Here is a 144,179-nt window from a genome sequence, read left to right as displayed (position 1 = left end):
GCGGCTCCAGCCTGGGCCGGCCCCGGCCCACCACCCCCGGCCCGCCCAGCACTGCCGGCCCCCGGCCCAGCGGCCCCCGCGGACCCCCCCGGCCCAGCGGCCCCCGCGGACCCCCCCCGGCTCGCGGGCTCGCGGCCCCGCGGACCCCCCGGACCCCCCGGCCCAGCGGACCCCGCGGCCCCGCGGCCCCCCCCGGCTCGCGGCCCAGCGGACCCCGCGGACCCCGAGGCTCCCCCGGACCCCCCGGCTCGCGGCCCCGCGGACCTCCCGGCCCAGCGGACCCCCCCGGCTCCCGGACCCCGGACCAGCACCGCGCCCCCGGCTCCCCGCCCGGCCCCGCGCCCACCCCGGACCGGCACTGCGACCCCGGCCCAGCACCGCGCGCCCGGCCGGGCTCGGCACCATGCCCCCGGCCCTGTGGCCCCGGCCAAAGAGCCCTCCCGATTTTCCCGGACATGCCCGGCTTTTGGGGATTTCCCCCCGGACGGGGATTTGAGCCCCCAAAAGCCGGACATGTCCGGGAAAATCCGGACGTATGGTAACCCTAATGTTGGTCTGTATCCACAAAAACAGTGAGGAGTCTGGTGGCACCTTAAAGACTAACAGATTTATTTGGGCATAAGCTTTCATGGGTAAAAAACCCACTTCTTCAGATGCCTGGAGTGAAAATGACAGATACAGGCATAAATATACTGCCACATGAAGAGAAGGGAGTTGCCTTACAAGAGAATCAGTGTTGACAAGGCCAATTCAGTCAGGGTGGATGTGGGCCACTCCCAATAATTGAGGAGGAGATGTCAATACCAAGAGAGGGGAAATTTTCTCCTACTTGCTCTTGTATGTTAACATTCCTGATGTCTGATTTGTGTCCATTTAGTCTTTTACGTAGAGACTGTCCGGTTTGGCCAATGTACATGGCAGAGGGGCATTGCTGGCACATATCATATTAATAGACGTGCAGGTGAATGAGCCCCTGATGGTGTGGCTAATGTGGTTGGGTCCTCTGGTATTGCTAGAGTAGACGGGGACAGAGTAGGCAACGAGGTTTGTTATAGGGATTGGTTCCTGGGTTGGTGTTTCTGTGGTGTGGTGTGTAGTTGCTGGTGAGTATTTGCTTCAGGTTAGGGGCTGTCTGTAAGCAAGGACTGGCCTGCCTCCCAAGGCCAGTGAGCTCATTTTCCAGGATAGGTTGTAGATCATTGATAATGTGCTGGCGAAGTTTTAGCTGGGGGCTGTACGTGATGGCCAGTGGTGTTCTGTTATTTTCCTTGTTGGGCCTGTCCTGTAGTAGGTAACTTCTGGGTACCCATCTTGCTCTGTCAATTTGTTTCCTCACTTCCCCAGGTGGGGAAAGTAGATTTAAAAGTAGCCACCCTTCAACAAAAAAACTTCAAAAACAGACTTCAAAGAGAAACTGCAGAGCTACAATTCATTTGCAAACTTAATACCATTAATTTGGGCTTGAATAGGGACTGGGAGTGGCTGGCTCACTACAAAAGCAATTTCCCCTCTCTTGGTATTGGGAGTGGCCCACATCCACCCTGACTGAATTGGCCTTGTCAACACTGGTTTTCCACTTGTAAGGTAACTCCCTTCTCTTCATGTGGCAGTATATTTATGCCTGTATCTGTAATTTTCACTCCATGCATCTGAAGAAGTGGGTTTTTTACCCATGAAAGCTTATGCCCAAATAAATCTGTTAGTCTTTAAGGTGCCACCGGACTCCGCATTTTTATTGTGATCACCATAATGCTTTCCAATCCCCACTCACTTTAGTTCTTCTCAAAATAGCAGCCACTAAAATCAGAGAACTGGTAGACTTGAAGCAATGCTGTATACCACTTGAAAGTTTGCAACCCCATCTTTCATAGGCAATAAAGAATTAATCTTTACTGTAAGCGTTCATCGGACTAGTGGCTGCTAAAATCATGCTGGGGAGGAGAAGGGGAAACCACCTGGTAATCAGAATGAGCCTATTTTTAAAGCAGTGGGTATTATCCATTGTATTAAATTCTTTATTCAGTATTTTTGTTATTGAATTTTAATTGCATCAAACCTCTCAGAAGTTTGACACAACTTAAAAAAATTAATATTAATCTATGCTCACTGACATAAGAAATAGGAACTGCTCTGTTCAAGATGACTAAAATTGCCCAATGAAGATAAGTGAAGAAAATATTAGATTTGACTGGGTCAGATTCCTACAGTGGTAGGAATGTCTAGATAGAGTAAGATACATTCCTTGGGTGTCAAAGGGCTTCTCAGATTGCAGGGAGAAAGGAATTGTCATCAAATAACTATCGGTTATCTCATAGTATAACACTTTATTTTAACTTCTGTGTACTTCAGTTTAACTCTGTGCAATGGAGAAAACAAATATCATGATATTCACACCAACTGAGAATTATTAGCCTGGGAGGTAAAGAGAAATCATTACCTTTTGCCTTGAGACAGTACATCAGGATGTTCAGTGAAACAGTTATGCCTGAAGTTCATGTAGAGGTACTTTTGATGAAGACATTCAGCATCCATGTATCTGGAAATGCCTCTAATTCAAAAAAGTAACCAGCATCACAACTGGGAGGTACACTTTGCCATGTGTGAATGCTGTAGCATTCCCGCCATTAAAACCTCTATCATAACCTCACTTATTCAGTACACACACACACACACACACACACACACACACACACACTATCTCTACAAATAAATGCAGGAATATTAGATGATATATGTTATGCTATCCCTTAAGCATAAATTAAAGCTTTCGCTGCTGTGCACGTTGTAAAGCTGCAAAGCCCCTTTCATAAATAACTCGTGGTTTTGTTCCCTCTATTTCATAAGGCAATACTTTGATCTACAGCAGCAAATTATACTTTTTGAATGTTTAAGTAATACATACTTCCACATGGCTTTCAATTTATGAGGCAATTGAAGACTTCCATGGCCCTTCACCAGAAGTTCAGTAAGCACTGGTGAGCCATTTTATACAGCCCAGAAGCTGAACAAAGTTTATTGCTATTTTACATCTAATGTGGGAGTAACATTTCCTTTTAGAATCCTGTCTCATCTACCTCTATCAGACCATGCTGACAAACAAATCCAAGAACAATGGATTGAGTGCAACTAGGTTTCATTAGAAGAAGGCCGTATTGTACATACTTGGCCCAAAGTAGTCCAAATGGCAGATCGCTGGAGCTGGAAATACACTAAAATGTGTCATCTGCAAAGGGGTTTGGTTAAGAAGAGTTCTCTAAATGTTCATTCTTTTGTTTGTGTTAGTGTTAATTGCATAGGAACATTTAAGTGACTCGGTCTTCAGCGCATGCAGGGATTAACCCCTCAAGCCAGCAATTCTCAATGTGGGCGGTCGTGACTTTGGCTCCCAGTCAGTGGCTTGGGATGGGAGGGTCACCAAGTTGCTCTTCATTCTCCTTCCAGTCTGCTGCTGAACTTGGTTTGGTTAAACCGCTTGCCCTGGGTTCTCCTCATAACCTGTGCAATGGCTTTTGTCAGCACCTCCTTAAAGCAGAAAAAGACCAGGCATCTCCTTTGAATCACAGAGATCTGGGGCAAAGGATTATGGGTGCAGCTGAACAGGAACCTTTTCAAATAAGGACATAGTATGTGGGAACCTCTGCCTTAAATCCTCCAAGTGCTGCGCGGGGAAGCAGCATTGCAATGCATATTCATGGCTGGGGAATCATGTAGTTCAATCCATTTGGAAGCCTACCCATAATTTACTGCAAACTATTTAGAGGTAAATCAATCAATCTATCTATATTTTAAATCCTTCCTTGTTTCAAATGAGTCTTTCTTTAGCTAAAGTTTAACCCTGGTCTAGAAAAGCAGACAAAATGGAACAAACACACTTGCATTCTGCTGTTAGCTCACTTCCACAAATGGTCTCGGGGTGGCAGCAGGACTGCAAGAATAGTGAGATTTTTAAACATCAGAGCCTCTTTGGTGAAGCTTCTTACTGCTGAACATAAAGCCAGGTTTACAATCCATTCCTCATTTAATGCACAGGCCAGTCCCTTGCCTTGCTGTATGTTTCTGATGTATGGGGACAGATATTGGATTGGTAACTGAAGTGCACTAAGGATTTTACAGAATATTAAAATGTCTCAGTCCCTGCTCCACAGAGCTTATGATCTAAATCTAGCTTAACATTGCAAGCCCTAGCCATGGGCAAAGGGATGGGGAGAGGAAAGGATGGGACAGGGTGAAGATCAGGGGGTTGCTTTTTTACGTATTGTTGAGGAAAGTACTCAAATGTTTATATGGTAGAGGCCACATACACACCTGGGTAGAGCTTCGTTACCCATCATTGGCGCTGCCCTGCTGCTCATTCGTGGGGAGGCCTTGAGGTGCTTCTTCAAAATGGGCAAGAAGAATCCATCCAAAACCTCCTTTATTCCTGGAGACCTTGGTTTGCACTGGAGGGAGTGTCTCAGCTGAGGTCTCCCTGATCATCACTGTGGCTGTGACCAGGCTCAGGAAGGTCTGTATGTGGGACAATGAAAACAAACCAACATTTTTCTCTTTGGACTCCAGAACATGTAGAGGGCCCCACCATCTTGTAGCTGTAGCTCCCTGAATGATATATGATACCCTCCACGTGCTTCAGACGGGCCTGTGGGCTGATGAAGGAGCTCAGAACTAGGCAGGGATTCCTTCTCCCTCCTCATACCTACCCACAGTGTCCAGCAGCTGCAGGCTCTTCTCCCCCCCGCCTCCCCCAAGCACAAACCCTCTTTGCTCTTTACCCTGTTCCTCAACTCCCACCCGCAGGCAAGCCCTTCTGCTGGGGGCAGGAGGCTGGAACATCACAAGGGTTCTCCATCTCAAATGACATGCAGGATGCACCATCTTGCTCCAGCCCCAGGGCGGGATAGCTCAGTGGTTTAAGCATTGGCCTGCTAAACGTAGGGTTATGAGTTCAATCCTTGAGAGAGCCATTTAGGGATCTGGGGCAAAAATCTGTCTGGGGATTGGTCCTGCTTTAGGCAGGGGGTTGGACTAGATGACCTCATAAGGTCCCCTCCAACCCTGATATTCTATCTACTTCAGTGGTGATCTACCTTGACTAGGGTTAGCATACATCCGGATTTTCCCGGATATGTCCGGCTTTTTGGGCCTCAAATCCCCGTCCGGGGGGAAATCCCAAAAAGCCGGACATGTCCGGGAAAATCGGGACATGTGGGGCCAGGGGCTGGGCCGGGGGTTGGCCCAGGGCCCGAGCCGACCCAGGCTGGAGACGCCGGGGGGGGCCAGACTGGGCCACACCTCCTCCCCCCACCCTTACCTGCTTCAGGCTTCCGGCTTCTCGCGAATCAAATGTTCGCGGGAAGCAGGGGAGGGGGCGGAGTTGGGGCGGGGACTTTGGGGGAAGGGGTGGAGTTGGGGCATGGGCAGGGCTGGGGGCGGGGCCCCGTGGAGTGTCCTCTTTTTGGTCACTCAAAATATGGTAACCCTAACCTTGACCCCTCAGTGTGACATGAACTCTCCTTCCATTCAGTCTGTTACGAGCTGCCTTACTCCCTCTGATAGTCCAGCCATTTATCTGGCTCTTAGAGTGAGTAAATAATATGCTCCATTATATGTCTGGCAATAGAGTATCTGCGCACATCCTCAGGCAATCAATATACAAAGCCATTTGATGTTAGAAATGGTTTGTTCCAAGTGGCCCTATATATCTTTATACTGTAAATCCACACACTGTCACTGGAAGCCACACACATCTTATTACGCCGTTTTGCTTGCAAAGCAGTCTGTTATTTCCCCTGGATTCAGGAACAAGCAGATAAACCACCCCTCTTATACACAAGGCAAGATTCTTCCCTCTCCCCCTCCAAGCTGATACATAAGGTTTCTTTTTGAAATCAGCCTCCCCATTAGAAGCAGCAGGTTTTCTGTGCCTGTGGGGGTGGGGAGAAGATAGGTCCCCAACTTTTAAAGAGTGTTCTAGGCCTTTAAAGTTATAGCAGTGTTTGGGGCCCCACTGTGCTAGGTGCTGTACACACACAGAAGGAGACAGCCCCAGCCCCCAAGGGCATACAGTCTAATTAGGCAAGACACACAAAGGGTGGGAGAAAGGAAGTATCCTTGTCCACATTTTAGAGATGGGGCTGGAGGCACGGAGTGCTTAAAGCTGGGATTTATCAAAGGAGCTGAAGGGAGTTAGGTGACCAAATCTTTTGAAACTCCTGGCCTGAGTGACTTGCCCCAAGTTACAGAGGGAGTCCATAGCGGAAGCCAAAATCAAACCCAGATTGCCCAAGTCCCCATCCAGTGCATTAGCCGCATTCCCTCCAGCTTCCCCATATAGTAGTTATACAGTACAAAGGAGAAGTGCTTCATTATATGCAGATAGCCCCATGGTTTATCAAGATTTTGCACCTCCTACTACAGCACCTTCCATGGAAGAGTCTCCAAGTCCAAGAGCTTTGCTAATTTTTCTGAATTTAGTTTCACAATTCCCATTTGAGGTAGGGACTAGGAAACTGAAGGTCATGGAGGTTAAGCAATTTGACCAAGGTTTCTCAGCAAGTCAGTGGCGGAACTCGTTATCTGTGTATCACTGGCATTTCTAAGATGCCTCTCGTGTTGATTTCTAAGCAGAGGTGTCTCAGAAGCAGGAACGGAACCCACTGCTGCCGCTTCTAGTCCTGTGCTTTAGCCAATAGATCACATTTCCCCCTTGTAATGTCTTCTCTTGGGCAACTTCCATAGTAAAGGCACTTTGGACCACATAGGCAAAGGTATGTAAGCACCTAATTCTCATGAATTTCAGTGGGGGTTAGGGGCCTAAATACCATTGAGGCTCTGGCCCTCTGTGAGCATGTTACACAAAGGTCAGGGGGGGAGAGGCAAGACTCTGCCTGGTTGCACAGGCAGCACAGTTCAGTGAACGGTGAAAACTTTTGACTGGCTGGTGTCAATGGAGTTACTACTACCCATTATATAGGGGGGATTTAAAGAGACGTGGAGACAAAAACCTCCCAACCCCCAAACCAGGAAGGAGTTGGAATGTGGTAACTGCCTGTTAATATGGATAAGATAATAACTTTGGCCTAGATCCTTCAAAGACAGAAGCACATGTGTAACTTTACGCCTCGGACTCCTCCCATTGCCCTCATTGAAACGGCTCGTGTGAATGAAAATCACTCGGGCTTCGGGTTTGCACGGTTAGGCAGTAGAACAAAAGGCAACTTCTGAAACGTGATTTAGCTCTGCAAAGTGACTGTAAAACATGGAGAGCTGCCGAATCAGCAGATCTCCTCTGTCAGCCTCCGATGTGTGCTGTTTCTCACACCTGCTGACCTTAGTGACAACAAAGGCTTTCTAAAGTTTTGACTGCTGTTGGCTCTACAGAGCCAGCCCAGCTAAGGGGTGAGCTGGACTCTGTTCCTTCTGGTGCATCAACACCAGTGTTCGTTAAATGCCCATCAGCTACACCTGAGCAAGTCCACAGAGGCTCATAGGGCTACACACGAGGCACTGAGGGCCAGCAGAGCAGTCAACTCAGAAATGCAACCCCCACAGCTGGGGTAAGAGGGCTCCAGCACAGGTATCCCCTTGGGCGAAGGACCTCCCTTTCTCTCAGGGGTCTGGCTTGTAGCATAGTCCAAACACACAGATCGTCAACTAGTTGAGTTTTAACAGTTTCTCCCTAATGGAGCAATTAGCCCAGGCTCGGCCCCGCCATGGCTCCCTTGTACTGTGAGCCCAACGACTGCCTGTGCTGTCTGGGTCTGCACTGATTGCATTGTTGAAGATTGTCTGCTAGCCTGGTTCCCACCTCAAAGGCAGCTTCTCTGTATCATTTAGGGAGAAATGGTCCAACTGTGAGAGTGTTAATTAGCGAGTGGGACAACCTGCCATGGGAGGCCACTGGGACACCATCACTCGATGCGTTTGAGAAGGTACTTGATAAAACACATAGAGGAGGGCTAGATTCTGTCCTCGGATGCAGAGGCTTAAATCTTAATGAAGCTGCATTTCAGTGCGGAGGGCAAAACTGGGCCCTTAGGGAACTGGAGTAAAGGACAATGCTACCCTGGGGCAGGCAGGTGGGCTCTATTGATAAGGCCAATACAATCCTGGACAACGATGGCCTGGCTAGAAATAATGGGCCACAGCCTCCGCTGATGTAAATCAGCATAGCTGTATTGACTTCAGTAGAGCCAAGCATTGAGCATCTGGCAAAAAAGTTCCTTTTAACGGACTCTCTGAAGCTTTGTTTCTCCTTTTCACCCCCATGTTCAGCATTTACTTGCTGGTGATAAAATGTCTATCATGCATTATATGCACAGTCCCTGCTCAAAAGAAAGAGGGTAAGAGACTGCTGTTCTTCTTATTGACTGTTTATTCACTTCTTTAAAAGTAATTAGGCGTTTAATCAGTGCTTCTATGGATTTTTGGGGGAATCTGTAATTAAAATCTGCCCAGTTCTTTTGCATTATATACTTAATTTTCTCTCCGTGTTGCTTGAATATCTTTTAATATTCTCACTCCCTGTAATGGAAACTGTCAGATGCTCTGACATAAAAACGAACGGCTCATGAAGCCACTGAAACGTGCTGCCAAACCACAACCCTGTGAGGTTTTTGCTATTAGAAAGAGTCAGATCAGTGATAACAGCCCAAGATGTGGGTTAACAGGCTTGATCCAGGCCAAGCTGCTTCCCCCCCCCTAATTAATAGAGATATTTCTTTTCATCAGCATTACAGTGTGGAGAGGAGGAGGGGAAAGAATAAAAGGGCCGTCTCACTGTGGGAATGCAGCTGGTCTCTCGATAAACCTAATTTTAATCTGCCGTTAATTGAAAGCTTATCTTCTCCCGAAAGCAGGAATGACATTAATATACTAACACAATGTAATAATTTAATAGCCCTGTTGGAAGTGACTCATCCATGATGGAAAGATAGGGATTTAGCCCACTGAGTGCATCAGTCCCCTAATCCTGCTGGTTTAGAAGCAGCCCCAGGTAGAGCCAAAGCTGCTTTGGGATCTTACACCTGGTTTGCTCGTTCTGCACGATCATCTCAATGGCTGGACTGAATTCCTTGGAGAACACTGGAAGATGATGGTCAGGCTGGGTGTGTATGATACGATGAATCTCATGATTGTTAGTGTAGTCCCAGAAATGAAACTCTTCATGTACAAGCAGGGGTCAAAGTTGCGAAGTGGTTAGGTCTAGCACAGCTCTCCCTCTGGAACTATATATTGCAATTGCATCTACTAGATCAGGAGTGGGCAAACTTTTTGGCCCAAGGGCCACATCAGGGTTGCGCAACTGTATGGAGGGCCGGGTAGGGAAGGCTGTGCCTCCCCAAACAGCCTGGCCACCGCCCCCTATTCACCTCCTCCCACTTCCTGCCCTCTGACCAACGTGGCAGGGGAGGGCGCCGAACCCGGCCGCGGGCCACTCTCCCTGACCGGCCAGAGCGCAGGGGGGAGGGCGGCGAGCCCGGCTGGGGCTCCGCTCTCCGCTCCCGCACCACGCCGCCCCCCTCCAGGTGCCGCCCCAAGCGCAAGCTTGGTGGGCTGGTGCCTGGAGCCGGCCCTGCCCCTGACTGCCCCCCTCAGAACTCCCAACCCATCCAACCCCCACTCCTCCTTGTCCCCTGAACGCCCCCTCCCGGGACCCCCACCCCCCATCCCCTGACTGCCCCGACCCCTATCCACACCCCTGCCCCCTGACAGCCCCCCCGGGACTCCTACCCCCTATCCAACTGCCCTCTGCTCCTCATCCCCTGACCACCCCCTCCCGGGACCTCCGGCCCCTAACTGCCCCCCAGGATCCCACCCTCTTAGCCAACCCCCCCTCCTCCCTGTCCCCTGACTGCCCTCCTGACCCCTATCCACATCCCCGCCCCCTGACAGGCCCTCCGGGACTCCCACTCCCAACCCTCCCTGTTCCCCATCCTCTGACCACCCCGTCAGAACCTGCGCCCCATCCAACCTCCCCCTCCTCCCTGACTGCCCCCCAGGACTCCCCGCTCCCTTACCCAACCCCCCCCCGCTCCCCGCCCCCTTACCAGCAGCAGGAGCTCACAGCCGCGACACCCGCCCAGAGCCAGCTGCGCTCCCCACGCTGCCCAGCGGGAGTGGCGGGCCAGAGTGCGACCCGCGTGGTGGCGTGTCTGCAGGGGAGGGGGGGTAGTGGGGGAGAGGCGGGGGACTATGCTCCCCGGCTGGGAGCTCGGGCTGGGCAGGATGGTCCCGTGGGCCGGATGTGACCCGTGGGCCGTAGTTTGCCCACGTCTGAATGCCAGTCCAGGAGGGAATCAGGCAGCCCTTGCTGATGGGCGCAGCCTGCGAGTATTTGGCCTTCCTCTTTCAACTGGCCACAGTGGCAAAGAGGGGAGTCACAAAGGCCCCACTTACAGTCCTGAGCAGCACATTTGATCTCTCCACATCTGAAGAGCTTGAGCTTTTCCCAAAGACGGGGTGGAAGGTCAAAACGAAGAAGCTGGACTGATGGCTTTGTCATGAGATAGACATTGACTATGGTTGAAGCTTGTTCTTGCCAACTAGCATGCCTCCTGGAGGTGACATCGAAGTTCCTGAGGGGAATTGTCCGAACGGGGCGATCTGAGCTAAGACAGTACTTGAGTGGATTAAACATCTTTAAACAAGGGGTAGATGTGGCATGTCTTGCACCTTAAAGAGCAAATTCTGAAGGTGACGTGTTGCCTGATGTCAGGAGCGGTAATGCTGGAGAGAACCTGGTAGTCAGGACAGGTTGGTCAGTCTCATAGTACCTGTTGTTGCAGGCATGCTTTCATTCAGCTAAGTGTCTACTAGTGCTGTGTGAAAAGAGTTGAGCTGCATCAAGGAGCAATAGTCTGCTACAGAGTAGCACAAGGCAAGTCCAGAATTTCTCAGTGTTGGCACATTGGCTCCCCCGGTAGAACCAGCTAGTTTGGTGAACAGGTTGTTTCTTGTCTTTGTTTTCAGTGAGGTCTTAGTAAGATGTTCCTGGAAGTCAAGGTACAACCCAGTGTAATGCCTTTTTGGTACTAGGTTTAAATCTCCATCTTTTACAATAGTTGGACATCTCTTTAATGTCAGCATTCAACACTTCTTCTAGATTACTGAGATCCGGAGCCTGCACTGCCAGACAGATGTCGTTTGCATATACAAAAGGCCTGGCAGTGGTGCTGGGAAGGCCATTTGTGAAGTGGTTGAAAAGTGTTGGTGCTAGAACCAGGCCCTGAAGTAGACCATTGCTTTGAGACCACCAGGAACTTTTTGTGTGTGTCCAAGTGACACTCAGCAACAGTTCCACTGCATGATAGTACACTTAATTAGGACCAAATGACAGATTGAATGCTAGCCTTTGTATGCCAGATCGTGTCACATGCAGCAGTGAGATCCAGGAATGCCGCACCTGTCTTCTGCCCGGTCTGCAGACTGACCAGGTCTTCCGGTGTGTCAGGAAGACTCCTGTTTGCAACCAGAAAACTCCCAATGTATTAATGTGATCTCCTGCATAAAAACCACATTACCCAATATCTTGTGTGTCCGCCACAAGTGCGCAGTGGCCTCTCTCTCTCTGAGTCAGTGAGCAGGTGTGGCTGATGAACAAGATACTGGGTAATGAAGTTGGCCCCTGCTCTACTTCCACTTCCATCATTGGGAGTGCGGGAGGGGCAGGGTTGGCTGGGCTCGGGGGCCAATGGCCGGGCAGGAGGAGTACATTTGAAGTGTGGGGCCACAGTGATGGTGCAGAGGTCAGGCAGTGCAAGGTGGAGGCAGAGAATGGGGAACGGGGTTGGTCAGTATGTCGGGGGGGGTTGTGCCCCATTCTCCCCCAGGTCTTGACTGCACAGGATAGGGGTGGGGTTCAGGAAGGGGGGAAACAGTCCAACTCTCCCAAGAACTCAGCGCAGCAGGGGGAGTTCAGGAGCCAGGCACGGGGGGGGGGAGCTTATTCCTCATTTACCCTAGGCATTTGGGTGCAGTGGGTGGGGACTTGGGGAGGGGGGAACATCATCTCTCCTGGGGCTCAGCGCAGCAAGGATGGGGCGCAGCTGCATGGGTCTATTCCACTGCAAACAGCCTGCCGAGAGCGAGCTTCTTGTCTCCGCTTCCCCAGGTGTAACTATGGCCCCAGACACTGCCCACAGCTGGGCTTATTACAGCCCTGCCGAGGCTGGGGCCTGCACTGATGGGGAGGGGGCACAAGTTGCTCACCTCATCATGTGTTCTTTGGAGTGCAAGGCACGGCGGGGGAGGGAGACTGAATGGGGGCATTAGTGTGAGATATTCCCTTGAAATTAATTAATTTTACACTATTGGTCAGGATGCTGGCCTGGAAGCCATTCGTGATGTAGGTGGTGAGTGCCAGTGCTTGAGCACATGTGTACTGGTTTGGTCTGAAACCTGCTTCATCTATGCTCAGGAGATCATCAGTGGTGGGGGGAATTCTTTGAAGGATAAACCTTCAACTAATTTGTCTGCAAAGCTTAGCAAAGCGGTGGGATGGTAACTCGTAGCAAATCAGCGGTCTCTCCCGTTTGGGCCGGGCTATTTCTTTTGCTCTCCCCCAGATCTTAGGTGTGTTATGCTCCTGGATGACTCTGTAGGAAGATGGCTAGCCACTGTCTGCTAATTTTTCCCAGGTTCTTTAGGAATTTAGGAGGGGTGTTATCAAGCCCACCGGCTTTTCCTGTTTTCAGTGTTTTGGCTGCTTTTTCGATTTCTGATGGGGTGAAAAGCTGGAAGCCTTTTCAGTTACGCTCGGTTTGTGTTGTTGCTGTTTCTTCAGCTCTCTTCCAAACTTTCTGTCCTTATCTGCCCTGGCTGTTAGGAGAGACTGGGTCATCATGGTGCTGTGTCGAAGGCTTCTGAGCAGCACCAATTCTTTTGATTAGTGCCCAGGCTTTGCAGCTATCTCTTGCCATGTTTAGCTCTGCAGTAGCCAGCTCCACCTTGTTCCTCTAGAAGCGTACAAGCTGTCTAAAAGATGTGTGGTCCTGTCTAGATTGCATTTTCTTCATATTGCTTGAGGAGTTCTGCACACTCCTCATCTAGGCAGGGAATGTAGGACTTATAACAACCTCTTGAAATTGACTTGCTGGCAGCTTTGTAAATAAATGGCTTTTGTGAACCACAGGTAAGCTTCTTCGGGGGGGTGTTATGTTGGATACAAGAGATGTAGGTGAATTGTGTAAAGCTGGGCCAGTCTGCTTTGCAATAGTGCCACTGAGGGTTTGTATTAGTGCTCACAATAAATCTGATTATTCCAACTTTGGTCAGGATCAGATGATGTTGACTCTGTGGGAAGTTTCCCAATACACTGAAGTGGATGGCTGCTTGTGCTGATAGTCCTGGTGAGGTCAGGGAAATAGTCTTGCTTCCATTTGGCACAATGAAAAGTATCCCTTTGTTTTGGGTCATGGATGACATGAAGGTCAGGGAGCAAGGCCCAGTCCCTAAGGTCAACTCCATTTGGATCTGACTTTCTATCCCCAAGTGATATGGTGGGTAATAAAATCTGCAGCTTAAATGGCTGGGTCTGGGAGCTTAGGGAGAATATATGGGGTAGGCCAGGGTTGGGGACTTGTACGTATTTGCCACTTTGACATGACCGACTCTCACAAGATCACCGGGGTGTGAATTAGGGGAATAGTTGTGTGTCAGCAAGATTTACTCTAATATAGATAATATGGCCACGTGCATGACATAGAGAGTAACTCACAAGATCATAATCAGGCTGGCAGAAAGAGTCAACATTTGTACCCTGAAAGCAGATTACACCCGTGTTGTATTTCCAGGCTAGGGACTGGAGAACAGAACACTTAGCAACTGAGAAACCTTCAATATTTACCAGAAGGATTTTCAGGGAGAGGCCAATGTCCAAGGTTCCTTGATCATAGTTAAGATTGCTGAGACTGCTTGAGAGCCCATGCTGGCCAGGACCTGAGAGATCTGGCTTGCTAGCTGCAGCTTTGGTTTTCCTGTCTCAGAAGAGTACTTACAGAGCATGCAACAGGAATGTAACTGCATTATACCTCGCTCTGGAACTAAGAGTGGAGAGAGTGCTTCCCCCTCCCTGGCTCCTCTGCAGACTTCCCCTCCTCAGTGCAGTGAGATCTCCCCCCTCTATTTCATTGTTATTTGAACCACTGCTTACATACATTAGGTCAGGTCAGGCCAGGCATGTATAGCCTGCTACCGGTCCCACCTAACCCAGTGCAACCTGCCACGGTTTGGGTGTCAGCAACTAAACTCGGAACTCCACCACTCAATGGGGGTATGCCAGATACCCCTGGAATAAAAAACAATATCCACAAAGGAGTAACTCCATCTGGCACTGCTGCCTTGCTGCTAGTTCTTGGTTGAACAAAGGCCAGGGGAGAAAATCCTGAATCAAATCTCCTGTGGATCCTTCCAGCATCTCCTGCAGCTGTGCTGGCTTCCAAACATCGTGCTCTTTAAGTCTTTGGCCTAGTCTGAGGGGGGCTTTTGTCCTAAGGCAAGACTCTGCCTCCTTCCTTTCTTCCTAGGTATACGCACCAAAGATTCAATTACAATGGTTGCCCTCTTCAGACTTGCTTGTTGGAACGAAAGGACAATGTGCACAGGTATGTCAAACTAGAATAGGTCCAAGGCCCTAGAAAGTCAGCTTTCTCTGACAGATCTAGAGAAATTTGACATTGATGGAGCCACTTTCTCTGCAACCAGATTAGCTGACACAGGTTCTTTGTGCGAGATGCATTACCCATTTTTTCTGGCATGGAAAAAGCAAACAAGATAGCCATGAACATGGTGTGGGTTTTGCATTCAAAAACTAGTACCTGTGGTCAAATGTTATGTTGCAGCATCAGAACACATATCACTAAGAATATCTACTAGAGGTGGCTTGCCAACATCATTAGGAGATATGCCCCAACTCTTTCCTCCATATTTGAAGAGCGGGACTTGTTCTATCAGCAACTCAACAGCATCATCACTAAGCTACCTCCAGGCGAGCAACTCTATCTGCTGGGAGACTTCAATGCTAGAGTTGGCTCAGATGACAAGATGTGGCTGCTGTGGATGGCTACCATGGAGTTGGAAAAATGGCAATGGGCAAAAGACTTCTGGAAATCTCTGTTTCTGAAGCAGTGCTAAATGCAATCCCCAGGTTCTAGACGATCAAAGAGCTTGACGTAGAACCATCTATAAATGAGTTTGAAAAGGTAATCACCTCCCTAGCATCAGGAAAGACCACAGGAAAAGATGGAATTCCAGCAGAAGTACTGAAACAAGGAGGACAGGTTGTGCTTAAACATCTGCACAGAATCTTGCTTGCCTGCCTGCTGCAGGCAAGGAGTGGTACCACAAGACATGTAGGATGCTAACATCATAACGTATAAAACCAAAGGAGATTGGAGTGACAGTAACAATTATAGAGAAATGATGAGTGTGTTGCCGGCAAGGTGTTTGCATGGGTCATTCTTAAAAGACTGCAAGCTTTTGCTGGACGTGCATATCCAGAGAGTTAGTACGGCTTCTATGCCAGTAGATCAGCTATTGTCATTGTCTTCATACTAAGGCAACTGCAAGACAAGTGTCAAGAACAAGGAAAACCTCTGTATGTGGCCTTCATAGATCTTACAAAGGCTTTTGACCTGGTCAGCAGAAAGGGCCTTTTCCAATTGCTAGAGAGAATTGTTTGCCTCCCCAATCCTCCTTAGTCTGATTTGATCCTTCCATGATGGTATAAAGTCCAGTATGATGCTGATCCTTCTGACAGCTTTGAAATCCACAGTGGTGTCAAACTGGGATATGTTTTGGCACCAGGACTCTTCAGTACAGTCTTTTCTGCTGCTTTGCTGTACTTTCTCATCTAGCTCCAAAGGTGCATATCTCCATACAAGACCAGACGGAAAACTCTTCCACATTTCATGTTCAAGAGCAAAACGCAAAATGAAACATCTGCTGATAGGAGAACTTCTTTATACCGACGATGCAGTGCTCATCACCCATAGCGAAGAGGCGCTCCGGCAGCTTTGCAGTAGCATTGCACTAGTTTGTATTGAATTTGGCCTAATCATCAGCTTAAGAAGACCATGATTATGGCCCAAAGTCTGTGGATTGCAGCAAACGTTTTAACAGCTAGCACCAATCTAGAAGTTGTACACAAGTTTTGCTATCTAGGATCAATTATAACAGGAAACTAACCCGGAACACCAAGATAGTGCTGCTACTGAGGGCCAGCCTTCTGCTGTGCTCTGCGGAGGGCTGTCAGAGTGCCTAGCACAGTGCCTAGCACAGCTGAGGGAGGGACCATGCTACTTAATACAGTTCCTCCCCTGCCCTTGATTTCCCCCTGCCTCTTTCTCTGCTCAGCCCCTGGTCCCACCTCCTCCTTGCCCGACTGCCTCTCTCCCCTCCGCACAGCTCTGCTGGGGAACTCACATGGGCTTTAGCAACTGATTTCCATCTCAGGATATTTGAGGGCTTTGTTCAAGAGTAAATGACAGCATGGTGGGCACTACAAATTGGATGGCATTCAGAGTTGTAATCTCCTTGCTGCTCACACATTCCTCCTGGTGTCTTAGTCCTGGCTCCGACAATGACTCCCTAGGTGGCCTTGGGCAAATCATGTCCCCGCTCTGTGCCTCAATTTCCCCATCAGGAAAAAGGAGACAATGATACTTGCTAGCTTCACAGGGGTGATATAAATGCATGTTTGTAAAGTATGCTCAGATCCTCAGCTGAGAGGCACTGAGAGGTAGGTGTTGCTATCAACTTGTGGATATATTTGTGGCTATCTCTAGATGGCAAAGGCTCTGTGGTTAAAGCACCAGAATGGGAGGTGGGATAGTTGGGCTCTGTCACTGAGCTACTGGGTGACTCTGGCCAAGTCACCTCACCTCTCTGAGGCTCAGTTTTACCATCTGTAAAATGGGGACACAAAATACTTACCACACTGGTGATGTTGTGAGTCTTAGGCTATGGTTACACTCCAGAGCTTACAGCGGCGTAGCTGCACTGATGCAGCTGCACCACTGTAGCACTGCTAGTGCAGATGTTCTAAGCCAACGGGAAAGAGGTCTCCCATCAACTTCGTTACTCCAGGCCCCACGAGCAGCAGTAGCAGCTCTCCCACCAACATAGCGCTGTCTGCACCGGCACTTAGGTCAGTGTAATTTACATCACTTGAGGGGGTGGCTTATTCACATCCCTGAGCGACGTAAATTATACTGACATAAGTGGTAGTGTGTACATAGCCTCTGTTTGCTAATCTTTTCTAAGCACTCTCTGGTCCCCAGGGGGAAGGTGTTACATCTCGGGGCACTGAGAGATCCTGAAATCAAGTTGCTGAGATTCTGGAGAACAAGGTACATAAAATATAATCAATGACGTTTGTATCTACCACATGGACCTGATTCTACTCCTATTAAAATCAATGGGAATTTTGCCACTGAATTCATTGGGAACAGGATCAGACACAGTATGAATATTCATTCACTGACTAAACTCCCAGAGGTCTTTCCCTGCACGACCTCTGCTCAGCATAAAATGTGGGACCGGTTCTCAGGGGGCAATGTTACCATTGCTTGTTCCAAAATCCTAGTCATATAAGTGGTGCTCCCAGGGGTCTTCCAGAAAATGCTGTAGAAATACTAAATGTGCTGCACTGTTTAGCGTGTGAGTAGGCACTGTCTGTACATGATCTTGTCGTAATTAGAACTGTGATCTTAGCAAACAGTCCCTCTTGAAACCCTGGTGTTGCTTTGCAGGGAATTAAAGAATAAAGCAGAGACCTATATGCTGTTTCATTGGTGAAAGCAAATTAAAGCGCACATTTTAGCCGAGTAAAACAGCTGGGCTCTTCTCAAGACAACTCCTCCGGGGCAACTGTCTGCTTTTGGCGGATACAAAAACATCTGGCATGACACCAGGCATTTAGCCACAAGTGTCAGCACCAGCTTGCATTTGCCAGAGAGGAATTGTGCTGGTCACTGAGCCTGACAAACAGCAAAAAGTTGGGCACAAGATGCAATGACAGAGAGAGCAGGGGTTGGTTTCCGTGTGTGCTGAGTTATCTTGTATCCTAATGGGGAGCAGAGAGGGGAAGTTAGTTGCAACATGCAGTTCTCAAGGTTTATTTGCTAAGTAACACTAGTAAAGGAGGAGAGGACATGCTGGCATATGGCACTGGGAGCAGGCAGGCTGGGCTAATGCTAGGTATATCTGTGCACTCAGATAGAACATGGAAGAGCATTACCACCTGGGCTACGTAAAGGGCTGTTCTTACAAATCAGTGGTGCACTCTGGAATACTGTGTTTGGCTCTGGGGGTCGCCCTGTCTCTAAAAGAATCCAGCTGAAATTGAGGGAGTTAAGAGATGGGTGACAAAAATGATCAGAGTCCTGGAAAGTCTTCCATGTGAGGAGAAAATGAAAGGATTGGGACTTTGCCATGTCCCCTTTTATGTGTCCCCTCTCTACATATATATTAAATAGTGAAGGATGTAGAAAAGGAAGATTGGGTAATGTGTGAACACCCATTCTCAACAAGAGGACATTAAATGCAGTTGAAATGCAGCAAATTTAAACAGACAAAAGGTATTTATGTACAGCGCTTAGTAAGCCTGTCTGCTCTTGTGGGACTCATTGCCACAAGATATGTACATAACATTAGAATTATCCTAATTTTATAGATGAAGACATGGAGTCACAGGGAGATGAAGTGACTTGCCCAAGGTCACAAAGGGAGCCTTTTGCAGAGTCAAAACTGGACCCAAACCTTCTGACTTCCAGTTCTCTGCCTAAACCTCCACACTTCCCTCCTTCCCCGGTTGTAAGCTAAGCAGAGGACATGGGCAGTAAAAGGTGACAAGAGATCCAGAGGAATGTCTTCATTGTTATTAATCAGGTCATGTTTTAGCATTTGGAAAGAGCACATTATCTAAAAAGGAGATTGACAAAATATGGCATCTGAAGGCCTTGCCATGTTTAATGTACTGTGTGGTAGTGATTTGCTTTCCCCTGCTAAGCTCAGCTGGTTTATAATTGTTTCGCTTGCTGCTGAAGATGAAAGGCCAGTTGTTTTTCAAAGCCCTTTTTGCACGTCTTTGCTCCTAATGGGACTGTCAGTGCAGCTGCTTTCTATTTCCACTGTCAGTGGAGCTCTGAAGTTCCACTCTGAAGATTTCCGCAGTTAAAAGGACGATTTTCCCCCTGGGCCCCAAAAGACCCCACCAGGGACCACTTGGAGATGTTACTACTTTGTGTGGGTGGAAGTTCCTATAGGCAATGGCCGATTTCCCAGAAAGAGTCATGATATTCCGTGTAGCTTATGAAAACCCTTAACCTCCAAACCAGAGACCCGCCCTCTGAAGAGCTTTAATGAAGGGGAAAGGAATTTCTATGTTGGGGAAAGGGAACAACCCCCTTCCCAAATGAAAACACACTGAAAAGTTGACAAATATTATTAATTATTTGTATTATGGTAGCATGCCCAGCTGAGATTGGGGGCCCCAGTGTAAAATGTGCTGTACAAGCACATAGACAGACAGTGTCTGCCCAGAAGAGCTTACAATCGAAATAAACAAGTCTGGTAAGGAGAGTACTATCATTACAGGTGAGGAACTAGGGCCCAGAGAGTCGAGGTGACTTCCTCCAGGTCCCACACACAGTCTGCGGCAAAGCTGGGAAATAAACTCAGATCTCCTGAGTCCCAATCCCATGCCTTAATGTTCTAATCCTCCTTTTGTATTTTAACCCACCTCCTACATACTAAAATAGGGTAACTTACAAAACATGCCTGCCGTTCCCCTCTAGTAGCTGTCTCATTTTGATGTGTCATCTGGATGGTTGGGTGTTTTCTATTGTTTTGGCTCAGAGACCACCCTATAAATCCCTCTGATTGGTCATTATATGTACATGGTTCCTGTGCTCTGCTTGATAAGATGATTCGTAGCTCTGTGAGGGCCCTTGTTCCAGCTGATGAGGTATTTTTCATAGCAGATCAAATCTTTCTTTAATGGTAAGTTTGAAGGCCAGTTTCTGCAATTCACATTCCAGGCATGTGTTCTTCCTATCTTGGCTGCTCCTCCAGGGCTATCTGTCAGTCAGACCAATGTTCCTAAGCTGCTACGGTTCCTAATTAGAAATCATCTTATGCAAATCCAATCACAAAATTGTACCAAATATAATGGGATGCTGAGAGTTCTCCAAAGCTCTTCCCTTCCGCCCATTTGAGTGAGATTTTTTTTTTTAATGGAAATCGAATAAAAATAAATGAATTCTAGAGGGGTCATAAAGTTTAACCCAATTGATTTTTACTCTATAGCCTGCTTGAACGATTATCACTTCTAAAGAATTTATGCCATAATGATTCTATTATCCTGTGGAACCCAAAGCCACAGCGTTTACAAAGGCATTATTTTCAAAATTGCAAACATTTTCCAGTGCAAATTTCCTGGGAAAAACCGTAACAGCAATAAAGGGCCAAATCCGGCTAGGCTTACTCAGCAGTCTGGGGGGAGGGATAGCTCAGTGGTTTGAGCATTGGCCTGTTAAACCCAGGGTTGTGAGTTCAATCCTTGAGGGGACCACTTGGGGATCTGGGGCAAAATCAGTACTTGGTCCTGCTAGTGAAGGCAGGGGACTGGACTTGATGACCTTTCAAGGTCCCATCCCTTCCAGTTCTAGGAGATGGGATATCTCCATTAATTTTTTTTTTATTTATTTAGTCTAGAGTCCTGAGTAAGGAGTGAATAAATGGTGAGTAAGCTAAATGTGAATGAACAAGATTATTTTGATAAATTGCGGGTTCTAATCCTTCCCATGTTGGATTTGATAGCATCCTAAAGGCATCACCATCACATCAGTTGGCTGCTTGGTGGTCTGCATGAAATGAGTTTGCTGGATCTCAGTCCAGTTCTTCACAGACAAGTGTCTGTATCACAAAACCACCACCACAGTTGGCACAAACTGCCCACCCTGTCGGCAGTCTCAAGGGCTGCATTGGTATCAAGACTGAATTACTCTCTTGCCATGCGAGGTGATCTGCTCCGCATAGAGTTTAAGTGTGTAGGCTGGGTAACATGGGGAAGCTTGCCCTGCAACTGCTTGGCTTGTGCTAGGGCACTGCAGTACTGTATGAATGTATATGGTTACCCATAGGCTGCATTTCAGTGCGGAATTAAATTATCTCTGTCCATAGTATATTTGGCCATATTGCCTTGATCTGCATCAAGAATACCTCTTTACATCAATGGAGGTTCTGTCCTATCTAGCGTGGCCCCCTTCACTATAGTCTCTCAGCACTTCGCAATCCTCACTGTTTTTATCCTCCTAGCACTTCTCCCTACCTCATAGGGGCGGTATCCCCATTTTACAGATGGGAAACAGGCACACTGAGGCTTGTGCAAGGTGTTGCACAGAGAGACTATGAAAGAGTAAATGAACTGGGGTCTCCCAAATCCTGGTCTAGTTCCCTAACCACTGAAGCGATCTTCCTTGCTGTTTCATGCCTGCCTTGAGAACAGTCCTATGTGCAGCATGGATTCTGTTCCCAACTCTGCCATTCGGTTTTCTGGATTTTTTTTTAAATTGTTTTTTAGGAACTAAATTTGCTGCTTCTCTCAGCAGATCAATTTGGCTTAATAATTAATAGATTGCTCACCACTGGCAACAGGCATAAAAGTCCAAAACGTACATAACTGTTCCCTGTACTAATGTAATAAAATGCTGTTACTTTTATGGCGGTAATTTTAATAGGAATTTAAATCACCGCCCTGTTGACAATCAGACAAGTCTTCTTTAAATAGACATGCGATGCAATTGAGCTAGTTAACATTACAGCACATTATTGTCTTTACCTGCTGCAATCAGCTTTTATTCTCAATTTTATAATAGGTGTAAATTTTTATATCTCCTTAGGCAAGCAGAGGACTGAACTGAACTTCTGGAAAATTACTTAGAATCGGCTATGGTGATATAATGGAATAATTATAGTTTCAAGGACTGGCCATCTACTGAAAAAAATAGAAGATTCCTTATAAAGTACTAAAGGTCAGATGAGAAATGGAGAAATTGACAAATAGGAGAAGCTACGGCACTAGAGCTGTAAGTCAAGCAGTAAAAGCAAAGATTCGGTGTAAGTTCACATTGCAGCAGAACAACCAGGTGGATGTTTTTGTCTGAATCTCCATTGTAAGTGGTGGAAGTGGGGAAAGGCTAGAGGGTTGGAATGAAAATTCCACAGTTGGCCATAGAGAGGGAGTGGCAACTAGGAGAAAAGTAGAGGGAGTATAATCTTGCATTGGAGCTGGAGATATTTATGATTTGTATCGTGGTAGTGCCTGGAGGCCCCATTCAGGGATTGGGGCTCTACTGTGCTTGGCACTTTATGCAAGCGTAACACAAAGAGCCTCCAGGAGCTTGCAGTGTAAATAGGAAACATGTTGAAATTGCAGTAATGGCATTTTCTTCAAGACATTCCTGAGCTAGAGGGGTGTTTGCTCCCCTTCCCCCTCCTTGGAGAAACCAACAGGGGATTTGGCCAGAAGGACTTGTGCAGCCTCCAGGGGTCAGTTAAAAGCCCAGACCATCTGTGCAAAGGCCTCTTGTCTTCTTCTGGCTCACTCCTTCCTTCCTGATTCTATGGCACCAATGGAGCCATGTCCCCATGAGTTCCCCTGCTGGCCACCTCCCCGCTCTCCAGCGATCTCAGGAACTTGCCCAAGTGAACTCTTGACACTGTGGGATATCCCTGCAGAGCTGACAATGCTGTCGATAAAGCCGTTCTCCAGGCCCTGCTCTCTCAAGCCCGTCTTCCCCTTCCTACCCCTGGAGCATATGTGGAGGGCTGCTTGTAGGCAAATGAGACCAATGACATGCAGGTAGTGCTCCCCACCTGGCTCTAGGTGGTTCCCATCCCTTCCTTTTCCACAGGGGACAATTGGGCCTAATTTGAACAATTCCATGGTGATTGTCAAGGAAGTTTAGGCTCAGAGTGGAGGGACTGTAAAACAAAAAGAAAGAAAAGGGGAAGGAGGGTTTGCATGCGAAAGCTGCTCTTCAACAGTCTAATGAGAAACAACTGGCACATCCTTTGGCTGGGTTAGAAACCCAGCCCCCACCCTGATGCAGATCTGATGCAGGTGAACCCGTGAGTGAAACTGATGAAAAACGCAGAGTGAAATTGGCCAGAGCAGTTTCCCTGTGAAATGCAAAGAGTGAATAAACAGCAAGTGAGATTTTTAAAATACTCTGTTTGGATGAAGTTGGGTAGTATTGATAACACAGGGTAGGAATTTTTGTTTTTCCCTTATCTTGACAGTGTCCCTTTAAGAAATAAGGGAAATAATGGAGATCTTGAAGAAATCCCACTTCTAGAGCACTCCTGGTGCAATGAGCACATTCATATCAAACTACTCCGCTCCTGTGGATAGTCAGCTGTTTTGACTCAGATAAGCTAAGTCATGGCACATTGAACTTGCACGGCCTCGTGGGATAAAATGTAATTTTATATCCTGAGCTGATGGAGCCCAGTTTTTATTGCAAAATGTTTTTGTGCCATCTCTTGTGATTATGCAGAACTGTGGGCATAAATGGGGAGGTCTGAGGCTGATTTGCACCTGCAATTCATTTGATGATTGCAAAGTTTGTTACACACAGAAATATTGTGGGTGCAAATTGTATTGGCCTAAAGGAAGATCTACTTGGCTGAAAATTTAGCCTAATTGTTAATTATTGTTACTGTTATTTATCAAGTACCCAAAAGTGTGACAGGTGCTTCAGAGACGTAGAACAAAGAATACCCATCTAGAAGAGCTTGCAATTTAAGTACATGGAAGCTGGAGGACAGGGAAGTAAAATACACCCAATATAATTAATGTGAGGTGTGGCATGTCTGAAATTCCAATTTCAAAGTCTGAGCTTTCCCCCCAAGCCTGGAAGGGGGGTGGTGGTTCTGCTTCTGGTCCATCTCTAATAGGAGATACTGCTGCAGATTTTCTCTCTTCTATAACTTTTCAAACCCTTCTAAATTCTACCTTCCACTCTCACAATGGTCTTGTAAACTCAGGAAGTTAGCTGGAAGGTGGTGTCAGTGCAGTTCAGGAGCAAAAGGACAGGACGGAGACAGGTCTAGTGTAATCTAAATGAAGGCAGTGTGATCTAATTTGCCATTACATTACACTCAGGCTGTTCCTGTCTCTTGCCCTGTCTCTCCTCCCCTTCCTGCCCCAACAGTGATGAGATAAGAATAAATCAGCTTGGGTTGATTGCACCTTACTGAATTTGTAGTCAGGGTACTCCTAGGAGGAGAAGGATAGCTCAGTGGTTTGAGCATTGGCCTGCTAAACCCAGGGTTGTGAGTTCAATCCTTGAGGGGGCCACTTAGGGATCTGGGGCAAAATCAGTACTTGGTCCTGCTAGTGAAGGCAGGGGGCTGGACTCAATGACCTTTCAGGGTCCCTTCCAGTTCTAGGAGATAGGATATTTCCATTAATTTTTTTTTTAAGGCTATTAGAGACAAAGGGGGTGAGGTAACATCTTGTATTGGACCAACTTCTATTGCACCTGAAGAAGAGCTCTGTGTGGCTTGAAGCTTGTCTCTCTCCCCAACAGAAGTTGGTCCAATAAAAGATATTACCTCACTCAGCTTGCCTGAAAGGCCTTTTCAGTGTATCCTGGGAAGTCCACATAATTTCCATTTTACCACTTTAGTCCAAGGCACGAGCCATCTCAGTTTTAAATAATTCTTTCTTGTATGCTAGCCAGTCTTGAGAATTCCCCATTAAAGCTATTCTAAGAAATACAGACTAAGATCCTCTGTAGAAATAGCTGGATGAAGCCAGCAATTAATCTGATGATCTGAGCCCCTGGATAGGTCTCCACATCTCTGTGTTGCTTGACAGAGCAGGCAGATGCACTGGGGATGGGGGATGGGAAACAGGCTGCACCATCCTAAATGGCTGCACACCGTTCTATAGATGTTAAGGAGCTGGGGTGGGATTAGTCTCCCTAAATTCCCTCTGGGGTAGTACAGTTCTATCCCACTGCCAATGCAGGGCTGTGCCTTAAAGACACACACTGTCCTACAGGACACTGTGAGGACACACTTGAGTTTTGCTTGGTGTGCTGCAACCTCTGTTACATGGGAGGTCATCGAGGCCGTTACTGTGTGAAATGAAGTAGACAAAACTTCATTTCTGGAGCCCTGTGAGGTGAACTCTGAGGGAGTTGAGAAGGCCTTTCTTTAACTGCCGTCTTGATGCTCTCAGCTCAGTGGTGCCTGCTACTGAACCACCTGACAGCCCTAAGGATTATAAGAGGAGATATGGCAGGAAATGGGACTGGCCACAACTGCCATAGCTTTTTGGCGCATTGTAATCCATGTAAACGTGCAGCACGATCACATCCAAAAGGGGATCTGGCAGATAAGCAAAGCAACCTGAAGTCAAGTTTGGGCAGCGAGGGACTCAGGCTGGAATTCACCATCCAGCGCCACCCAGGGCTGTGAGGAAGTCTGGATCCAGACATGAATTTTGTGGCTTAGTCATTCTGGGCCTGTTCTCCTTTCATTTACCACAGTTTCACAGTGGGGTAGCTCTATTGATCTCAGTGGACTTATTCCTGATTTAGACAGGTCTGCCTGAGAGGAGAATCGGGCCCTCTCTCCAATGAGCAGAATAGAATCCCTGATTGGAACACACCCAAACTCCCATTGAATTCAATGGCATTTTTTGCAGGATTTGTCCTTGCGAGTGAGAGCTGAGAAGAGACAATGAGTTAAGTCCTGCACGTAACTCGCCCCCAACTCCCCGCCATTCACAATGTGTGTGAGAGAGAAAGAACCCTACTCACACACTGGCTGGGAGGCCATTCAATAAAAAAGCTTTGTCCTCTCTATGCCCAGTGCTCCCATTAGTACTTTTCAGCAAGCTGACAAGTGCCATGAGTATTGGCAATGAACTCTCACTGAATGCATCTCTGAGCTTTGCAGGAGCGGCCGTACGGTTATCGCTTCCTTTTGGCCCGGAGGCTCATCCCCAGAGCTGTAAAATCACAGGAGCTGAGTTCTACAGTACGAACTGCAGGCTAGGGAGGTTGCTGTGCTGCATTAAATTAACCCCCAGAACCAGCTTTTCTTGGCCATTGGCTTCTTTTTAAAGACTAGCGGGAACAATCTTTGGCCTGAGTCAAGAAATCAGAACAAGAAGCCCCATAAAGCACTGGATAGAAGGGCATCTCCCTCTCATACTCTCACATACATTTTGGATTCCTAATTCTTCTCAAGAGCTTTAAGAAAATGTATGTACTTTGGATTTGCCATCAGCTGAATCTCCCTCTCCAACCAGGTCTTGCAGCTACAAGAATAAAGCCTTCAGACAGGAGGGGAACAGCCATGTGACGACTGCGCCTGAGAGTAAATATATTTTCCCTTTTTAGAAGCATTGTTTGTATAGGCTGTTCAAATTCTATTGTGTGCCTTTTAGAGTGTGGGCCCAGCTCCTCAGCTGGTGTGAATTGGTCGTGTCCCACTGAAGTGGATGGAATTAAATGGATTTATATCTGCTGAGGATCTGGCCCCAAATCTTCCTCTTTGTTTGGTACAGCACAGAGCATACTGTCAGCACCTGGGGCTAGTCTGTAACTCCACAGTCTTGTGCTGAGTAGGGAGCAATGCCTAACTGTGCTACCCTAGAGGCAGACCAGAGAATGAATTGTGGCTCAGACAGATACAATCCCTCCCCTGCCCCTCCCTTTCCTGGGGAAGGAATAAACCATTTCACACCTTTTTGTGGAGCTGCTCACTCCTCCCTATGCACCTGGCCATCAATTTTTATTTATTGTATTGCGGTAGCACCTTGGAGCCCCTGTCATGGACCTGGGCCCCATTGTACTAGGCACTGTACAGACACAGAACAATGAGATGGTCCTTGCCTCATAGAGCTGAGCTACTTTGTTTGGTGACTGGGGTAGGTGGTGTGACGGGTTGGATCACAGAAACCCCTTGGGAGCTGCCACCTGATGTGCCAAGACTACCCCTGCTCCTGTTTTCCCTGCCAGCTTGGGACTCCAGCACCCTGTCTTGCTGAGCCAGACACTCCCGTCTGCTCCAACACAGACCCAGGGTCTGAATCACTTGTCCCAGAGCTGCAAGTTTACCCGAAAACAGCTCACAGAAGTGTGCTTGTCTTTAGCACTCAGATGCCCAACTCCCAATGGGGTCTAAACCCAGATAAATCCGTTTTACCCTGCATAAAGCTTATGCAGGGCAAACTCATAAATTGTTCGCCCTCTATAACACTGATAGAGAGATATGCACAGTTGTTTGCTCCCCCAGGTATTAATACATACTCTGAGTTAATTAATAAGGAAAAAAGTGATTTTATTAAATACAGAAAATAGGATTTAAGTGGTTCCAAGTAGTAACAGACAGAACAAAGTAAGTCACCAAGCAAAATAAAATAAAATGCGTAAATCTATGTCTAATCAAGCTAAATACAGATAAGTTCCTCACCAGTTCCAGAATGCTCCCTTTTACAGGCTAATCTCCTTTTAGCCTGGGTCCAGCACTCACTCACACTCCCTGTAGTTACTGTCGTTTGTTCCAGTTCCCTTCAAGTATCCTGGGGGGGTGGAGAGGCTCCTTCCTTAGCCAGCTGAAGACAAAATGGAGGGGTCTCCCACGGGTTTAAATAGACTCTCTCTTGTGGGTGGAGACCCCCCTCCTCCCTCTTATGCCAAGTCCAGCTCCAAGATGCAGTTCTGGAGTCACCTGGGCAAGTCACATGCCCCTGCATGACTCAGTCTTTACAGGCGGAAGCCATTGTCCACATGGTATCTTGCATGTCTCCTGGAAGACTTCTCAAGTGGATTGGAGCATTCCAAGATGCATTGTTCCCCAAGTGTTTCCTGATCAGGTACTTAACCTGGCGAATTCCTTCCTAAAGAAGCTGACCAAATGCCTCCCAAAGCTTACTTAGAAACCAAGCCAGCATACAGCCCATATTCTTAACCTCAAGTAGAAAATGGTATATATGTACAAATAGGATGAATAGATATAGTAGACCATAACCTTTACCGAGATATGTTACATGGCACAGGCAGCACAAAACATATTCCAGTTATATCATACATACATTTATAAGCAACCCCCCCCCCATAAAGCCTTATGGGGTACGCTGTCACAGGTGGAGTCAGGGATGTGACCCACAGTGCCTGGGCAGCCCTCACTGGAAATGCTAAGGTCAGGGCAGGCTGCAGGCAGATACTCCCAAGACTGGTGGGTAACACTGAAGTTAAACTCCCTAACCAGTCACAAACTGTGCTACTGATCCCCCACAGTGGTTATCAAGAAGCAAAAAAAGAAATCACACAGCCCCCTTTATTGCATTCCAGTTCTCTGGCTCCCAGTCTGCACCTAGGTCCAGTACAGTGAGAAGTCATTTAAAAAACTCTGCTCACATATACAAAATGTTCTTCTGACCCCAAAGGGTCAGCCACGTTACCAGGTCAATATAGGTTTGGATCTTACACAAAATACCACGCTGCCAGCCAATCGTTTAGCGTCTAAAACTAAAGGTTTATTATAAAGAAAAAAAGAAAGAACAAGAAGAGAGATGTGAAATGGTAAAACAGTCACATACGTACAAAGACTTCAAAGTCCATTAGGTTCCTAGCAGTATTGGTGAATTTGCTAGTTTGAAAGTCCCTCTGGAACACATCCACAGCTTGGATGGGTCATTCAGTCCTTTGTTCAGAGCTTCATTTGTAGAAAAGTTACTCCAGAGGTAAGAAGCAGGCATGAAGACAAAATGGAGATGATGCAGCTGCCTTTTATAGTCTTTTTCCATGCAGCTTGATTTCTTTTGTTCCAGACCCAAGCTGCCTGGCACATGGCCTGGAAGCCTTAGAGGTCTGTCCATAAGCAGGCCCCTGCATGCATGCCTTGCTGAGTCATAAGTTGTATCCCTTGTCTTCTCTCAGTGGGTCAATTGTATAGTTGATGGTCCTTAATGGGCCATCAAGCAGCTAGGCAGTGCTGATGCCAAACTGTCTGGGGGGTGTCACCCAGAAGCATAGCACAAGTTTTGAAATACAGACATACATACATAGCTATAACCCCTAATACCAAGGTGATACAAACATATAAACAAGATTATCACATTTGGCAAATTATAACATGTGTGTAGATATTTTACATGACATATCTGGCCTAACTCATTGTGATTTTACACTATTGGTATTCATAATATTCTAAAGTGTCCCCCAGATTCCATACTGTGTCAGAAGGGGTCCTCAACCCCTTCCCACTCACAGCAGCCAATATTGGAGGAGTAGCTCTTGCACTCCTCACTGATGCCTGTCTATAATCTGAGCAGGGCCAAGTAGAGGAGTAAGTGAGGATTCCCACTGTGGCTTAGTCAGGGTAGTGACAATCTAGCCCTCAGCAAATAATGACAATGAAACCCCATCAATTATTTGACTACAACCAAAGTCCTTAGTCAAGACCCTCCACTTATAGGCCACAGGGCGTTTTAAGCAGGACCAATGCCCACTGACTGCACTGGGAATTGCACCTGCTTATTCCAGCGCTGAATCTCGCCCAAAGTCACACAAATTGAACTTGAAAAGAAAATCTATAATTAATTTTTCTAAAGAACCTGCTCCTTGGGGCAAGAGGAAAAAGGGCCAAAGCTTTTTGCCCAAACAGTTCTGAGTTAATTAGCACACTTATCAGGGAAAGTGGGCACAAAAGTGCAGCCAGGTGATTTTTCCTTATTTAACCTCCTAACCAGTAGTTCAGAAAAAAGCAATTTCTTTTAAATCTGAGTTCTAGGTGAATGCATTTTATTCTAGCTCCATTAAATTACTCCCCTGCTAAGTTCTCATGAAATAGGTTGTTTGTGCCAGCAGCCGCTCACTCCCTGAAATCATTCAAATCAAAATGCTCTGTGTTTATTAGTACTGATGCATAATTCTCTCTTGGTGTGGAATTTTGAGACTAAGTTATCTGTGCCCAAATTGCACCTACATTCCTTCCCTGTAATAGCCAGACGTGCAGACACATACACGGCCGTGCAGGCTCCAGCAAGGAAGTCAGTAAATGTGGTGCGCTCTTTCTTGCTCTGTTCAATAATGACCCAAATTCTGCTCTCAGTGACACACATACAGCTGAGTTATCTTGAGAATGTGGCCCTATACAGTATTTGATGAATGCTTCAGGGTGGTAAGGATAGGGATTGTATTATAACGATGGGCATGGCTATGCAAATAAGTGCATGTGACTATGCTAATGTGTTAAGCCTTTGAGCATGCCCAGTGTCAACCAGATGTTTCCAGATGTTTCAGATTGAGTTGAGTATTCATGCGGTTGCTGCTGTGTGACACACTGAACGGGGCTGGTTGGAAATTTTTGACTAAAGTTTTTTTTTTTTTTTTGGTCAGATAATACTGATTGGCTACGACCAGAACTGTTTGTGGAAACGTATCCCTTTTGATGAAATTTTCATTGAGAAAGAGAGACCCACCCCACCGTAGCCAGTTGATGTTAGTGCACTCACCTCCAGGCTGAAGAATGGCTCCAGTAGGAGAGACTGCCTCTAGCCCAGAAATTAGCGCACTCCCCTGGGATTTTGGAGACCCAGGTTTGAGTCCTTGCTCTGAATCAGGTGGAGTAGGGACTTGAGCCGAGGTGTCCCACATCCCAGAGGAATGCCTTGGCTATTTAAGCATGGGTCTGGGTTCTTGTCTTGTAATTCTTCATGGAACAGAATTCTCGTTTTCCGGCCAGTGCTATTCCTGAGCAGTTACCCAGAGACAGTGCTGCAGTAACATCCTGTGTCGCTACCTTTGAGCCTTCCTCTCTATAACAACCTTGCAACTTCTGCATCCTTGTGAATGGGAGACCAGGCATGTCACGGAATTGAGATGTGTGGGACTGAGATGCCGGAAGGAAGAGGGCTACTGCTCTGGTATTTATCTAGTGCTTGGTACTTATCACTTTCTTGCAAGCCGTGCCATTGTCAGCTATGCTGGTCTCTGTACGTCCCTACCCCCAGCCTGAGGTGTAACTGAGCATTACTAATCATTTACCTGAGGCTTTCACTCTGTCTACATTGCCTTACTTTCTGCTGTAGCAGCAACAGGGGGGCGGAGATTAGACAAATCTGCCGTAGCGTTGCTTGTCCTTATGCTGCTGCAGAATTCTGTCACACAGTAGCACGCTGAAAACCTACCACAGTTGCTCCTGATTGGTGCCCTTCCTGAAAGTCTTGTCTGATGGGTCTATGACTGTATGGACGTAGCAACTAAACTATCTTCTCATCTCTACAGTTGGTCCCTCCAGCTCAGAGCTGATGCACATGGATGTGGGGCATGGCATATGTGCTGCTGGATGGTGTGGGGGGAAGCTTGCACTGCTACTGCCTGTGCTGTAGATGGAGACTTCGGTCTCCAGGACTCTGCCTGGCACCTTCCAGCATGACCAAATTCATTTAAATTTTATACAAATACATCCAGCATCAAAATCCACAGGTTCAGATTCTGATCTCGGTCTCATTCTGGAGTAACTCCAGTTAAATTGACGTTGATGATATCAGAAGTTGGTCCATTGAGGCCAGTATTTGACTGCTTTCCAGAACTACCCTGACACTTCACTTGAAAGAACCAGAATCAAAGAAGGAAAGGACACCCAATGATCCCTTGCAATGAATAAATGCATCTTTAATGTCCTGGAAAGAGCCTCTTGTTCCTCACCACAGGTTTTATGTTGGACCCAATGCACAGTGAGCAAGGGTACAGTCAAGATGGGGGATGCATTCAAAAGGCCTGAGTCTACCTTTTTGTATTATACACGTATAAATCCATTGACTTCAGCCGAGTCCATCCTGATTTACATCAGTATAAGCGAGAGAAGAATCTGGCTCTAAGTGTATTAATTCCAGTCTCCAGGGACACGATGGTGTCTAATAATGTTCTCTAATTTATTCTCCAGCCATTCGCAAACAGCTTTAATGGCTTGTTTATCTCCTCTAAAATGATGAATACATCACTCATCGATTGGCCTTATTAAATGACTAACATGCCATGGGTGGCTTAGCGGCTGAAGCATCAGGGCTGAAATAATTGGATTCACTGGAACCCTACGTCTGAATCCTGGCAGAATCACTAATGTCTTTGACGCGCTTGGATACTACCGCGTTGGGGGCCTAGAAGCACCTGGATAGACAGCCAGGCAGTCAGCTCAGGCCCGTTATCTTTTCCCCAGGGAAGTTTTAGATTGAATTTTACTGTAAGTCTTGTGGGGGAGACTTTAAAAATGAAATTCTCTCTGCTCTCTTTGGGAATTAAAGAACCCATGGTGTTTTTCCTATGTCCTTGGTCAAAATCTCTCCACCCTTCCCCTGCTCCACACTTCTGCCTGCCTGTCTCACACACACACACACACACACACACACACACACACACACACACACGCAGAGAAAGCTGCATTTCAGTGACAAGCAAGGTGATTCTTGGATGTGAAGATGGTTGGCCAGATTGTCAAAGGGTCAGCACCCACAGTTGGGGCCGTTTTTTTCAATAAAGCTCAGCATCCAACACGATAAAGGTCTTTTGGAAATTTGGCCACTTATTTTGATGCCTCTATGGTTGCTGACGTCCCTCGAACACATGCGTCCCTATGTATGATTGCTGAGCTCTTTTGAAAATCTGGTCTAATGGGGCCAAACCCTGCGGTCCTTCTTCAAGCAAAGTTCCCATTGGCCAGCAGGGATAGCAGAATTTGTCCTACAGCTGGTAAAGTGCTTTCAAATTTGGCGGGGGATACTGGGCCTGAAAGACACAATGTTTGACTCTTAAATCTCTCCCTTCTCCCTCTGAAGACACACCAGCACTTCTTTGGGACAGTGGCTAAATATGGGCCAAATACTGGAGTACTAAAATTGGTCAAACCTTTGAAGGAAGCCTGAGGAAGAGCTGAAGGATTTGCTCTAATATTTTAAAGGAAATTCGCTGTAGTCATGTTTCAGTAGTCAAAAGAATAGACTGTTTCCTGTGGGAACTTGTGCTCTGGAGTATATGCCTTGCAGGAGGACTCTCCTACATATGCATCAAAGAAATAAATGGCAGAGAATCTATTAATTAACAGCCTGACGAAATTAATGTAAATTAAGGACACAATGAATTTTTAAAATTAATTTAGCTGATTCTCAGGAAGCAAATGAGTCTAGATAGAGAAATCAGAATAGGGAGATGCATTGCAAGCATATCTGACCATGTCAAAACCACAATAAAGATGCCAAAGATTAATCAAGTGCAAATTAAGCACACCTGTGATAGAAAACAAAGCATGAATTCTAAGGAGCTAGTCACCTGTCTTGTAACCCAAACCTCACTCATCAGATTGGCCCACCTAGATACTCAAATACCAATTAGTGCAGCTAAAATAAAAACCAACCTAAATCCTTCCCATAAATTCAAATCAGACATTTCTCGAGGTTTTAAAAGTTCATGTCGCTTTTTCCACCGCTTTTCATCTTCAGGAAGCGGCACTTTCTTGCTCCCATGTGCGAGCAAAAATGGAAATGCCTGGATCTGAGTGAATGTTCTTGAATTCCCGTGAATCTTCTTTCCAATGTATTTTAGAAGATCTGCTTTGATTATGCTTGAGTTCCTTTTGCATTCACTTTCTGTGAATATTCTAACAGGTAGGTTTGCTGGGAGGAAAATTTTCAAGAAAAGAGAATTTTCAGCAAGAATTTCAGATAATTCGAATGAAATTAATTTCAAATTCATAATCATGAGTGCTCACATCAGGGACCTGATTCTAAATCTGCAAGTTATGCTTATCCAATCAGAGAACAGATAGAGACCATGTGACCTATATGTCCCATCAAAACAGCTTAATTTCAATCCTTAATATTCTGAAGGAACTGTTTGTGACCGAGCTGCAATTATTTCTAGATATTATTTGGTGAATAATTTTGAATAACAAATTCAAGAAAATTGGGATTTTTTCCCGGATTGTTAGCAATGGAAAAGAGAGGGAATGAGTCAGATGTGTGATTTTTTTTTTGCAAATTCTTTGCCCAGCTCCAGAACTGACAAAATAACACAAAGGAAGCTGGTTTTGTTCTATTTGCAGCCAGCATTGGAAGCAAAAGTGCCCCAAATCTCTCTGCAACGCCTGTTCTGACCAGATTTCTAGCCAGTTTTATGAAATAGGTTTGATTTAACTGTAAAGAAGCATTTTGGCCGCACTAGTGAATCTTAGGGTTTGTCTACACATTAACATGAACTAGGTACCTTTAAATTCAGGGTCCACATGGGGCAGTTACAATGCAGCACTTTAGTGTGCACTGCAACTCACACCCCCATAATCCGCAGTGTGGGGTTGCGTAGACGAGCTCTTAAGTTCATTGATGCTTGTATGCATGGGGACTAACACTTTATAAAGTCAGTAGGAGTCTTTCTGGGCAGGGGCGGCTGTATGTGTTTTGCCACCCCAAGCATGGCAGTCAGGGAGCCTTCGGCGGCATGCCTGCGGGCGGTCCACTGGTCACGCGGATTCGGCGGCGTTTCTGCGAGTGATCTCCCAGTCCCACGCCTTCGCCGTACCCGCCGCCGAAGCCGCGGGACCAGCGGACCTCCCGCAGGCATGCCGCCGAAAGCCGCCTGCCTGCCGCCCTCACAGGGACCGGCAGGCCGCCCCCTGCGGCTTGCCATCCCAGGCATGCTCTTGCTGCGCTGGTGCCTGGAGCTGCCCCTGTTTCTGAGGACAGGTTACTCTATTACTGCAGGATTTCTTGCACCGTTCTCTGATACTGGTCACTGTCAAAAGACAGGATACTGGATTAGATGGATTGTGGTTCTGATCCAATATGGCAATTCTTTCAATGGTCTTTGGGTCATTCCCCACATACATCAATTAGCTTGGAAAGTGCTGAGGTCTGGTGCTGAAAAGCCTGGCCTTTCTTCCTTATTGTTCTGTTCGCTCATGCATTGTTTCCCTCGGTAATTAACAAGGACAGCTACCTACTTCTCTAGTGATTGTTTAACTGCACTGACAATTCCAGAGCTCTCCCTGGGGACCGTCCCAAATGTGACATGCTTTTTAAGTTATGTCCCTTTATTGATCTCTTGTCTGAATAATTCCAAGAAGTAGCTGCTCCTGGCCATGGCATGTCTGTAACCAAGCTGATAGTGTCATTCACGGGAAGAATTATTTTTAAAAGGATGCCTCTTCAGCGGCATGCTTGGTATTTCAAATTTAACAAGCTCTTTTAGAGCTCTGTGGGCAGATCAGATATATTAGAGACGGATCAGAACCTTGACTTCTTGAATCTGAGTGCCCCAGTGTATTTGGGGACTTAAACTGGGATGTGACTCCTCAGACCCAAGTGTATCCCTTCAATTTTAATTTCTGTTTGGGTCCAAAGCTGGAAGTGGCCCATGTTCCTGTTCATATGCAGCTTGAAGCCCCACAAAAACAATTCGTGTTGGGAGATTTTGTCCCAAAATCAGGGGAAACTCTGAGAATGGCTGATTTTGGAAGGATGGCAGGAATCTCATGGGAAACTCCACTATTTTGGGCTGAAATTTCACAAGAAAAGCTCACAAGGTCTGCGTGTCCTCAAATGTGAACCTGAGCCCTGGCCTTGAACCCAAACTGTAAATTCCAGCTAAAATCTAAGCCAGGCTGAAAGTCTGAGTCGAATGCCACTTCCTTGACATGTACAACTGTATGTATCCCACCTGTTTCTCTCTCTGTCCTTATGTGTAATTGTTGTATATTCGAAGAAATAAAGCAGTGTTTTATTGCAACCTAAAAGAGCTGGCTCAGAAGCTCTCTGGACCATTAATATTGACTTTCAATAACTCTTGGAACACTGGGGAAGTTCCAGAAGACTGGAAGAAATCTAATGTTGTGTCTATATTTGAAAAAGGTGAATGGGACAACCCCTCTAATTATAGGTCCTTCAGTCTCACATCAATTCCAGGCATGGAGTGGCTGATACGGAACGTGATTGATACAGAATTAATGGAAAGTAATACAATATAATTCATTCCAGTCAACGTGGGTTTATCGAAAATAGTTCTGTCAAACTATCCCTATATATATATATTATGAAATGACAAGTTTGATTGATAAAGGTAAGAGTGTTGATGTAATATACTTTGATTTCTGTCAGGCATTTGATGTGGTACTGCAAGTCAATTTGGTTAAAAAACAAGTTACAAAATTAACATGGCCCACAGTAAATGGATTAAACACTGGCTAACTGATAGGTCTCAAAATGTGACGGTAAATTGACAATCATCATCAACTGGGTGTGTTTCTATTGGAATCCTACAGAGATCAGTTCTTGACCATATGCTATTTAACATCTTTATCAGTGACCTGGAAGAAAACAAAGTTTGCAAATGACAAAAAATTGGGGGGAATGGTGAGTAATGAAGATGTCAAGTCACTGATACAAAGCAGTCTGGATCACGTGGTAAGCTAGGTGCGAGCAAACAATATGTAAATGTATGCATCTAGGAATAAAGAATGAAGGCCATACTTACAGGAAGGATAATGTAAAAGGATAAATGGACACACGTCAGATATTAGGAATGGCAATATACAAAAACCTGTAGGAGAACACTTCAACCTCCTTGGCCGCACAATAGCAGATGTAAAGGTAGCCATCTTACAGCAAAAAAACTTCAGGACCAGACTCCAAAGAGAAACTGCTGAGCTCCAGTTCATTTGCAGTTTTGACACCATCAGCTCAGGATTAAACAAGGACTGTGAATGGCTAGCCAACTACAAGAGCAGTTTCTCCTCCCTTGGTGTTCACACCTCAACTGCTACAAGAGGGCCTCATCCTCCCTGATTGAACTAACCTCGTTATCTCTAGACTGATTCCTGCCTGCATATTTATACCTGCCTCTGGAAATTTCCATTACATGTGTCTGACAAAGTGGGTATTCACTCACGAAAGCTTATGCTCCAATACATCTGTTACTCTATAAGGTGCCACAGGACTCTTTGTTGCTTTTTACAGATCCAGACTAACACGGCTACCCCCTGATACTTACAGGAAGAGGGACTCCATCCAAGTAAGTAGTGACTCTGAAAAAAAATTGGGGGATCACAGTGAATAATCTGTTGAACATGATCTCCCAATGCAATGCTGTGGCCAAACGGGCTCATGCAGTCATTGGATGCATAAACAGGGGAATCTCAAGTAGGACTAGAGATTTTATATAACCTTTGTATTTGGTAATGGTATAAATGTTGCTGGAATACCAGGTCCAGTTCTGGTGTCCACAGTTCAAGAAGGATGTTGCTAAATTGGAGAGGGTTCAGAGAAGAGCCATGAGAATGATTACAGGATTAGAAAACATGCTTTAGAGTGATAGGCTCAAGGAGATTGATCTATTTAGTTTAACAAAGAGAAAATTAAGGCTTATCAGTCTATAAGCACCTACATGGGGAACAAATATTTGATAACAGGCTCTTCAGTCTAGCAGAGAAAGGTATAAGACAATCTAACTGTTGGAAGCTGAAGCTAGACAAATTCAGATTGGAAATAGGGTGTAAAATTTTAACAGCTGAGGATAATTACCTGAGGGTCATTGTGGATTCTCTATCACTGACAATTTTTAAATCAAGTGGATATATTTTTTAAAAGATCTGCCATAGGAATTATTTTGGGGAAGTTCTAGATGAGCACAGTGGTCCCTTCTGGGCTGTGAATCTATAAGGAAACCAAAACATTTGACCAACAGTAGGCTGAATAACTGGGGAACTAATGGGTAAATGATCCACACTTCAGGACACAACCAAGTTTCAGCGGAAGTGGAGTTTCGGGTTAGAAGGGTTCAGGCCTAGGGTTTACTCAGTGTATATGCCCCAAAATAAGCCATTATTTAATGGAACAGATTCTTGTGCTTGACAAAGGACCCTGGGAAGGGAGGACAAAGGCAGCCTTAAAGTTGTCTTATTACCCTGTCATAAATTCATTGTTACCATATCTGCTTGTTGTATCCATCTGTGTCTCATCAGATGTTTAGATTGGTAAGCTCTTTGGGACTGTTACTTATGAGTACGGTACATTGCACCTTTGCTCCCCCCTGCTCCTGGTGGCTGATTCAGCCACTGGCATAAGTTAAAGCAGCTCCCCAGTCCGCTGATCCAGGATCACCAAAGCTCCATCTGTATCCTCTGCTGCGCCTGGCACATACCGTACACTGCGGGGTAGATTGGGTATGGGGGATACACAGCCAGCTTTGCCTGCTCTGTGATAGCCAAGGATTTCCCTATACAAGGAGAACCTCTCGCTGGCCTGTTAGGGCAGCTTTTTGTCCCTATGCAAAGGCCAAAGGCAGAAAGAGGGAGCATGTGGGGTACAGCAACCCCTGTACTGCTACATGCAGAGGAAGCATGCTCCTAGGGTTACCATATCTAACAAATAAAAGAAGAGGACCCTCCACGGGCCATGGCGCCGCCCATTTCCCCACCCCCCAGCCCAGCCCCAACTCCGCCCTTCCCCGCCCTAACTCTGCCCCCTCCTCCCTCCCACTCCCAGCCACGCGGAAAGGGCTGCCCGACCGCTACCAGCTTCACGGTTTGCCGGGCAGCCCCCAGACCCTGCGCCCCTGGCCGGCGCTTCCCCAGCGCAGCTGGAGCCTGGGAGGGGAAGCGCCCAGCCGGGGGCGCAGGGTCTGGAGGCTGCCCGGCAAACCGTGAAGCCGGTAGCACTTGGGCTTCGGGCAGCCCCCTTGCCTCCGGACCCTGCGCCCCCAGTCGGGCATTTCCCCTCTCGGGCTCCGGCGGCGCAGGGTCCCGGAGGCATGGGAGCTGCCCGAAGCCGGTAGCGCTCGGGCAGCCCGGCTCTTAAACAGAGCCGAAGAGTCAGGGGAGGAGCAGAGCCGCCATTTTCCTGGACATGTTCAGCTTTTTGGCAATTCCCCCCAGACGGGGGTTTGAGTGCCGAAAAGCCAGACATGTCCGGGAAAAAGAAGACGTATGGTAACCCTACATGCTCCCCCTTGTATCAGGAGCTGCTACCTCTCCCAGGCTTGCAACTCTGCCTAGGAAGGAATTAATGTCTTCCTTGGGGGGTTTATAGACTCCTCAGGATAATCATCGTTGGAAAGATGCCTGCCCTGAAATTACAGTATAATGCTCTCCTTGATTAAACCTAAAAGTCTGGTAGATAAAAATCACTAAGAATATTCATTTCATCATTGACTTCAATGAAGCTGTCAGGACAACTCAGCTACTCAGGCAAAGTTTCTTTTATCAGACTTCTCTTGTTTTGTAAACTCTGAATATTTCAGCATTTCTTACCCATGATATTAGGAGTCAATTTTCTATGGGGGTATAAATCCACTCGGTGCAAAGGGACCATTGATTTCAAGGGGAGTTCAGTACCCAAATACATTGGAAGATCTGGGCTTTAATCGCTCTGCTTTGGTTTCCCACCTGTAGAATAGGGATAACAATATTTCCATTCTCCCACCTTTGCCTCTCTTGTCCATTTCAATTACAAGTTTTTCAGGACAGGACTGTCTCTTACTATATGATTTTTTTATAGTGTTTAGCACAGTCTTAGTTGGAATGTATAGGTACAACTGTAATATGAATAACAACAATAATGCATATGCATATAGGTGCACAACCGGCTCTGCATTTTTTTAATATAAACCTCTGTTGTCCTGCTTTGCTAATTTTGCACCTATATAATCTACTACTGAGCACTGAAATATCAAACTGGAGATGGGTGAAGAGAAGAATATACCCTTTTCCTGAAATTGAACAGAAATACACATAGGATTATAGTCTCCTGTAGGCGTCCATGTGTCATCCCATTAATATAATTTACAAGAGTGCTGTACATTCCATAGTATATAGGGCTCGTCCTTAATAAACACAGATAAGAGCATTACTCTTACACACTACTCGTCTTGAGCTCTCTATCCATCCATCCTGTTATTAAACAAAGCTAGAGATGAATATATTAGCCTTCTTTTTATCTCTCTAGATAATTCTGCAACTCTGCAGTAAATGCAAATATTTGAAGACATTACGACACATTTAATACAAAATAAATTGGTTCTGTAAAAATAACAATTGTTTTCCTTTTTTAATCTAAAACTAGTCTCTTTTAGAAAGATCTAAGTGATGCCGGCAGTCCATCAACCTCTATGATTTGGGCCCTGACTACTTGATTAGAATAACTTTAAAGAAAATTGCCTTTCTGAATCAAATCTATGAACTTGAAGAAACTGCTTATCTGAGAGTTTAGGACTCAAAACACAGTCCGGGCCATATTAGACAAGGCCTCCTTGAAAATGTGGGGTAAGGACAAAAAGTAATAAAGTCTCTGTCATAAGTTCAATCAATCAGATCTAATATAAGAGAGAAATTATCCTTCTGACTTTACTATTCTTAGATCTTCTATTTGTTAACAATGGGAAATGTCAGGAATGTGGAAAACTGGTTTCATTACCTTGAATTATTTCTAGATGTTTTTATCTTGGAGAGAATGAATTTTAATCGCTGACTCTGTACAGCTGCGTATCAGCCAAAACATATTCGTGGCTGAATATGATACTAAGACATTCCATGATGAAATTATCCGCTGACTTATAGTTAGAGATAAAACTGAAGGAGAGATGGAGAAAATGTGCTCTGTGCATTTTACTTCTAATAAGGATTATTTTCTCTAAACATAAGGTCCAGTCCTGCAAGTTGCTAAGCACACAAAACCTTATTTAGATCAATTGGATTTATACATCTCAGGAGACCACCTACACCTGAAAGTATTGGGCCCAAATTTGGCAAGACCAGATCGACTCATGGCTTGTGCTGGCTTCCATTAGTCCAGACCCAGGTGAAGGGCATGTAGAAAACCACAGATGTGTTTAAAGAGGAAGAGCTTTTAAAGATAATAGCTACAGCCACCCACAAACAGGTTTCTACACAGCATGAATTCCAGTTTTGTCTCCTGTGTTTATCCAAGGACCACATCCTGCCTGGAACTCTTTACAGCACAGAGAGACACCTAGTGGGTGAATAATATACTACAAGTATCAGAGTAGCAGCCGTGTTAGTCTGTATCCTCAAAAAGAACAGGAGTACTTGTGGCACCTTAGAGACTAACAAATTTATTAGAGCATAAGCTTTCGTGGGCTACAGCCCACTTCTTCGGATGCATACAAGTAAACATTATTACAGGGCACAAGTGACAGAAGGACCTGGGGGAGATTGTGCCAACACATTCCCAGAATTGGACAGCGCTGGTCATGGAAGGGGCATCATCCCTGTATGCTCTTCAGGAGTCCCTGGTGAAAATGAATGCTGCCTTTTCTTGCCAGAACACCCAGGCTCAGTGTGTGGTGAACCATCAGCTGCCATCCCTGAATGACGGAATTCTCCACCTGCAACACAGCAGCCGGTGCTGCAACTCGCCTCTCCCTACGCTAGCTCGTAGTTGGTACATCCATCCCTTTTTGCAAATGCAGCTGAGCTCCACTTACCCGACTGCCTAGCAATGGTTTCCTCCAAAGGCACCAGTTTCAAAAGATTGCAAGCGCCCCACTGGAACTGCCACAATCTGCATGTGTTGCATAGCATGGTATCACACTCTGCTCAGACAATGGTTTTTGCAGTTGCCAGGATTGGCAGGTGATGGGCAATTGAGGGAAGGAACGATCAGATCAGTGGTTAATCGCTGTCTGCAGGATTATCCTGACAATCTGTGGAGGATTGTTACCCTTCATAGTAAACGGAGGACCTGCTTAAAGATGAATTAGGAAATCCTAAGGAGCCAAGGTCAATGGAGTGAATTTGGCTTTCGATGCCCTGCTTTAACCTTCTGCCACCCTACCAGTGCTGATGGTCTGAGAGCGCTTTGGCCATTAAAAGACAGAGAAAGGGTTGTTTAAGCACTTTGATCACAAGGAGCCTGCTCCCATTTCAGGCAATGGTAACACACCCATCATTTCAATGGAGCAGGACGGAGGCCTGCAATTATAGGCATAAGATAACAGATCTAGTGACTGATCAGTCGCTCACTGTATTTTAACTGGAGATGTTTTGTGGATTGTCTCTTTAAAATAACTGGATTCTGCACTGATCTCTAACCCGTCGGGTCTATGGAACTGCTTGCGCTAGAGGCCTGATCCTGCAAACACGAATGCAGGTGCTTTGGTTGTGCAGAGGAGTAATCCTGTTTTGCTCAAAGGGGCTGTATGTGCAGTAAAGCTAAGTGCATGCATAAGTGTTTGCAGATGCCCAAGTTAGCACTGGGCTTGGCCCATTGTGTGACGGAGCAACGTTGAAATAATGCAGCTGAATTCTGTCCTGGGGCGTGCACACAGGGAGCTCCCTTCAAGCCCCACATGCAAATCTGGGGGCCTTAAGTTTGCCAAGTCCCTGATGTAATCTTATAGTGCAGGGACATGGATGGCCCTTGGCTGAAGCTGCTGTAACGGGGGGATGGTTATTTCTGGGAGAAGGGCAAATCGAATCAACCCAAAGCCAATTTGCGAGCGGCTATAGAAGAGAAAGAGGCAATGTGAACACATGGGAAAGGTTGCGCACCTTTAACTCCCATTGGCATCAGCGGGACTTGAGGGCGCTCGGCCCCTTGCAGGTTTAGGTCCATGGCAGTGAGAAAGCAACAGGGAAGGACGGATATATTTTGTCCTGTCTCTCATTGACTTCAGTGTGGGTAGGTTTCCAGCCCAGGTATAACCATAACGCTGCCGTATGCTGTGTACACCTCCATAACATGAACTGGGTGGCTTGAGCTCCGTGGCTGTTTACTGAGGTCAGTATTTTTAAAAGGGGCCTCTAATTTTTGGTGCTTCCATTTTGGGATGCCTCCAACTTTGAGCCCCGAGGGCCTGATTTGCAGAGGGGCTGAGCACCTCCAGTTCCAGCTGGCGTCCGTGGGAGCTGCGGGAGCTCAGGCCGTCAGAGAGCTAAAACTGGGAAGCTGAAAAATGGAGTTACCCTCAAATTACAGTTCACTTCTGAAACTGGCGGGGAGGAAGATGTTATGAATTCCACTGGATGAAATCGTGTGCTGCCTGGCTCTCTGGATGGCAATGCAGACAGGGGATGGTGTGGGAGGGTAGCAGGTCATAGTGGGAGGGGTCGTGAACTCTGCAGGAATGGCAGTCCCCAGGATATAGAGAGGAGGATTAGGCATCATTGGTGATCCCTCGATTCGAGGATGATCTCTACCACAGATTTACAAATGGGGCCTGAGATGACTCAAGAATCCGATCCTGGAACCGCAGAGCTGCCTGCAGTAGGTACAGACATTTCCTGGCGGGTCAATTGCCGTCTGGGAGAAAGTTCTTTCTTTTTCCTTCCATCTCTCTCTCTTTTCAGCTTTGAGGGCAAGACGCTGCTCCTTGAAGTGGGCCACTGACTGGCGGAGGAAGTGGTGCCATTGGGGTCAGTTGGTGGCTTGCTTCTCCCAACTTGTGATGTTCACATGAGTTTTCTTGAGATCTGCTTTCACTGTGTCTTTGTAGCGTTTCCTCTGACCACCACAGGGTCTCTGACCATGTATGAGCTGAGAGTAGAGGGCTTGTTCTGGGAGACGAGAGTCTGGCATCGACACACAATGTCCAGACCAGCGGGGTTGGTGCACGAGGATCATTGCTTGAAAGCTGGTGACGTTGGCCTCAGTGAGGATGCTGGCATTAGTGCAATGATCTTCCCAATTGATGCAAAGGATCTTCCAGAGGCATCGTTGGTGGTACCTCTCCAGACTCTTGAGGTGCTGTCGATAGGCCACCCAGGTTTCGCATCTGTAAAGGAGTGTAGGAACAACAATTGTCTTATAGACCTGGATCTTGGTGTCCTGCTGAAGGTCACGGTCTGTGAAAATACATCGCAGCAATTTCCCAGGCACAGCTGACTGACAAACAAATGATAAAGCTGTGAATCAGCTCAACCATTTCCTTATCTCAGAAACATTTTTGGGATCATCCATGTTGTGTGACTCTTGCAGATTGCCCTAATAAAACACTGATTGTACAATAATAACTAAGATTAAAACAACAAACTATGTGCTGAAATTCAGAGATAACACCCGCTCTGGCACAGCAAAGATTCTGAAATTCTTTGTGGCGTACATCAAGTATCCTGGCATGTGGCACTCTTTAGAAATAAAACGATTAATGATCCTATAAAGGTTGCATGCAAACTTCGTAATTACACAGCATCTTTTATCTGAGAATCTCCCGGATACTTTATAGACATTAACGAATCAAACCTTTGAGCCCTGCTGGAAGGTAGATAAATGTTGTTTTTCCCAGTTTTATGGATGGAGAAACCGAGGCACAGAGAGTTGAAGGACTTGCTCAAGGATGTGCAGCAAAGTCAGTGGCATAGACAGAATAGAACCCAGGAGTCCTGACTCCAAGTCTTCTAACAAGTAGGAAACAAATCCTCCCCCACTGCATGATAAAATCTACTACACCCTGGGTTTCCGGTGGTGGAAGGAGAGCTGGCTCGTCACGTGATGCCAACTCTCCTTGTTTCCAGCTTCACCTCACTGAAGAAGAGCCTGTAAAATGAGGAGGAGAGGAAACCGAATCTATGTTGGGGACTGAAGACACCAGTGAGAGAAGGGAATCAGGCAGTCAGCTGCAGGTGCATGGGGGAGAAAAGCATCCTGGACAGCATGTTCAGGGGGGGAAGAGACCCAGAAGTGGGATGAGGGGAGAGGGGTAAGAAGGAAGATGAGACAAATTCAAGTGCAAAAGTAGACAAATTGCTTAGCCTTTTATCATTGCAGAGACAGCATAAACACATCACTACTCTCGCAGTGCTACTCCACCACGTGAGCAATTGTTGTGGTTGTTACAGGGAAGTTAGGTCCTTGCATCCACGCTGTGTGTAAACTTGCCGATTCTTTCTGCATAGCATCTCTGACATAAGGCCTTTCCTAGCCAGCCACGCAGCTCAAACTCTCGTCATATCACGTCTCGGTTTCTGCAACATTCCTTTCTCTGGCCTTGAGAAATGCAGTCTTGTCCCGCTCATCTCAGAATGCTGCTCCAAAGATGATTCTCCTAGCCCATTGCTTTGACCCCTCGCTTTGCTTCCCTCCACTGGCTCCCCTTTCTCTATTGCATCACATATAAACCGGGTGGCTTCACATCCAAGGCCCTTCGTGACCTAACCCCACCCTACCTAGCATCTCTCGTTCGCTATTGAAATGTTGACTCCTGATCGGCCCATGGCATCAGCCTCCATCATCGCCCACTTGTTACATTTTCAAACAAGAACCTCTGTGTTTGGTCCCATGCTGCCTCTCATGCTTGGGAGATGTTCCCCATAAACATCCTCAAAGCTACCTCATTGGCCTCCTTCAAATCCCTCCTTCAAACTCTCCTATGCCGTGATGCCTACAAAAAAATGGACAATGGTTCGGCTGCTGGTGTGCTAAGACCAGCGCCTCTCAGGCTGCCCAATACTGTTTCCTTGTACTTCACCCTCTGTCTGTCTCTCTGCATCCATCTGTTGTCCCTGTTTTTAATAATTAAATTGTCAGCTCTTTGAGGCAGGGATTGTCTTTTTATTTTGTGTTTGTACAGTGCCTAGCGTAACAGGGGCCTGGTCCAGGACTAGGGCTCCTAGGAGCTATGGGAATACAAATAATTATTATTGTATTATTTGATCATGAGTGGGTGTGGAAGTGGGATTGACAAATGGATTTGGCCAGTTATTAGAAAACTTTGTGAAGGGAACAGTCTTGCAGCAGCCCCAGGCAGGTGGACTGGATTGGATCTCTAATAGGTGTTTCTCATTTTTGATTGGTCTGAGGCCTGGTCTACCCGGGAAAGTTAGGTTGATATAGGTACGGCATTCAAGGGTGTGAATTTTTCACACACACACACACACCCCGAGCACTGTAGCTCTACTGAACTAACCCCTGGTGTAGATGTGTCTGAGCACTGAGAATGCTCCCAGTGACCTAACTCCAGCTGCTTGGGAAGGTGCATTACCTACAGCAATGGAAAAACCTTTCCTGGCACCATGGGACGCATCTGTGCTACAGTGGCATAGTTACAGCAGCATAGCTGTAGCACCAGTCCTGTAGACATGGCCTGATTCCCTCATTCCAACTTTAGGTACAAACAGGACAGTTTACAGCAGTGTTCTCAAACTTTTGTACTGATGACCCCTTTCACATAGCAAGCTTCTGAGTGCGAATCCCCCCTCCTCCCTTATAAATTAAAAACACTTTTTTATATATTTAACACCATTATAAATGCTGGAGGCAAAGCGGGGTTTGTGGTGGAGGCTGACAGCTCGCGACCCCCTCCCCCCGTAATAACCTCGTGACCCCCTGAAGGGTCCCGACCCCCAGTTTGAGAATCCCTGGTTTACAGCTTGTTTCTAGTTGCTGTATAATCCAAGCCACGCTGATCTCAAGACAGAAAGAAATACAGGCTGTTGTGTATGTGCACTGACGAAAGTTTAATGCCCCTAATCTGTTAGGAGCCTAGAAAAAAATGTTCAGAATGTGTTATTTATATCCTTATAAGTCAAACTTTAGGCTTATTTTCTAATAGATTGTCTAGCTCACTTTCTGTTTTCCTTATCTCATCTCTCCTTTTCTTGCTGAAAACCATCAGTTTGCCACTGACCTTACTTTTACTTTTCACCTCATAAATGTTTATTGATCTAGCCAAGATGTGATTATATTGGAAAGGTGTGCTGCATCCCAGAAACTGTTACAATGTGCCCTGCATTACCAAAGGGGATGTAGAGGAAAGGAAGGCAAATCAGGACAACTGAACACATGTTCTGAAATGTACACATTCAAGGGACAGGGCAGGTTCAGGCAATTCAAACTGAAGATCAAGGGCCTGAATATTCACTGATTTAAATGACCCTCAATGGAACCTTGGAATAGAATAACTAATTGTGAGAGTCTTTTCACAGACTTCAGCAGGCTTTGGATCAAGCCAGTATAGATCATCCCACAGCGCAAGGCTTGACTTCATATTTGATATGTCCTAGACGAATGAAGTGCTGCTCGAGGGAGAAACGGAAAATCAGGTGAAATTCACTCCTGTGCTGAGGACCTGCACTAGATCTAAACACTAACTGAGTCCTACTTGTTAGAGCTGGGTGGGGAACAGTTTTCCCATCCTGGGAAAATGTTGGTGATTTCAAATACATTTTCCCATTCTGAATTGAGGGGGCGGGGGGGAAGGTAGTCAAAAGCTTGAAAATTGTCATGACCCAATGATTTGAACAAATGTTTTGGTTCTGGTCAAGCCAAACATTTTATTTTGATAATTTTAAAACATTTCATGTTTATTTGAAATTTTTTAAAAAGATGATTCTTACTACAAATTAACTTAAATTTCAAAACAAAAAGTCACTTTGAACCAAAAATCAGAACTTTTTGTTTAGATGATGTCAAAACAGGCGGTGTAGACAATTTCAAAACTTTTTTCAAAATTTTTGTTTGAAGCAGGAAGTTCCTCCAAACGGACCCTTTCCCACATTGGCATTTTTAGATGGAAAACCATTTTGTCATAAATTTTCTGATTGGCTTTGCCACTTAAATCACGCTCTGAGAGCACATGACTTTACAGCTGAGTCTGCGCTAACTTACACCAAGGGCTGAATTAGACCCCAGGGTCAGGGGAGTACAAAAGTGTCTTTATTTGTATTGATGTAAAGCCTAGAGGCACCGTCAGGATCAGGTCTACTGTGCTATGCACCGTACTCAACACATAACAGACCGTCCCTGCTGCGAAGAGTTGGGAGAAAAGTATGAGAGCAAAGAAGGAAGGAACGGGAGCTGAAAGCTCTGCAGAAAACCCATTCTACAGTAAGTTTAAAATTGGAGGCACCTCTGAGCAAATCTTTGAAGGGAAAGAATTGCAATAGCAGGCAAACAGAGGAAAGGTTGAAAGGGAACATTTGTACTGGTGAATGAAGAGAGGAAGAAACTCAACCCCAGCCGCTTTCCCCTGTCTCTCACATGTCATTAGCACTATTTATTACCATAGGCCCCAATCAGGAGCCCGTGTGCTTATACTGGGGAGATAACTCCCTGCCTTGAAGAGCTTACCATCAAAGGCCTTGATATTACAAACACTGAAGCACATGAGTAACTTTATCTCTGTGAGCAGCCCCGTTGGATTTCTTCTCCTTTCACCACTACAACTTTTACCTTTCACCCTTTCCTTTTATTTCCCTCTGACTGTCATTTTTTTCCCTTCTATCCATCCTGATCAATGGAGGTCAATGGAATTATATAAAGTTACGTACATGCTTAGGTATCTGTGGGATCAGGAACTAAGAAGACAATTGCCACATGACAGAGGAAAAAGAGGGAAAGCTATATCATACAGACAACAATTGTACATAAATATTATGTTCACATAATCATATTGAAATGATTATTCCCTCCCCTAAGCCTAGACATTGTTTGTTAGCAGATCTCTTACAGGCTTGGCTGGTAGCAGTGAGCCTTGAAGAGGGATTTGAAAGAGGAAAGAGGGGTGAGTTGATGGATCAGTTCAGGGAAAAGCGTTCCATACAGAATGGAAGAAAGGGCACAGATATTTGTAGTACCAATGGACAAAAAGATGGTGGAGGCTGGGCCTGTTGGGAGACTGGAGTGGACACGAAGGATGCAATCATAGACAAGAGCAGAAAAGTAGGGCTGGGCGGAGTTGTGAAAAGTCTGTAAGAAGAAGGCAAGAAGTTTGAATATAATATGGTGGAAAAAGGGTAAATCAGCAAAGAAGGGGAACTGGTGTAATGAGGTTAGAGTGATGGAGGGAAAATCCTAGCAGCCATATTTTGAATGGGCTGGAGGACTGGAGTCAGGCTTGGGAGGCTGGAAAAGAGGAGGTTGTGAAAATCAAGCTGGGAGATGTTGCTGATGAGATGGGCTAGGGGGAGGAGGAAGAGAGGACAGGATCATGGACACTCAGGGCAGGTGAGGAGGGTGTGGTCAGCAGTGTCAAAGCAGAGGAGAGCTCAAAGAGGATGAGGATGGATTAGAGGCCCTGAGATGTGGCAACAAAGGGGTCATGAGAGACCTGTGTTTCACATCACTGCTCAGCCAACTGAGCTTGGCCGCAAGCCATTCCCCCTTCATTTGACTGTTCAAAAATGTGTCTGGAGAAGGGGCTATCCCCTATTGAAAAGCCCTATAGACTAGAATAGAAAGTGATAACCTTTCTATTATAGGGTTTTTGAAAAATAAATAATTATAAATCAACCCAATAAAATTAGATTCTGTTTATTAAAATTCCTATTGTCCAGTGTACATTGATAACTGTGGATTAGCAAACTCGCATAGTTTTAAGTATATCGAGATGTTTGGGTCATCACTGGAGGATGGTAGCAGCTCATGGGCGGGCAGGGAAAGACAGGCACTCATTTCTCTGGAGGGAAATATTGTGGCTTCCCTTTAGAGGTTAGTTCAGGGGAAACATGAAAGGCAAGTAAAAAAATTGTGCAAAGGAATTGATTTGTTTATAGGACTCCTTGTTACATTAAGGTACGGGAGGTGAAGAAAGGGCTCTGTGCATGATGAATGGGGCATCAATTCAATAAAGGCTAGTACACCGGATGCAAGAAGAGCTTAGAATTAAAGTTGGCCTGTTAAGAGTTGATGAAGCCCCTCTCGGAACAGAGTTAACTACTGTTGCATGCACTCAGGTAAGGCCAGATCTGCAGCTGCTGTGTACTGCAGTAGCTCCTTCCAAGTCAATAGGGCTATGCTGGTTTATGCCAGCTGTAGATCTGGCCCTAAGTAGTCTTGGGTCAAAAGCCTGTTCCCTCAACAGCATAATAATCCTATTTAACACCCCCGCCTCCCGCCACAGCTGAAGCTAAATGTGATTTCTCAAGAATATCTACCGTGAAAAACATAGGGAACATTATGACTATAATTTACCAATAGTCTACATGTGTGGTCTGTCCATGCTTGATTTTCTGTCTACAGAAATTGAGAATAAATAACTTCAGCTCCTCTTGAAAGTGAAAAATCAAAATACTCAAAAACCAGTGGGAGAACACTTTAACCTGTCTGGTCATTCAATGACAGACCTGCGGGTGGCTATTTTACAACAGAAAAACTTCAAAACCAGACTCCAACGAGAGCCTGCTGAGCTGGAATTGATATGCAAACTAGATACAATCACAGGTTTCAGAGTAGCAGCCGTGTTAGTCTGTATCCGCAAAAAGAACAGGAGTACTTGTGGCACCTTAGAGACTAACAAATTTATTATTCGCATATGCATCCGAAGAAGTGGGCTGTAGCCCACGAAAGCTTATGCTCTAATAAATTTGTTAGTCTCTAAGGTGCCACAAGTACTCCTGTTCTTTTTGAAAAATCAAAGACTGTCCAATGGCATTTTATTGGTGACTAACTTGTCACTACAGTAAAGTGAAACATTAACAAAAGTTAAATAGATAAACAGGATCACTCAGCAAGATTAATTTTCAGCAACGCAGGGCTGGGATCACACAGAGCACAGGAAATTGCAAACATGGCAAGGGAGAAAGGTACAAAGGAAACAGCAAAGAAAAACCAAACTGGTGAGAGATTTTATATTTGTTTTTCTTGCTAATTAAAAAAAAGACAGAGAGAGAATGCAAAGAAAATGCTGATGAGTCTAGCAGGATAGGGTTTCTTTCATCTTTGTTGGCTATGGGGTTTAGTGGTTAGAATGTGGGTCTGAGGCTCAAGATTCCTGGGTTCTATTCCTGACTCTGCCATTGATACACTACTTAGCCTTTGGCAAATCACTTAACTTCATTGAACCAGATCTTCAGATAGTGTAAATCAGTGTAGCTCTGTTTCAGTCAATGCAGTTATGATATTTCACATCATCTAAGAATCTGGCCCTCTGTATTTCAGTTCATCTGGAAATTTACTCTTATAAAAATATTTGGATTCAAGGTTCCATAGGGCGCTGTATTATTATTGCCTTAGGAGGAGACAAATTAGTACTTAAGAGTAATTAACCATTGGAACCATTTCCCAAGGGTTGTGGTGGAGTCTGCATCAGTGGCAATTTTTAAATCAAGATTGGATGTGTTTCTAAGGGTAGGTCTATACTTATCTCCGGGTCCGGCGGTAAGCAATCGATCTTCTGGGATCGATTTATCGCATCTTGTCTATGTGTCTATGGCCTCTGTGTTATACAGGAGGTCAGACTAGATGATCACAGTGGTCCCTTTTGGCTTTGGTATCTATGAACTCAAAACCGTAGGATGCTGTTATAATCCCTTATGCAGACATCGGTGGGGTGGAAATTACAGCTACAGTGGAACCTCAGAGTTACGAACACCAGAGTTACAAACTGACTGATCAACCACACACCTCATTTGGAACTGGAAGTAGGCAATCAGGCAGCAGCAGAGACACACACACACACACAAAGCAAATAGAGTACAGAGTTGTGTTAAACTTAAACTAGTAAAAATATAAAGGGAACGTTTAAAAAAAAAAAGATTTGACAAGGTAAGGAAACTGTTTCTGTGCTTTTTCATTTAAGTTAAGACGGTTAAAAGCAGCGTTTTTCTTTTGCCCAGTAAAATTTCAAAGCTGTATTAAGTCAATGTTCAGTTGTAAACTTTGGAAAGAACCACCATAACGTTTTGTTCAGCGTTACGAACATTTCAGAGTTACGAACAACCTCTGTTCCTGAGGTGCTTGTAACTCTGAGGTTCATTAAACAGTTTCCCCAGTTACATCGTAAAGAACAACTCTGTTATCCAGAAAGTAGGAAATCTACCCTGAAAAGAAGTGATTCTGAATCTAGCACTTACCAATTAGGATTGATTGGACATACGATATTAATAGGACATTTATCTGCTATTATTGATCATGAGCTACTTCAGTGTAACATGTCAAGGAATGGGTGTAATAGACCACAGGTAATTCTGTTTCAATTTCAAGGAAGTATATCTTGGGAGCTGAGAAGCTTGGGGCTTGATCCAGCTCCTATTAAAGTCAATGGGAACCCTCCATTGACTTCAGTGGTAATTGGGACAGGCCTCGGGCCTGGGTAGTGTGTGAAGTATTCATTGAAGTGGCTTGGGGATGTACTGCAAAATGACAAAAGGACTTGAAGGATTTTGAAAAAGCAAATTTGGGGGAACTAAGAAAGCTTGTTGGAGTATGGGCATAAATTAACACAGGCAGGAGAAATGCAAATTAATGTATCGGGTGGAAAATAGAGGTATTCTGGGGGAGGAAGAATTGCACTCCTCCCCACTGCCACACACGCAATATCTGTATGTGTGACCGTGAATTGTTAATTAGATATTTCCTCATGATGCAATATAGCAATGGAAACCCTCCAACTCAGTAGGGACATGCAGAGGCATATCACAAAACAGAGAAGTGGTTACATGGTAAGCAAGGCCATCCTTAGGATTTATGGGGCCCTACGCAGTATTATTAAACTGGTGCCCCTATGCCCGATGGCAGCCCGGGGGGGGCGGGATGAGGCAGCAAAGGATAGCGAGATGCCCGGCCTGCCTCACAGTAGCAGAGAGTCACAGTTCCCCTCAGAGACCCCCGTAGCCTCTCCCTCACGCAGAATGGCCATGTAGAAGGTACCTAATTAAAAGCACTAAATTTGGGAATAAAAAATGTCAGTCATGGGTTTTTTGATATACCCTGAAGTTTGTCAGAAATTTATTTGCAAAAACTTTGTAGTAAGGGCGAGTCAGCTGTCCTGCTGAATACAACATTAAATATGATGGAACACATGATGCAGCTCTTCTCTGTTTAACATTTTCTTAATCAGTATTTCTAAGCTGATTTTATATTTTAAATGTACTCTTAAGCCTTCATAAAGTAATCATTCCAGATTACTACATATTTAACTCACTGAAACAAAGACATTATTTTAAATTAATCAGTCACAGAGGTTTAGTGTGTTCATAACAATGTTCATTGCTTTTAGAAAAAGGGAATACTAATTATGTTTATGAAATTTCACCAACTTTAAAAAAATGTTTCCAAAGATTTTAGGCATAGCAAAGGATTTTATATCTTACTAAGGTACTGATTTTGCTGGAAGGTTCTCTTAAAACTAGTTAATCAGATAGTCAGAAGTAAAGAAAGGGAAACTTGTTTGTCCAACTATCTGGCAGGAAAGGGGTGTTGCCTCTTTAAGGACTCTCTTCAAACGGGAGGGCCGGGGGGCGAAGGGAGAAAGGGATGGACAGAAAGGTCCTGTAGACTAACATGTTCTGAGTAAATATTACAGTAATACACAACTGTTTTTGTCAGTTAATTCAGAAACTGAGGCCTTGGCTACACTTGCGGATTCACAGTGCTGCGAGAGCTGTCTCGCAGCGCTGCAAGTACTCCACCTCTCCGAGCGAGCGTGCAGCGCTGCAGGCACTGATTACACTGGCGCTTTACAGCCCTGCACTCGCTGCGCTCGGGGGGGGTGTTTTTTCACACCCCTGAGCGCAGCAAGTGCAGCGCTGTGAATTGCCAGTGTAGCCAAGGCCTAAGACAATAGAAGGAGGAGTTTTTCTGCTGGTATAGGAACATCATCTCCTTGAATGACATTAGCAATGCCAACAGAAGCACTCTTCTGTCAGCATAGCTGCATCTACATGGAGGACGTTGTCAACATTGCGCTGTTGCTAGGGTGTGTGTGGTTTTTTTTCACTCTACCGGTAAAAGTTTTAGGTGTAGACCAAGCCTCATTTTCAGCGTCCTGTAAAACAAAATAACATTGATTGCCGGTGATATGAATTTTTCCCCATTTCTGTCTGCTAATCTCTGTTGGTCATTAATGATGTAAATATCTTTGCAATGCTTTTGGTAAGTTGTGTGCTAAGCCCACTGCCTGATACAAGTTTTCTTACTGGTTCTAAGTAAATCACTTAGCTTATGTAAAGCATGGGGTTGGTCACGTGCTCAGGATAAGTAGGTGCAGGACTGTGGAAAAATCAAAGCATCTCATTGTACTAGCAGCACGGGAGTCCAGTCCCACATTTTCCATCCTGTTTTTATTACTGATCTAGCTCGTTGGCTGCTGGAGTTCCCACTGCAAACCTGTGCATTGGTGAAGACCATAACCTTCTGTTGGAGGGATGCCTGATGATACACCAGAAAAGCAGCTAGGGCCTAATGCAATGCTCACTGAAGTCAGTGGGAGTCTTTCCATTGACTTCAGTGAGCACTGGATCCGACTCATAATAATCAAGAGAAATATTTCAAATGGACATTTAGGTCTAATGACTGACTCACTGGGTGACTGTGGGTAAGTCAACTCTCTCTCTGTGCTTCAGTCTCCTCATCTGTGAAATGGGGCTAATAGTACCCACCTCACGGGAGACCAAATTAATGATCTGCTGTATATGCTCTGCGACCCTCAAATGAAAGGCTCTACTGTGCAGGCATGTAAGGTATTGTGACGATTAAAGATCAGGAGATGGACCTGCAGTATTATAGAGTCAGCATAAGCATCCAAAAGTGGGGACAGGAGACCTTTCCTCACAGCTGGGCCAGCAGTTAGGGGTGCTGCATCCCCACCAATGCAGTGTATCTTGCACAGAGGCTGCCACATTCTGACCGGGCCACCTTCTCAGCTGATGCATTGAAGTCAACCTATGCTGGTCTGCTGCACAGGAGAAGATGCGTTTTTACTGATGATTAAGGTGCAGGGGGTAAAGCCAGGAATCTTACTGATGATTAAGGTGCAAGGGATAAAGCCAGGAATCTTACTGATGATTAAGGTGCAGGGGGTAAAGCCAGGAATAAATTGGTGGGGCTTCCCTTTATGATCAAAAGGTAGTTTTCCTGTGCTCGTGTTGGACAAGTGTCTGGTTGTCCGTATACAAGATGGTAACGGTCAGACCCAGGTGTCTCTAGACAGGGCAAAGTCATGGATCTTGGGGACGGAGGGACGGGAGTGCTTCAGGGAGTCTTGGTGGGTGTGGAAATGCAAGATGGGAAATTCCAGGAGGGAATGCATACGGGGCTTTATGGCAGGCAGTGTTGCAAGTGTGGGCAATGCAGCAGGGATATTTTTTGTGGAACAGAGTTCCACAGAGTCCCTTGCAGAAGATTTAGGGGGAGGGGCATATAAAGACAAAGGGCATTGGGTGTCTATTGGTCCAATCCTGCAAGGAGCTGAGCACCCTTAACTCCCATCGTCTTCAGTGGGAATCAAGTATCAGGGGGTAGCCGTGTTAGTCTGTATCTACAAAAACAACAAGGAGTCTGGTGGCACCTTAAAGACTAACAGATTTATTTGGGCATAAGCTTTCGTGAGTAAAAACCTCACTTCTTCGGATGCATAGGGAATCAAGGGATCACTGCACCGTGCAGGAGTCATTCAGCACCATGGGGAGCACATCAGGAGGCCTCCAGAATGAAGGGTTTCTACGGGGGGAGGGATTTAGGCCTTCTCTCAGGGGGAAATGGGGCAGTGAATTGGGGGGTCCACTTGGGGCTGTCCTGGTGGAGCATGGGGGAGGGCTCTGTACGGAGGGAGCAAATTAAATGGTTCTACAGGGGAATGCAGGATTGCTGTGGGGAGCTGAATGCAGGGAAAATATCAAGTGTATCTATATGCTGAGAGGGACTTATTTAATGGGGTACAGGAACCCATCAGGTCTGCGGTCTGAAAGGCAAAGGTGCAGCAGAGGTTGGTGCAGCAAGTATAACCCACAGGTAGCTTGTTAGAGAGACAAGGTGGATGAGGTAATATCTTTTATGTTGTCACTGTGCTATCCATGGGGTACTTTTCTCCAGCCCACCATTTAGCTCTGGAAAGAATTTAATAAAACTGTTATTACTAAGACTGGCCTGAGATGCAAACTTTGCTCCTAAATCTGAGCTTCCACAGACTCCAGAGGTGTTTGGATCTGGCATTTATTCTTGGGGTCATATCTTTGTGGCACACGGTTCTTTGTCGGGCTAGTTCATGCACGATAGCCGGGCGAGTGCCAGACAAACAATGCAAAGTGCTGAGAACCCAAATCCGTTAGTGATTTAGGATGAGCTACTACAACAGCTCTGTTGTTGTCATTCCTAGTATCATCCCCACCAGTGCAGAAATGGGCTTGATTAGGGTTAACTTAACTGAATCAAACTCCAAACCCTGCGGTTGGAAGTCTTCCAGTCAACTCACAACAGCCACATAGCATGGTGTGAGACGAGGCGAGGAGGGAGATGAACGCTTTTCAGAAAAACAAATCCAAGGAAACTCTGTTCACTTTTATTCCTGCAGGAGATGATCCCCCCAAAGGAGGTTTCTCTTCTCAGAAAAAATCCCCGGTGAGTATTACATCGGGCTTCCTTTTTTTGCTTTCTGTTTTGTTCACTCCAAACCTCGCAGGATCGCTCTGTTCCTTCCCCTGTTGTGCTGTGCCTGCAGACAGACACTCCTTCTTGTCTCGGATTGGAATGAGCATGAAAAACTCAAAACAAAATCCCCTCTGCTAACCGGATTAAATTAAGAAAGGGCAGCTTATGGGGGGAAATGAGCTGTCAGATTCTTTGGGAAATGCAGCTTTGATTCCTGCCTTTTTCCTGGAGGCTCCTTCTCTAGCAGGATGGGTCCTTTGAAGTGAAGACTTGGAAGGCAGGGAGGAGTGTAGGGGCTCCGGAGTGGGCCTATTTATTTGCACAGTTTGTTGTAAAGCCACTAAAGAGGCAGTTTCCAGATGCTGCTGAGCAGTGAAACAGATGCGCTGCTAGCACTGGCCATTGCCGCACATTCCAGTGCTCCCTCTCCAGAGTGAGAGGCTCCGGTTTAAATCTTCAGCTGAGATTTAAAGGCAGATCTAGCAAATCATTTTCTCGCCATGCAGCTTTGACATGTGTGCTGCCTCTCAGGCTAGTTCTCATCAAGCGATTGAGACCTACGCATTTTGTCATGCTTCCACTGAGCCCAAAGTTTGCTTTTCCTGGACCTGACTTCTGGGGCCCATAAGAACGGCTGCTATTTTGTGCTTGTAAATGGGAATATTTGCTTTTAAGTCTAGAGCCAATGGGAGTTAGGCACCTAAAACATACTTTTGAGGATCTGGGCCCTAAATCAATATACAGACACCTTCATATGGGGCCTGATTTTCAAAGGTGACGAGAGTCAACTTCCTTGGGATTTGTGAGCGCTCAACACTTCTGCAAAACATGCCCTTCTCTCGGTAACAGATTCTCTGTATACTTTGAGGAGCTCATTACTCCAAGAGCAGCAGCACTGATTTCAATGGGACTAGTTGCAGAGGCAAGTGCTACTTACTACTCAGTGCCAGTAAGTGTGGCAGAAGCTGGTCCTAAGTATGGATTCAGTTGTCTAATTTTAGATACCCAAGTTTGAAAGTTTTGCCCCAAGGCCACAGAGCAAGTCAGTGATAGAGCTGGGACGACTCAGGATTTCTTAACTGTCAAGATTGTGTTTGTTTTTATGCTGCCTCCTCCTGCTTCCTAGATAACGCCACACGCTGATGCAACATCAGCTTGGGAAGATACCACCTCATTGGTTCCTCGCTACACAACATTGCCACATCATGATGCTGAAGCCAAAACTAAGGACCCGATACTGCAGACAATTGCTACACACAGCGTTGTAGTTACAGCTGGGCGAAGTTTTTCAGATGAAACTTTTTTTCACTGAAAAATGCAGTCAGGGTGACCAAAACATTTTACAAATCCATGTCGAATTTGCCATTGTTTTGGTTGGAAGAAAAGATGATTTTTTTCCCCCTAAAAAATCAAAATGTTTTGTTTCATTTGAAATGTTTGTTTTGTTTGAAACAAAACATTTTGATTTCTTTGATGCACAATGACTTTTCACATTGAAATTTACTTCAATTTTATTTTAAAAAATTAGAAAATGAAAAAATCCTCCAAAACGAAAGGAAATGTTTTGCTTCAAGTCAAACAAAACACTGCATGCCCCAAAATGATTTTTTGATTTGCCAAAAACTTTATTTCTGGTTGACCTAAAGCAATTTCACCCTTCACCCATTTTTTTCCAAATGACCAGAGAACCAAAAAGTCATAGCTCTGTTAGTGATCACTGATGTGAGAAGTGCAATTTGACTTTCAGTGGGTAGTAATCACTACATGTGGCAATAAGCATCTGCAGAATTGGGCCCTAAATTTGTAACTTTTTTAATTTTCTGCACGCCAGCCGCACAGGACTGTGAAAATCAGGAATCTCTTGCAAATTTTTGGATGGGCTGAAATGTTCATGTAGTCTACTTTTATTTCTGTTTGCACAAAAAGACAGAATTGCATACTTCCCTTTCTCTGCTTTTTCTTGATAACAAACCACTTGTTGGAGAAAGGCAGACATTACACTCTGGGGTGGGAACGTGTGTGTGCCTGGGCGTGCATCCACACTTGCAATATTTACAAGTTTTTACGCTTTGGGGGTTAATTAACAAGGGGTGCTAGTGCAGAAATCTGAGGAATTAAGCCACCTTGTGTAGGATTTTGCTTACAAACTGTGTTCCAGACTTTATAGCTACAGAGTAAATAATAAATAATATTAATAACAATTGCTCAACCTGGGCACATGGTCAGAAGGTTTCTGAAGAAACAGGTATGATGGCTGAAGTCTTTATCCCATAGATAAGAGATATAAAATGTGTTTGAAATGATGCATCAAAATATTTGTGTTTAGACAAATGGGGTTAAATTCTTGATGGTTTAATTTTTTATTCTTTTTTAGTTTACTCATACTGTCTTTCATTGCTCTTGTACATTCCTGGCAAAAAAAAGTATTGTTAAGCTGGTATTTGAGGTTAAAATATTCTGTCACTCCAGGAATTAAAATGAACCCAAATGCCTCAATATTTGGGCATGCTTGAATAAACATATCTATTTTGGCATCTGTATTTGTGTTTTGTGAACCATTTTTGAGGCTGAAAAAAGAGGAGATCGGTATTTCCATCTTTCAGGAGCTAAAATCTACTGGGAAGACCAGACCTCATGTCATTTTGGCCTCATAATATGGCTCTTTAAGAAATTAAAAACACAAACACCACCCATGAGTAGGCTATGATTTAGTCATGGCTATTTTTAGTAAAAGTCATGGACAGGTCATGGGCAATAAACAAAAACGCACAGCCCGTGACCTGTCCATGATTTTTACTAAAAATACCTGTGACTAAATCTTGAGGGGATGCCTGGGGCCATCGGCACTAGCTGCCGGGGCCAGCAGACTGCGGCTGCTCCAGCCCGCCGCCCGGGGACCACTGCTGGGCCAGTGGACTGCAGCTTCTCCAGCCGGCCACCCGGGGACCACTGCTGGGCCAGTGGACTGCAGCTTCTCCAGCCTGCTGCCCGGGAACCGCTGCAGGGGCCAGCAGACCACGGCTGCTCCAGCCGCCCTGGGACTGCTGCCAGAGGCCGCCCGAGCAGTGGCTGGTGTGGCTGTCCCTGGGGCCACCTGAGCATCTGGCCCTGGAGCCAGCTGCTTGGGCGGCCCTGGGGTCAGCCACACTGGCCACTGCAGAAATCACGGAGGTCGAGGAAAGTCACGGAATCCATGACTTCCACAACCTCAGTGACAGACACTGAGCCCTACCCACGAGTCAGGCCATGTCTGCACTACAAACTTTGGCTGATACAAGTTATGTTGGCATAAAGTCACTGCAGTTAATATGTCACTCGTGCATGACTACTTGGCTTCTACAGGTACTCACCAGGAATACTTGTGTCTCTGCATAGTGCGGTGCACCTTGGGTAGGTATCCCAGTGTGCAATTTGCCACTGCACTGTCTTTGGGGAAGTTTTGGCAATGCATGGTAGTGCAGAAACGAATCATGCAGAGATAATTGGGAGCAAGGGAGCAAGTTCTCAGCATGCAATTTTCCCCATCCCATTATGTCATCCATACCCCATCATTTTCACGCCTTTATAAAAAATCCGACGAGCTCACACAGCCCTCCTTGCTGTCTGCCATCTCTGACAGTAGTCTGGAACCTGCAAAGCTCTGCACTATTGTCACAAGTATTGCAAGCACCAGATCCTCAAGGCCATTTGGGGAGTTGGTGTTAGTGCGTGGCCATAATGGGGTGCTTACATTGGTGGGATTAAAATTAAAGTGTAGACACGTGCACAACGAGGTCGACGCAAGGTGTCTTATGTCCATCTAACTTTGCAGTGTAGACCCAGCCTCTGGGTGTAATGAGTCCCTCTCTCTTACTACCTGGGGCTGTCCCTAATTGGTATGGGATAGGCCGTGTTCTGAAGAGGCACATCCCCTGTTGTGAGGAAGCGAGGCTAAGCAGGCGATGCATGGACAAAGAGCATATAGAAGGAATGACTGAGGCACACTCTGTGGTCCTGTCAAGACTCATTTGTGTTTAAATGAAATCCCTTGAGGTTTTACTCTGAGAGGGTAAAGCCAGCCTTGGTTAGGTGAGATTCAGTGAAATAGCAGCCAAGCTCAGAGGAATTATACACCAGTCATTGTATTTAAAAAAAAAAAAATCTACTGATACCACAACATTGCTCTGTTCTTGGAATAAGAGAGAGAGGCAGTTACTCTGTGATAAAGGCAGGTTAAGTACTGACTCCAGCCACAGTCGGAGTAAACTAGAGACAGAATCTGGGGGAAGAGGGGTGCAGAACTGGTGAGTGGGCAGAACTGAATTGACCGGGGAAGGGAGTGCTGAATAGATGAATTGGGCCAGGGGATACAGATTGGCAAAATTGGAAGGAGCTGGTCTTCTCCCTCGTTGTAAAGCTGGTGGGACAGTTCCATGTGCCTGGGGCAAGAGAGCCTGGTGGGAGATGGCGGAGCACTGCTGTGAGAGCCCAGAGGGCAGCCACGGCAACAGAGAGTGATGGAACTGCTAAGACGAATCCTCAGTGGAAAAAGCAGCACCGGGTGGGGAGGGACAGTGGGTGTCCTGCTCAGAAGGCCTCAGCAGAAGGAGCCGTAACCTGTGGGGAGAGAAGGGGACTCACTGGAGGGAATCCCAGCCGCAGCAGGAGTAGCAGATGAACCCTGACTCCTGCTCATTGATGGAGCTGTAAAAAGTCCGGTCAGCGGCGCACCAGGGCTAAGGCAGGCTCCCGGAAGCAGCAGCATGTCCCCCATCCGTCTCCTAATCATAGGGACAGCCAGGGGGCTCCGCACGCTGCCCACCACCCCAAGCACGCAGCTCCGCAGCTCCCATTGGCCAGGAACAGCAAGCAATGGGAGCTGCAGGGGCAGTGTCTGTGGACGGGGTAGCACACAGAGCCGCCTGGCCACGCCTCCGCATAGGAGCCAGAGGGGGGACATGCTGCTGCATCTGGGAGCTGCTTGAGGTAAGCGCTGCCCGGAGCCTGCGCCCCAACCCCCTGCCCCAGCTCTGATCCCCATCCTACCCTCCGAAACCCCACATCCCCAGCCCCACCCCAGAGTCTGCACCCCCAGCGGAAGCCTTCCCCACTCGCACTCCACTCCACTCCCCTGCCCCAACCCCCTGCCTCAGCCCGGAGCCCCTTCCCATACTCCAAACCCCTCAGCTCCATCCCCCAGCCTGGAGCCTCCTCCTACACCCTAAACCCCTCATCCCTGGCCCTACCCCGGAGCCTGCACCCCTAGTCAGAGCCCTCACCCCCTCCCACACCCCAACCCCTTGAGCCAGCCCGGTGAAAATGAGCAAGTGATAGAGGGTGGGGAGAGTGAGCGACAGAGGGAGGGGGGATGGAGTGAGCAGGGAGTGGGGCCTCAGAGAAGGGGTGGGGTAGGGGGCAGGGCAAGGGTGTTCAGTTTTGTGCAAGTAGAAAGTTGGTAACCCTAGGCGACCCACCTAGGAGAACCTTGACTGCAGCAGTAACCATGGCTGGCAGGTAGCAGCCCGTCCTCGGTGCCTGATTTTCACCAGTGTGCCAGACCTACAAGGCTGGGATGTGGATGTTGATCTCCTTGGAATTTGGGGTGTTTGGCTGTGGGGTTTTGGATTGGACCCATCTCTGACATCAACTGCACATAGCCTATGGGAAGACGTTGCTGGGACCAATGCTTTTCACAAAGCCAGCATGTTCCTATTTGTTTCCCATAGAAACTATGTGGCACCAACTACCCACTCAGCATTGCCTTCATCGTGGTGAACGAGTTCTGCGAGCGCTTCTCCTACTATGGCATGAAAGGTACAGGGTGTATCTAATAACCCTGCTTTGCTTTGCTTGGCAGGGCCCCCCTCACTCTGGTCAGTTGTCTTCAAATATACGCCCCTATATTGCACATTGACTCAGAGAGAGTTCTTCAAAGTATCAGTTTAGCTAATTTAAACCTGATGTGCATCCTGGGTCAGGTTTTTCCGTGGCTTCTAATTTTGTCCACAGACTCTGGTTTGTGTGTGCACTTATTGCATTTACACGAGCAATGTGGGAAACTATGTGGGCAAGGGCATGCTCACCCAAAACTTGCTTGTGTAAAATCAGAGGCTAGGATCAGGCTGGCAGAAAAATATGTCCCTTTATGCACTCTGGACATCGATACACACAAATAGAGGGGTCTGAAACCAGACTAGCCTGTCAGAACCCCTTCCAATTTCAGTGGGTGGGAGAGTCAGATTTGAAACCACGGATCCACATTTGCACCTACAGGTTTGGTTTCAGATCAGATGCCAAACTGGGAAGGGGGCTTCTATCTGACATAGCTGGAATCTCCCCATGAGGTTGCAGTCTCAAAGATTCACTTGGTCTTGCTAGATTTTCATCATTCAATATCAGCTGATTTCAGGACAGCTTTGCCATATGGGATCAACCATTTGCAGATTTGTGGACAATAATGAATTCTAATCCAAATCTTAATCCTTGATACGGTAGCAAAATGAGCCCTAGTCTTAACCTGATCCCAACACTGCCTCCTCGTGTCACCTTTGCTTACAGGGTGCAACACAATCTTTGGCAGCCCCTGTTCCAGCCCATAGGCTGGCGAAGCAGTTGCTTCTGTTCCACATGCCTCTGTAGTTTTCTAAGCAACTGCATCTGTAAAAACACAAATCCTGTAGCCCTGCCCTGGTCTCCCTTGAAACTGACCTTGCACAGTGGTTGCTGCACAGGATAATGTGGAGATCTACAACATGGCTATTCCACCCTAACTGCCCACCATGCTACCCTTTCCTTGTGGTTTTAAACCTCCTGGCTGTCCTTATGCCAGCCTTACCCAAAAGGAATGAATATCACCCTTACTGAATACGTTCAGGTGACCGACATCCAGATCCTGTCCTTGTATAAGACAAAGCCCCAGCTGAACTCAGGATCAGCCTCATAAAAGAAAACAGGCCCATTACAGGTCACCTCACTGTCCACATGTAACTACTGAACTGCTGTGGACCATTGACACTCAGGGCACGTGTCCTCAGGCAGAGGGGGAGTGTACTGCACACTGGAAGAATGTGGGTCCTTGTCCCCCTCTAAAAGCTGGACTATGTTAAGGAGTTTATAAGTCTGCTTCTGTGTCCAAGATGATGACTTGTTCCTTTAGCTCATGTAAGAGGGGCTCATGATATTAAATATGGAGGTCTTGAATTTGATCCTAGCTAGGGGCCCTATTACTATAGTATGAAAAGGATCTAATGAGAAGTGTAATGATACCTGACCGCAAGTCAGGCGGGGAAAGAAAAGTCACAAAGGCGAGTCCAAGACTTTTAATTCTTTCCATGCCATTGTGTGCATCATAGTCTTATACAAACAATTCAGTTGATCTTAGTCCCAGTGATTTAACCCACCTTGTTCACCTGCCTGGTTGTGTGTATGGATTATCTGACCTGTTTTGTTTGTTTCCTTTTTTTCAAGCCGTGCTGACTTTGTATTTTCTCAATTTCCTCCACTGGGATGAGAACTTATCCACCACCATGTACCATGCCTTTTCAGGCCTGTGTTATTTCACACCTGTCATTGGAGCTCTCATCGCCGACACATGGCTGGGAAAATTCAAGTAAGGAAGGAAACCTCTTTAGTTCAAATATACTAACCGCCAGCTTTTCCCCTCCAATAATGAGTGAACAGCTGATATGCTTGCTGAAGCCTATCGTTTTCAGGGCCGCCATAAAAGAAGTGCTTCAGCGCTCGTACGTGGGGAATCATGATGTGTGTATTGTGGTGGCACAATATTGTGGTGATGAGGCACAGGATTCCAAGATACCTCGTGAGGCTCAAGGTACCTGTAGAGCACGGTGGTAGGCATGGTATAAAAACCAAGAGAGAGAAGATGCTGAAGCACTACTGTTAATAATGCTCTGTATTTCTCTTCCATCTGAGGCTCAATAAATGATTTACAATGATTAACAAATTAAACCCCATAAGTCCCCTTTGAGTTAGGCAACCATTATTTCGCCAATTTACAGATGAGGAATCTGAGGTACATTTGCAAACTTAACACCATCAAATTAGGCCTGAATAAAGTCTGGGAATGGCTGGGTCACTACAAGGCGTAATCTCCCATCAGCTGTTGAGTATGGGCCATCCACCCTGATGGAATTGGCATCGTTAGCACTACAAAAAATAATTTTTACTCTGTTGACATTCACACCTTCTTGTCGACTGTTGGGAATGGGACACATCCACCCTGACTGAATCATTAATTCCCTCCCCCATCCCCCGCTTGGTAAGGTAACTCCCATCTTTTCTTGTGCTGTATATTTATGCCTGCCTATTGTAATTTTCACTCCATACATCTGAAGAAGTGGGTCATAGCACACAAAAGCTTATGCTCTAATAAATTTGTTAGTCTTTAAGGTGCCACAAGACTCCTAGAGATTAACATGTGACTTGCCCAAAGTTAGTGGCAGAGGTGGAGATAAGGATCCAGGAATCCTGCTTCCCAGTCTTGTGTTCTGATGTCTAGACCATATTGTCTTCTTAAAAACAACATGAAGATCTCCCTTCTTTCCAGAACTGAGCATGGACTTCCCGCTTCATGCTGTCCTAGAAACAAGGGTCTGAACAAGAGAAAACCAATTTGGATCCCTCTTCCTGCTAGCATGTTCCCAATAGGCCGCCAACATCCTTTTGCCTTCAAACAAATAAAGTAACACTGGAGGTTTTATTTTGCAGGTTGGTTACTCAAGTTTAACAGCTGAGTTCACTGATATACAAGGGTGTCGGTGACCTGAAGGATATAAACCCTCAAGCAGAGCTCTTAACTACTAGGAGTTCAGAGGAAACTTTCCCTGGGGTGGTTATGCCCCAACTGCCTATTGCAGGGTTATTGCCTAAGCAGCTGATACTGGCCACTGATGAAGACAGGCTGCTGGACTAGATGGGGTCTGATCCCATCTGGCAATTCTTACATTCCTAGGAATCAGCTGATTCAGTTGGGATTTGAACTCATTCAGGGCTGCTCTGCTTCCCAACTTCTGCTGTGACCGTTGGATCACAAGTTGTCTTCTGGACAGGGCCGGCTCCAGGCCCCAGCTCAGCAAGCAGGTGCTTGGGGTGGCCAAGGGGAAGGGGCGGCACGTCACGCTCTTCGGCGGCAATTCAGCGGCGGGTCCCTGGGTCCCTCTCGGAGGGAAGGACCTGCCGCCAAATTGCCACCGATCGCAGCTTTTTTTTTATTTTCCTGCCGCTTGGGACGCAAAAACCCTGGAGCCGGTCCTGCTTCTGAAGCCTCAGCTGCTGTTAGAATGGGATCATCCGAATGCTTTCATCACACTGTGTTATCCTAACCACTGCATCTGTCAATGCTGCTCCTAAAAACATCTGCCTGAAACACAGATACATTGTAACTCTTTGGAGTGTATGGGCGTACAATCTACATATGCACCTCCAAAGTACGCATTCATTTGGCAGGTGGGCTGGCAAATGCCTGTGTGTGTTAATCAAGTAAATATGACCTGGATAACCACCTAAAACAACATTTTGAACTGGAACATGGTTAGTTAATTCCACCTGGAGATCTGTGTGTGCACACAGCAACATCTATCCCTCTCTGTTAATTTTAAGCCCACCATCTGAACCCATTTGCCTATCTCTTTCCTATGACACTTTCAATGCTGACACAGGAGATACGGGCCTGGGAGCTGCCTGTGGTATGGATTGGCCAGTTACCAGTGTGAATGCCAAGCAATCCCACTGTATCAGGAAATGCAGACATGCTTTCTGTTTGCAGGTCATAAATTACCCGACAAGTATTCAGCTGCTACTGTTTCCTTTCTTCTCAGGACGATTATCTACCTCTCCATTGTCTATGTGATTGGCCACGTGATAAAGTCTGTTGGTGCGATACCAACTGTGGGAAACCAGGTTGTTCATGTGTAAGTAAATCTTGGAACTGGTGTTTTGTTACATTATTATGGTTCTTCATTTATACAGTGCCCGAATAGGCATCTCTAATAGTGTCTTCCCTTTGTCAGGCCATCAGCCTTCGGGATTTGCACAAGATGCTTTTATTCATATACGTCCTGCAGTTTATGCAGCTTCATAATCGTAACCAAGCAGATAACTTGTACTAGAGATAATGGCCAGTCTCGAGACCTGCTAAAAAAAATTCAGGCAGAATAATGTGGGTGAAGTTTAGGGAAAGTGCAAACAACTTTGTGTCTGTCGGTCAGTGGAGCATGAAATCATCAGTTCGAGCACATTTCCAGAACAGATTGGCAGGACCACAAGGAATCTATCTGTTCTTCAGTGCATCTCTCTTCTCTCCCTCCAGAGCTTCAATCAGTCTTCTCCCCAGAACAGTTTCCCAACTCGCTTCTTAGCATGTCTGATAAGCTGCTAGCTGGGCACAGCTCAGAAAATGTTCACAACCAGGCAAAACAACATCAGATTTACTAGATCCCTTTCTAAGTTCCCTGGGCCCATCCAGCCACATGTATTTTCATGCTAGTTGGGAAGCATTTCGGGAGGCCACTGTGTGATTGTAGTTAGCAATGGATGGATCTCACTAGGTTAGGAGTTTCTGCACCCAAAAGTGATGCTGATCCAAACTGGCAAATCTGGCCTGGAAATCTTACAAGAAAAGGTTCACCCTCTCTTTTGATCTCTGGTACTTCCTGCTTCCAGCTGGGCCAGAAACCGACTCTCTCATGCATCTCTGCTCTTCCACTTTCATACCTGGTTGATACTCAGAAATGCAAGAAAACAACAAAGTTAATTGAATTTATCCAACACTCCAAAAGCAATGGTTCGGTTTATGTTTTCATGGTTTGGAATGGGGATGGGGATAATTCTTTTGTTCCTATGACTAGCCCATCTCAGCTTGCTCTTCACTCACAGCCTATGTGCAGATTAATAAATGACACATCTGGTTTAAGATGTAGCTAGAGTGCTCTGCTTTATCCTCAAGGGGTTCTGTGGTGCTGAAGTTTTTCATCCTTGTTTGAAGGGTTCTGTCCATGCTTGGCCTGGCTTTGATTGCCTTTGGAACGGGCGGTATCAAACCCTGTGTGGCTGCCTTTGGTGGGGACCAGTTTGAAGAAGAACATGTAAGATTTTATTTTCTAAACTATGCAGTATCTGGTGTATTAATGTATGGGAGGTATATGATGTGATCAAACTACAATCAAATGAAAGCATACTCTGCCTTGGGAAAGAGAGATGATCGTACTTCACCGTTCCGTCTTGAATCTCAAAGCACTTCACAAACATTAATTAATGGGCCCTCACAACAGCCTTGAGAGAAGTAAAGCTTCAGTCACCACTGAACTGCAGCTGCCTCAGAGCCAACTCAGTAACTCTGTCACTAACATGTAGCAGCACAAAATGAGGCAGTAAGTAAAGAAAAATATTATATTTGATTAAAACTGAGGCACAGGGGAGAATGTGGTAGACAGATTATTTCCTGAGTTGAAAGACATCAAAATTGTCACCTTTATATGTGTGATATTGCCTCTTTAATGACCACAAAGGATGAGCACCTCAGCTTTAAATCTTATCCAAAAGGCAGCATTTTCATTGGCTTTGTGATCCTTAGCAACACTGGTTCAGTACAGAGCCAGACAGGAGAGTGCTACCTACCACATCATCAGCACTGCTGACTGAAGATCCTAGGTGTTCATTGAAGTTTTCCATCCAACCAGTTGCTTCCTTGTTTATTAGAGCTGATTGGAAATGAGAATTTCTATCCTGTGGGTAATTCCAATATGTCGACATTTGTTTTGGAACCAAATCAGGGTAAAAAGCCAAAATATCTAAATTTTTCACAGAAGAGAAAGTTCTGAAAAATTTCAATTCGGAAATAGTACAATGTTTCAGTTTAGCTTAGCTATTGTAGTGCCTCATGAGCACTGTAGTCCAGGTGCTTCATGCCCCCATTCTCCCCTGTGGGCTGGGATCTCTAGCCAGACTGCACCTCCCATAATGCATCACAGTCAGGGAACTCTCATGATGCACCAACATGGCTCAGCCGGAGGGGAGACCGGTGCGTCATTGGATATGTAGTCCAGCCAGGGAGCCCAGCCTGTAGAAGAAAACGGGCGTGATGCATCCAAACTACAACTCCCATGAGGCATCAAAGCAGTTCGGGCAGGCTCAGATTAATGTCAAATTGACTTGAAATTAAATGCTTTTTGTGGCAATTTTACAGAATTGACATTTTCAAATTCCATTTTGATTTTCTGTTTTGAAACTACTTTGTGTTTCATTTTAAAAAGTTTTCTATTATGTCATAGAATATAAAATTTAAAAAGTCAAAATAGGAACAAAACTTTCGATTTTGTTGGAATGAAATATTTTGTTCCCCTCCCCCCGAATTCCATTTTGTGGGCAATTTAGATCCCCCACCCCCATTTTGGAATAGGAGACATTTTAAACTCATGAAATTCCCTGCAAAATAAAAAATCTGGTTCCCACCCAGCTGTACTGACTCCTGTGACCTTCAGCAAGTACTTAAGATCACTGATTTAGTTTCTCTATATGTAAAATGGTGGGGATAGTAATATTTCTACATACATAAAACTGCCTCTGCAGATCCCTATTTATCCAGGTGAGGACCTGCAGAGACCGTATAACCAGAGTGCTCCTGCAACTCTGATAAGTAACCTTCCTTTAATTACCTCATGGGGACACTGAAAAGTTTCTTATCTAGAGACAAATTCAATTCTGCGGTATCTGTGGGCACAACTGCACTGATGTCAGTAGAGTGTCAGCTGCTTACACCAAGCCTGAATTTAATCCCTAATACTGAACACTTGTTTTCTTCAAAGAACTTTAGAAATATAATTGTCCTTGGACCTGCCATGTTTTGGGCAGTGCTTCCATGAACAATGATAGGGGCCACTGGCTCAGAGCTCCAGGCTAAACATGGCTGAACAAAATCATATTGCCAAGATTTTGTGTAAATGCAAAAGCTTCTGTGCATATTAAGTAAGGGCCAAAGCTGCTTTCAAACAATGTGTTATGCTTTGTATAATACTGAAAACCATTTCTTTGTTTCTTTATTTTCCTGTTGCTAGGGAGATCAGGATTATCACAAATGCTACCTTTTCAGAATTAGCTAATCCAAATCATGATATGAACGTATGTCTGCTGCAAAGATTAAGAAAGCAAGGAGGGATATATTTTTTTAATGAGTGTAATATAAAAATTGCTAAGTCATTTTTTATGTTCACACTTCTGGCATTCAGATCATTTTGTGAAGTCATTGAAATCTGTAAATGTGTGAAATGAGGTGACCAAAATTCTTTACAAATCACCATTCTCTTTAAAAAATAGCACGGTGCTGGTAAAATAATCATGTTATTACAAAAAACCAATCTGTTTGCAATATCATGTGCAAGAAGCACAGTTCCTATCTGGTGGTTAGAGCAAGGAAGTGGGGGCCAGGACTCCTGCGTTCTACTCCTATTTCAGATACAAATGTGTCTTTGGGCAAGATACTGAACCACTCTGTGCCTCAGTTTACCTATCTGTTAAGTGTTTTCAAAGGTTTTGTGAGGGTTTAAGTTGCGGGTACTTGTAAGGCACTTCTACTTCTGTGCTATATAAATTAAAAGTATTAGTTAATCTTTTTTGCTAATCTAGTAGATATTATATATAGTTAAATTTACACATGGAAAGACCATAAGGTCATTTTGTTTATCCACTTGCCTGTGCTGGGTTATATAGCCTACATATTTCCTAGAGCTTTGTTCAGTCTCATTTTAAATGCCTCAAGCGAATGGTCTTTCACACTTCTTTTGGGTCACTCTTGCATGATCAAAGAGATCTCACCATTAAGATATTTTTTCCCCCTGCTTATTCAGTCTATTTGATTTCACCCATTTATATCTAAAGACACAATTCCACCCCCTTTCATTAACATCCAAGGATCTCAAAGTGCCTTACTAATTTCACAGCGGTTCTCTCGCAGAAAGCCCACAATAAGGTGAGTGTTATTTGTATTTGTTAAAATTGCTCTTAGCTCCTCTTTCAAAGCCCAAACGGTCATTGCCACCAATGCTCTGAATTTACCCGTGGCACCAGTTTATTCAATGCAATATTTTGTGTTCAATACCAGCAGAGCCCGAGTGAGCTTTCTTTGGCTGTTCCTTTCAAGCTACCCTTTGCATACTGGGAAGTGAAAGAGGAGACCAGACTAAAACTTTCTCATCCAGAGGGCTCTACGGCTCAGCAGTTTTATGATGTCAAAGGTCATGGATTTGAATCCTGCTGAGCAAATGAAAAATGCAGTGGCATTCAAATACCAAGGGTTAGAGGTGTGGTCTGAGAACTTAGAACCGAAGTGAGCAGAGAAGTAATCTTCCACCCCATCTTTATCCGGTTGTAAAAGTGTTGCCTGCTATTGGGGTGGATCAGTGCTAGGTCCCTCAGCCCCTTGTAACTATAAATAATACCTCACAGGGGTAGGGTGACTAGAAAAGTGTAATATTTTAACTATATAGACTAGCACTGAAGATTATTAGCTAACTGAAATAGATAGCTAGAGATAAAAATAGAGATATGGATTTAATAGTCCCGGCACTGTTTACCATTAACCAAAGAAGTGAATGACGAGGATAATTATTATCTGAATAAAGGTTCATTGGTCCTTAATCCTAGATAAACTATTTACTAACAATATGCAGGCTAGATTGGCTGGCACTGACAAGGCCTAAACCTTCTGTAGGGGCCAAATCCAGGAGATCAGTGAACAGTCCAAGCAGTTGGGCTCTTCACTTTCTTCACTTCACTGCAGAGACCAGAGACCAAAGCACCTTCCCCGCACAGACTGCAGTAGCCTCCATGACTCCTCTGAGGGTAGAAGTGGTTGGTGAAGCCACATAGCAGCAGATCCCCTGGTACCACCTTGACTGTTCCCTGTGTCCCCCAAGCACCCACTTTGCATGAGTGTATAAGGAACTCCCTGTGTGAGCTCCCCCAGTCCTGTCCCACCCCCACCTCCTACCGCAGAACCACAGCAGTTTTCTGCTGCAGCTGGGGACCAAGGACAGGGGTGGGATGTTTGAGATGGAGAAGGGGTGAGGCAAAGCAAGGCTGCACTACAGCTCTTTCTCCATTGGCAGAGATCCCTGAGGGACCTTCTCCCAAGGGCTTGAATTAAAGCTGCCCTCCTTTAACTTTGTTACATTGAGGCCAGATAGTTGAGAATCAAGGGGCTGCAGCCATCTGTCTGTTGGGAACTCAGGCCCATATCTTTCACTAAATTTAGCTGCCTAACTCCCATGGCAGTTAAGTGCCTAAATACTTTTGAGGATTTTGGCCTCAGTACATAGTGGAGGATCAAGCCCTGAGTGACTTGCACCAGGCCACACAGATAGTCCCTTCTTGAGTCAGTTAGATCTGCCAGTGCTGAATCAGAAGGCCATCCACCCTTTCACTAGTATAACCTAGCTCCCTATGTACATTCTTTGTTGTGCTTTGTAGATCACATTGCTGTGTCTGAGTGGGGGCGGGGGGGGGGAGGGAGGGAGAAGCCTCCTAGACACTACAGTTTAGGAACATTTCTCATAAAGGAAAATGTTAGTGTCTTGCATTGACCAGTTAGTTCAAATTGTGCCTTTCGGGATGTCCTGGCCCTTAACTGACTTTTCCAAAGTGTCTAAGTGACATAGACCCCATTAAGAGCCAAATGACATAGACACTTGGGAAAATGTCCCCCTCTGTGCACATCTTCGCCCTCTGTTTTGTATTGAAGAGAGCTGGTCGCACACACACTGAACAACTTCATTTGTGAAGACCTTGGAGAAAACTGTCAACTTTCCCAGCATAATTCCACCAGGTCCAGTGCCCAGAGATCTTTCCAGTTACACGGTGAACAATCCAGAGGGTTCCAGTACCACTTTTTGATTAGCATCTAGATGAGCTTTTGATCCATGCTCTGAGTCAACCTGAAGCATCTACAGAACCCTGAGGTATGGAGGGATCTGACCCTCTGAGGTGAGGTGTTCATCATCTCAGAAGAAGGCACTCAGCATCTGAATGGGGCCCAACATGTGATTCATGGTTTGACTTATAGAGGCAGAAATACATACCTTTTAAGTGTGTGTACAGCTCTGCCTGGGGAGGGGAATGAGAGATAGAGGAAATCCTATTTGTCTCCCGTGTGTCTGGTGTGGGACGGGGAGAGGGGTTACACGGACGCACACAGGGCAAATGTGACTTCTGTTGGCTGACCCCACCACTATACCCCCTGTGCATCCCTTTGAACATATGGCAAAAGCTAGCATGGCCAGCAAGTGTGAGGAGGGACCACTCTTGGCAGCAGGTTCCCCCTACTAAGCGGATCAAAATTATCATGGAAATACTTGATCCTTACCATTGCTAAAGCATGAATCACACAGAGGGTGTGTTGCCCTAAGTGACTGGAAAGAAGAATGATTTGATAGACTTTTTTTTACTGTGTTTATTAATAACCCAATATTGCAGTGTTGACTCTCACCAGGGGACCTATCCTCAGGCCCTTTCTTCCTCACAGCAGTTTCACTGGGCCTGCGTAATTGCCCCCACCAGATTTAATGGATCCTATTTGTTTGGGGCTGGTTAAATCATCACAACACTCAGTTTTGTCATTCTTAGCTTCTCCTCCCAGACTCTCCAGCAGATCAGTCTCTCTCACACACTCTCTCATTTGTGCTGTCATTACAAGCTCCTCAAAATGCATAGGTTTCTGTTTCTATTTAGGAAAAAAAAAAGCCAGGACGTGGGAACAAATGACAAGCTGTCAAGCGCTGCCAAATTGGATTGAATTAGGTGACAGCGAATCTGAATCAAGCTACTTGTTCCGAATAAGTAAACACGTTCCCCCTCCAACTTCCTGACAGCTCCAGAGCAGCAGCTTTTCCTCCAAAATGCCAAGAGACCCGAAGTGCTTTTCAGTAACTTGAACTGATTTGTGTGAGCCTATGCCATCCCTTGAAAGCAAGCTGGTTTGCCTTCCTTTCGCTTGCATTTTATGCACCATGGGTCAATATTAACCCAGCCCTCCTAACAAGAGCATTGATAGTGTTCCGTTTGCAAATCCAATGCTGTGCTTTGTCCATGATATTGATGTTGCCTTGTCTCGTTTTAGGCCCAAGAAAGGAGCAAATTCTTTTCAGTCTTCTATCTAGCTATTAATGCGGGAAGTTTGATCTCTACATTTGTTACTCCTGTATTGAGAGGTCAGTGTTGATTGAGAATGAACCACTAAATTAGCTGCACTGTGACTGTTCTGCTATGGATGGTTAGGTTCTTATAATGATTGAATGTCAGAGATTACATTATCTTCTGAATGACCAGTGTGTTGTATTTATGCCTTGTTAATCCTGCTGAAGCTGCATAACTGATTTATTTAAACCAGCAGAAGAGTCAGACATACCATGCTACAGGCTGTGTTTATTTTCTTTAAAGCCAGCCTGAGTCAGAGAATCAAAAATTTAGAGATGGAGAAGACCCATCAGGCCATCTCCCTGCTAATGTGGGATTGGCATATTCTGCAGCCCATAGGTAACATATTGATAATGATTGATCTGACCCTACTCCCAGCCTTTAATTCTGGGTTACTTTAGCAGTGCTGCCTAGGGCTCCAATTCTGCAAACTGACCCCTGCTCTCATACAGAGCCCCACTCGCTTCAGTGGGACTCCAGACAGGAATAAGGCTCAACCTGCATGGATCAGGTTGCAGATCATGGCCTAGAGTGGCTTGTTTTGAGGACCCGCAATGGCCTATGCCCCACTTAAGGCCTATTTTTGTATTCCACCCATTGTGCAGACAGGTCCGGCTCCAGGCACCAGCCCACCAACCTTGTGCTTGGGGCGGCACCTGGAGGGGGGCAGCGCGGAGCAGTGCTCCGGCTCTGGCCGCCGGGGAGAGCGGAACCGCAGTGGGCTCGCCGCCCTCCCCCCGGCGCTCTGGCCGCCGTGGAGAGCGGAGCTCCGGCCGGCTCGCCGCCCTCCCCCCGGCGCTTTGGCCGCCGGGGAGAGCGGAGCCCCGGCCGGGCTCTCCGCCCTCCTCCCAGCGCTCTGTGCACTGGGGAGAGCGGAGCTGTGGTCAGCTTGCCGCCCTCCCCCCGGCACTTTGGCTGCCGGGGAGAGCGGAGCCCCAGCCGGGCTCGGCGCCCTTCCCTGCCGCGCTGGAGGAGGGCGGGGGGGGGGGGGCGGAGGCTTTTTTGCCTGGGGCGGCAAAAAAGCCAGAGCCGGCCCTGTGTGCAGAACCCATTTTTGTTCTGAGTCTTGCAGCACTTACTTCATTGTATTTCAGTGCCCGAACACCTCAGTGATTGGCACTCTATAAATAGGGCCCTACCAAATTCACAGCCATGAAAAACACGTCACGGACTGTGAAATCTGGTCTTTTGTGTGCTTTTACCCTATACTGTACAGATTTCACAGGGGAGACCAGCGTTTCTCAAATGGGGGGTCCTGACCTAAAAGGGGGTGTCACGAGGTTATTTTACGGGGGTATTTACGGTATTGCCACCCTTACTTCTGCACTGCCTTCAGAGCTGGGCAGCTAGACAGCGGTGGCTGTTGGCCGGGTGCCCAGCTCTGAAGGCAGCACCCCGCTGCAGTGCAGATGTAAGGGTGGCAATACCATACCATGCCACCCTTTACTTCTGCAGTGCTGCCTTCAGAGCTGGGCAGCTGGAGAGTGGCGGCTGCTGACTGAGGGCCCAGCACTGCAGGCAGCAGCACAGAAGTAAGGGGGGCAATACCATACCAGGCCATCCTTACATCTGCACTGCCTTCAGAGTGGTTCTGCCTTCAGAGCTGAGCTCCCGGCCAGCAGCTCTGAAGGCAGCGCTGCCACCAGCAGCAGTGCAGAAGTAAGGATAGCAGTACCGCAACCCCCACTACAACAATCCTGCGACACCCCCCCCACACACACACACAATGCCTTTTGGGTCAGGACTCCTACAATTACACCATGACATTTCAGACTTTAAATAGCTGAAATCATGAAATTTACTATTTTTAAAATCCTATGACCGTGAAATTGACCAAAATGGGACCGTGAATTTGGTAGGGCCCTATCTATAAATATCCAAACATACAGAGAAGAGGGCAGTGTCCCATAAACTGAGGTACCTGGCACATTCAATAGCATTTTTTTCTGACATCTTCCAGAACCAGTAATTCTGAGTGATTATTTTAATATCCTGCTTGTTTCCTGGAGCTAGAGGTGTGTGTGTCCACTATATTTGTGCCAAAGCACACAGCAAAAGACAAACTACAACTCTCTCTCTCTCACCCATGTCAACAATTCGGTGCTAAGAGGCTGTCGCTAAATTTGTTCTGTGGGTGGATGAAAATCCAGTTCTCTTAAAACTTTTACTCTATGTCAGTGCAGTGGAACATCAAACCAAACTGGAGGGTGAGAGTGGAAAGGGAGGTGTAGGTTTTAAAATTATTTTCTGCGATTCCTGGAGAGGAGAGAGAAGCAATTCCTTTGAAACTTGGCAGCTTCATGTGGCGCACGTGGATTTAGATGGCAAAATCCAACCGTTTCTGCCCATGCTGTATGTCACAAATTAAATGTACATGGTAGAGTGTCATTGTTTGGTTTATTGGATTTCAGCTCATTCTTTAGAAAGTGGCCAGATAAATGATAGACACACACGACTCTGAAACTGAAATAATATATGAATAATACACTGTAATGACCGAAAGTTTTGCTGGATGGGTTCCTGTTTTGCTGGATGGTTTCCTGTTTTGCTGGATGGTTTCCTGTTTTGCTTTAGCTATGTGGGTTTTTAAACCACATTTATTTACTACTATCGAGTGTATGAATAGCAGTAGTTTCTAACCACTGGTGTGCAGACCATACTACTGGATCTCGTTTGGGATTGGCTCTGCAGGCACCCACAGGAATGGAGCTGTGCTGGGTCATGGTACAACCCTGTGCTATGTTCCCACACTCTACTGTAGCTTGAACTGCTCCAATCCCCAGTCTCACAATGCTACTTTCATTATGAGTTATCACAGGACTGGGGTTTGGAGCAGGCTATTTTCCTTGGGGCCAGGGGGGACACAAGTCAATAGGATACAGAGGGAGTTGGTTCATACCGCTGAAATCTTAGGGTCTGATTCTGTGATCTCACTTACCCTGGTGTACCAATGGCTTCACCCTTGCTACTCCTGATTAGAGTGATAGAAGTGAGATAAGATGCCCCCAAATGGTGGAGAGCCACTGTACTGATTACCCAGGCCTATTAAAATAAATGTAAAAGGATCAGTTTATTTTATGTAGGGCTTTTTTTACCCTCTCAGGGGGCCCTCCCCTGCTTCCACGTACCACTGCTACTCACTGCTTTAAGTGGTAGCACCCTCTGCCCCATGCAGCATCTGTTACTGCTCATCACAGTACCGAGGTTAGGACTGGCCCCTTTCACCGCCCTGCTTCCAAACTGCCACCATCAGTGGAGCCCCAGGGCACTTGCTTTAAGTGGGTTGGGTGCACAAGCGGAGAGCTGAGAGAGGCGACTGCTTCGGCAGAGGTCGCCGTGGAGGCGTCAGGGTGGGGAGCATGGGTTGAATCTAAACATGGTGAAATGAGATGCTTTTATGATGTTCTCTTTTAGGGGATGTGAAATGCTTCGGAGGAGATTGCTATGCCTTGGCTTTCGGTGTCCCAGCAGCACTCATGGTTATAGCCCTGGGTAAGTGGAAACAATCACAATGTTTAGAATGTTCCAGTCAGGAGGCTTTGAGTGTCGCTGTCCACTCTCACCGCCCAGTACACCTCTCCTCCCCCGCTGCACAGAGAACAAATGAAGTGTCGAACCCCCTCCCCTCCGAACCCCACTGGCAGGACAATCCACATCTCATTCTGTTCCTCTGATCTCCCTATGCAAGGGGTTGCCTTGCCACCTGTTGTCACTTTCACAGGATGGGCCTGGCTATGTCCTATAAGACGGCAGTTCAGGTTAGCGGCTGTCACATCATGGCCTTTCTGCAGCATGTGCCATGTTGTGACACTTATCTGCTGATGCTTTGAGGTGTGTCTCACAATATGATGGCCTCACACGATTCTGCTTCGAGAGGCTGCAAAGCAAATGTCCCAGTGCAGTGGTTTGCAACTTTGTCCTTGAGCAAGTTTGGCCTCTGGGGCCTCCACAATTTGTAGTCCTAGGTCTCTCAGTTCAGGGCAATTGCACCTGGATTTCCCCCTCGTGGTCCATCAAGGGCACTCACTCTAGGCTGCTGACTCCTCAGCTGTCACCAGTCTCCCTCCTAGCTGGGGTTTTTCCAGGTTGCACAGTTCCCTGCCTACACTGAGATATCTCCAGCAAGCCAGACTGCCTAAACAGGCCGGTGTCTATACTTTTCTTTCTTTCTGAAATCTATGAACAGTGGAATTGCCAGCTGTTATAAGTTAGCACTTAGCTCTTTCTAAGCAAGCACATTTATTCTTGAGGTGAAAGCATTTCAGCGAAAACATAGATATAAAAAGAGTTTCTAGATGCATGCTAAAAGCTTACCAGAGGTCACCCATCAGTCTTATGGGGTCTCTGGAGGCCAAAGTTCTTCCAACCCTTCCCAAGAAGGATTGGGGCCCTCCTTGGACAGAAGGTCTTGTCTGTCTGCTGGATCCGAAAGAAAGCTCTGAGTTAGTTTAAACTCAGGCTGTTTATCTAAAGGTGATTTCTTTGTCTGTTGGACTCTGGAGAATCCAATCTGAACCAGTATATGCGAGCCTCTCCAGGTAGTGGGACATCTTTGGGGATGTGCCAGCCTCCCACCACACCCACCGTTCTTAGTTCCTGGAGGGGCTGTGGTCACCCTCCCACAGGGAACTACATACAATCTCTGGCCCACAACGATACATACACGTAGTACAGTAAGATAGTCCAAACATATTTCAGGAAATTACCATATCTGTCACAATAGGCTCCCCAATGTGTGGGGTGGAAGCTTATCATAGTGCTTCTACCTCAAACTCACACAGTTTGCAGCTCAGGGCCATCTCAACTTTGTATCCAATGTTTGCTTCATGACCTACTCACTATCCAGAGATTCCCACGGGGGATTAACTGAGACTAGAGCAACTGCCTTGCTTTGGTTGGCTGTACTTGCCCGCGCAATTACTGTTATAGCCTATTATGTTACAGTAATAATACTGTACATTCCTATTCCTCGGTCTCGGGCACTATCTGTAATTACACAGTTTCCCAAATCTAACACTTTAGCCCCATCATCCTATTGCCAACATAGTCCTCGTATAGGCCTTATAAAATAGCAAATGCTGGCTGCGTTTCAGTTGCCATTCCTCAGTGACCAATAGAAACACCAACTTGTTTGTTTCTCTATTAAAATTGTTAACTACTGTTGAGAACAAGCCCCATTCATTCCCCTTATTATGCCGCACTCAAGAGTTTTCGTCACGGCATTGTGTGAGTTCTCTTTCAGATTGTTAGTTTAATTAACAGTCCAAGAGATCATGCAGTTTTCAAAAAATATTGGCTTAGCTGTAACATCAGTGACCTGGAAATTCACTCTTCCAGAGATAATGAACATGGCATCTTTCTGGAGAGCCTCCAGCAAAGAGGACAGAATAGGGCACTAGAAAAAGATAATGAGCCAACGATTAATGTTACAGCAATTGATTTCAAAAAGTGCATGGTCACTGGCTCTGAGAAGCGTCCCATTTTCCCACAGGGTTTGTTCCTATCAGTTTAAGAGACTACCGGATTTTTCCTACACAAGTATATGACAAGTATTTCTAGCAGGGTATCGATAGCTGGGGAAAACTGACTTGCAAATATTGCACAATTTCACTGCACAAATTGACTATAAATCTATTTTCTGCTGTGGTTCTCCTACAGCATTCATAGCATGCTGAATAAACGTCAAAATAAATGGGGTCCAGATGTAACATGTTAGGAAACTGAATAGAAACTCATTACAATGGAAAGCTGGAAATCATAGAACTATAGGGTAAGAAGGGACCACAATGGTCATCTAGTTTAACCCCCTGCCACACTGCACTACATGTGTCTAGTGGCTAGAGCAGGGGATTAGAAATGAAGACTCCCTGGGTTTGGTTTCACAATCTGTGACTCTGCACAAGTCTTTTAGGCTTTTAGCCATTTCTGTGCTTCATTTTACACAACTGTAAAAGGGAGAACATCTCACCATTAAAATTGTCAGCATTTTGCCAATGTAGGTAATTAAGGTAACCCTGGTATTTGAGATACTTCATCCTGAATATCCCCATCTCAGGCAAACACTTTAGGAAGCCTGATCTGCTGTGCATATATCTTGTGCTTGGGGAGAATGATTTGGCAGGGAAAGATCTTTCAAATTGTCCATCCCATCATACTCAGAGCTGATCTCTGTGAACTCCAGTGAGCATCATGGAACAATTTTACCAGGGGTTGTGGTGGATTCTGCATCACTGACGATTTTTAAATCCAGATTGGATGTTTTAAATCCAGATTGGATGTTTTTTTTAAAAGATCTGCTCTAAGAATTATATTGGGGACATTCAATGGCCTGTGTTATATAGGAGGTAAGACTAGATGATCACAATGTTCTCTTCCAGCCTTGGAATCTATGAAAAAACAACTTGGATTGACTGATAATGCTAGAAATAGACTTGAGATGCAAAATTTGGATGCAGTCTTGCATCTGGATTCCACTCGCCAAAGTTCTAGGTGTTCATAAATGGTAGGGTTTTTTTGGCCCAGCCTGTTTTGCAGATAAGGGCCAAATGCAACATTTAGATCGGGATCGAGTTTCAGATCGCAACCCCCGGTTTAGGGTAGAGTGACCACTCTTGCATTCTCAGAATACCGGACATTCCGGTACTTCCAGGAGTGGCATGGGCTGTGTATGCACCATGTGGATGCCATTTTGAAGCGCAGGCTGCTCCACCCCTGCCAGGGTGACCTGTCACACAGATGCTGGTAGCAGCGGAGCAGCGTCCTTCTCAAAATGGTGTCCCCCATTTGATACTGGACAAAACTATGTCCAGTTTTAGCTCAGTACTGGACGGGCAACAAACCAACCATAGAGAGGACTGTCCAGTTTAAAACTGGATGAATGGCCTGCCTAGTTCATGGCTGTTTATAATTTTGCCTCAGACCATGGAAAGTGGGGTTTCTTTTCAAAGGCTCGCATAGGAGTTAGGTGCCCCATTGATCTCCAAGGGGGATTGGGTGCCAAACTGCCCTGTGACCCTTTGAAAATCTCCCTATATACAGTGTGTGCCACTGAATACATGTAAATGACACATTATACTTACAGTTGGGGGGTAGGGGGGATGGATGGTGCATGGATGCTTATGTGTTTGTTTTATGCTACATACACCCTGGGCCCAATCCTGCTGCAAGTGCAACTCCTGTTGAAGTCACTGGGAGTTCTCTGCTCAGGAGGAGGCCCACAGCCATATGGCACCAGGAAGAATTCCAGATTTGGATTCTAATGTTTTACAGTTGTGTTTATTGCTGGAAGTGGAATGTACAAAAAAACTCCGCCGCGAGGGAACATCTTACTCGAAGTTTGCCAGTGCATTGCGGTGAGCTTGTTTCCATCCCATCATTTTCATGCACAATTCACAGGTTGTAGCATTGTAAAAGCACATTTTCATTGGGGTAAGTTTTGTATCTTTTTTTATATAATAATGTAATCTGGAGATATCGGGGAGCCAGGAACACCTGGGTTCTGCTCTTGGTGGTGCCACTGATGAGATGTGAGGAAGGGAAACTCATTTGGGGACAGATCTTGACACCCTTCCTCATGCTGAATGGTGCCTTACTCCACAAGGCGTTCTCCTGAGGTCCGCGGGGTGACTTGCAGAGTGAGGATGGTAGAATCTGACCCTTACGCTCTCTGAGAAGAAACTCTGAAAAGTCACAGAGTGGCTGAATCACAGGTTAATTTTTCTTTTTTGCTGTCCTGTAACTTTTCCAAAGTTGATGAGTTCAGCAGAGAGCAGTAGTACACGTGCCCACTAACCAAGCTCAGCTTGGTATTGTTATGGTGGGCGTCACCAGTGCACTGTAACGCATAGGTTCACTAGTCCTTTTTCCTGGCATGCAAGCTGTGTACAGTCTTTGAAGAAATACTGGATTGTTGTTAGTTTTGCCATATAGTTTCTATTTGGGGGAGTTGTTACAAACAGCAAGCATTTTCCGTCTGCCTTAATCTCTCTAACTGGAGTCAATCCTTGAGCCAGAGTTGATTCCTGGGAACAGGCCATTGGTTTCTCAAGGACTGGTGTAGACAGTGCAAATAAACAAATCACACGTAGAACATACCCACTTGTCCTCCGATGGGAAACCAAGCTGCAAGGCCCTGAAATCAGAGAAAGGGACAACAGTATTAATCTACAAACCGGCCTGCAGGAAAACAGAGGAATGAAAATTCTGGCTATGTCTTCACTAGCACTTTTGTTGGTCAGGGGTGTGAAAAAAAACACACCCCGCCCGACATAAGTTACACCAATAGAAGCACCGTTGTGGATGGGAGATACTCTTGCGCCGCTCATTGGGGGGTGGTTTAATTTTTCGGACCAGAGAGCTCTCTCCCATCGACATAGAGCGGCTACGCAGGGGACCTGACAGCGGCACCGCTGTAGCACTACAGCTGTGCCACTGTAAGGTCTATAGTGTAGACATAGCCTCTGGCTGTGAAGTTGCTGTAAATAATGAGGCATTTATTCCTTCCTGCCAGTGGTCAATTTAAACTGTGCTTTTTAGAAAAGAAAAATAAATGAAGTGATGTTAATGAATTTCAAATAAGAAGATTTTTCCTGTGACTGGTTTTAAAACAAGTAGGAAATGATCTTGGTGGCTGGTGTCACCTTTGCCTTTGAGAGATAAGAATAGGATGTAGCTGATCCTCTTAATCAGATAAGCATCAAAAGAGGAGTCCCTGAGAGAATCACACTCACAAAGAGCCTATCCTGCAACCCCGCAATTCCCGCTGACTTCAGTTGTGAGCATCCCTCAGGAGATGCCAGTGACTCCCAGGACCGGTCCCAAAGTAAAGAGATTGGGGGGAAAAATACAGTGATAGTTAAAAAGAGGAAGGGATTCAGAGGGTTGTTTAGTGGGAGAGCCAATGGATGGGAGCAGGACATGAAGAGGGATAATACCCAAATGTGTAATATTGAGGAGAAGGGCAGATCTGGGGCTGGAGTGAGCATTTGAGGGGAGGGGGTATAGGAAGATGCAGGTAGATATTTTGAGGTCAGAAAAATATTGAGTGACTTCATGCGTTATGTTTCCACATGCAAAGGACAACCATATCAGTTTGATTTAGACATAGACCATACCTTGGAGGTTTGAGAATGATGGGGGGGGGGAGTTTTGATCTGGAAATTCTACATGGACAGGGGGATGAAAGATGGGATGAGGGAGATGGTCTAACTGGTTGACATACACATAAGTTACCCCTGTTATTCATTTGTTCTTCCCTCTAGTTTGCTATTACAAACCGGCTGAAAAATCACTCCAAACAGATTCCAAAGAGGGAGCACTGGCTAGATTGGGCATCAGAAAAATACTCAGTAAGTGATGACTTACATGTAAGTGACTGAGTGTCTGGTTCTTTGATCTGGCATGGGCTGGGTGGTGTCTTGGGTTCTTGGGCTGTAATAGGGTAGCCTTAAAGGGACACCTTGAATCAAGCTGTGTGTCTGAGCCTTTCAGCAATCGCCAGTACAGATGAATTTTCCCGTACACTGAAATTAACCCTGAAATCTCCCCTTACACTGAAATTAATTAACATTAGTGAACTTCAAGATGTAAAACAAATGCAGCACTAAAAAAGCCATGCTGCACTGAGCACTACACAGCATCTCCAGGACATGAGTATCTCATAGGGCCTATGTATATAAATACTGTATATATTTGGTTGTCTCTCCCCTCAGCCTCTCTTTATTACTTGCCTTCCTAAATTGTAAATTCCTTAGGACCTGGACCATGTCTACCTCTGTGTATGTACAATGGGATTGGACATTCTGGGGGGCTGTCTGTAATGCAAATAGCGCAAGTAGCATGTATAAGTATGATAAATATTTGACACACCATTCCTTGGAGTTAATTAGGGACCTTCACACATGGGGACGGAAATTGTTGTTAGCTGTTCCACCCCCATTTTACCTTTCTGCTTTTTTCTCTTAATAGAAGCAACTGATCAATGAGATTAAAATGGTGACACGAGTTCTCTTCCTGTTTATCCCACTGCCAATGTTCTGGGCTCTCTTTGATCAACAGGTAAAGTATAACAAATCACAGACATGGTTATTGTGCCAGATTCTGATCTTGGTCATGCCAATGTAAATCTGGGGTAACAGATTCACAGTGCACTGAGGGCATCAGAGGTCTCATCTCCCCACTAGATATCCGCTTGCCTTGATGAGGCAGCACCTGCCATTCATGGTCATCTAGCTTTCAATCTCCTGCTTGGTTTCTAGGATGGGGTGGGTGCCAGAGGTGGTTGGAAAGAAGGTGCCATGCCTATAAACAGAAGAAAATGAGGGCTGAGAGAGAAGGGAAGCAGAGGTGGGAGAAACAAGCAGAAGAGATACTGGGAGAATGACTGAAGGAAGAGGAAGAGAAGTCAGGCCCCTCCAGCACTCACTTCTCCTCTGTTCCCTTATTCTTCCATCCCTCAGAGCACACCTGGGTTCTTACAATGGTCTGTTTTGTCCTTAGGGATCTAGATGGACTCTGCAAGCTACTAAAATGAATGCAGACTTTGTAAGTACTTAAGATTACTAGGGATTATAAAACTAGTAGTAACCCTGGCTTTTTGAAATTAATTGTTCACAATAGTTAAACCTGCTGCTTTACAACCTCGTAAGAGTTGCACTTTTATGGATTAGAAAAAATGTTGAAGATGTACGTACCAGAATTCATAATGATCGTGAAACATTATGGAAAGAAGTGAGGACTAGTAAACTAAGCCCAGCCCTGCGAGCTAGGACTACTTGAGTTCTACTTCTGTGACCTTGAGCAAGTCACTTAACTTCTCTCCCTCAGGTGTAAAATGTGGGGATGTTGTGAGGATCTATTAGTTAATAAATGTAATAGATGTAAATTGCCAATGGAACAGCATGCAGTCAAGTATAAATGTGTGTAAACCCGCTGGGGAAGGATTTTTTCATACAGGGCCCCATTTACAGAAGTGTATGCAGTGTTTAATTTGTAATGAAAGAGGTGCCGGGGATCAAGCAATTAGGTGCCAGAGTTCAAACAGTTTTTTTTACTTTCACACCTGATACAGAAAGCCCAGAGGGGCTGGGGCTATGAACGGCTAAACCAAGAGGTGCCGGAACTCAGCCCCAGCAAGTCCTGGCACAAATTACGCACTGCATGTGTGTCTTAATAGGCCATCCAGATCTTACATGTGGACACTCAGATCAGTACTTAGGCATGTAAATGGCCATCTTCTTTGTGTAAATTCGGATTTAATCTCCAAAGTGTGAGTCCTGTTATATCACTCACATTTGAAGATTGGGCCCATGGCATTTGTCACTTGTTAGGGTAATCAATCCAAGCAAGACATGAAAAGATTAGGAGTACTTGTGGCACCTTAGAGACTAACAAATTTATTAGAGCATAAGCTTTCGTGGACTACAGCCCACTTCTTCGGTATGCATCCGAAGAAGTGGGCTGTAGTCCACGAAAGCTTATGCTCTAATAAATTTGTTAGTCTCTAAGGTGCCACAAGTACTCCTGTTCTTTTTACGGATACAGACTAACACGGCTGCTACTCTGAAACCTGTCATGAAAAGATTGCAACTCTGTATTTTATACTGTGAAAGGAAAGTCAATGAAAGTTCACACAGCCCTTGTGACTGGTGACTAGAAACACTGTAGTCTCTGTGTTTAGTGATACATTAATGAAACATCTAAGAATCGACAGAACTCCTTTACTAAACACTCTCTGGCTGAAAACAAAACTGTTCTTAGCATTTTGTCCCAACAGTTCCTATGGATTTTTGGCTCATGTATCAACCTGTCCCACTTCCTCTGTGCACATCAAGGGCAAACTGTCTCTTTAAGAACAGGAGTACTTGTGGCACCTTAGAGTGCTCTAATAAATTTGTTAGTCTCTAAGGTGCCACAAGTACTCCTGTTCTTTTTGCGGATACAGACTAACACGGCTGCTACTCTGAAACCTGTCTCTTTAAGGCCTCCTGGCATTTCTCTTTGTAAAATCCCCCTTGCTTTCTCAGTCAAGCATTCTCCTTCAGTAAGGAGTGAGCATTAACAGGAGAAAGGAAAGTCAGATCTGTTCCTGTGTGAGCTGAAATATGTAGACTCTTATTTACTAATGCCAAATTAGCACTCTGTATACAAACTGATGGGAAGAGCAGGTATTTCCCTGCCACCGCGTATTTAGCTTTGTAACTGTTTTGCACTGCAATTGTAACTCTCCCAGATTCTGCTGTCTGCAGAGACAGGCAGCCATTTTGCACTCGGCTTAGTGCAGACTCTCAGAGAGGAGACAAAAGTGTGCGGTGTTCTTTCATGGAGATTTTACTTTTGTTCTTTCTTGGGGCGGTTTCGTTTCTTAATCTAAAAGGAAAGTCATTCTGACTGAAAATATCTGTTTGCTCTTTGTGCTCAGAGAAACACCTGCTGCTGGTGAAATGCATACTTCCTCCTCTCTGGAGACTGCCAAGCTATCCCCTTTGGGCACTTATTCATATCCCTCACTCCTAAAAATATTTCCAAAGAGTAATTTTTGGAGTACTAGGTTGTACAGCCCACTCCCCCTCAGTGCAGCGTTCTATCCCCGCCAATGGCATAAGGGCCTCATAGCCAGGTAGTTGAGCCTAATACAGCCTCGGCTAACAGAGTTAGAGGCTCATGCTTTTAGAACTAGGGTTCTACCACCAGGAGAGGGGGACAGAGCACCATGTTGAGTGGTTGTGGGTTACAGTTGTGCCAAATGACAGGCATTGTCCAGAAATGGGCTTAAGTAAAACAATCCCACAACCATATTTTGAAGCTGCCCAGAGTTTGGGAGCATTATGTGGCAGAGTTTTGGCTCATCCCATTATGGATGTAGAGGGGAAGCTCAACATTTGGATCCCAATCTGGATTCCAAAATACCCATTCTTCTTTCCCTACCAAGTTTAGGGCTGATCAAATCTGGGGCAGTAGCTTCTAGTGTTATCAAAACTTTTCCAGGGATCGGATCTCCCCCAGTTGTCCTCTCTCCAGGGATTTATGTTCCTTCTGCAAAGGACTCAGTTCAAACACCACATCCTTAGAAGAGAAATGGCAGGGAGAACACAGCATCCACCACTCAAGCAAAGGTAAAGCACCCGAGAAGACAGTTCAGCTACCAAGGTCTATATTGTGGGCGGTTTGCTTAGTTGCTAGCAATAGACATGGTATTATGTTGTGTTGACTAATCAGTTTGAATGTCTGTTTATTTCAGGGAGGAATAGTCTTTAAGCCAGACCAAATGCAGGTAAAAGAACCCATAGGGCAAATTGCACGGTCCTTGTAAATGTGTTGTCTTTCTTATTCATAGTTCACTCTACACTCACAGCCCAGTCCTGCTCTTATTAAAGACAATGGCAAAATTCCTACTGACTTTAATGGTGCAGGATCAACTCCTTAATTTTGCTATGTATTTGGTGAAACGTAGTCCTCTGGCCTTAAAACTCCCCTTAGAGCTGCAGGGGATTTCCTACTCTGCAGGTGAATTCTGTTGACTAGCCATGAGTTCCTGTAAAACAAGGGACTTCAGAGGGAATTCCTAGAATCATAGGAACATAGGGCTGGAAGGGACCTCAAGAGGTCATCTAGTCCAGCGTCCTGCTCTGAGGCAAGACCAAATGATTGTGCTGCAGCCATGTTATGCTGGCATAATACGGGTGAGCACAGAGGGTTTTGCTAACCGGTGCAGAGTGGCACAGCCAGCTTTATCCCACCCCCCAGCCCAGGAATTTCCAATGCAGGAAATGTGTCAAGGGCATGTCAGTGTGGGCTGGGATTGGGGTTTGGAGGAGTGCAGCCACGGCTTTTCTCTTCCCTGACTGTTCTCTGTCGTCATAATGGTTCCTTAGGGTCTTTGCAGCCAGGGTACAAATTAGGGTGGGCCTCTAAGCTGCTCCAACATGCACTGATGGTGGAACCACCCCCCAGCAGCCCCTGCATAGAAGAGGCACAAGCCACCTCTCCTTTCTTCTGGTCCCTGGGGTGTGCTCAGCATTGCCGGAAATAGAAATTTTCTGTCCTTTCCTGCAGGGAAGGTGGAATTTTAAGGCTCCAGGACTGTGCAGTGCAATCACAGTTGATTGCAGCAGTTTTCGGCTCTCTAGGGGTGGCTGAACTGCTTCAGAGAAATTCAAAGTCACCTCTTCCCTGCAATCTTCACTCAAAACTCAAGCTGAACGTTCCTTGATGTTTGTTCCCCACAGCCATTATTCATTTCCCTGTATTTCCACTGCTATTTGGCAGCACGCACACAGATGTCCCAGCAGAAAAGCTGCTCCCATGAGACTTCTGAGCAGACTGGAAACAGTCTGTGTTGGAAATCTCACAAAAAGAGTCTGTTCTCATGAGATTTTTAACCCTATAATGAAGACCCAAGATTTGAGCATCATTGTTAATTAAACATCTCAGTTATTGAGTTGATTCCCTAATCAGAGCTCTGAGCCTTTGGAAATTCTCCCATCTCTGTTATTAATGCATTTCTTTGTGCACTTTAAAAATGCAGTGCCTCAGTTTCCCCATTGGTAATACTGGGCTCATACACTTATTCACCTTCTAGGGGTGTTGTAAGGATGAATATATTCATGTCTGTGAACCTTAAATGGAGGAAGCTTTGGAAGTGCAAAGTATGATTATATTTTTGAGTGTTTATTTGCATCATTCCTATAATGGAATTATTTCTGCTTTATGAGTTTAATTACTGTAAATCGCTTTGTATTGCCTAATCTCTCCCATCCATTGGTGCTGCAGTTCTTGAACCCACTCCTGATTCTGATCTTCATCCCAATTTTTGACTTTGGCATCTACCCCCTGATCAACATGTGCAGATTTAATTTCACGTAAGTATTTGGGGCAGTGCATACTGCCAAATTTTTATTCCTTTGCAGCTTCCTTCTTCCCCCCCCCCCGAAAAATAAGTTTATACGAGATTGGGTGGACAAGACACCTGAGCTTCCATTCATTCCGCAACCTATTCTTGCTTCTAACTTAGTCTTCTGTCCTGCATTTGGCAACATCACCAAGCTAACACATAGTCCTTGGACATTACAGAGGGAAAAGAGCAATTAGGTCAGCTCTTCCAGTTCCGCACCAGGGGGTTGTTCCCTACTGAGGGTGCAGAATTGTTCCAAACTGAGCGTTCAGTAGGGCTTTGTCTAGTCCAATGTAACTGTCTCGTGTAACAGGGATTCCCCAAGCCTTGGAGGAGTGTCCCAGGAGCTAGCAGATCTCGTTGACAGTGGATTTTCCCCAGCAGTCAATCTCATCACTCCCTTTCTTAATTTCATCCCACAGCTCCTCATTGCACGCTCTTGCACTACTCTAAATAATTGACCTCCTGTTTTAGGGCCTGATTGAGGCTTTCCCCACTTTGGCCCCTCCGGGGAGGAAGGGAGCTAAACTCATTAGCAGTCCTTGTTCTCAGGAGTCTTCCATTGACTTCGGTGGCCCTTGGATCAGACCCTCAGAGAGCAAGTTGCTTGTGTGAGCAGAGCTGGCAAGGTGCAATGAGAACAAGATGCTGTGCCCTCTTCCATAGTGGTGTCATGGCCACACTCCCCCATGCGCGCCTCAGAGAAGGAAGCATTTTACTCTCCTGAGACATGGTGTCCTGTGGAGCGCCCACTGGAGCAGCACTTCTCCACCCTGCCTCAAAGGGCCTTACGCTGGCAGAGCTGACTGGACATCTAGCCACATTATAACCAGTTCTTCGTCCATTCCACTCATGAGCCCTAAATTCACATGCAGATTAAAAGCTCTGCCACACAGCAGGGACCAGAGAAAGCTCCATGCTCCAGACCAGGGGTAGGCAACCTATGGCACGCGTGCCGAAGGCGGCATGCGAGCTGATTTTCAGTGACACTCACACTGCCCGGGTCCTGGCTACCAGACCGGGGGCTCTGCATTTTAATTTAGTTTTAAATAAAGCGTCTTAAACATTTTAAAAACCTTATTTACTTTACATATAACCATAGTTTAGTATCAGAGGGGTAGCCGTAGACGTCTGATGAAGTGGGCATTCACCCACGAAAGCTTATGCTCCAATACTTCTGTTAGTCTTAAAGGTGCCACAGGACCCTCTGTAACAATAGTTTCATTATATATTATAGACTTATAGAAAGAGACCTTCTAAAAACGTTAAAATGTATTACTGGCACGTGAAACCTTAAATTAGAGTGAATAAACAAAGACTCGGCACACCACTTCTGAAAGGTTGCTGACCCCTGCTCCAGACCCTGCTCCATCTTAGTATTATACTGTATCTAAAAAGAATCCCCTAAAAATAATTCTGAATTAAACTCAGTCTCTTTCCCTCCCCAAGACACGGGTGCTGACACACCAACGCCCTGTCTTACACTTCCATCTGCGAGCGCTATGCAGGGTCCCCAGAGGAGTCCACAAGGCTGCAGGGGTCTGGATTGCTAGATCCTAATGCAGGATCAGGGCCAAAATGGGGTCACTTATTACAACAGCATAAAGAGTCAACAAGTGTTTTTTGTTACACTTAACTGAGAGACGGGCTCAAACTTGAAAATTTGGCTTCATAGCTGGAGTTCCAGCAGCCCAAAATTCAGAAAATTTGGATCTGGGGCCATTTGCATTATTTGGATATGGATCCACATTTGGATTTTGAACAGCCTAAGCATCCAGAGTTGTTTTGGTTTGGGTCTAGCGCTAATTTAAATATTCAGCCTGGACCTACTTCAGATCTCACTTTAACTGGTTCCACATCAGGATCACTCCTGTGACTCCAGGGGTGTTACTCTTGGTTTACACCAAGTACAGTAAGCCCGGTCTGAATTTGACTCTAAATGTATTTGCATGAGAAGTAACAGCACAGATGATAGGAGTACTTGTGGCACCTTAGAGACTAACAAATTTGTTAGTCTCTAAGGTGCCACAAGTACTCCTGTTCTTTTTGCGGATACAGACTAACACAGCTGCTACTCTGAAGCACAGATTCATAGACTCATAGACATTAAGGTCAGAAGGGACCATTATGATCATCTGGTCTGACCCCCTGCATGCTGCAGGCCGCAAGACCCTTCCCTGGACTCTACCGTTGAAGTCCCCAATCCTGTGTTTTAGTGACTTCAATCGGCTGAGACCCTCCTGCTAGTGATCCCTGCCCCATGCTGCGGAGGAAGGCGAAAAACCTCCAGAGGCTCAGCCAATCTACCCTGGAGGAAAATTCCTTCCCGACCCCAAATATGGCGATCAGTAATACCCCGAGCATATAGGCAAGAGTCTCTAGCCTGACCCTTGTTGGCCATTATGCTGTTCATGTACCATTGCTTGGTTTTCCTTGGCTACTATGTAGATGATGTAGCTGGTTGGAAGTTTTGATGATGTGAACTATATTTTTGTTCTTGAAGTCTGCAGCTAAATAGCCTGCTACCTTTTTTGTCTTTCCCAAAAAGGACTTGAAGATAGATCATTTGTGGTGCTTCTTCCAACATTACAAGTTAACATAATGCCAGAATCTATTCCCACTAGAAGAGCTCAGAACAAGCTAATATGAAACTTGCAAGCAAAGAGCTTTTTTCATGGCATATCAATTTTAATTGGCCTCAGTGCTGGTCTTGTACTGTATAATAGAATAGTTTGAAGTTAAACGATTGTCAATTTCAACAGCACATCATCCACAGTGCCACCTGTTTGGACAGTTTAATATATGCCTTTGGAGTATCTTTGACTCTGAGGGATGGTATTACACATTTTACATTACACTTTTATTAAGGAAATCTCTCCCATTCACTCTGCAGGCCTATTAGAAAAATGGCAACAGGTATGATCCTTGCAGGTCTGGCGTTTGCAGCTGCAGCCATTGTAGACGTCAAAATAAATGTAAGTACAGAGCAGTTGCACATGTGGAGATACACACAAATCCACATAGATACATAGCCTCCATTGGGCTATTTTATTAATGTCTATTGGACAATACTCCTTGTAATTATTGTACAGCTTGATCTCCTTCATTAACATATGCTTTACCGTTAAACACACTGTTACTTTTAATAATACTTATCACCTTGTCTGCTTCTCTCACCTCCTAATCTTTGCCATTCTGATGTGCCAATCATCTGTATCAGTTTATAGCATATAGTGCTTTCTATTGTCAATGTGCTTTACAAACATCTAATTAACACTAGTGGCTAATTCCAAATAGGTAGTGTATCCTATCTTCTGTCTAATGTTTTATCTTGCCTGTGTTTAAGTAGGGATGGTTTTGTTCCTTTCCATGTGATTACATTAGGATTAGATTTGTTTGCATGGATAATGCTTTCAATAATAATGGGTTTGAGTGTACTCAGACTTATTTAGTTAGTCATTTGTAATTGACATGGTTGTCCTATTTTCTGGGTGTTTTCTAATCGCTTGCAATTTCTGTATGTCTGTTATACATGTTACTACTATTTGTTGTTTCTAGGCTGAGCATGGCAGGTATTTTGCAGACATAGGTTGATCTTTTCCTTTTAAAAAATGAATAAGGAATTAATTTTTAAAACTTCCACTGAGACTGATAAAAGACCCAATCCATCAAGATATATTTGACACAGAGTAATCCCTAACTTGCTATGGCCCATAGAGTTGGGCTTTTATTTACTGCTGCTCTCATGAAGTCATTAGCAAACCATACAGAATGGGAAGAGACTGTCTAGGAAGGAGTACGGGAGAAAGGGATCTAGGGGTTATAGTAGACCACAAGCTAAATATGAGTCAACAGTGTGATGCTGTTGCAAAAAAAGCAAACATGATTCTGGGATGTATTAACAGGTGTGTTGTGAGCAAGACACGAGAAGTCATTCTTCCGCTCTACTCTGCTCTGGTTAGGCCTCAGCTGGAGTATTGTGTCCAGTTCTGGGCACCGCATTTCAAGAAAGATGTGGAGAAATTGGAGAGGGTCCAGAGAAGAGCAACAAGAATGATTAAAGGTCTTGAGAACATGACCTATGAAGGAAGGCTGAAAGAATTGGGTTTGTTTAGTTTGGAAAAGAGAAGACTGAGAGGGGACATGATAGCAGTTTTCAGGTATCTAAAAGGGTGTCATATGGAGGAGGGAGAAAACTTGTTCACCTTAGCCTCTAAGGATAGAACAAGAAGCAATGGGCTTAAACTGCAACAAGGGAGGTCTAAGTTGGACATTAGGAAAAAGTTCCTAACTGTCAGGGTGGTTAAACACTGTAATAAATTGCCTAGGGAGGTTGTGGAATCTCCGTCTCTGGAGATATTTAAGAGTAGGTTAGATAAATGTCTATCAGGGATGGTCTAGACAGTATTTGGTCCTGCCATGCGGGCAGGGGACTGGACTCGATGACCTCTCGAGGTCCCTTCCAGTCCTAGAATCTATGAATCTATGAACCAGTCACTGAAATCAGATTTTGTGGGTTCATTTCTCCTCCCCATTCTGTACTTCTTTGCCAGGCAAAACTCTGTCACTGAAATCAATGAGAGTTCTGTCTGAACATTGGTCCCAGGGTGTGGTTATTTCCCAATGAGGCATTGCACCCTTGTGTAGAAAACAGACCCCATAAGAGCTTTTGCCATTAAAATCTCTATCAAAGATACCTGATTTATAACATCAGACAAAAAAATCAGAACCAACCAGGCATTACGGCAGCCTTTGCAGTCACTAAAAGTAGGGTGGGCTGGTTAAAAACAGACTGTTCTGATTTGCAAATAATGCAAGATGCCTCTGAAAAGCTCTTTCTAGCAAATTATTTCCAATAAGGATTTAAGTACATGTATGTTTGTTTGTTTCTGTCTCTGTGTCAATAGAGAAAGACATATATAAATAGCTCTTTGATATTGTGGTATTGTATATGTAATCTAGAAATATCTCATAGAGACACAGTGCTCAGCATGCCTGAGTCTGCTCCCATTTGAAGTCAATGGGAGTTATACTTGTTGACGTCAATGGGAACAGAGTTAGATTGTTGCTGGGTGTATTCAAAAACCCTACCTATGGACATCACTATAATTCTATCGTTATCTAACATGATAATACACTATCCAATTAAACCTCTGCACTTGGGAAATGTACAATGTGAAAATCAGGTTGGCTCCAACTATCCAGGAAAAGTATCCCAGCTACACATCATCTCTCGTGTATTTGATGGGGGTGGGTGTGACGACCACCTTTCCAAAGAATGGTAGATTAGGCAGTGAGGTTCCTACCAAGTAAGCTCTTCCTAAATCAGAGTTACGATCAGCTGTCTCACAGTGCAGCACCCGACAGCACCCTCGCTGCAGAGAGGCAGAATATTACAGCTATGAGCTGAGTGGTATTAAGCAGCTATAATAAAGGGTAAAACTAGCACATCATTTTGTTTTAATCAGGAAACCACTATGCCCTCGCCTGTTCCAAAAGAAAGTTTCATTCAGGTTCTGAATTTGGCAAATGACAATATTCATGTGAAAATCCAAGGCCAAGACTTATTTCAGCAACCCATTGGGGCTTTTCAGGTAAGAATATATTTTGGGATTAAGAGTCCATTGAAACCCAGGGCCGGCTCTGGCTTTTTTGCCACCCCAAGCAAAAAAAAAAAAAAATCGGGGTGGCCGGATTGGCAAAGCAGGAAAAAAAAAAAACCCTGAACCGCGGCCGGAGCCAGGGTGCAGGAGGACTCCCTGCACTGCAGACACGCCAGGGCTTCAACGGGGTGCTCGTCACGTGGCCCCAACCACTGCGCCGCCTGCCAGGAGGGCTCTGCGCCGCTCTGGTCAGCGGGGAGGGAAGGACGCGGGCTGCCCTGCCGGGCTTGCTACAGACCTGGCACCAGCTGGGGCAGACGGAGCGCGCAGCCCGCTCCCAGCAGGGCGCTCCCCTCCTCCGCGCCACTGCCCCCTGCAGGGCGGCTGGATCGGCGAACAAAATAAAAAAAAACAAAACAAAAAAACCCAAAAAGCGGCCGTGCAACCCTAGGATTGGGCGGAATGCCGCCCCGTAGAATCTGCCGCCCCAAGCACGAGCTTGCTCGGCTGGTGCCTGGAGCCAGCCCTGTTGAAACCAAAGAGATTCTTTCCAGTGTCATCCATAGCCTTAGATGAAGCCCTTAGACAGTGGCAGTAGGAGTGTAATGGCACCTCAAATAATGTATGCAGCAAATATTAGCCCAAATTTGTATTCTCCTGAATTGAATACATCCCACAATGACTTCCTAATTCACAGAAAGCTCAGGTGTCATCTCAGCAGGCTCCCATTTGAAAGAGGAAGCATCCACACTCCCATATGTTTAGAGACTCAGAAAGCTGTTACCTTGCACTTCCTGAGCCAGCCCTGCCTGGGAGGAGGGCATGGAGCCGCCCACCTTCTGGAGACACCGCACTGTGTCTTTGGTGGCAAAATTTAAACAGAGCTTTTTGAGTTGCATTTAAGCAGAAGATGAACAGATGGCTAATTGCATTCACCTATAACTAGGAATAAAGGATAATTGTCCCAGGATGAACATGTGCAGGAGGGGGGAAAAAAACCCACATTCAGTCTGCATCTCTCATTGCTTAGACGTAAATCAAATGTCACTGCTGGGATTTGGATTTTGGATTTTAAATGTATTTACCTGGAAAGAATAAAAGAAAAGAAGGGGCGGGGGTTTACTTAAACTTGAACCTGGCAGCTTAGTTCTCTCTCCTTTCAGGATCCCAAGTACATTGGGTGCAGCCTCGTTAGGTGTTCAGCATGGTAATGCATTGGCCACCAACTGTCCATAATCTTCTTTTGTAGCTATAGAACAGGGGTCGGCAACCTTTCAGAAGTGGTGTGCCGAGTCTTCGTTTATTCACTCTAATTTAAGGATTTGTGTGCCAGTAATACATTTTAATGTTTTTAGAAGGTCTCTTTCTATAAGTCTGTAATATATAACTAAACTATTGTTACAGAGGGTCCTGTGGCACCTTTAAGACTAACAGAAGTATTGGAGCATAAGCTTTCGTGGGTGAATGCCCACTTCATCAGACGTCTGATGAAGTGGGCATTCACCCACGAAAGCTTATGCTCCAATACTTCTGTTAGTCTTAAGGGTGCCACAGGACCCTCTGTTGCTTTTTACAGATTCAGACTAACACGGCTCCCCCTCTGATACTAAACTATTGTTGTATGTAAAGTAAATAAGGTTGTTAAAATGTTTAAGAAGCTTTATTTAAAATTAAATTCAAATGCAGAGCCCCCGGTCTGGTAGCCAGGACCCGGGCACTGTGAGTACCACTGAAAACCAGCTTGCGTGCCATAGGTTGCCTACCCCTGCTACAGAGTTTGTTGAGTGGCACAACAAGCCCAGGGGAAGATCTGTCCTGCAGTAGCAGCAAGCACAGAGAGAATGCCCTGAGCAGTGGGTAGTATTAAACCTGGAGGAGTCGCTCTGAGCTCTGGGTAGACTAGCATCAAGCACATAGGTCAACATAGGCCATTTACCAAGCAGGCTGGGATGCTTTCAGCTAACCTTAATCCCCCACTCCCTATTAATCTGTCTCTACAACTTTCCTGGAAGTCGGAATGGGAGTTCCCCAGGAAGAACTTGATCTTTTCTCTTATGAAGAAAATACGTAACCGCCTGTTTTCTTTTTGCAGGACCCAGCTGAGTATTCAAAATTAATGCTGAATGGAGCACAACAAAACCTTGGCTTTGAGCTGCAGTCCCAAGGATCAGTGTCCACATTTTACCACACCGTGCAGGAAAAGTCAGTATACAGCTTAATTGTCTACAAGTCAGAGGGAAACCTATCAAGCCACTTAGTAAGTGAAGACTGAAGTGTAAATACAGTATTAATTCAATGGCTGAGATGATACAGGGGGGTAATGGGTTCATTAATTCATTCGCTCAGTTGCAGAGTCTGTCTGGTTGCTCTCAGATGCTGTAAACTCGACTTTGCAGTTAGCAGCATTGAATCTGTGCTCAGTTCTGCTGGTGATTAACGAACTAGCAGATTTTATGGCATCAGTGTTGCTGGGCCCTGTTTAAACTGGTGAATGCTGCAAGAGAGCAGAATAGTGCCTGCCAGGCAGCAGGGCCGCAGAAGATAGGGAAGCTGAGCGTCTGAGCTTCAATACAGCAATGATGTTAAAAAGAGACTCTGGGGCCAGGCATAGAATGAAAACAGCAGTGGAATGTTTGTAGGTTTAGTTATTACAAGTCTACTAAAAACACACAGAAGGCCCATTTGTTTTACTGAACAGAACAAATGATTATGCTAGCTTCTCTCTGCGCCGGCAGCAGAGCCAGCTTGGTTTGCAGTTTCGGGAATTGCTGCAATGGCCTTGTTGGAGATGTATATTGGACACTATGGGCCAGATTCTGATCACCTACATGAAGCCAAAGAAACTCTATTGAAGTGAATGGAGGTACTCCAGATTTGACCAAGGGGTAAATGTGATCAGAATCTGACCTCGTGTTGAAACACGCTTCCTCCTGGGATTCCTCAGCCTTGTCACTCTGTGTTGCCAGCCCCATGCATTCGAATGCTCAAAATCACAAGATTGGCTGAAAAATCAGGAGATTATAAAAAACAATCAATTTGCCTCTGAAGTTCATTTTCTTGGTCTTTCTGGGTTTTGGAGTCTTTGGGCTGCATTCGGGTCCCGTTCTCAAGCTTTTCTCCACAATTGTGAGCACTAGAAACTCGCTTTAAAAAACCCCCCAAAACCTGCAACTCTCATGAGCTCTCTTGATTCCAGAAGCTGGGGCTTTAAGAAAAAACATCAGATACCCAAGGCTCATGATAAAATCACGAGAGTTGGCAGCACGAAACTCTTGTCATCTTCTCCCTTAAAAGAATAAAGTAGTACTATGTTGGCTTGCGGGCATGTGCTCGGAAGAGCTTCGAGAGCAGCTCTGAACGTGCCAGGATTCAGTGCTCCTCAGCATCGCTTGTAAATTTTAGGGCCAGGTTGGCACCTTTGCTGCAAGCCCTAAACTGCGCCTGGGGGCCTGGAGTTATCCGGGACAGCCACAAATTCAGGAGAAATATGGGAGGAACCAGGCAAGGCTGACTGTGAGATTGAGCTCATCACCTAGGCAGCGTCAGCTGACAGGGCTGCTATGCAGCCTCAGTTGGAATTTATACCTGCCCCAGACCCCAGTGGCAGGACCCGGGGGGCAGGGTTTGCACTCAGAGAGAGTCACCCGTCCATCCGGTTCACCTGCCTAGGAATACAGGAGGGGCAGGTGGAAATTTCACGCTTCAGAGCTGTATCTGACCCTTATTTTTTTAAAGCCTGGGGTCCAAATGATACTCTCGTTTACACTGCGGGCAATGGGCCAGCTTTCTCCCTGGCTACATTGTATGCTGTCAGTGGAACTGCACTGCTGGCACCGAGAGCAGGACATATCTCACCGTCGTGAGGGACTGCTGGGTTTGCCCATCGCTGGCACGGGTCTCTGGGGCTTTCCTCAGGCGAGCCAGCCTGGAGAAGCTTTCTGTGATGTTCTCCCATCTTTGGAGCCCCTGAACTGTAGATAAAGAAATTAACAGCTCTAGGGTGCATTGATTACAATAGTAATTTAACTGGCCTGGCCTGCCCCACTAAAAGGCGATGTTATTTCCCATGTATCCACCATTTAAATAAATGCCGTTGTTATTTATTATACACGTGTTTACTGTCCATTATGACTGTTTATCATGTATAGAGCAGCGGACAGCACCAAAAACATAATAGGCATTTTATAGGCATGTCAGAAGACAAGGTCCTTGCCCTGAGAAACTCAGTCTAATCTAGAGAAAGAAGTGTGTGTGGTGGTGGGGAATGTAAAACGTTTGCACTACGTTGAGATAGACCCGTATTCTGATCACCTTGTGCATGGTATGGGCCACATCCTTGCCTGGTGTAAATTGGCATAGCTCCATTGACTTCAATGGTCACAGAACATCAATGGAGCTACGCTGGCTGAGGATCTGTCCCTATGATTTTATTACCCCTTTGGGTAGGGACCGTGTTTTCCTCTGTCTTTCCCAGCCCTGAACACAGTTGGCCTTCCTCAAATAAAAAGAGAGAATATAATTAATCTTAGAATTGCTGCTACGCTTCTCAGCTCCAGGGTGTATTTGCGTACCCTCCATGTGTTCCCTTTGGGGGTCCTAACAAGGAGCTGCATAGAGTGATCATAAAATGATGATTAAATGAAGAGTCACAACAATGATTTGAGGGCTGGAGAAAATGCCTTCTAGCGAGAGACTTAACAAGCTCAACCTGTTCAGCGTATCCAAATGAAGATGAAGAGGGGCTGGATTACAGTGTATAAACACTTTCACAGGGAGAAAACCCTGGATACGAATGGGCTCTTTCATCTAGTGAAGAAAGGCATAACAAGAATCAATGGCAAGAAGTTAAAGCTGAACAAATCTGAATTAGAAATAAGGCACAGACTTTTAACAGTGGGAAGAAACTACCAAAGGAAGTGGTGGGTTCTCCATCTCTTGATATCTTCAGACCAAGACCGGATGCCTTTCTGGAAGATATGCTTGTGTCAAACATAAGTTATTGGGCTTAATACAGGGGTAATGGGGTGAAATTCTATGGCCTGCATTACTCAGCAGGTCAGACTAGCTGATCTAATGGTCCCCTCTAGCCTTAAAATCTATGAACCCTGCCCCCATTGGAGTCAATGGGAATTTGGCCATTGACTTCAGTGGGGTCAGGATTTCATCCCTAGGGCCTGAATCAAAACCTATTGCAGATTCCCATTGACTTCAGTGGGCTTTCCATCAGGTTCCTAATTCCCCTGATTTCTACATTTTCCCCTGCACCTCGTTTGAAAGGCAACCATAGTAATTGTTTATTTGATTTATTTCTAGATTGCAGACATGGAAACAAAACCAGCCAAGGGGCTGACGGCTGTCAGGTGGGAATTGCTTTGGGGTTGTTTGTATGGTGCTGTCTAATGGGGTTTGGAGATAATGGAACTTGGATGCCCTTCTCAGCCAGAGTCTGAATCCAATCAATATTCCTGAGTGAAAGGAGGCTTCAGGTGTCAGCCGCTTTGGCTCAGTCCCTGGTGAGCTGTAAAATTCCCATCACACTTGCCAGGCAGAATCAGGTATTACTAGCAGCCACCTCCTAAGAAGTTCAGAATTGAGATGGTGAAAAAAAACAAAAACAAAACAAGAAAACAACAGCTTTCTTGTCACTTTGAAGGAGGAGGACACTTTAGCCCTCTATTGCACCTGACCTGACAGCACCAGGAGCAAGCAGGCTGGAAAACTGCACCAGTTAACTGGGCCTGTCAATGCTGCTCTGGAAAATGCCCAACCCACGATGATCATTCATCCTAACCCACCTCAGACCTGATTCTCCCCTCTCCTTCACCTTGTGCAGTAGTTGACCCTTGCGGGCCTCTGTCTACAGCTACCAAACCAGAATTCTCCTTTCCAAGTGATGGTAGGGTTTGACCTCCATGTTGCTCAGGTGTAAAGGATTATACAAGGTGTCAGGCAGCAGAGAATCAGGCCCCCCAGGGATGGATTCAGTGCCAGCACCACTGCCGGGATGGCACTGAGGTGAATGGGAGGCCGTCTGCACTTCCCCTACTCAGTTTTTCCCCCGGCACATGGTTGACCTAACTTGCACCCTTGGTGGAGTTGTACAGAAGTGCGGTGTCCCAGTTCAGGGTATTTCTTCTCAGTGGTACAACTAGGGCACCCACACTCGGCTTCCAGATCCCCAGCTGTTGCCTCTCCTGTGTGGAGACACGCCTCTCTCCCTTCTGACCGGCGTATGCCCAGGCCAGACAGTTGCCCTAGGATACCTGCTTGTTTTCTCTTCAGAGATGGATAGCAGCATAATTGCTACCGATATGTCACCACACAGCTCTTTCTAAGCCAGCCTTTGTTCCTAAGGTGAAAGCAGTCCAGAGGAAACATATTAAAAACCGTGAAAGAACCTCCACGCAGGCTAATAAGCTTCCCAGAGTTCATCCCAACTCTCATGTGGGTTCTGGCAAGTGCAGTCTTTTCATACCTCGCCCGAGGGGCATCCTTGTGGTTACAAGTTCATCAGAGCTTCAGATCAGAACAAGCACACAATCTTATGAGGCCCTAGTAGGTCAAGTCCTCCCAATCCTCTCTTAAGGACTGGGGCCCACCAAGGACCAGGGGTCCTGGTCATGTGCTGGATCAGGAAGAAGTTCTCAGTCTATCTAAACCCTGGTTGGTCTCTGGAGAATCCAGTTTGAACGAGTATGTGCATTTGTCCCCAGGGGGGGTGACATCAAAGAGTTGATAACGGAGAAAGTTCATTAGCCTCCCCTCTCCCTACTATAGCAGGTACATACAATGTCACAACAACACATACACAATGGCATTTTTAATACTGCGTACCCCAAAGGTGTTAACCCTAATTCAATAAGGTTTAACTTAAATCCATAAGATTTGTTCTGTACATTACAGGATACTGACAATCTGTCACATGCTGATCTGCCCCGGCTGCACCCCCTTTCCTCCCGCTTCCTTCCTCCCATCTCCAGAACGCCCAGCCCCAGGCCTGCCCTGGCCTGCCCCTCATGCCCAGGCTGCTACAGAAGCAGCACCAAGTACTGTAAAAGAGGGTACTGATTTCAAACTCCGCAGTGCAAGTCCCTATTGGAAGGAAGGTATGAAGAAGAACCTCTCTGCTGAAGGCATACGTTACTCATGGCCAGATAGCTTTGTGCACAGCCCCAGTAGAGTGTATCATTCATTGCCTTGTGGGTTAGCTGAATCTAGTAGCACTTTCATAATCACTGTCAGTAGTGATTGAACATCACAGGGAGACATGCTTAGTAGAGCTGATCAAGAAGTTTTTTATTTTCCTGGGGAAAATTCTGACAAAGTGAAAAAGGTTTTCAGTTTTCATTGAGTTTTTTTCTTCAAAATTTTTGAAAACATTTGGTTTTGTTGTTTTTTGGCAAATAAGACAGTTTAAGTTTTTTTTTTCCAGTTTTTGGCAACTGAAAAATTTCAACTGTTTGGGCAAACATTTTTGCTTTTACTGAGACTTTTCTCCTGACCACCTAAATTTTTTCAGTTTTTGGCAACTGAAACAACATCGTTTTTTCAATGAACAATCCGAAATATTGTGTCGAAAAAGACATTTCTATAGACACTTCCATGTAGATGAAAAAGCCATTTTTTGTTTAAAAAAAATTATAACCAGCTCCAATACTTAGGCCTGATCTGCACTTAAATGTTTTGCTGAAATAGCCATGTCTGTTAGGAGCGTGAAAAAAAAATCACACCCCTGACCAACATCAAAATGCAAGGAAAAACACTAGTGTAAACACAGTCATACTGGCAAAAAAGTCCTTTTGCTGGTATAACTTATTTCACTCGGAACTGGTATAAACTATCCCAGCAAATGCACTGCCAGTATGAACTGCATGTCGACTTGCCAGTACAGCTACGCTGGTAAACCCTTTCTAGTGCAGGTAAGGCCTAGTTTCCTTGGAAGAGGTCAAATCTCCTCTTGGAGCGTCCCTGCCGGTCAGTCCATGAAAGTGTCTCAGCAGAGATTGCCTGCAAGTTCTAACAGCCAGTTCATAGGGGAGAAAGGGAGTGCAGTGGCAGTCAACTCTGGGGGAAATAAGGGGTTAAATTATATGAGGGTGGGAACCAGTAATCATAGAATGAATAGGTGGGCAACAGCCCAGGCTTAAATGTTGGTATCTGGCAGGCCATAACAATTAAAAGGTAAAAAGTGCATTAGGAGAGATTGAGTGGCTCGTAAAATATCTGGTGCTGTATTTCTCTGGATTGATATGACACCATAATAAAATATGGCTTCCTTGCAGGTTCATTAATGCTTTGGACCAAGATGTCAACGTCACCATTGGCAGAGAGCAGATCATCAGTATTAATAAGAACTACAGTGTTTCAGATTACACAACGTTAGAGAGGGGAAAGTAAGATTCCTTAACTCGGCCTAAGCCTACATCTGAAGTTCATTCCTCCCTCTGGCTAGGTGGGGCTTCTCTCGGGCTGATACGAAGGTCCTTTAGCACCATCTCCCAGTTTGCTCACTACGTTTGTAAAAGCAGACACGTCAGCCAAGTGGAGAGCAGAACAAGAGTCTTGTCCCATTCGGATAGACTTGGAGGGAAGCAGTGTTGTTACTCCACGGGGTGTCCAGCAGATCAAGGTCCTTTTGTATGATCTGTAGTCAGATGAATTCAGCATCCGGTCAATGCCAAGACTAACTCTTTCTCCAAGGCTGTTACTGCTTGGGATAGATGATTAGGATACAGTGGGGGGTGGAGGGGGAATTCTGAAATCCATAATCTGGACTTCCATTCAGGGCCGGCTCTGGCTTTTTTGCCGCCCCAGCACAAGCTTGGTGGGCTGGTGCCTGGAGCCGGCCCTGCTTCCATTACCCAAGTAAAGATGTAGCAGTTTGACCCAGTATCTTAATTTAGCTATTGTAAGGGCCAAGTCAAGCAAACCCCTTGGAATGTGTCAAAAATACAGTGTGTGACTTTCTTCCACTTGCCCCAAATTCTTATTCCATGTTGTCTGGGAAATGTAGGGGGAGAGAATGGGCAAGGCGTCCAGAACTGGTGTGTGATTTGCTGGAGGTAGGGGAATTGTAGGGATGGTTATCTGTTAAACAGAAGGACGGGAGAGCCTTGCACATTGCCCCTGCCAGAGCGATGATAACAAGTGTGATTCTCTGTGGGGCTCAAGCTATAATCAGCACTGAGATCTTGGCACCATAGCCATTTGTATTTTGCACCAGGAAGTGCTGGAGCTTGGGTGGGAGAAGCCACGCTGGTATTTCAGCCTGTCTCTGCTGGGCTTGAGGTTTGGCAGCACTGTCTGAACTGAATACGCTGGTATTTCTAAGGTGCCCATCATTCTAACACCTGTTAGGTGCAAAAAAAGTTTGCACAACTTCCCCCTTCCTATGCACCCCTGCCCAAGAACTTTATTGCTGAGATTGAGCTGCCACTCTGGTAACTATGTCCAGCCTCTATGCATCTGAATGGAAATCTCACTTGTCCACAGCAAGAAGAACACATCTGAAGGCAAGTCCTGTTCTTCTGAAAGCAAATGGTTAACTAGATTGTGGAGGTGGAGAGCTCATTTTCTTAAGCGAGCTGAAGACTCTATGGGCCCTTCTGAAGTGTCTGGTCCACAAACCTTGAAGGAGCGGGATTTAATTTGGAAAAAAAAATAAATCTAGGAAATTAGGAGATCAGTGCCAGATGGAAGCAGAAATCATTTAAAAAATGCCAGGAATTTAATGTACCATAAGCTGAATTTACCAATACCCACAAAGTAGTCCTAAAAGGAAGGGAACTCAAAGCAATAGGAAAAACTCTAGAGCAGCCCATGGAGATTTATATGACTACAACTTTAGGCTATTCAATCCCCCTAGTCCACTTCAGGAGTATTTTTAATGGCTGTGTTCTGTGCTCTTTGTCTATGAAACTAACCAGGAAATACTGTACTTTGTCCTTGTATCAAGATACAGTGTACAATGCAAAACTGAAGCTAAGGAAGTCACCCTGGACCTAGGCCTGCTTGACTTTGGAGCATCGTACACCATTGTTATAACTAACGTAAGTTACTTTTATTTTAACATGTTGTTTCCAGGCTGCATTCAGCCCGTATCTGTCACTGCTCTTGCTCTTCCACTGGCAACTGTTAACTATTCCTTTGCCCTGGTAGGAATGGAGGAGTAGCCATTTAAAGGCATGAATTACATGTGGGTCAATGGGCGTTTAAGGAAGATTTTTGATACCCACCCATGTGAATTAATGCAGCCTGCAGCCATCCCACCACAAGCTGTCATTCTGTCAGATAAGGGGTAAGGCCTGGCCAGTACATTGGATGGGAACCCTCCCAGGAAAACCATGTGATCCATGAATTGCTCTTGGCAATTCCACTAAGCAACATTGTTTGCACTGAGTTAATACTGTACTAGGGGGCGCTGTGCTGCTGGAAACACCATCTTTTGGATGAGGCATTCTGGTCTTGTCTACATGTGGTCACTGAAATACTGTCCTAACGGAAACCCCTTGCCCGCATCACTTTGCAGAAACATTCTACCATGTCCCCAGACCTAACCTATCAATTTTTAGGCCAATACAACATGTCTTGTGGATTTTAGATGGGGTCAGGGACGGGTGCAAAACGGTGAGTAAGGTTGGAAAGACCTTTCTCTGTCCTTCCAGTCCTCAGCTGGGGTCTGTGTAGTAAATTTGGGCTGTAACCAAGAAAAGCCTTTATTCTTAGCTGGTTTAGAATAATGGAAAGGAAGTGTTCATGAATAAAACACCACTTGCTGGGGTTTGAGCACCTTCTGAGCTATGCAGACCCTTTTGACTGATTGCCCCTGCTCAGATCTTCTGTTCTGTTCTGGTTGGCAAAGGCTAAGTATATAAATGTGATCAGATCAGTTACTATTTAAGCCTTTCCAGTGCACAGCCATACAGATAAACCAAGTCTGACAGGACACACTGCTCAGCTGTCCTCTCTGTCTCTGACCACAACCTTGTGATTCGGATAGCAAAGTGCTGTTAGCTACTCCCTGGTAATAAAGTCTCCCTATTGGGTAATTAATAGGCTCTGTCCATGTCTGGAAAGCCCAATGATCTAAAGAAAAAACTGCAACCACAAAATAACTAGCCGCTGCTAGAATGGGGCGTAGAATCCTAGGGGGAATAGCCATACGCTGTCATCTTTATGAACAGGGATTTATGTAGCTAACCCATAAATGCTATCAGGAGTCACACTCACCCAGTCCTTGAGAATATAGTCTTAAGTCTGTCTCTGAACTCCAAGCATTCCAAACTTTATGCATTAATCTTTGATATGCCAAGTGCCTCCTATCTGCATTTGCCACAATAAATAACAGCATCATTTGCATGGTATCTTTTTGCTCAGATAACTTTTACAATTTTGGTTACCTTAACAACCTCACTCCGGTTCTACAAATCAGCAAATGGAACTTGGCCTATTTGTTTATCCTCTGCGAAGGGATGTTTTTCTTATCTCTGCAACTCATGTTATCAGTAGTGTGATTAAGTAAAAGTCGTTTTATAGTGTAAATAATCACGTTGGAATGAGCTGAATCAGATATATGCATAATGCTGCCCTCTACTGGATGGAATCAGGACTGCTCAGCTTCAGCTATGTATCATAGGTCCTGACAGCTAATGGTGTTTTTCGTTCATTTTAAATGGTAGAGGTCTGTGCTTTGGAGGCGCGAGAATTTGGATTCTATCCCTATTGTCAGTGCTATGCAGAAGAGTAACATCTGTGTAGTCCTAAGTGGACACAGATTCATTATGATATATTGGGCCAGATCATCAGCCGTGTAAACTGGTGCAGCTGCATTGACTTGAAGGGAGCGACACTGGTTAGCACTAGCTCAGGCCCAGCCCATTATTTTTAGGGTAGATGTTGCTCTTCCTAGACTGAGGATACTGAACTTAAATTAGCCATACTGTGCAGGGGCACCCCCCACTCCGGTGGAGAGGAGGCCCATGAGCTCTTCTGGGCTTGTTCAGCACTAATGAGGCGCACCTGTAAGGCTAGCTCTGCCTGCAGGGGGGGGGGGAGTTTAAAAAGGGAACACCTGCCACAGGAAGGGGGTGCTGAACAGTCCGAGACTACTGACCACGGAGAGAGATCAGCCAAGATGAACACAGGTGCTGGTCTCACCGTCCCTGGAACTGTGTGGACCAGCTGTAGAGCAGAATGCCCCAAGAGGAGGGGCTGGAGGTAGATTTTTAATTAAAGGCAATAGACCTGCTGAAAGCCCAAGCCCAAAGGGCTGACTTGTGAAAGACTGCCACCTGTGCCTTCCTTTCCTTTCATCTGGATTCCCATCTCATAAGGAAAAGAGAACATAAGAATGGCCCTACTGGGTCAGACCAAAGGTCTGTCTAGCCCAGTATCCTGTCCTCTGACAGTGGCCAGTGCCAGGTGCCCCAGAGGGAATGAACAGAACAGGTCATCAGCAAGTGATCCTTCCCCTGAGAAAAGGTCCTTGTTGTTGTTGTTCATTTGTTTGTTTTGCTTAGAGAACCCCTTGTATTCTATGAATGAAGGTAGAGGGGACATAAACAACTTGAAGTGGGGGTTGGTGGGGACTCAGGGGAGCCCTTAACACCCCCCCCACACACACACACACTTACTTTTATTTTTAAAATGTGCATTTGGGGGCTTTCTTATTTGGCAAAAGAGATTGCACCCCTTTGCACACAAAGACCAATTGTTTCCATGTATTCCCACAAATCTATAGCACAGAAGAACAGAAATCAACGTGGCTATTTTTTGTTTACTTCCTATTTTTGCCCTCCCTCAGTAAGGGGCCACTAACACAAAACCCATGCGCTATAAACAAAGACATTTCTTGACCTACGTTATTAAGACCACCCCTTAAAAGACTAAAAATGCAAGAGTTTCCCAAACCCTTTGCTTGTTTTTGCATTTTCCTTCCTTCCTTTTTTTTTTTTTTTTTCAGCATTTCTTTCAGCTTGGACATTGAAAATCAAGGATGTTCATTTCACTTTTGTTTCTCCCCACAGTGATTGGCCAATATTGTACCAATGCATAAAAATAACAAATTAGCCCCAAGAGTTTCAGCAGCTCTTCAAGTAGATGGGTATTGAGGGAAGCCACGGGTGGCTGGAGAGATGGCCAGTCATGACCTAACCAATTGCAGAGCCGCCCAGAGGATTCAGAGGGCCTGGGGCAAAGCAATTTTTGGGGCCCCTTCCATAAAAAAAGTTGCAATACTATAGAATACTATATTCTCGTGGGGGGCCCTGTGGGGTCCGGGGCCTGGTGCAAATTGCCCCACTTGCCCCCCTCTCTGGGCAGCCCTGACCAATTGGGACAAAGCCTGGCATTCTCACTCAAAAGGGAGTTTAGCTTGAGTAATGACCAAGTGGAGGCTTTGGAATCTGGCCCCATTGTTTGCTCCTTCCTATCAGAGTGAGGGAACGAGTAACACCTTGCAGCAGTACCAGGTTGGACAATGGATTCAGCTCATGGTTGTGCTCATGGTATACGAGGCCCTCAAGGATTGTTGTCCAAGGTACTTGAATGATCATCACTCATACGCTGTCCTTTCTGGACTGTCCACATTCATCTCTATTGCTCTATCCCCAAGCGGACAGGGATGGGGCAGGGTATGCTCAGTTCAGGGGCTCTATCTATCTAACTCTGTCCCTGACCACAGTCCTGCTGTGGCTGTCTCTTAAGGCTCTGTGCAAGGCCTTCCCATCTGACTGAGGTCATCTTTGACCTTCCTGACCTCTCCATTTTACCATCTCTTCCCCTCTGGGCAAATTTGTTTTTTTTTCTGTAGCCTGAGTGGCCATTTCTCTCCAGGCCCAGCTCAGTTCTAATTATTACTATGAATTGTACAGCACCCAGATCACCTGTGGTGGGTGCTATATAAATAAATGAACTACATGCCATGTATGGCATGTTAGCGTGGTTGAACTGTAAGATGTAAATCGCTAGGGACGCTGTCTCCATCTGGCTTTCATCAATCTCCAGTTATTTTAAGGGGTTAGTGACATTTCTTTGGGGTCTAGTGAGCACAGAAAGTCTTCTCCCCACTTTTAGCCTTCTAAAATACACTCTCTCGATTTGCCTCCCTTTAGGGTGATTAAGTGCATCTTCTGTTCTACATAATATCCTTCCTGAAAGCAGAGTTTGCTGTTGACTTTATGTCAGTGTAGCCCAGAGTTTTCTTGGCTACCACTCAAATCTTTCTCTGAATCGGAGCAGATTTTACTGCAATCTAGGAAAATAAAATAAAAGCATTGTAAATGAATTTACAATAAACCATATGGGTCCGTCTGGCAGAGGTTTAGAACAATAATCCTCTCTTGGATCTGTGCAGCGGATTGTGATTCCAGTATCTTGCACTCCTGACTTGCCCAGAATTTTGCTAGTAGAGAGGAAGAGCACAGTTCAGATCCACCTAGTGAATTCAAGGGCAGGATTTTGCTTCAATCTTTAAAGGAAAACCTGTTTTTGGTAAATTCTGCATGGAAGCCAATGTAATATAGATCTCACACTTCAACAGCTAATCAACGTGACTTTTTATTTTCCCACTTAGACTTCTGCAAACACTATTGGAGCATGGAAGACAGAAGATATCATGGCCAACGATGTCCATATTGCTTGGCAATTGCCACAGTACCTGTTAATATCAGCCGGGGAAGTGATGTTCTCCATTACGGGGCTAGCATTCTCTTATTCTCAGGTATTGTATTGGGATTGATGGCTTGTAGTTTAGAATCCATTAGTCTTGACTCTTTTTTCTTCTTCTTCTATTCCTGCCTCTGCCACTGACTTGTAACATGGCCTTGGGCATGACACTTAGTGGTAACATCGCTGTGCTTCCGTTTAAAATGGGGATAGCGATGTGTCTATCTCACAGAAGGGGTGTGAAGCTAAATTCAGTCAAGCATTGAAAGTGCCTTGACTGAAAGAAGGATGCTTTAGGAGGGCAAAATATTACTGGGTTGCAGTTATAAGAAATTGGGATTGTGAGGCAGACTTGAGGAAATGGTTAACGTAGATGGTCCAAATTCTGCTCTAAACTGTACTCAGGCAACCTCCCGTCAAGTCAGGACTGAAACAACAAGCAGAATTTCGGTCAGTCGCTTTTTAAGGGGAAGGACCCAAATGCCATAGCATCAGTTTCCCCCAAGATGATTTTCTTCTTCTCATTTCTGGTGAATATTTTATAGAGACAGCAGCCAAAATGTAACATGAATGACTCCTTTCACTGCTGGGGCAAGTCGATGCAGCTCTGCTGACTCCAATGGACACCAGCAGATAATTTGACCTGTTATCTAGAGGTCAAATGAGCCTTTGCTGCTACTCGTATGTAAGCCCATTGCATTTACAGCTGTGCACGCCCCCTGCCGTTATTGGGGTTACACAGGTGTAATGGGAGGAAAATTTGGTCTCTAAAAGCTTACTATTTAACTCATTCCTGTCTTTTCAGTTGGATTCTCACTAGAGAAATGGGGGTGGTCCTTGGATGTAGAAATAGTGGAATACTGAGGAGGAATAAGAAGATATACTTACATAGCCTCTGTGTACAGCATTGGAGTCCAGGTTTAGTGTCCCCACATTAAAAAGGATGTTGTAAATTTTAAGAGGGTTCAAGAAAGAGCTACAAGAAAATTTGCCTTGCAATGAGAGACTAAAGGAGCTCAGGGAAGCTTAGTGAAGAGAAGGCAAGAGGCGACTTGAGCATGGTCAATAGGTGCTTATATGGAGAGAAGGTATCTGCTACAAGAGGGCTAATCTAGCAGACAGAGGCATAACAAGGTCCATTCATCTGGATGTTGAAGTTAGACAAAGTTATACTGGGAATATGGTACACATTTTTAACCGTGAAGATCATTAACCATTGGGACAGTTTACGAAGGGATGTGGTAAATTCTCCACCAGTTGGGAGACTTTCAGTCATGACTGGGTCTCTTTCGGCTCTGATTCAACCGCAAGGTATTGGGCTAGAGCAGTTGAATGGATTGGGTTGAATTCTATGGCCGGCCTGTGCTATGCAGGGGGTCAGACTAGATGATCATTTCTGGCCTTAAAATGTCTGAATCTCTGGGGCTTGCAGCAGTGGGGCTAGTGGGTGCACAGGTCTGTCCCAGACATGTCTGCTTTATCCCGACACACCCCATCCTGGACCAACTCTACACACATCCTGGAAAGCCCCTGTGCTTGTGACCCGGGCACTGTGTTAGACCAGAGGTGTGCTCTGCTTGGAGGAATGGGGGACAATTAAGTGTGCAGCCCCTTGGTAACCACCTTGCACCCATGGGACTGGCAGAAAGTGGCCATAGTAGAGAAGACGATTCCTCCCACCTCAATCCTGTTTCTCTCTGTAGAGCACCCACCCCTCCACACACCTGTAACCCAGGAAATAACAGGGAAGGAAAGCAGCTGAACACGAAAACCAAGGAAAACCCACTTATCAGGCCTCTGCGTTGTTATTTTCAGGCTCCTGTCAGCATGAAATCAGTGCTCCAGGCAGGCTGGCTGCTCACCGTGGCCTTTGGAAATGTCATTGTGCTCATCGTTGCCCAAGCAGCGCCGCTGGAGCAGGTATGGCTTTGAATATATTACTGACCACGTTCGAACCGGGGTCAGGACATGGGCAGAATCCCAAGACTGTCTCTCTGCTAGCAAAGCATTTGGTAGATTTAGGGCCCGATTATTTTCTTTCCAAGCACTCAGCAGCCTCATTGGCCGCAGCGGGAGCAAGGGGTTCTCTGCACCCCCACAAATCAGGCGGTTCAAATCAGAGACGGGCTGAGGCTGCCCTGTTATTTAATTGTTCAGTAGCGGCTGGTGCTCAGATCAAGCGGTGTCGCTGGAGCAGAGGCAGCAGGGAGCATGTGCAGAATGTTGTATATACCCTGCCTCGGTGGGCCTGAGCTGCAGAAGCCTCCCAGAAGTCTGTTATCCCTGTCTTTTGCCTCGGCTGCCTGCACTCCACTGGTGGCAGCCAGGCATACTGCAGCCTCTCGGGGTGTGCAGATATCTCTAGCCCCACCAGGAGATTCTAGCGGCAGCAAAGGGTACTGCAATCTTCAGTACACCCTTCACACGACACAGCTGTGTCATTATTGGTCGGGCTGAGCCCCATTAGTCCCCAAGGGGTAGCTGTCCCTGTTGGTCTGGATCAGTCAGGGTTGGATTTGGATATGGTTTTCTGCAGACTGTCGGTATCCTGGGGGGCTTGCAGAAAAGGTTCTGGTGCAGGGCCGACGAGAGGCAGGGGAAGCCAGTACAAATTACTGGGACCCGGCGGTCCGGAAGGGGGTCTGTGGCCTGGCTTCCCCCCCGCCCCACCTCGTTGGCCCTGTTTAGCCGGTCTGCCCTTGCTGGGGGGCCTGAAAAATGTTTTTCACCAGAGCCCGAACCCGCTCTCGGCAGCCCTGGGTTGGGTTTGATTTCTAGTTAAAATTTAACACTAAATCCAAATACACGGGGAACAGAATAGATTTTTGCCTAGCCCATAAGCTGTTAGAGTGTATTCCCATTCATTGAAAAGGGTGGAAGCAGATAGGGCACACTCAGAGTAGATTCTGAGGAGAAGCCCTCATTAAACTAATTTGATCGGTCCAATTAGTTTGATCTATAATCCATCTGTTTATAATTAGCATGGTATGTGTAAGGCAGGCTTCTAAGTGGCTTACAAGAAAAGTCACTCACGACTTCCATCATGAGCACTCCTGGAAGTCAAGGTACTGCTTTTAAGGAGCCACTTTAAAATGAAGTGTGACGCCCTTCGTGTTAGGCACAGAGTCCTCAAAGTTGTTCTTTTTCTTCTCCAGTGGGCTGAGTTTGTCTTGTTCGCTTGCCTGCTCTTTGCCGTGTGCATCATTTTCTCCATCATGGGCTATTTCTACATTAGCGTGGATCCCGAAGACCTGCCAGAAAAAGAAGAGGAGAAAGAGATGCCCAGTAATGGAAACGTGATTAGCCTCGTTCCCCAGAAAACAAAGCTATAACATGACTGTAGGTTGGGCTGGTTGCTTTTTTTAAACAGAGCACATTAAGAGGAAGGAGGTTCAGGGGCAGGGACGGGGTTTTATTGCATTCTGGCCTCTCGCTCGAAATGTATCTTTCTGCTAAATTGAAAAAATATCCCCCTTTTCCCCAAACAAGGGGTCTGAAAATTTGTATAAAACTGCCCGGGAAAGCTCCCCTAGTATTAAAGGCACTATTACAAATAAATACAATATAATTTTAAATCTGCCCGCCCTTTATAGCCAGGAAATTATTTTCTGTGACTTGGCTTTAAATATATATTTAGCAGCAGAGGGAAGCATGTACACTGGACTCTGAGACAACACTGCTGATTTATGTAGGCATTTGGAAGAACAGGATGAAATTTACTGAAGAGCAATTTGGTGGAATGATTGGTAGGAGGTTTCCGTGTCATCAGTAAGGTCGGGAAGTGTTACGTATAATCATGGAAGATTTCATCATGTGACTTTTTTTCTGCAAAAACAACAAAGAGTCTGGTGGCACCTTAAAGACTAACAGATTTATTTGGGCATAAGCTTTCGTGAGTAAAAACCTCACTTCTTCGGATGCATAGAGTGAAAGCTACAGATGCAGGCATTATATACAGACACATGGAGAGCAGGGAGTTACTTCACAAGTGGCGAACCAGTGTTGACAAGGCCAATTCAATCAGGGTGGATGTAGTCCACTCCCAATAATAGATGAGGAGGTGTCAATTCCAGGAGAGGAAAAGCTGCTTCTGTAGTGAGCCAGCCACTCCCAATCCCTATTCAAGCCCAGATTAATGGTGTTGAATTTGCAAATGAATTTTAGTTCTGCTGTTTCTCTTTGAAGTCTGTTTCTGAAGTTTTTTTGTTCAATGACAGTGACTTTTAAATCTGTGATAGAATGACCAGGGAGATTGAAGTGTTCACTTACTGGCTTGTGTATGTTACCATTCCTGATGTCCGATTTGTGTCCATTTATTCTTTTGCGGAGGGACTGTCCGGTTTGGCCAATGTACATGGCAGAGGGGCATTGCTGGCACATGATGGCATATATGACATTAGTGGATGTGCAGGTGAATGAGCCCCTGATGGTGTGGCTGATGTGGTTGGGTCCTCTGATGCTGTTGCCAGAGTAGATATGGGGACAGAGTAGGCAACGAGGTTTGCTACAGGGATAGGTTCCTGGGTTGGTGTTTCTGTGGTGTGGTGTGTAGTTGCTGGTGAGTATTTGCTTCAGGTTGGGAGGTTGTCTGTAAGCAAGGACTGGCCTGCCTCCCAAGGTCTGTGAGAGTGAGGGATCATTTTCCAGGATAGGTTGTAGGTCGTGGATAATGCGCTGGAGAGGTTTTAGCTGGGGGCTGTATGTGATGGCCAGTGGTGTTCTGTTATTGTCCTTGTTGGGCCTGTCCTGTAGTAGGTGATTTCTGGGTACCCGTCTTGCTCTGTCAATCTGTTTCCTCACTTCCCCAGGTGGGTATTGTAGTTTTACGAATGCTTGATAAAGATCTTGTAGGTGTTTGTCTCTGTCTGAGGGGTTGGAGCAAATTCGGTTGTATCTTAGGGCTTGGCTGTAGACAATGGATCGTATGATGTGTCTTGGATGGAAGCTGGAGGCATGTAGGTACGTATAGCGGTCAGTAGGTTTCCGATATAGGGTGGTGTTTATGTGACCATCACTTATTTGTACTGTAGTGTCCAGGAAGTGGATCTCTTGTGTGGACTGGTCCAGGCTGAGGTTGATGGTGGGGTGGAAATTGTTGAAGTCCAGGTGGAATTCTTCAAGGGCCTCCTTTCCGTGGGTCCATATGATGAAGATGTCATCAATGTAGCGCAAGTAGAGGAGGGGCACTAGGGGACGAGAGCTGAGGAAGCGTTGTTCTAAGTCAGCCATAAAAATGTTGGCATACTGTGGGGCCATGCGGGTACCCATAGCAGTGCCACTGACTTGAAGGTATAAGTTGTCCCCAAATCTGAAGTGGTTGTGGGTGAGGACAAAGTCACAAAGCTCAGCCACCAGGCTTGCTGTGGCCTCATCAGGGATACTGTTCCTGACAGCTTGTAGTCCATCCTCATGTGGAATATTGGTATAAAGTGCTTCTACATCCATGGTGGCCAGGATGGTGTTTTCAGGAAGAACGTCAATGCACTGTAGTTTCCTCAGGAAGTCGGTGGTGTCTCGAAGATAGCTGGGAGTGCTGGTAGCATAGGGTCTGAGGAGAGTGTCCAAATAGCCAGATAATCCTGCTGTCAGAGTACCAATGCCTGAGATGATGGGGCGTCCAGGGTTTCCGGGTTTATGGATCTTGGGTAGTAGATACTTTTTTTCTGGGCATTTTGCTCCCATTTTTACATATTACAAGGGGTCTTGATTTATGGTTTCTACCTGCAGATCCACATGTAATAATGGGCAATGAAATGTTGCAGGACAAAATATCCCCCAGAAACTACCCTCAGCATGGAGCCAGTCAGTTTCACCTCTGCCAGCTGCCTGATGCTAAGAGAAGGATTCTGCTCCCAGAATCCTCTTTCGCAGGTCAGTCACGTCAAGTCATGTTCTCACACCTTTCATTCAGTATGGGCTCACCGATTTGGCACCATCCCAACACATGGTGGCCTCTGTTGGTGCCCAGTTGCCTAGGGTTACCATATTTCAGCGAGCAAAAAAGAGGACGGGAGAAGCCCCGCCCTAGCCCCGCCCCTGCCCCTCCCACTTCCCGCCCCCCCTGACCTCCCAACCCTCCCCCCGTTCCTTGTCCCCTGACTACCCCCTCCTGGGACCCCTGCCCCTAACTGCCCCCCAGGACTATCTAAGCCTCCCTGCCTCTTGTCCCCTGACTGCCCCAACCTTTATCCACACCCCCACCCCCAGACAGACCCCTGGGACTCCCACGCCCCATCCAACCACTCCCCACCCCCTGACAGCCCCCCCCAGAACTCCCAACCCATCTAAACCCCTCTGCTCCCTGTCCCGACTGCTCCGATCCCTCTCCCCACTCCTGCCCTCTGACAGCTCCCCCCCAGAACTCCCAACCCATCTAAACCCATCTGCTCCCTGTCCCCTGACTGCTCCGATCCCTCTCCGCACTCCTGCCCCCTGACAGCCCCCCCCAGAACTCCCAACCCATCTAAACCCCTCTGCTCCCTGTCCCCTGACTGCTCCGATCCCTCTCCCCACTCCTGCCCCCTGACAGCTCTCCCCCAGAACTCCCAGCCCCCTACCCCCCCGCTCCTTGTCCCCTGACTGCCCCCTCCTGGGACCCCTGCTCCTAACTTCCCTCCAGAACCCCACCCCCTACCTAAGACTCCCTGTTCCTTGTCCCCTAACTGCCCCCTCCTAAGACCCCCCCCCAACTGCCCACCAGGACCCTACCCCCTACCTGTACCCTGACTGCCCAAAACTTTCTCCACTCCCCCCAAAAAGCCCCCCCCCCGTTTCTTGACTGCCCCCTCCAGAACCTCCCTGCCCCTTCTCCTGCCCCCCTTACCCTGCTGCTCAGAACAGGGTGTTGGGCTCTGTGCGAGGCGGACACGTGGCTAAGCTCCCCAGCACAACAAAACCAGGTCCCTGGCCCTGCACAACAAAACCCGGTCCCTGGCCCGGACCGGGTTGCAGGGGAGAGCTGCCCTTGTATCAGCACAAAGTGCTCTCGCTCCCGTTTTGCTACGCTGCATGGCAGTAACCGCTCCCAGTTGCAAAAGGGGAGGGCTGCACTTTGTGCTGAGACACTTGCTCAGAATGCAGGGCGAAGCTCCTCTCCAGCTGCTCCGGAGTCCAGCCCGGGACTTTCCTGCAGCCCTCCCAGCCGCTCCAGGGGAGGGGGGAAATCCCGGACATTGTGAGTGCTTTACAAATTCCCCCCGGACGCTATTTTTAGCACAAAAAGGAGGACATGTCCGGGTAAATCCGGACGAATGGTAACCCTACAGTTGCCTTGCAAGCGGCCTGCTACTCGGAGGACATGTAGGGTTGCCGGGTGTCCGTTCGAAAAGGGAATCTGGCAGTGTCTGGTCAGCACAGCTGACCCCTCTCCACCTTAGCCCCTTGCTCTGAGGACCAACCCCTCCCACCCCGCTGTGCCCCAATTGGGCAGGTGGGCAGGCTCTGTGTCAGCTCCTCCCAGTCTGGCTCTGCAGGCAGCAGGTGAGTCCCGGGAGATAGGGGAGTGAGCGGGCAGGGGGTTGCATAGGGAGCGATGGAGCGAGAGGAGTGAGCGGGGAGGGCAGGACCTCAGGGGAAGAGGTGGGGCCTCGGGGGAAGAGGCAGGGCAGGGGGCATGGCAAGGGTGTTTGGTTTTCAGCAATTAGAAAGTTGGCAACCCGAAGGACATGTGGCAGCTCCGGTGAGGGGAGACAGGTGTGAGAGCAGGAGATGGAGATCTGCAGGCAAGGAAAGCAAGCGCAGTCTGGCAGGAGGGAGCGTCATGGGGCTCCCACCCAGCCCCAGTAACTTTCAGCACCCCACCTTCATCACCCGGCCCTGGGCTGCAGCAGCTCCGAGAGGGAGAATGCTCCCCAGCAGCCCCTTCCTGACGTGGGGCAGCTGGTAAGCACCGGGGGAGAGAAGGAGGGATTATTCCTGCCTCACAAAGCAGTGGCAGATACCGGAATCCTGGGGGGCTGGAGTCCAAGGGGAGCTGGGGGAAGGTGAGAGTCCCCACTAGGCGCTCTTGCAGCCAGTGCACCTGGCGTTCTGCAAGTGTCTGGGCCCCGCGGTGCCCTGCGTGTGCCCATGCAAACTTGCCTAGTGCACTGGGCACTTGCAGTGAGGCTGGGGCTGGCCACGCACATTTTGGCCCTGCTGGTAGTGCCGCGGAGCTCGCGTGGGAGCCCGGGGCAGAGCATGCTGCATTCGGCCTTTCCTAAGAAGTTGGCACAGTTGGGCGGCTTGGGGGCAGCTGAGCCCAGTGCCCTGCAGAGTGCTGGGGGCGACGGGGGGCAGAGGTAAAGGCTCCGGGACTGGGCTCCACTTCAGGGAGCTACCATGCTCCTGAAGAGGCTGCACAGAGCACCAAACAATGGGTGAGGAATAAAGTGGGAGGCTACAGCCATCGCAGGGTCCGTGACAGGGCTAAGGCTGCATGCAGGCAGGTGGGATTTATGGTGCTGTGTAGAGAGTAATAAATATTTTGGGGCCAAAATACTTGTGTATTTTCTACTTAAGCTATTTACTGCGTTGGGACTGGCCATCAATGTTTACAAATGAGTCCTGATCTAAAAAAAAGTTGAGAACCACTGGTCTAATCTGTCTCATGTATGGAGTTTTTAGCGGGCTTTGCAGACTCATGAACTATTTCAATAAGCTACAATTAAAGAACTGGTTAGGTTTAATCCCATAGACCCCGACTCCTTGCTAAGTAGTAAAACTTTACTGAGCATTTGGTATATTACATTATACCCTTGCCACTTCAGGTTAGGATATAGCTGTTCTGAAGCATCTCATCCCATGCTTCAGTGGTTCCCCACTGGGAGAAATGTTGCAGCAATTTCTGTAACATTCCAGGTATCCTGCAGAGGGTTAAACCAGGATGCACTTTATTGTCCTATTCCGTTTTCAGCCTAGCAAGGCAGAACACTGCACCAATGATTTATTTGGCTCACTTAGCTCTGATTTTAACTTCATCAACGGTGTGTCTTTCCTTTTGTTCCTCGGTACCAGATTCTGGCAAGAGCTATTTTAGCAGAACTGTGATATAATTATCCAATTTTTCTAGCTTGTGTGAGGATGAGATTTCTTTCTCTGTCCAGAAATAAGCTCATAATTATTGGTCTAGCAAAACTGCCAGGGTGGTGCCCGCCCTCATCTGTGCCCCCCCTTCACCCAGACTCTCTCTGTGTGCTGTCTCATTTGGCAAGGGCGTATCACAGCATTTTAGGGGCAACAGTGCTCTCAGCACATCTTCTTAGAATAATTGCAGATGAGGCAGATTTATAGTGAATAGACTTTTAAAGAGACTCTCATCTTTCAAATGCTGCAGAAGTCAGGCCTTGATCATCTGTGGTCATTGTGGCCCTTATTCAGGAAAGCACTGACACACGTGCTTAATTCCAGTCCTATTCTGGACAGCCCTTAGGCACATGTTTAATTCGATGTGCTTACGAGCTGTGTTAAATAGGGATGCTGTCCAGAATCAAGGCCTGCCAATCCCATGGCACTTTTCATGAGAGATGGCCAAATTACTTAGTTTTCAGATAATGGCATTCTGCTTCCCTACATTTCTTCTGCAATTTCAATTGGGTATGATGTTTGCCTTCAGTTCCTGTTCTAAACCATTGCATAGTTGCAATGGTTCTGTATATGTTTTGGCTAATGTTCTGTTGAACAGCTGCTGGGTTTCACCCCAGAAGAAGCTATGTCTCACTGGTGAGTAAAGGATATACAAAACCATCTATTAGGTCACCCAGCCCACTCTTCAGAGCCCAGTTCAGGATTATGCCCTTTGCTTCTTTTCATATTATTCTCCTCTTGCCATGACTGTTGGTTCTTTCCCCTCAAGGCAATCTTCTTGCTTTCCTAATCCTTTTTTATGATACATTGAGAATCAGCTCAGCAACTGCTGAAATGCTCTGCTATGATGCTATCTGACTCACTTCTAAAGTGAAGCACTCATAAATGGACCTTCTTCCTCCTCCTCTTCCCCCCCCCCCGAAAAGTGGTGGAATGGAGGACAAGCTCCAGCAACACTGAGCAGACTCAAGTTGAAATTATTGGAGCATTTAAATTTTTATAAGCTTTGAATTTGGAAGCAGTTTGGGGTTTCAGGGCTTGTGCAGAGTAAAAAGCAATTGAAAATTATTGGAGCACTTTCCAAGGGAAGCGATCAGCAGGCTGCGTACTGACAACGGATTTGCAAGAGGAAGAGTCTAGTGGCCAAATGAGGCTTTCTTAAAAGTCGCATCTCCTCCAAAAGCTCCTTTTTCAAATGTTTTTTAGCTCGTTGGCAGCATTAGCAGAGGATGTCGCACACTCTGAGTTCAAAATACAGGCATCACTCCAAACTCATAAAGGATCCATTTAATATGTGATATGAATCTGTAAATTTCAGATGCCAAATTGCACCATTCCAAACTTCTCTATGTATCAAGCCATCATGATAAAATGAGGGCAAAATAATCAGAGTTGTTCATTGTTTTTGTGTGCGCCATTAAAATTACTGTAGACTCATGAAATGATATAATGAACCACTTGTACAAACCCGGACCTGATCCAGCAGGGGATTATTTGTATAAATTGGAACAATCCAGGAGGGGGAAAGGTGTGCAACATCCAGCAGTCAGGGCCGGCTCCAGGCACCAGGAACCCAAGCACATGCTTGGGGCGGCACCTGGTAAGGGGCGGCGGGGGGAGCGCGGCGCGGCATTCTGCGGGGGGGGCCTCCGGCGGCGGGCGGCGCTTGGGGGAGGGGGGTCCGGCGGCGTTCGGGGGGGGCGGGCTCCGGCGGGGGGGGGCAGCGCGGGGCTCGGCACTGGGGAGGGGGGGTCCGGCGGCACTCGGCACGGCGGGGAGGCGGGCTCCAGTGCGCGGCGCTCTGGGGGGGGGGTTCCGGTGGCGCTCGGCGGGGGGCGGGCTCTGGCGGGGGGGGGCAGCGCGGGGCTCGGCGGCGCTTGGCATGGGGGGGCGGCACTTGGCGGGGGGTTCCGGTGGCGCAGCGCTCGGTTGGGGGGGCTTGGGGGGCGGCGCTTTTTTTTGCTGCCTGGGGCAGCAAAAAAGCTAGAGCCGGCCCTGCCAGCAGTCAACACTGCATGGCTCCAGTTTTACATCAGTATAACCCCAGTAAGGCCCTCGGTCTCCTTAAAATGCATTAAGGGTGTGACGGGTTGGATCACAGAAACCCCTTGGGAGCTGCCACCTAATGTGCAAAGACTTCCTCTGCTCCTGTTTTCCCTGCCAGCTCAGGACTCCAGCACCCTGTCTTGCTGAGCCAGACACTCCTGTCTGCTCCAACACAGACCCAGGGTCTGAATCACTTGTCCCAGAGCTGCAAGTTTACCTGAAAACAGCTCCCAGTAGTGTGCTTGTCTTTAGCACTCAGATGCCCAACTCCCAATGGGGTCTAAACCCAGATAAATCCGTTTTACCCTGCATAAAGCTTATGCAGGGCAAACTCATAAATTGTTTGCCCTCTATAACACTGATAGAGAGATATGCACAGTTGTTTGCTCCCCCAGGTATTAATACATACTCTGAGTTAATTAATAAGGAAAAAAGTGATTTTATTAAATACAGAAAATAGGATTTAAGTGGTTCCAAGTAGTAACAGACAGAACAAAGTAAGTCACCAAGCAAAATAAAATAAAATGCGCAAATCTATGCCTAATCACACTGAATACAGATAATCTCACCCTCAGAGATGCTTCAGTAAGTTTTTTCTCAGACTGGACACCTTCCAGGCCTGGGCACAATTCTTTCCCGTGGTACAGCTCTTGTTGCAGCTCAGGTGATAGCTCGGGGATTCTTCATGATGGCTCCTCTCCCCCCCTTGTTCTCTTCCACCCCTTTATATATCTTTTGCATAAGGCGGGAACCCTTTGTCCCTCTGGGTTTCCACCCCCCCTCACTGGAAAAGCACCAGGTTAAAGATGGATTCCAGTTCAGGTGACATGATCACATGTCACTGCAAGACTTCATTACTCACTTGCCAGCACACACACTTGCCCCTCCCCCTAGATTTTATAGGGTTGTATCCCGATGAAGATTTCCATGCTGAAACTTCTCTTCACTTGCACTAACTGCTGTTCGACAGATTTGCTTAGGAAAACATAGACACAATCAGCAGTATGGCCAACCCAAAGAATTAAAAAAACATAAGTTAGACCCAAAAGATTCATGAGATGGCTTAAAAATCATGAGGGGTTTTTTTTATAAATAATAAATGTGGGGTTCTTTGGATTGGTGTTCTGGTTTTCAAGTTTTTAGAATGCACTTAGGTCAAGCTTCTTTGTACAGCCAGGAGGGCTAGTCACTTATTTTGTTTTTTTTAAAAGGATGGCTGAGATTTGCATGCAGTCTCTTGATTCCACCAATAGGGGCTTTGGGAAAAATATCACAAGACTCGGCAACACAGAACCAGACTAAGACAAGGCTGCTCATTCATTATACAGAATCCACTGCCTATGCAGAACCCTGCTTCTTTCAACTCTTTCCAGCCCTGTGTCACATTCCCCTGCAAGCTCAATAAAACATGATTTCTCTAATATGAAAACAAGTAACGTTGGGCTCTTCTAGTGAGCAAACCTCCCTCCCATTCCCATCCCACCTTGTCGAATGTAATCTCTCCCTGTGTCACTGCATGCCTTCTCTAATGTGGACTGTAGCACAGGTCAAGGGCCAGATTTTTAAAAGGTATTTAGGTGCTGGCGGGACTATCAAAAGCGCCTACATGCCTAACGCCCATTGATTTCACTGGCTGTTAGTGCCTAGGCACTTTTGAAAATCCCATTAGGGACCTATCTGCTTTTAAATCCCTTTAAAATCAGACCCTAGAGCCTCACTTGGTGTAACCTGGCGTAGCTTCATTGATGTCAATGGCATGATGTCAATTTACAGCAGCTGGAAGTCAGACCCCTGTCTCTTAGCTGTCTGTGAAGTGCCCTTCCCATCTATGATGCTGCATATACAGTGCATGATAATACAGCTGTGTACGGCCCACTGGGAAAGGCACTGTCTTGTTGGGACTCATTCCAGCAGACAGGGGTCCATCATCTAACCCAACTAAATGGCAGCTTTTGGGCTGTAAGCCTAGAGAGTGAATGGGCATGGGGCGGGCTAACCTGTCTCTCAACCCTAGAGATGATCCCACCGGAATGAGGTTGAGTCACAGGAGTTGGGGAAGCTTGCTTGGCTTTTCTGCCGGGGCTGTTTACCAAGACATCTAGTTCCTGGGCAATACATTAGGAACTAATTTAATTGTGACAGGGAAAGAGGAGCCAATAGCATTTTTCACTGGGTGTGATTTGACCTCAGATGCTGTGTAAGAAGGTAGAGGACTTCCTAGCAAGGAGAGGCGTGTGTGGGATGCACAAGTAGGGGTGGGGAGAAAGGTCCCTGCAACCAAGATCTTCCCAACTCTTAAGTAGCTTGAAGTCATTGTGGCACATTAACCCAAGAGAAAATGAGACTGCAGACCTGGAAAGGTCATCTGATTAAACAGTGGAGGACTCCAGATATTTCAGAAAAAAACATTAAAGGGCACTGCTACAGGGATTGTGAACTGTTTTAAAGAGAATTCCCAAAGCATGGAAAGTAATAGTTTACAAATTACACTAAAGAATTCATGACACCAAGACTGACCTAGAGGTGCCAACGAGGGGCCTCTCTTAACTTTCCCAAGGCAAAACCAGCAGCCTCAAAGTGTTACTGAGTGGGGCAGCCTAGGGGAATCTTTCACTGTTCCTGCCCAAGGTGCACCTGCTCTGTGGCTATAGAGGGCTGCAGGGCTACTAATCCAGTATCTTTCACCATTTTGCACCATGACTCTGCAGCAAGCTGGAGTTGAATTCTGCAGAAAGGTTCCCGAAGAAATGGTTCTGCAGCACTGATGTAGTGAGCCAGAAATTCAGACTCATTTAAGTTAAAATGCAACAACTTTAATGCATCAAATGTGAAAATCAATGATACACTCAGTACAGCAGCTCCTGTGTTAGTTGGATACTCAATGTCTCCTCCGGGCTAGGCCTGGGAGACAGAATGGGATTGCGAGAGAAGCACATTTGCTGGATGTTTCTGCTAAAATGATCGGCTGTCAGAAAGCTGATGGGGGTTGATATTGAATGGCCATCTTTAGGTTTCAGGGTTAACATCCAATTGAGATTTGAGGGTATTTTCTGCCTCTTCACATTCGCAAGTTTATCTTCACAATCACGAGAAACTTTTTTTAAACGAAAGCTTAAAATCAGGCATCACAGGTCCATGGGAATGGCCAGGGCTGCTAATTGTAGAACACACATGCCTTGCATTTCATGAGCACAACAGTCACTGTTTTTAAATGATTTCAACAGCAGCGCTATGGGCTTGTCTTCATGGCCACAGGTAGCTCTATTTAGTGTGCTCAAGCTACTGTACTGGGTAGCCTAGCGCGAACCAGAGTGACCACACTTCAAAACAACATTGGAGTTACACAGAGTCATTGGATTAGCACCACAGAGTCATTGGATTACATACTGAGGAGTTGTAACTTGAGCTGCATCTTGAGTAATGCATCGCCACTGCATTACTAGTCAAGCTTCAACCCAAGCCCCACCACCACCCACAATGGGACAGCTAGCTCAAGTATAACGTACCATTTAACGTGAGCTAGAGATTTTTGTGTGTGGATGGGAGTTACATCAGAGGTAGAATTAGAGATATAACTTGAGCTACCCACAGGGCCAGCTCCAGGCACCAGCGGAGGAAGCATGTGCCTGGGGCGGCACATGCTAAGGGGCGGCATTCCATCCATTCTCAGGGCGGCACAGTCCGGACACGTTTTTTTTTTTTTGCTTCGGCAGTTCGGGCAGCTATGAAGACACACCCTGTGAGCTTTTTTGGTCCCTGATGTGGAATAGTTTGGCCAGAACTTTCTATGTTGATCACCAGATTTTCAAATGTTCATAGTAGTAACACTGAGATGCCCTGTGTGCAAACTACTGGATGAGGCACACTTTTGAAGCGCTGGCCTGCATTAACTTCTGGGGAAGGAGTGGGCTATTTCTCTGAGAATGTCTGAGTCTTAGGGAAGGTTTTCATCATATCAAAGATCCCTGTTGATTAAAGACCATTGACTGTTCTGCCACTTTGAACTGCCAGAGATTTGCTTTCCCGCATGCATCTCCAGAGTTGCAAATGTTGCAAGCCCTCTTGAATTACCATAGGCATTTATTAAAAAAAGATTCTTCTAAAAAATAAGATACTCATAACTAAACTAGATTAATAATAATGGTAACATCACTTGATTATTGAAGCAAACAAGCCATTTCCTAATGCGGGCACCTAAATTCATCTCTCTTGCAAGTGCTTCCCAAATGAATAATGCGGAATCCTGTCTCATGCTTTGCCTTGACAAGGGCTCACAATGTATTACAGAACTTACAAGAAATAAAACAATCACTGTGCTAAGAAGAAATTGCTCATTCCCAGCCTGCCAGGAGCATTACACGCCTTGCTCAGCTGATCAACATGGAAATGAACCAATGCTATGCCTTTTGAGGGCATTCTTAAAGAGACACTCTCTTGGTTGCTAACCAGTCTAGGACTATCAGCTTTACTTCATAGCCTTAGTATGCAAAAGACTGTCAGATTGAAATGAAGGATATAGTCCACTCAAAACAAGATGTCCTAAATTCCTGCTGAGTACACTGGTGTAACTGAAAGGAGAATTTGGCCCAGTGTTTTAAAAAGAAATGACTAAAACAAACCCCCTGAGAAATGAGAATTCCTAATACACATGATGCTCCCTTTTCCCCATCAGACCATTAAAGCCTTGTGTTCTTCCACATGAAATTACCCATTCACACCCAATCTTTAAACCGGTTAAATTCTGCTCTCTGTTATACCAGTGTGCACTGGTCTCACTGGGGTTGCATCACTCAGAGCAGAATATATCCTGGGTGCTCTAACACTGTTGTATTTGCCCCTCCTTCCTTTTTTGCATTGGATGATAACTTTTCTCTAGCTTTCTAGCACTGTGCCTGGGTTCTGATTCTCCCGAGCCATTTCCTCCCCCTCTATGTGTTGTAGATCTCTCTTAGGAGTTGATTGTTCACGCCTTGGGAGCCTTATTCTTCACTGGTTTGACTGCTCTCCTGATTTTTATGAATGGTGACATCCATCCCCATGTTTATTTCATCTCTTCAATCTCCTCTATTGTTCTGGGCTTTTCATCTGGTTCCCTCTGGTTCATGCTGTCAAACTATTGACACTTCAATCTTCTTAGTCATGGATTCCCATTGTTGCTCCTTGTGCTCCCTGGGTCTCTGTCTAAGCACACTCATACCACAGAAACTTAAACAGGGTAAACTAAGCAAATCATTAGAGCCAGGGTAGTCTTCAAAGGCACTGTCTTCATCAAAGAGTGAGATTCAGCTAGGTTCCTTTGAGAAACTGATCTGATGAGCCAGTTTGTACTGTGTATGTGGTAGTATAGATCTCATGGGGAGTGGAATTAAACATCAAAAGACAATGTGTTGTAGTTTGTTTAGAGAGCTAGCAAGAGATTTCTAGAACTCAGTAGTCACTTATTTGTCTGAACAAAATAAAACCCCAAGCCTGTAAGGTGCTGAGCAACTTTCTGCAAATTACTAAGTGCCTACAACTCACAGAGACGTCTAGGGTGGCATTTGTAAACTGGATCTCTTGCAGTTTGATTTGTGTGCGATGTACCTTTAAATTGAGTGAAGATCCTGCTACAGATGCAGCTGCCATTTTAGGTTCAGATGCAGCCAGTTACAGGAGAGACAAACACACTGTGTTCTCTCTCATGCAGACTTTCCTTTTTCCTCTTTTGTTGTTCTAATATACAGTAAAGGATAACAAGTGGGCACTCAGCACTTGCAGGATGGTTTCAGAGCTTGATTATAATATATAGAGCCAGTCCAGCAGGCCCTGTTCAGATAAAACTCCTGGGAGAAGTCAATGTTAACTTGCAATATTGGGCTGTTTTGGAAATGATCACTGTACTGTGTAAAAGTGTAAGTCAGGTGTCCTGATCTATTGATATTCAGTTATTGTAATAGACTTTAAATTGAACTGAGTCTTTTGAACCCGCTTTCATATCCATAGAGTCATAGCTTTTAAGTCCAGGAGGGAACATTGTGATTTAAGGCCAATTTGCATCTTTGCTAAACTCTAACCAATTCATAATCTAAACCGGCCAGCTCAGTGCAAGCTACAAATATTTGAGGCTTCTCATCCTTCAGTCCCATGGCCTGATTTCCATTAACTTCAATGGGCTCTGAATCTGGCCCCCTGATGCAGAGAAAACTGAATACAGTGGGCACACTACCTCCTCTATGGCTGCAGGCTCTGAGCTGGAAGGTATATACTGATTGCAATAAGGCGGGTTATTTTCACAATTTCTTTGAGGAGCATATATTCTGCGTTTTAATTACAGCTCTTAGACTACAAGGAAATAGCTTGAGCTGCAATTGATCTTGTTTTTCAGCCAGGAAGCTTGTTTTTCATCTATTATAATAATAAATGTGTTGCTGATAATGGCTTAGGTGTAATATAGTGTGGCTTTGTAGTGTGCATTGGTTCTGGAACACCAGGATTTTCTTATTATGCATTATTGATGTGACAGTTTGGAAATATTTAACAAACAAATTAACAGGCTTGTTTTTCCCCCTCCCCTTGGCGTTTTGGTTTGAAATCTCAATCTTTTTGACAGCCAGAGCTGGCTGGGATTAGTAATTATTTTGTTTAAAACATAATTTTGTTGCAGGTAATTTTGTCCTCTATGCTTACAGAAACAATGTGAATAAAGACCATTGGAAACTTAAATTAAATCCCGTCCTGGGAGCAACTTTTTCACCCGTATAGTGCCCTTGAATCTTCCAATTAAAATTCTTATTTACTTGTTAAAGTGTTTAGTCTCTTTCTTTATTCCTTTTCTTTATATAAGAACATTAACATTAAGCTTTTCCAACAGATCCATTTTTTCCTTCTCACCCTGTGTTTGTCTTGTTTGTGGAGATCGTAAAGTCTTCATATAGGGATTGTCTGATACTGTGTATATGAACAGCACCTGTAACAGGACTGCTGCATAAAGGAGATGTCTGTAAATATTAGTTAATAGACAAGGTGCCAATAGATGGTGTCATCTCTCTGGAATTTGTGGGGCCCTAAAGCTTCTTATTGTGGTGCACTGGAAATGGCTTTCTCTGTACATGGTGCTCTTAACATGGTAAGAGCCTCACCTCTGTACACTCAGGAAAGGGCGAGAGAGCTATAAAAAGGCCTTAAGAGCAATATGTCCAGCTGGGGGAGGATTCCTCCTGATTCAGGCACGATCAAAAACAGCTGTAAGGCTCCCTTCTGAAGGCCCCCTCACAAGCTGGGGGCATAGGAAGCGTGCCAGGAGCGGGGCTGGGAGGGGCCTGAGCTTGAAGCAGGGCTGAGACTCCAGGCTTCTGAAACTGAGACAGGCCCTCAGGGCTGCCTTTGTTATGCTGGGTTCTGTTGCGACCCCTGTGGCTGCCCAGTGCTGGGAGGGCGGAAAGGTGGCTTGAAGTCACCATGGTCCCTACCCCGTTGCCTGGTAACTGAGAGCTGTGCTACGTCTCTTGGACCTATGGTGTCAGAAGTACACGCTCCTGGCCTCAGAATGGGCAAACTGTGAAGTGGCTTCAGGGCGGGACAAAGACAGCGCGGCAAGCAGAGCGGCTACACCGAACACGGCAACGGGTAAGCACTGCCGACAGCCCCTACCACGCTGTGGCTCTGATCTCAGCTGGGGCCACTAGGGCCAGGTTCAATCTATTTAGGGTCCCAGACCCTCTTGACACATAATTAAACCAGCTCAAGCCCCCACCCAGGAACATGGGAAAACTAACCTCACCTTCCTGAGTACCCTTAGGAGAGTGAACTTCCCCACTCACGAGCACCCCAGGATTGCGTACAAACAAGTCAATCTGCATGATGACAAAGGGGACACAGTTATGAACGGGGGAAAACCCAGCAACTGAACAGATATGCATATAAAAAATCAAATACCCCTTGTCCCCCTTTCCTGTGACTTTGGCAGCAGTCCATCCAACTCCCTTTCCATCCTCTAATCTGAACATCCTACTGGTAACAGTCCCTTGGCCGCATCATCTCACTCATCCACCAGACCCCTCTTACAGCTAGGATCAGCAAGTACCAATCATCCCAGTGTCTCTCTGCAGGCCTGTCTCCCGTCCCAGAGGAGCTGCTTGTCTCGTTCCTCCTGGACACTCCACCACTTGACTCAGCTTAGCAATTCAGCTTTATCAAGGTGCTAGATAGACAAGGTCTCACTGAAGTCTACTTGGTTCTGCTGCTGTCTTCTGCATCATCTGTTATGGTGAAGTCCCCACAGGAGAGGAGCCAGAAGTACTTAGGAGCTTGAGCAGTGTTCTGACTGCTTAGAAATGAGCTCTAGCCTCGCTGGGAGCCTATTACCTCCAAGTCCAAGTTCATGTCTAGTTATGGTGATTCCCCAAGTGTCACTAGAGGAATTGTGGGTAGATAGGCTATGCAAATGAAGCTCTCTATGGCAGCTCTTTTCCCTTTTTACCAATGAAGGGAATAAAGAGCTCTTTCCCTTTGGAGCGTCTAGCCATAGGGCATACACTTATTTCACCAGTGTTTGGACTATATTTTTGACATAAAATTGAATTTGTTTGCAATATTCTGAAACAAAGTATTGCTAACCTCAAATAATCACAAATCTTGAGCCAGCCCCCAAACATCATGAGGTTCCTTTAAAATCATAAGACTTTTAAAAATTATAACACATTTGGGATTCTCTTTATTTGCCTTCTGGTTTTTAAGGCTGTGGAGGGTGGGTAAGTCACGTTTTCAACTTTTCTTCACAACAATGAGGGCTAGAAACTTGCTTTTTTATTTAATGAGCGCTGATGAAATAACATGACTCCAGGAGCTGGGGCTTTGAGAAAAACACCAGATCATTGCAACACCAAAAATGACAAAAGTTGCAACACTGGTAGAGTTTGCATATGTAGTTCTGTAATATAGTTACAGGATTTTTTTTATAATAAAAATTAAGCAAGATAAGAATAAATATAAGGACACAAAAGCAGGCAAGTTCCACAGCTTGGCCTGAGATAACTCTCTATATAACAAAGACGTAAGGTTTCTAATTCTTAAGACTTCATTTTTTGTTGTATTCGGTGACCAGTAAAATGATACAGCACTCACAGTCTGGTTCATATGCACCTTCTGTTAATTTCCAATACAAGATCCTAATGCAGCAAGATCTTAAACACTGATCAGGAAACCTCCTTAGGAAATAATACCTGTCAGTCTACAGCACACATGTAAGAGGAAAAGGGCACTGCGGTATATTTCATTTTAGCTGCACATATGGTTTCAATCGTGGGATAAACTGTATCTTAGACATCTTGGATTTGTAGTTCAATCTTAACCTTGATGCTTATTAGCACTTGTTTAAAACTTTTCCATATGATTACCATGCACCGGTCACATCATATCTAGGAGCTCACGTTAACTATTACTGAGGAATAGGGTGACTCGGGGCTTTGCTGAAGGGAGACGGAGCCTTTCACGTCTAAGTAATTTGTTCGTATCTGGCTTAGGTCGGCACTTAAGGGAAGCTGCTACCAGCTGATGGCAGCTTGTTGCCCTAGGTCAGGGGTGGCCAAACTGCAGCTTGTGAGCCTCATGAGGCTCTTTTACAGTTGAAGTGCGGCTCGCGGAGCTCCCACCACCACCCCATTCTCTGCCTTCCAGATGTGGGGGGGAGCTTGGGGATTCTGCCTTGCGGTGGGATGGTGGGGCTAAGGGCTTCTACCAGAGATAGCTGGCACCTGCTGAGAGTGGGGGGGGGAGCACAATTTAAAGGTTTAGCCCCCCCAACAGCTTGAGTCACGCCCCCGCTCTTACCCTGAGGGGGGCTTGCAGCTCCCAGGTGTTAGCTCTGCATGGAGATACAGCAGCAAACGGCTAGGAGCTGCAGAGAGGGACCGCTGCTTTAGCTCCACAGGGAGAGGCAGCAGGTCTTCTTGCAGCTCCCAGCTGTCTGCCGCTGCCTCTCCCCACTGCCCGCAGCTCCCAGCTTGCCGGGCCTAGCAGCACCATGTCACCAAGCAGGGCCAGCAAACCCTGGCAAACCCCAGGCCTCAGCAGTTGCTCCCCTGCTCTCGAACCGAAGATTGTTGTATGCGGCTCAGAGGGCCAGTAAGTTTGGCCACCCCTGCCCTAGGTGAAATGAGTTATCATGTGTTTTGTGGTAGCATCTAGGAGCCCCAGACAGGGATCAGGGCCCCATTGTGCTAGACACTGTACTCCGTTCAACTCGTAGCAGGCAATTGTTCACACTACAAATCCACCCCTGTCAGCGCTAACTAATGCCCTTGGTAGCAGAGATATAGGATGTGTTGTGCAATTACTAATGCAAGAGGCATTTTGATATAGATTAGATCAAAGGGATCACTAAGACTGACGTGTCTTCAAGAGGTGAAGCCCTCCTGGAGCAGGGCCAGGGTTTATTATCAGGGAAGTGCTAGGGAAGCTTGCATCATATGTCTGTTTTGTGCTTGCTCTATATACAAATAAAGGCTTCCAGGGCCTGATTCTTCACTGCCTTGTATCTTGTGTAGCCACCGACACTGGGCAAAGGGTAAAATGCTATCGTTCTGATTTGCACAGGTATAGGTGCAACCTAGGCTTCAAGGCAGTGGAGAATGCAGTCCCGTGGTCTCCAAGTCTCAATCCAACATCCTTCACGTACACTAAAGTCACAATTTATATGACACTAAACTGTAGCCATTTTCTCCTTGGAGAAGTTTGCTGATCGTGTATGTGCTGGGTAGCAAAGAGGACCCATCCTTCTTCTAGGTCGCCCCTTGTCACATGAGCTGCTTTGTCACATGAATATTGCTGCTCTGAGATCTGCAACCCCCGCTGGGGAGCAGGATTTTACAAAGTAAAAGACATTAGTCAGAGTTTTCAAAGTGCAATCACTAGATAGACATGCTAAGGATAATGTATGCCATGTAGTTGTAGCTATGTTGGTCCCAGGGTATTAGAAAGACAAGGTGGGTGAGGTAATATCTTTTATTGGACCAACTTCTGTTGGTGAGGGAGATTTTGAGCCACACAGAGCTCTTCTTCGGGTCTGAGAAAGAAACTGGATTTATGGCTTATTACAACAATATGTATTTCACTAACCCCCCCCTCTTTTTTTTGTCCTCTGACTGCAGAACAGAACACTCCACCTTGAATGATCCCTTACAATATATGCAAACTACTTATGCTAAAGATTCGGTTCCACCTTGTGTTTTGCTAGGAGTACCTTTCCCAGACCCGAAGAAGAGCTCTCAGTAAACTCAAAAACTTGTCTCTCTCACCAATAGAAGATGGTCCAATAAAAGATATTACCTCCCCCACCTTGTCTTTCTAATACCCAGCTTCACCCACCTTGTCACACTAAGGATAAGACAGTCCCCGTTACCTGCTGTGCTTACACATAGGTTGGGAATTAAACCAGCAATAATGAACCAAACTGTTCAGCTGCTGTCTCATAATCATTAATTGTGAAGATACCATCATTCACGTTTGCAATCTATGAACTGTCGTGTCGTAATTGATTTTTTTTGTAAAGTTCAATTAATTTTCATGGCAAAGCCACAAATAATGCTGTGCAAATAATTCATGCGGAACCTGATCCTGCAGGCCTGGCTTGGGCAAACCTCCCATTGATTTCCATGACAGGAGTTCCACAGGGGCCCATCCACGTGTAAAAAATTGTGTTTAAAGTTTGTAGATATTTTAACTACTGGATCATCCAGCTAAATTAAAACCAAATTATTATACCACAACCATTAGTATCTAGATTGGTCTCTGAGGAGGAAAAAGTGTAGAAGGTAAATTGAGTGGCACTTTGCACTGCACTGAGAATTAATTCACATGGTCTATTCTATTCTTATGGAAGCATAGGACTGGAAGGGACCTCGAGAGGTCATCTAGTCCACTCCCCTGCACTCATGGGGACTAAGTATTAGACCATCCCTTTGTCTAACCTGCTTTTAAGACTCTCTAATGATGATTTAGTTCCATAACCTCCCTAGGCAATTTATTCCAGTGTTCACCCACCCTGAAAGTTAAGAAGTTTTTCCTAATGTCAAACCTAAACCTCCCTTGCTACAATTTAAGCCCGTTGCTTTTTGTCCTATCCTCAGAGGTTCAGGAGAACAATTTTTCTCTCTCCTCCTTGCAATAACCTTTTATGTACTTGAAAACTGTTATCGTGTCCCCTCTCAGTCTTCTCCTCTCCAGACTAAACAAACCCAATTTTTTCTATCTTCCCTCATAAGTCATGTTTTCTAGACCTTTGATAATTTTTTTTGCTCTTCTATGGACTTTCTCCAATTTGTCCACATCTTTCCTGAAATGTGGCACCCAGAACTGGACAAAATACTCCAGTTGATGCCTAATCAGTGCAGAGTAGAGCAGAAGAATTACTTCTCGTGTCTTGCTTACAACACTCCTGCTAATACATCCGAGAATGATGTTCGCTTTTTTTGCAGCAGTGTTACACTGTTGACTCATGTTTAGCTTGTGATCCCCAGAACCCTTTCCGCAGTACTCCTTCCTAGGCAGTCATTTCCCATTTTGTATGTGTGCAACTGATTGTTCCTTCCTAAATGGAGTACTTTGAATTTGTCCTTATTGAATTTCATCATATTTACTTCAGATCATTTCTCCAGTTTGTCCAGATCATTTTGAATTTTAATCTGATCCTCCAAAGCACTTGCAACCCCTCCCAGTTTGGTTTGGTATGGTCCGCAAACTATATAAGTGTACTCTGTATGCCATTATCTAAATAGGTTCTATATAGGTTCTTATAGCAAGCTCATCACCATAGTATCTGTGCACCTTCCAGTAGTGCATGAAGCAACTTGACTGCACATCTGTCACACATTGTTTGTTCTCTCATCCTCACCGCAGGAGGAGAAGAGTTGTGCATGGTGAAAATTTTGTTTTGGTAGGGTTGGGTTTTTTTTACAATAAATAAATATTCCTGTTCTGTGCTTATAGAGAAGGCAGGTCAAAGAAATGCACCTTGCACTTGGAATGGGAGGTGATGAGGTTTGTGGTGGTCCTTAGTTTGGAGGGGGGGTCATTTCACAGTCTCAGACACCGCCCCTCGAAGGTTCTGTATCCTGCACAGATGCACTTTACCCTTATTGTAGACAGTTCCATTGTGCCAGAGGAGGGGAGTTGTTGACCAGTCTTTGTCCCAGAGCTTTAGATGATCTTTCCTGCGCCCAGGCCATGGAGTGCTTTGAAAATAAAGAGTGAGACCTTGAACTTGATTTGAAATTCCCTGGGGAGCCAGTGTAGAGAACAGAGGACAGGTGTGATGCACTCACGGGTAGCCTGTGTTGCTAAGGAGATGCATTACTGCATTTTGTACTGGTTGGAGTTTCCTAAGAGTTGAAAGTTTCACGCCCAGATATATCACAATGCTGTAGGCCAGTCTAAGGGTACATCTACACTACCTGCCAGATCGGCGGGTAGTGATGGATCTATCGGGGATTGATTTAATGTGTTTAGTGTAAATGCAATAAATCAATCCCCGATCACTCTGCCGTCGACTCCGGAACTCCAGCTCGGCGGGAGGTGGAAGTGGAGTCAACGGGGGAGCGGTGGCCGTCAATCCTGCGCTGCGAGGACGCGAAGTAACTGATTCTAAGTCAATCTAAGATACGGCGACTTCAGCTACGCTATTCTCGTAGCTGAAGTTGCGTATCTTAGATCGATTCCCCCGCCTAGTGTAGGCCAGTCTAAAGGTGATAAAGGCAGAAATATCTGAGGGCAGGCTTTCACCTGCCAGGATGGGATGGAGTATCCTAGCCACTCCTACTGCACAAGCCTTCAGGCCAAAAGGACCCAGTCTTGAGTGCCTTCTATTGATGCTGAACACCCTCAAGTCCCACTGGGGGCCCATCTTATGCCCCCCCACACACATTACCATTGTATCTGAAAGCCACACAATCTTTAATGTGTTTATCCTGTGAGGTAGGGCAATGCTATTATCCCCATTTTACGGATGGGGAACTGAGACACCAAGAAGCTACGGCCTACATCCCCATATAAATCAAGAGGAGTTAGGCACTGAAATACTTTTGAGGCTCTCAGACTAAGATACTGGTTTAAGTTTACATGAAGCATGTGGTGGAGAAGGGATGTGAAGCTGGGTTTCTCAAGTCCTAGACCAGTGCCCTAACCACTAGGCAACTCTTTCTCTCACAGGCTAAAAAGACCACTTCTTTAGGTGTCTGGCTGGAAGAGACCCTTTTGGTCTACAAACGTGGGGCTCTATTCTTCCATTGCAGGGTGAATCAGTCCCAGTATCTTCAATGCGAGTGACTCATATCCCGTGGGGGCAAATAGGTCCTATGATGTCTACATTCTTCACTTGTCCTGTGCTGCCAACTCTCATGATTTTATTGCAAGTCTTGTTATTTGGTATTTTTCCTGAAGCCCCAGCTACTGGAGTCATGTGATTATGGGAGAATCTCAGCTTTCATTAAAAAAAAAAATCTAACCCTTGCGGTTGAAAATTTGAAGTCTAGTGGTTTGAAACCCAGAAGGAAAATAAAAAGACCCCAAATATGTCATGAATTTTAAGCTTATTTCGTGATTTTTGAATGTTTTGTGTTTCCTGTACCACATGCTGGGTAATAACATTAGGACTTCACGTTTTTTAAACTAAACAGGCTCTTTATTAAAGCAATTATTTGCAGAAATGTTGCAACTTCAGCTAGCATTCAAGTAATGTGCAGAGAGGCTGACTTCCTGGCCTCTCCTCCAAATCTTCCCTCATGAAGCCTGTGCTTCTCCTCACAGGTTCCCTGCTGGTTGCTACACTTGGCAATGGTAATACTGCAATAATATACAGAACATTTGCTTTGTCAACATGGGTTTGTGATTCAGTGCCAGATTCATTGCCCGGAAGGACAGAAAAAAGGGAGTCAGAGAATAAGGAAAAATCGTACAAAACTGCTGTTATCACTGCTATTATCACTGCTGTTAACACCCATACTGGCCAGCGCCTGGGAAACTGGCTCCTCTCTTATCTTAGGCATGCTAGTGGGGCATTGTGGGAAATCTTGCACTACTCCCTTCTTTGCTATACCACCAAATCCGCTTTCCAGATTTAGTCACTCCAACCATCGTCAGCAGCATGAAATTAACTTCGCTTTTCTTTTCTTCTTAATTTGAAACACTTATGCCCCCAACCTTTACCTGGGTTCAGGCAGGAGGTTGGCCACGCTTTCCCAGATGCGTGCATGCTGCTGGCTCTCTGATGTATGTTGTGCAGCCAATGCAGCCATCTGGCTCCAGAGAGAAATGGCATAACAAATGAAGCTGTGCGTGCATAAGTGAAATATTGATGAAGAGGATCCTCATTGGACAGAGTGCTAATTAAATAAAAGCTGTGTCAACTCATAGCTGACAAGATCTAATTGCTCTCAAGCTGTTTTTTAAAGGGGTCAGATTAATAGGCAAATATAGGGAAAACAGCCTGGATTTGCTCCAGGAACAGATCTTGCTAAATCACCCTTCCAACTACACATAGGTTTGTAATACTTTTCTCTGGGGGACAGGGACAGAGAAGGAGAGTTTCTATGCCTCATGTAGTCTGCCTAACAGCACTGCGAGATGCACACAAGGAGATCCTGCTAGGATGGGAAATAGCTGTTTATAAGAGGTGGAGTGATGTACAATCTTAGCTCAGGCCAGGAATTCTCAAGTTCAAATCCTCACTCCGACTCTGACTCCCACCCTGGCCTGGGGCAAGTCACTAATAGTCACTCTGTGCCTCAGTTTCCCCACATGTAAAATAATAATAAGAATGAGCTACGTCATGGGGTGTTGTGGGGGTTGATTAGAGAGGAGTAGATTGTACCTGGCACAAAAATGAGGGGAGAAGGAACAAGGAGCCTTCATCCTCCACTTGTGCAGGGAATGAGTAAAAGAAGTACATAGGCTGGACTGTGCTCTTATTGACTAGAATTGGAGTTGAGGGTGCTTAGCCCATCTAGGAATCAGGCTCCATGAGTCTAGCAGCATCTGCCTAGTGCATGTTGAGTGAGTGGTGTGGGGCCATGATCCACCAGCCAGGATGTGGGACAATGAATGCTGCACTCTGTACAAGTATATTACAACACCTGTGCTTTCTCTGTGCTCTTAGAGGCAGTGTTCTTCAAGGAGCTCCCATTGGGGCAGGGCGGGGGCTGCGCAGACACAATCCAGCCCTTCATGTTTGCAAAGCACTTTGAAGATGAAAAGCCCTAGGCAATCGTGTATTATGTCTTAGCTGCTAGCAAGCTTTGCAGACAACTCTCTTGCTATTGCAAGCCCTATAACTTCCCATAAGCAATTATAAACCCTAGTTTAAACAGAGCTGCAACTCTTGGATCCCTTGCGAAGGTGTGTGTGGTAGGTAGAAAAGGGAAGTTCATCAAATCCGGGAACCTAGTGACCCTGCAGAACAGTGTGACAATCTGGGCTTTTGGCTCAAATGTCCACTAAGGGCTTAAATAAGTGGCTCCCCACCAGAGGGCAGGGGCAGAGGGTGGGTTTTCCTCTCATAGAGTTGTTGCCAGCCATTGGCAAAGGATGGAGAGCCACAAAACTGCTCCTGTTCCTGGTCTCTGGTCTTCTGCTGATGTGAACATGTTGAGGGATGTGCCAGGAGCAGCCCATAAACTATTGCCCTGGTTCCCATGGTGCACCAGGCACTTATAAGAATGACCATACTGGGTCAGACCAAAGGTCCATCTAGCCCAGTATTCTGTCTTCTGACTGTTGCCAATGCCAAGTGCCCCAGCGGGAATGAACAGGTAATCATCAAGTGATCCATTCCCTGTTGCTCATTCCCAGCTTCTGGCAAACAGAGGCTAGGGACACCATCCCTGCCCATCCTGGCTAATAGCCATTGATGGACCTATCCTCCATGAATTTATCTAGTTCTTTTTTGAACCCTGTTATAGTCTTGGACTTCACAACATCTCCTGGCAAAGAGTTCCACAGGTTGACTGCGTTGTGTGAAAAATACTTCCTTTTGTTTTTTTAAACCTGCTGCCTATTAATTTCATTTGGTGACCCCTAGTTCTTGTATTATGAGGAGTAAATAACAATTCCTTATTTACTTTCTCCACACCAGTCATGATTTTATAGACCTCTATCATATCCCCTGTGACAAAGTTCCTCCTCTATCTTAGTGGGTCCTGCACTTATTGGCAGATTTTCTTGCCTCAGAGATTCTCCATGTGGGTTGGGGAACAGTCCAGAGACCTTCCCTTCTGGAAGAACCCACAGTCCATGTCAATTGGGAGGTTTGGGGGGAACCCAGGCCGCCCTCTACTCCAGGTTCCAGCCCAGGGCCTGTGGACTGCAGCTGTCTATAGTGCCTCCTGTAACAGCTGCATGACAGCTACAACTCCCTGGGCTACTTCCCCATGGCCTCCTCCAAACACCTTCCCTAGTCTCACCACAGGACCTTCCTCCTGGTGTCTGATAAAGCTTGTGCTCCTCAGTCCTCCAGCAACACACCCTCTCACTCTCAGCTCCTTGCGCCTCTTGCTCCCAGCTCCTCACACTCACACCACAAACTGAAGTGAGCTCCTTGTAAAACCCAGGTGCCCTGATTAGCCTGCCTTAATTGGTTCTAGCAGGTTCCTGATTACTCTAGTGCAGCCCCTGCTCTGGTCACTCAGGGAACAGAAAACTACTCATCCAGTGACCAGTATATTTGCCCTCTACCAGACTCCTGTACCCCACTGGTCTGGGTCTGTCACACACCCCTTAGTCGTCTTTTTTCCAAGCTGAAAAGTCCCAGTTTTATTAATCTCTCCTCATATGAAAGCCGTTCCATATCCCTAATAATTTTTGTTGCCCTTTTCTAAACCTTTTCCAATTCCAGTATATCTTTTTTGAGATGGGACAACCACATCTGCATGCAGTATTCAAGATGTGGGCATACCATGGATTTATATAGAGGCACTATGACATTTTCTGTCTTATTATCGATCCCTTTCTTAATGATTCCCAACATTCTGTTTGCTTTTTTGACTGCCGCTGCACATTGAGTGGATGTTTTCAGAGAACTATCCACAATGACTCCAAGATCTCTTTCTTGAGTGGGAACAGCTAATTTAGACCCCATCATTTTACATATATAGTTGGGATTATGTTTTCCAATGTGCATTACTTTGCATTTATCAACATTGAATTTCATCTGCCATTTTATTACCCAGTCACCTAGTTTTCAGAGATCCTTTTGTAGCTCTTTGCAGTCTGCCTGGGACTTAACTATCTTGAGTAGTTTTGTATCATCTGCAAACTTTGCCACCTCACTGTTTACCCCTTTTTCAAGCTCATTTATGAATATGTTGAATAGGACCGGTCCCAGTACAGACCCCCGGGGTCACCACTATTTACTTCTCTCCATTCTGAAAACTGACCATTTATTCCTTCCCTTTGGTTCCTATTTGTTAACCAGTTACCAATCAATGAGAGGACCTTCCCTCTCATCCCATGACTGCTTACTTTGCCTTTGGTGAGGGACCTTGTCAAAGGCTTGCTGAAGATCCAAGTACGCTATATTCACTGGATCCCCCTTGTCCACATGCTTGTTGGCCCCCTCAAAGAATTCTAGCAGATTGGTGAGGCCATGTTGATTCTTCCCCCAACAAATTATGTTCATCTATGTGTCTGACAATTTTGTTCTTGACTATAGTTTCAACCAGTTTGCCCAGTACTGAAGTTAGGCTTACTGGCCTGTAATTGTCTCTGGAGCCCTTTTTTAAAAATTGGCGTCATATTAGCTATCTTCCAGTCATTTGATACAGCAACTGATTTAAATGATAGGTTACAGACTACAGTTAGTAGTTCTGCAATTGCACATTTGAGTTCCTTCAGAACTCTTGGGTGAATACCATCTGGTCCTGGTGACTTATTACTGTTTAGTTTATCAATTTGTTCCAAAACCTCCTCTAATGACACCTCAATCTGGGACAGTTCCTCAGATTTTTTACCTAAAAAGAATGGCTCAGGTTTGGGAATCTCCCTCACATCCTCAACTGTGAAAACTGATGCAAAGAATTAATTTAGTTTCTCCGCAATGGCCTTATCGTCCTTGAGTACTCCTTTAGCATCTTGATTGTCCAGTGGCCCCTCTGGTTGTTTAGCAGGCTTCCTGCTTCTGATGTACTTAAAAAATTTTTGCTATTACTTTTTGAGTCTTTGGCTAGCTGCTCTTCAAATTCTTTTTTGGCCTTCCTAATTATATTTTTAGACTTCATTTGCCAGAGTTTATGCTCCTTTCTATTTTCCTCACTAGGATTTAACTTTTTAAAGGATGCCTTTTTGCCTCTCATTGCTTCTTTTACTTTGTTGTTTAGCTACAGTGGCACTTTTTTGGTTCTCTTACTATGTTTTTTAATTAGGGTTATACATTTAAGTTGAGTCTCTATTGTGGTGTCTAAAAAGTTTCCATGCAGCTTGCAGAGATTTCACTTTTGGCGCTGTACCTTTTAATTTCTGTTTCACTACCTCCTCATTTTTGTGTAGTTCCCCTTTCTGAAATTAAATGCTACAGCAGGGGTCGGCAACCTTTCAGAAGTGGTGTGCCAAGTCTTCATTTATTCACTCTAATTTAAGGTTTCGTGTGGTAGTAATACATTTTAACGTTTTTAGAAGGTCTCCTTCTATAAGTCTATAATATATAACTAAACTATTGTTGTATGTAAAGTAAAAAGGTTTTTAAAATGTTTAAGAAGCTTTATTTAAAATTAAATTAAAATGCAGAGCTCCCCGGACCAGGACTGGGCAGTGTGAGTGCCACTGAAAATCAGCTCGTGTGCCACCTTCGGCACATGTGCCATAGGTTGCCTACCCCTGTGCTACAGTGTTGGGCCGCTGTGGTGTTTTCCCCGCCACAGGGCCAGGGCCGGCTCTAGGCACCAGCAAAGCAAGCAGTTGCTTGGGGCGGCAAATTTGCAGGGGCGGCAGGGATCCAGCATGGGAGCTGAGAACCAACAGGGGGCCCTGGGAGCCAGGGCCGGCTCCAGCATTTCTGCTGCCCCAAGCCAAAAAAAAAAAAAAAAAGCCGCGATCGCGATCAGCGGCGGCAATTGGGAAAAGAAAAAAAAAAAAAGCCGCGATCGGCGGCGGCAGTTCAGTGGCAGGTCCTTCGCTCCTAGAGAGAGTGAGGGACCTGCCGCCCTCGAATTGCCGCAGGTGCCGCCCCTCTCCCTTGGCTGCCCCAAGCACCTGTTTGTTAAGCTGGTGCCTGGAGTCGGCCCTGCTGGGAGCTGTAGTTCCTTGGTTAGCTCCCTGCCTATAGAGCTAGCCCTGGAGCAGGGAAAGAACTACATTTCCCAGCATTCCCTTGGCCGCAATTAACAGGAAAGGGAGGGGGAAGGAGTGTGGAACTGAAACCTCATGCTGCAACTTGCTGTGAATGATAGGGACAGAGCCAGCTCTAGGTTTTTTGCCGCCCCCCCACCCCAGCCCTGGGCTCGCCCCGCACCCCTGTGTTGCCCCAGCCCTGGACTTTCCCTCATCCACACCCCCTGCTGCCCCAGCCCTGGGCTCTCCCCCTACCCGCATCTCCTGCCACCCCAGCCCTGGGCTCTTCTCCCCCCCCCCGCACCCTCTGCCGCCCCAGCTCTGGCCCCCACCTGCACCTCCTGCCACCCCAGCCCTGGGCTCTTCCCCAAAGAAAGAATTGGGTGGACTAAATGGACAGTGCACCTCTCTATCTGAAGCCTAGCAAGGGAGGTACATGGATCCTACTAGAATTTAAAATGAAAAGTAAGGGAGGCTCGGCTCTACTAGACTGGGCAGCTTTAGATACAGTACCAGGCACGTAGGAGGATTTACACTTCTGAGCCATGGAAGCAGAAATTGACTTTTCTTTTCCAGATTTAGCTAATATTCAGAAAGGGAATCTAGCACCTGCCTTCCAGATTTGAACACCCTCAAAATTCAGGAGTGCTCAAGCTCAATTTGGGCAGCTGTTACTTCATTTCTCCCAAATCAAATATACTGATCCACTGTAACTTGCTGTAGAAAAAGTAGGATAAATTGAGCAAGAAATGCTTCCCAGTGGTTATTAGGACTGGAATTGCTATTTTCAACAGCCATTGCTTTTTCTTTTTTAGTTTTAGTTGTTTAAAAGGAAGACAGTGATATTGCATTGGCAAATTCCCCTTAGAAACAAAGAAGGGAACAAAAGAATAATAAAGGCACCTCAACTTTTCCTCATTTATGTAGGACAGTCTTATAATATGCATCCAGATATCCTCCAATCACACAAGCTGAAAATTGTTCCACTGTACTTCAGTTCTGTAACCATATGGGAACCAATCCTGTCTGTGTTCTGTGCACATCCAAAATTCCTGCTGAATGACCCGCCCTGGGAGCGAGTTACCAGTGACCTACGGCTGGGGCGGCAGGAGGGTGCAGTTGTGGGGGCGGGGGCAGCCAAAATTTTTTTTGCTTGGGGCAGCAAAAAACCTAGAGCCGGTCCTACACAGGGATGTTAAATTTAATTATATTATGGTCACTATTATCAAGGGGTCCGGCTATATTCACCTCTTGGACCAGATCCTGTGCTCCACTTAGGACTAAATTAAGAATTGCCTCTCCTCTTGTGGATTCCAGGACCAGCTACTCCAAGAAGCAGTCATTTAAGGTGTCAAGAAACTTTATCTCTGCATCCCGTCCTGAGGTGACATGTACCCCGTCAATATGGGGATAGTTGGAATCCCCCATTATTATTGAGTTTTTTATTTTAATAGCCTCTCTAATCTTCCTGAGCATTTCACAGTCACTATCACCATCCTGGTCAGGTGGTCAGTAATAGTAATATATCCCTACTGGTATGTTCTTATTATTAGAGCACGGAATTGCTATCCATAGAGATTCTATGGTACAGTTGGGTTCATTTCAGGTTTTTACTTCATTTGATTCTACGCTTTCTTTCATATATAGTACCAGTCCCCCCACCAGCACTACCTGTTCTGGCCTTCCGATATATTTTGTAACCTTGTATGACTGTGTCCCATTGCTTATCCTCATTCCACCAATTCCACTTCTACTGCATCTGATTTCCAGCAAAGCATCATGGGATTTACAAGCATTGTGGGAACTGGAGCAAAGGCCTGTGTTCTGCAGGAGGTCAGACTAGATGATCATAATGGTCCCTGCTGGCCATTGCAAATGTGGGGGAATGGTATGAAAAAGCTGGACGCCACCCGACTTAAACCTCTCACCAGTGAGAGGAAGAGGATGTATGTTTTAACATGGAGAATCACTGGCATCCTAAATCCCTGAGGAGCTACCGATGCAGAGGTGTAAGTGAAATCCTGGCCCCATTGAAGTGAATGGCCAAGCTCTCACCCAGGATTTCACCCATAGATACTATAGACTATATGTTGGCACAGCTAGTTATAAGAGACCTAGCTTGTTTCACATTTAATTTATGGGATGATGAAGGGGTTCTTAGCATACAGTGCATTTCATTCTGGTTTGGCCTGATTTATGGTGTGATGTGAACTTCATGGGGAGTTTTTAATTCAGTAGGTGGTGACTCTGATTCAGTAGATGAAGTGTGACTGAGGAGATGATAAATTTGATTCCAAAGATGATGCATCAATTTCAGTTGTGAAATGCATCAAATTTATCAGGCGGCGTATTTGTGACAGTGTGTGATATATGCGTTAGAGCAGTGCCAAGTTATTTTGAGGGATGCCTCCATAGAATTTCTGTTGTTCGCCAAAACGCCTCCCAGTAAAAGAAAGTGGCCTCGGTTGCTGCTGTTTAATTAAACTCTGCAAGACCTTTTGCAAATGTATTAGATTCTAAAATGGTCCTGACTGGACTCTCCATCAAACTCTAGTCAAAACGATGATGGCAATCCACAACTCAATACCCAAACCAGGTGAGGCCTTCCCAGGTGCTGCCTAACGTACCGCACCTGTGAAGATAATAATAAGAAGAATTTCTGGCACTTTTATGCCATCTCTTTGATTCCAAAAGATACAAGAATGTTTTTAAAATTGCGGCCCCAGTCCTGCTTCCATTAAAATCAATGGCAAAGCTCTTCCTGATGTCAATGGGAGCAAGAACAAACCATATAGCTGTAGGAAGAATGCTTCCTCCAGCACTGAAATACAGCCACCTCTGGGGAGGATTAAGGCAGCTGGGGTTTTCACTGCTATTGTCAAAGGGTTTTATGGAATGCTTGAAGAGAATTCAGACAGCACATTACAAACCAGGGCAATAGAAGGTGATACTTCATAAAATAATGCATCACAGCAGAAGCTGAGGTCAACTGATGCACTTTCGCCAATCGTTCCTAGATTGTAGTGTCCGGCGAGGCGTGCTGAAAGGGCATTCCCAGTGTGAGGCTCTGGGATTCACTCCTCCTAGAGGTCCAACAGAGCCAAATCTAGTGTCCTACCCGGGACAGCATGAAGTCCAACTTCCTTTATGGGAGGGGGCATATCAACAGTGTTGTTTATTATTGGGAGAAAGGATGAGCCAGGGGTTAGGGTAGCTTGGGATATGGGATACTCAGATTCAAGATCCTGCTTTGCCAAAGATTTCCTGTGTGACTTTGGACAAGTCACTTAGGCCTGAATCCTCAGAAGTATTTAGGTGTCCAACTCCCGTTGATTCAGTGGGAGTTAGGCCCCTAACTATCTCTGATAATCTGGGCCTTAGTCCCTCTTTGCCTCAGTTCTCCACCTGTACAATGGGGATAATAGCGCGTCCCTTCCTCACAAGGGTCTTGTGGGGATACATCTGTTAAAGGAGCATATCGTGCTCAGATACTGTGGAAGTGCCTAAGACAGACACTGAATACTTCTCCTTTGAGGAAAGTAATGACAGTTAGACTCATCTGGGCTTGGCTATTAAAACATGCGCGTGTGCCATAGTGGCTGCCGGGGGCATAACAGGAACTTGAGCCAATGGGAATGAGCATCACTCCGCACTATGCAGGAAAAGCTCATCACCTTACATTTTGGCCTGATTCTCAGAGGTGCTGAGTCACATTGCAAGCAAGGGGTGCAAAGAGCATTATACCCCCATCCCTACCCCCCCCCCCCCCCCCGTGCAGGAACTAAACTCAGGGATTACACTGGGCTGACTCCATCTGCCTGGTGCACCCTAAGGGTATGGCAACACTGCACACGGAGCCCGAGCTCGACTCAGGTTTGAGCCTAAACCCCCTTCCGTCCACATACAGTTCAGTCTGACTCAGGCCAGCAAGCGCTCCGGACCTGTGTGCTAGGACCCTGCTAGAGCGGTGGGTAGAGCCTGAGCTCCACTGTGGCTTAGGTTCAAGCCCTTTCATTTGCAGTGTGGACGCAGCTCTAGCTGCTTACCTGAGTCAGAAGGTCTGCGTAGTGCAGTATGGCTGCATTAGCAGGGCTGTGTGCTCTGGGCCCAGCAATTA

The 144,179-nt window shown here is 45.9% G+C and overlaps 1 protein-coding gene across 3 annotated transcripts; it reads left to right on the top strand.

The window, feature by feature from the left end:
* The first annotated feature begins 50,501 nt into the window (after positions 1-50,501).
* Positions 50,502-112,243, top strand: SLC15A2 (solute carrier family 15 member 2). Of its 3 annotated transcripts, XM_054044802.1 has the most exons (23): positions 50,502-50,577; positions 56,250-56,296; positions 62,032-62,119; positions 63,773-63,914; positions 66,142-66,234; positions 67,308-67,407; positions 73,431-73,521; positions 76,922-76,999; positions 80,777-80,859; positions 82,768-82,854; positions 83,474-83,563; positions 84,005-84,049; positions 86,745-86,777; positions 88,277-88,365; positions 91,291-91,372; positions 93,866-93,991; positions 96,093-96,257; positions 99,314-99,360; positions 102,283-102,393; positions 103,956-104,049; positions 108,573-108,719; positions 110,480-110,584; positions 111,820-112,243. In XM_054044802.1, exons 1-23 carry the CDS (start codon positions 50,529-50,531, stop codon positions 111,994-111,996), a joined length of 2,169 nt encoding a protein of 722 aa, XP_053900777.1. In that variant the 5' UTR covers positions 50,502-50,528; the 3' UTR covers positions 111,997-112,243. The 3 variants fall into 3 exon arrangements, with proteins under 3 accessions (XP_053900777.1, XP_053900776.1, XP_053900778.1); XM_054044801.1 differs by lacking the exon at positions 50,502-50,577 and having other exon boundaries at positions 56,162-56,296; XM_054044803.1 differs by lacking the exons at positions 50,502-50,577; positions 93,866-93,991 and having other exon boundaries at positions 56,162-56,296.
* The last annotated feature ends 31,936 nt before the right edge of the window (positions 112,244-144,179 follow it).

This window comes from Malaclemys terrapin, chromosome 11 (assembly GCF_027887155.1).
Source record: "Malaclemys terrapin pileata isolate rMalTer1 chromosome 11, rMalTer1.hap1, whole genome shotgun sequence".
Taxonomy (NCBI): domain Eukaryota; kingdom Metazoa; phylum Chordata; order Testudines; family Emydidae; genus Malaclemys; species Malaclemys terrapin.
The sequence above is the reverse complement of the archived record's forward strand: the minus strand, read 5'-3'. Positions and strand labels throughout refer to the sequence as shown.

Excerpts from the sequence above, each read along its gene's own strand:
- SLC15A2 (XM_054044801.1), top strand. The coding sequence starts at position 56,192 with ATGAACGCTTTTCAGAAAAACAAATCCAAGGAAACTCTGTTCACTTTT. Across the intron at positions 66,235-67,307 it reads GGAAACCAGGTTGTTCATGT|GGTTCTGTCCATGCTTGGCC; the intron begins GTAAGTAAATCT and ends CCTTGTTTGAAG. Across the intron at positions 88,366-91,290 it reads ATGTGCAGATTTAATTTCAC|GCCTATTAGAAAAATGGCAA; the intron begins GTAAGTATTTGG and ends TTCACTCTGCAG.